Genomic DNA, 144179 nt, shown 5'->3' with positions numbered 1-144179 from the left:
GTATAGGGGGGTCAATGCTCAATGTACAATCATTAATCCATCTCAAGCCTAATTCTTGTCAGTCTCCAATCTTCTGAAGCATAACGAACAAGTTCTTACATGGTAAACAAATTCTTACATAGTGAATAAATTCTTACATGGTGAACAGTACAAGGGCATTCATCACAGAAACTTTCGGTTTTGATCACGCATTATGAACTATAAACAATCAGGCCAAATATGAATATTCGTTTGATTTTTATACTTGATTTATATGTGGATCCCACAATTCTCCCTTTATTATTATTATTATTATTTTTATTTTTAATAAAATGCTGAAGTGGCAGGTAGATGCAAGATAAAGGTAGAAAACATAGTTTAGTGCTGTAAGAGGGCAAATGTAGATGATCAGGTGTGTGCCTATGGACTAAGTATTAATCCAAGCTAGACAAGGGTAGCAAAACATCCACGGATGCAGAAGATTTCTCTCAAAACAGGGGGGGTGAGGTTCTAAGCCTCACCTCTGTTGATCCCCAAGTTCTCACCTGATGGCCCCCCTGCGACTGTGCCTGTCTTAGGTTGTTCCTCCCTTGAGGAATCTTACCCGTCTCTGGCTAACCAGTCATCTTCCGGGGCCATACAGGGAAATGTAAAGATGGTAAGTGAGAGAGAAGCCATATTGTTTGAAAAGGTTAGCTTTTTACTTCTTTGCAGATTTATGCCCTGTGGCTTCTATGCCCAGCACTTGTCTCGAGGTATCTTTACCACCTGGAGGAATTATGATACTCGGTAAATTCAATATGAGGCACGAATTCTATTTAAGGGTTGTAATTAGGAAGGAAGAAGAAAAGCTATAGAGGTAGCATATGGAAGAAAACATGGGAGGATTGATTATTTCTTTGACATATCTTCTTGTAGAGTACCTTAAGCATGTATAGGTTTTAAACTACCAACTAATTTGCGCTCACATATTAACATAATAGGAATACGGTAACATAAACAAAGCAAATCTATAATTACCATCCATCTCCAGTGAAGCCAAGAAAACCATTTAGGCACCCTAGGCATTTGTGGAAATTGTCTATGATATGATGGATATTGTCCAACTGTACTTGAACAGTCTGAGAGAAATCAGACAAATTAAAGCAGCCCATTTCTGGGATCTGTTCACATCCCATATGTTCTTTTAACCGTAGATAGTCTATAGTCGTGAGATTTTGGAGCGCTACAACTTGCACCCCTCCCAACTCCTGGTTGAGTTCCAACAGTACAGATCCGGTCAAATTCGTGAGAACCAACACATTTTATATTAATAATGGATCACTGCTTTAGAGTTTAATTTTTGGTGTATTGATAAAGTCTATCTTAATTGCAAATCTGAACATCCCCACTGAGAGAAAACCTTCAGTTGAAAAAGCAAGAGAATGAAATTACAACATACCAACACAATCCTCTTGTTTGTTTTCAGCTTGACATCTAAGACAGGCATCTAAAAGTAAACAAACAGCAGTTCTCATTCTGATACTCAGAAATGCAATTTTTAAAACTCAGACACTTCAAAGTCAAATAAAAGCCCAAAGGGTTAGAGATGGGGATAAAAGGCTCATACTACTAATTTCTCATCTGAACATAACTGTTTAAAGATGAATAAAGTACAAAGCACTCTACCAGTTTACTTACGACCAGGAGCAATTTCACAAGGGTTACCGACCCTCTATTTTTACAAGCTCTGATGAAAAGATGTCCTGTCGGTGGATGCAAGCACTAGAGAATATGCCATACTCCACCACATTAGAATTTATAAGCTTACTGGGCATGCTCACATAGATCGACCTTAGGGGTAGTTTATTTTCAAGACACCTTTTAAAATCAGCCATGCATGCATACTGGTATTTGCTTATACATACATACATAAACTCCAGAAGGCTACTCAAAAAACTAATAAAGTTTACCTGGGACGGAATGGGATAGGAAGTTTTCATTGTATAATTTTCTTAAATTTCTGAATTACATGACTGTATCTATATAAAACTAACTTAAAATTAATTTTTTAAAGGGAATCTCTTGAATACTAGGTTCTCTTTTTTCTTTTTAAGAAAATGCTGCAGATTTGTCTGAGCCCAAAGCATTTATCCAACAATGGCAAAATATTTAAATAAATTACTTGGGGGTAATACTAGGAATGGGAACCTAAACGGTATACTAAAAGTTTTCAAAACTCACTCTGTACTACTATTTGCTTAATGAAGAATGCAATATAGAATATTTTAGGGACCAATGAAATAGACTCATTCACTAGCTGGGTGAATTCAAAGACGGGTAAAAGGGAGTTGAAACCAACAGGAAAAAAAACGTTTGTAAGGTAAACTGGAGAAAAATTAATCTGTAAAAATAGACACACTGCGGAGTCAAAGCCTGATTCCCTTCTTAAACTGGATTATGCTCAGGCATTTGTTTGCTCCTCTCTGTATGCTCTTACCCTAAAAAAACACACCTCCCTGGCCTCTTCAGTGTAGATTAAAAACAACCACTGCCTCCTGAGGCTTTCTTCAATTCCACAATTACTAAGTAGCTACTCTGTGCAAGGAGCGGGCACTGGAAACACCAAAATAACGAAGCCTCAGTCCTTGGTCTCACTACCACATTCAGAGTAAACAGGCAAACAACTAAATACCATAAGGATCATGACAGAGGTGCAGACATGGCTCTGGTTCTGTGCAATTACAGAATTATAGTTTGTGATCCCTGCCTCTTTCACAAATTGGGGAGGCCAAATATCCAGGCTAACGTATGGCCATTTAGAGTTCCTCTGGCTCTGTATAACTTGGCAGTCCTAGCACACATTCTCTTCCTTAGTGGCATTTGCTTATCGTGCCATCTGCTCCTTTCAGGATAGTGGAAACCAAGGACTGATAGATGAGTCGGATCAAAAAGTCATAATAATTCATTTATGTAGTATATGAGATGAATGCCAAAATTTATCAAGGAAATGGGGTTAAGCGGGATTTTGTAGAATCTAGAAATCTCTGAATTATGCTTATACAGCTTTGTTTTGACTGAGATTCACTATCAAAAACTGACCTAAATTGATACAAATTCCTAAAGTTTCAGATAAAAGAAAAGTTTTGATGATGTTCCTAATATCTAAAACAGAGTGTTTCTACTGTTACAATAACAATCACACTTTTTAGAATGATGCTAAGGATTGGGAAGTCTAAAAAGCAAACTGTCTTCAGTCACTTGACCACTAAGTGGATTTTAACACCTCATAAACAATATACAAAAGTCTAGTCCAGAATACTTCCCTGAACTCAAAATGCAGCTGTTGTAAATCTGAATAATTAATCAACAGAATGCTTGCTGTAATTAAAAATGTCAACATTGACTGTGAGCCATTTAATAGCCTACACTTCAGCTTACTTTAAATATCCCAGGAGAGTTTATTTGTTGCAAGATTTCATACATTACTTCAAATTCTGCATTTATATGTACTATTTTCAATTTTTTCTTTGGGGAGAAAAATAAAACACCCTTTTAGAAACGTCCTTCGTTTTAAACTAAAGGACGTTTAGGGGATAAAATTTTCAGTAAAGCTTGCTTTGCAAAAGAAAAAGATTAAGTTGCCTGAGTAAGTTAAAAATGCCACCCAAACTGGAAAATTATGATTCTAGTTCTTGGTAAGAGGGATGTACTGCAGGCCAATAAACTAGGCACTATTTTGACCTACTATGTAAAATGAGTGGCTCATGTTTGAAATCAAGTTCTTTCAAAAGTAAAAAATAAAAATATTTGAATCTCATTGTTGTAAATCCTTTTTTAAACAAGTCTTTATAAATAAAAAACGAGAGCCTACTAAAGAGACTGTAAATTGAGAAATCTCTTGATTCTGGTAGGTTTAAATTTCATCCAACCAGAAAGGAGGGGATTTCTATTTTCTCTTAATTTTCTCGTTTTCCAGGGCAAGACCCGAAGATTTCTAATTACAGAAACCTGTTTTCTTCTCCTGCACTTAAGATGCTTTCTCAATTGTTTTAAATGCCCTATTTAACTCGCATTTGAACAGCACCTCTCTTTCAAGATGGTCTGAGATGTTAAAACAGAAACGATATAAAACGTGACAGGATCAAGGTGTTCTGAAAGGTTTCACTTGATCCAATATTTTAATTCAGAACACCACAGAAAGAAGTAGTTGTAAATATTTATAAAAAAGCGTTCTCCACTAAGGCCTAACTCAGAGCAGGGCAGTATCCTTGCCAGGAAATGACGAGGGGCCAGGAAGGGGATGACGTTTTTATGTTTCTGAATAAAGGGCTTAAATTCTTCAATTTCCACGAAACTGAAATATTCTTAAGCTACAATGTGTCTCGTTCAAGACTAGCGGGTGCCATCTGACCCGTCTAGATTCCTCCAGATTTAAAAGCCGGCAGAGCAGCAGTGGCTAATCCAAAAATGCAACGGCCGGCAACACTTTTCTTCCCAGCGCCTTTTAAGAGCATAACTGAGAGTGTGTCATTTTGGGGGAACATTACCCCGGAACTCCACTCTGTCCGTGACCGGAACCAACAACGTGTCCTGCGGAATCAGGGCCTTTACCCTGACCCCTTTGCGCTTTGCTTTGAGGGACGGTGCCGTTCTTCGGCTCATGCAAACCCCACCGGCTCCTCCCATCTCCTATCAGGTCACCCAGTTTTACGTTCTCGGCCACACCCATCACTACCAGGTAATACCGTATCCCCTCTGCTCACTTTCCGTTCCAGTCCCTAGAACACCAGCCGCCAGCCCCAGCCGAAAGACCGCGCGGCCCCACACCGCGGCCGCAGCCCTCGAACGAGCCGCAGCCCGGGGGTGGTCCTGGGGCCCCCGCCCCTCTGAGAAGGGGTGTCTGAGCCTTAGCCGGTCCCTGGAGTACAGAAGCGGCCGCCGGAGGCCGTAATGCGGCCCGGGCCTCGCGTGCAGCGCTTACCCATCACCTGGACCCTGCAGATGGCGCACGTATCGCACTCCACGTCCCAGCTCCACATGGCCACCGCATTCCACTTCTTCAGAGAGAACATTTTGTCGCCTCCCGACTTGGAGCCTACGCCCCCGGGGTGAGAGGACAGGGTACAGGATTCCTCCCCGTCTTCCACGTCGGCCATGGCGACGGCGCGGAGCCGGCGGCAGAGACGTTGGTTCGGAGGAGGCGGGCGGCTATGGCGGCTCTGTGGGGCCGCCCGACGGGCCACAGCGCCTCCCGCCGGCGGCGGGTCGCCGCCGCATCCACAACAGGGGCCCCCCGCGATTGGCTGGCGCGACCCAGTGACGATGCCTTGCGCCAGCGCCTGGCCGCATTCCCGACCCCGCGCCGGGACAGTTGACGGCCGAGGGCCTGCTGCGCTATTCTGGGCTGAAGTCTCGTCTGCGCCGTGGAGGGCTACTCTCGTGGGAGCGAGCTTATTTTACGCAGGAATCACGTGGCCTGCTGTATGCCCTCATGAATTTACGGTTCAAAGAAATTGTCTTGTAAATGTGTGTTTGCCTCGCCCCTCCCGAAGGTGAACTCCGTCAAAGCAGACCCCGAGTCTCTGTCTTTGCCTGGTATCCAAAAGACGCCTGGCCTCGGGAGGCACAAGTAGTTGTTGAGTGAAAGACTGACCTTGACCATCTTCTAGTTACCTGTTTCAGTGGTTCTCAAACTTTCGGGTCTCAGGATCCCTGTATACTTAAAAATCACTAGGACCTTAAAGAGCTTTTGTTTATGTAGGAAATATATATATATATATATATTTGCCGTTTTGAAAATTAAAAGAGGAAAAAATTTTAATGTACTAATTCATTTAAAAGCAACAGTAATAAAACCGTTACAAGTTATCATTAGAATGATGACGTCACATCGTGTAGCTTATGGAAAATTTCACCGTACACTCATAGGAGAGTGAAATGAGGGAAATAGCTCTTAATATTGTTAGGCAAATCGTTTTCACCCCCGTTGTTCCGCTAAAAAGATGCCAGGGCCCTGGGGTTGTGGAGGGGGCACACTCTGAGCCCCTCTGATCTGGTTTAACCTCCTCCTTTCATAAGTAGGAGTAATGAGGTCAAGAAAAGTGAGTAATTGAATTAAGTCAAGGCGACAGTTTTGAAACTTGGTTTCTTCTATTGCTATCCCAGGGTTACATTCTTCTGTTTTCCAAACAAAGACGACTACTCCATTTAAAAGGTAAGAAAGTTGAGGCTTACAGAGCCTAAGGAGATGCCTGATCACCACCACCACCTAGCGGTGGACACCTGCTGTGCCAGGTCTGGGATTCGGAGCTTCCCACCTCTCCTTTCTGGGCTTCTCAACATCTCAACTACTGATGCCAGGCCCTGTAGCGGGGTGGGTGCTAACCAAACTCAGGGAGTCTGGCAGGGAAGACAAGATATCGACACAGGATCATATTGCTAGATGCTTTGTGTGCTGTTTATTGAGTGGTATATTAAGTGCTGTGAGGGACACAGATATCCCTGAGGATTGACGCAGTAAGGAAAAGCCTCTTGAAAATGGTGAATTTTCAACTTGGGGGAGATGGGAGGCCCTCAAGCCTTCTTTTTTTTTTTCTATTTTTTCTTGTGTAGCTGTTCTAAGTGAAATAACCGTATCACTCAATTCTAGTATCAACAATAACAGCAATGAAAACAGCCAGTAATATTTATTTTTGAACATGTACTATGAAATAAGTATTGCCCTAAAGTGTTTGACATGTGGCAGGCATCTCATTCAATGCTCACCAAATGAAATAAGTGCTTTTCTTACCAGGGGAAACTGAGACACAATGAGTTTAACTGACTTACCCAAAGTCATACACCTAGAAAGCAGCAGGTTTCCACAGAGAATTCTGATTCAAATAACTCCCCAGTCCATGCTTTTTTTCATCCCCACTCCCACATTGTCATGGCATATAAAATGCAACAAATACAATTTATCATCCATGCATAGACATACATAGATCAACCACACCTTTTCTATTTCCCATGGAACTGTGACATCTTGGTGGAGGGGGGATTAGAAATTTTTTCATCTGGGAAGATCCCCATTTTCTGGAATGTTGTCTTTTAGAAAGTGGTGATTATTTCTAAACATTTCTATTGTTTCTGACTACAAATATTTTTTATGAAAGAAGAATCTTTCTTTCTTAGATGACTATTTTGACCTTAAAATCATATATTTCACATGCACAAGAAAAGCCCCAGAGAAGAATCTCATTTATTTTTACTAAGACCTATTTGTGAAATCCACATTTAGAAAATGACAAGCATGATAGGATTAATACTACTTTAAACTTTCATAAAGTAGTCTTATCAAACTTTAGAACTTGAAAGGGGCTTTTTTACAGTGAAAAAAAATTATTAGAACAAGCAGTATCTTTCTAGGTATATCTGGTTAGCAATGGAAGTAGACAGCTTCCGTAAGGAAATATGGCATCCATATTCAGTTTTTAGCCTATAAAATAATAAACAGGAAATCATAAATTTAAAAAAGAGAAAAGGAAGTTCAACTTCACACAATAGAGAGTAAACATATGTAATCCATTACCCCCGAAGGAGTAGTACACGCCTCATGAAGCGTTTAGTTAGCTGAATTCACCATATCAGATCCACAGTAAGCCAAGAAACAGGACTGAGGTAGGAGGTGGGGGAGTTAGAAGAGGCAGGGTTTGTGCTAATTTTTGAGGAACTATGTTGTTACCCTAATACTTGTCCTTTGGTACAATCAACATCCATCATAATGGAACTATGGTTTAGGGAACTATTACCTAGAACCAATGGTTCTATGTAACAGGACAAAATCCACGGCTGACGGCACCATCTATCCTGCTGAGTGCCCAGGCTCTGTACAGTGCCCCCTGGTGTCTGCAACTCACGGACACAAATGTCCAAAGCATACCTCTTCTTACGGGTAATACTGGATTTCTGGCTGCTTTTCCAAATAGATCTGAAGGTGTCTGAAGAGATCTGAGGGGTGACTGTAATTTTTAATACTGGTAGTTTACCTGGGAGGGGAAAGAACAAAATAATAAACGGGTAGGAAATCTCACAACTCCATCTGATAGACTGGATATTAAGCTTCTGAGAGGGGCATTCTCCCATATACTTAATAACTGGACAACTTTCTTCTCATCTAATACCCTTTCCCTATATCTTGATGTGAGTGATCCATAACAATCACTTTATATCTGTAATAATTTCTTAGCTAGTCCTTTCTTTTCCATTCCTGTTGTCATATCTTTTACCGGTATGATAGCTGTAGGTTTCTAACTGGTCTTCTAACCCCAGATTTCCCAGCCCTAAATCCATCCTGGGCTCTACTTCCAGATTACTTATCTGAAAGCAAAATTCTGATCTTGTCATTCATCAGTTCTAATACTACTACTGGCTCTTCATCTCTAAGGGGCCTCTCTTGTTTTTGTTTGTCCAGCTTCCATTTTAGCTTCTTTCTGCAACAGAACGTTGAGTTTCCTTTGGGGTTCCACTCCCCTGCCCTCCAGACGTGGGCACAAAACCCAGAGCTGACCAGGTAATGTATTTCTTCTCCAAGGCACAGTGATTGGTCAGCAGATGTGTATGTGAATCACAATGGTCCAATGAAATCAGGAGAAAGGCTCTTGCTTGAGATTAAACTGGCAGAATGTAAACTTCTGGCTAATGCTGCCTAACTTGCCACTGTGTGGGAAGAATCTGCCTGAGAATAAAGTTAAGGCAGAAGCAGAACTTCCAGGAGATGGAGGTGGGTGGCATTATTTGAACCCCTGAATTCAGCTAGACCTGTGGCTAGAACCAACCCTGGACTTTTAGTTTTATTATCAACACTTTTCCTTTTGTACTTGTCAATTTGGGTTGGTTTTGTTTCACTTGAAACCAATAGTTTTCACTGATTTTTCTATAAAGACCTGAATTACTGTGATTTACAGGCATACCTTGGAGATATTAACAGGTTTGGCTCCAGACCACCACAATGAAGTATCACAATAAATTGAGTCAATTGAATTTTTTGAACTCCAGGACATATAAGTTATGTGTACACTATACTGTAGTCTATTAAGTGTGCAATAGCTTATGTCTAAAAAAATTTAGATACCTTAATTAAAAAATACTAAATGCTAAAAAATTCTAACCATCATCTGAGCATCCAGCAAGTCATAATCTTTTTGTTGGTGGAGGGTCTTGCCTTGATGTGGGGGCTGCTGCCTGATCAGGGTGATGGTTCTGAAGGCGGGGGTGGTGGTGGCAATTTAAAAAATTAAGACAACAATGAATTTTGGCACACTGATCAACGCTTCCTTTTACAAGCAATTTCTCTGTAGCATGAGGTGCTGTGAAAGCACTTTACCCACAGAACTTCTTTCAAAATTGGAGTCAATCCGCTCAAACCCCTCAGCAGCTTCATCAACTAAGTTTATGTAATTTTCTAAATCCTTTGCTGTCATTTCAACAATCTTCACAGCATCTTCACCAGGAATAGATTCCATCTCAAGAAAACGTTTTCTTTGCTCATCCATTAAGATGCAACTCCTCATCTGTTCCAGTTTTATCATGAGATTGCAGCAATTTTCAGTCACATCTGCAGGCTCCACTTCTAATTCTAGTTCTCTTGCTATTTCCACCATATCTGCAGTTATTTCCTCCACTTAAGTCTTGAATTTTCAATTTGCAAAAAACTTAGTACCTGTGAAGCACAGTAGTGCAATAAACTGAGGTATGTCTGGATAAGTGTTGAGGAGGAAAAATTCTCCTCTGCCCTTCAAGGTTCGTTTGACTGATCTAAGAATTAAATTGACATGAGACATATTTAACAGGAGGAAATTACACAAATGTTTGATAACACAAATACTACTGTATACATGAGAGAGACCCAAGAAAACTAACTCCCCAAAAACAAGGTCCAACATTTTGCCCACTGAGAAGGTCAGAAAGGAGTGTGGGATGCATGCCTCAGGCTGTGAGGAGCTTTGGATGCTGGGGACCACTTAGGGACCAGCAGTGTGGTATGAGGGCCAGCCTGAGGCCTCAGAGGATTTGTGTGGCACCAAAACCCACAAAAGACAGTCATGTTCATCACACTTTCCTGTCATCCTTTTTATTTCTACCCATTTGTCAATGCTTCATGGTGTGTGAGAACTCCGAGTCTTCAGTGGAAACTAAGATGATTTAAGATAACATTAGATATTGACATGGAGCTACAGAACAATGAATCACATGGTGAGAAAACTATGCACTTTTCAATTCCCTAAAAATACTTTTATTGGAGTAAAGCATACATTTAGCTAAAAAATGAAGCCTAAAGAGTTCATGATGAAAAGCAGTGGGCTCTTGCCCCTCCCCTCAACATTGTCAGTGTTCTCCAGAGACAACCACTGTCAACTCACTCAGTTATTTTTCATGATATTTACTGCTTTACTTCAAAGTGCCAATTATGTTATTTCTTGACATTTCCATTTAAAATTTTACAAACTGACCGCTGTCATGTCTTCTCACCAAACCTTTCAATAGAAATATATCACAATTTTTCATTATGGTTACTAGACTCCCCCCATTATCAAGTCCCCACCATATACCCCATTACAGTCACTGTCCATCAGTGTAGTAAGATGCTACAGTCACTACTTGTCTTCTCTGTGTATATCACCTTCCCCGTGCCCCCCCTATTATGTGTGCTGATTATAATACCCCTTTTTCCCCCTTATCCATCCCTTCCCACCCATCCTCCCCAGTCCCTTTCCCTTTGGTAACTGTTAGTCTATTCTTGGGTTCTGTGATTCTGCTGCTGTTTTGTTCCTTCAGTTTTTGCTTTGTTCTTATACTCCACAGATGAGTGAAATCATTTGGTACTTGTCTTTCTCTGCCTGGCTTATTTCACTGAGCATTATACCCTCTAGCTCCATCCATGTTGTTGCAAATGGTAGGATTTGTTTTCTTCTTATGGCTGAATAATATTCCATTGTTTATATGTACCACATCTTCTTTATCTATTCATCTACTTGATGGACACTTAAGTTGCTTCCATTTCTTGGCTATTGTAAGTAGTGCTGCGATAAACATAGGGGTGCATATGTCTTTTTCAAACTGGGCTCCTGAATTCTTAGGGTAAATTCCTAGGAGTGAAATTTCTGGGTCAAATGGTATTTCTATTTTTAGTTTTTTGAGGAACCTCCATACTGCTTTCCACAATGGTTGAACTAACTTACATTCCCACCAGCAGTGTAGGAGGGTTCCCCTTTCTCCACAACCTCGCCAGCATTTGTTGTTATTTGTCTTTTAGATGATGGCAGTCCTTACTGGTGTGAGGTGATATCTCATTGTGGTTTTAATTTGCATTTCTCTGATGACAAGCGATGTGGAGCATCTTTTCATGTGTTTTTTGCTGTTGATCACACATATTTTGTTCACAGTGTTTCCTTTTATAACTTTCTTTTGTCTGAGTTAATAATTGTCTTATATTTTCATTTGCATAGTTGAGTGTGTACCTATTCTAAATATTTTCTCCAAATTTCTTTTATTTCTCACACCTTATCAGCATTTCTTTCAAAATACTTAAATATTTCCAAAGTTCTGTTAATTCTGTTTTTATCCCTGTTCCTCCTTTTCAAAATCTTCCATTTTTCTGCCTCCGCTTGGCCTATGTCCACACCTCAACCACTATCTAGGGCTCCCCTTTCTACTTTTCTGTATTGCTTCTCCTGGTTTCTGGATACTGCATTCTTTGTCTTTTTGGGTTATTCCCTCATTTTGTTCAAGCATGTTCTCTGGCAGCTTCCTAAGAATGGATACAGAGCAGGTACAAAGTTTGAGTTATTGCATCCTGAAAACGTCTTTGTTTTATCCTGGTACTTGGTTAGAAGCTGGGAATGTATAGAGTTCCCACAGAGTTGTTACTCCTTTGCCTCTAGCTGCCGGTTAGGAAGTCTGATGTCATTCTGATTTCCAGTCCTTTATATGCAATTTTTTTTCCTTTTAGTGAGTTATTAGGGTTTCCTCTTTATTTCTAGTGTTCTAAATGCCATGATGATATCATTCAGAGTGCTCAGTGCTCAATGGACTTTTTCAATATGCAAATTTATGTCTGTTGCTTTTGGGAAAGTTCTTGATTTATTTTCTTTCAATAATGCTCTCTCCCCACTTTTCTCTTTTTTCCAAAACTATGAATTACATACTAGTGCTCTTATACTAATCTTCTTTCATATTTTATTAGCAATTTTTCATCTCCCTTTTGTTCTACTCTCTGAAGACTTTCTAGACATGATCTTTCAACATTTGTTTTGAAATATTTGTTTTGGCTATCATTTTTACTTTCTAAGAACTTTTTATTTAGTCTTTTTTTTTTTTCCAAAGCATCCTTTTCTTGTTTTACAGATGCATTACCTTCTCTTTCATTGAGGGTGTTGTAAATAATTTATTTTTTAGATTTTCTGCATTGTCTTTTTATCTTCAGGGTTCTTTTTCCTTCTCTGTTTCAGGGTTTCCTTTGTTGGAGATTTGCCTCAAATGTCTGGAGATTCTCAGATTTCTGTTCATATCATGCCAAGGCTGACGGGAAACTACTGTGTATGAGCAGGGCTTGCTTATGTACAAGGCTTCTTTGAATGGTGAAGGGTTGGCCGGCTGTTAGCATCCTGGAGTTTGATTTTCTGGGGCTACTGAGTCTCTCAAAGAATACCCCAGTCTTCTGCATGGCTATCAGTCTTTTGGAAACAAGGCAGGCAAAGAAGGCTTCAGTGATGGTAAAGTAATAGAATTTTCCTTAATTACCCTCTTTTCAGCTTCTTACCTCAGTCCTGCCCCCCTCCACCTTGCTGGGTGTCTTAGGTCAGCTGAAAGGCTCTCTCATTTTCCAGAGAAAATTCCCTAAGCGGTCTCCCTGCTTCTGCTCTTGCCTCCCCTCCAATCTATTTTAAACACAGAGCTGGAGTGATCTTGTTAAAATGTGGGTCAGATCAGGTAACTCCTCTACTTAAAATTCTCAAATACTTTTCCATCTCAATAGACTTCAAAATTCAAGTCCTCATAAGTGCCTAAAAACCCTCCCCTGCCTCCTTCATGCGTACTTCTTGGAATTTCTGTCCTGTTCTTTCTCACAACATTCCAGACATGCTGGCTTTTCTACTGGTACTAGAACATACCAGGGAGGCTTCTTCCTTAAGACCTCTGCACTTGCTGTTTCCTTTACCTGGAACGCCCTTCTCCCAGATCTCTCTACCCAGCTGCCCCCCCGCCCCTATCTCTCTCTCTCTCTCTCTTTCAGGGCTTTACTCAAACGTACCTTCTCGGTAAGACTTCCCTGGCTATCCTAATTAAAATTGTAGCCTCCTGCCCACTGACCTACACACTCTATCTCTTTTTCTTGTTTTACTTTTCCCTTAAGCATGATCCTTATCTGATATACAATAGTGTATGTTTTATTTATTTTTTTATTTTGGTATCAGTGATATAAAATCACATGAGCAACATTGTGATTACTAGATTCCCCCCATTATCAAGTCCCCACATACCCCATCTGTCCATCAGCATAGTAAGATGCTATAGAGTCACTACTTGTCTTCTCTGTGCTATACTGCCTTCCCCATGCCCCCCCTACATTATGTGTGCTAATTGTAATTCCCCCTTTCCCCCTTCTCCCTCCTTTCCCACCCACCCTCCCCAGTCCGTTTCCCTTTGGTAACTGTTAGTCCATTCTTTGGTTCTGTGAGTCTGCTGCTGTTTCGTTCCTTCAGTTTTTGCTTTGTTCTTATACTCCACAGATGAGTGAAATCATCTGGTACTTGTCTTTCTCTGCCTCGCTTATTTCACTGAGCATAATACTCTCTAGCTCCATCCATGTTGCTGCAAATGGTAGGATTTGTTTTCTTCTTATGGCTGAATAATATTCCATTGTTTATATGTACCACATCTTCTTTATCCATTCATCTACTGTTAGACACTTAGCTTGCTTCCATTTCTTGGCTATTGTAAATAGTGCTGTGATAAACATAGGGGTGCATATGTCTTTTTTAAACTGGGATCCTGCATTCTTAGGGTAAATTCCAAGGAGTGGAATTCCTGGGTCAAATGGTATTTCTATTTTTAGTTTTTTGAGGAACCTCCATACTGCTTTCCACAATGGTTGAACTAGTTTACACTCCCCCCAGCAGTGTAGGAGGGTTCCCCTTTCTCCACATCCTCGCCAACATTTGTTGTTCTTAGTCTTTTCTATGTTGGCCATCCTAACTGGTGTGAGGTGATATCTCATTGTGGTTTTAATTTGCATTTCCCTGATGATTAGCGATGTGGAGCATCTTTTCATGTGCCTGTTGGCCATCTGAATTTCTTCTTTGGAGAATTGTCTGTTCATATCCTCTGCCCTTTTTTAAATAATAGTATATGTTTTAATTCTTTCTGTTGGTGGTGGTTTACTCTCTGCCCTTTTCTACTAGGAAGTAAGCCCCATGAAGGTGGGAATTCACTGCTCAACTCTCCAGTGTCTAGAAAAGGGCCTGACACACAACAGTCATTTAATGAATGTATGCTGAAAGAGATAAGTAAGTGAAGAATGAATAAATCAAATGATCCTGAAGTGTATACATGTATGTGTGGGTGTATATATATATATAATTTTTTTTTTACTCAAAAAGCAACCCTGTAAAAAACGTGCATAGCAATTTGTCTTTCTGTTAATTTTTTTTTTTAAGAAATGAAGCTGCTCGTGTTTCTGAGGAAGATTTCCTGTGTGTGTTCCATCATTAAATGTAGGTCATTAAGACCTCCTAGGTAGGCAAATAAATGACCTAAGGCTGTTAATTTGGATTTCAGGAAAGAAGTAGAATTAGAATTAGAAATTAGCTTGTTAGTTTGCATATGTTAAGAATGCAAAAGCAATCAAAAGAAGAACATTAGTTCTATAATCAGTGATACTACTAATTGCTTTTAGTGTTTAAAAGGGCCAAAAAATGGCAGGAGATTTTTCCCTATAGAATCCTACTAGTTAACCCTGTTTTGAAGAATCTTGGTGTTCAAACTAGTAATCCAATTGAAGTGCTCCATCAAAAACATGCCATAATTATTTTGGTTCAAAATGTGAATGCATTAAAGTTAGCCATGATGTATACTACTATATTAAAAAAAAACTTTATTGAACTATAAATTACTTTTTAATGCCTTTTAAATGAGTATCTGTATTTTCAGGTGGGTACTTCATAATTATCTTCCCACTTACACAAATTGAATCATTAATAAACAAGCATGATGTTTTGCAGCTCTGAGTACCTGCTCAATAATGATCACTTTCCACCAAATCATTTGACACTGTCCAGCATTAGCACACACTGTGGTAATGGCCAGAAGACTGCCTGCAGCCTTTACAATGTCTTCTGCCCCAGTGTATAGTGAAAAAGTTATTATGGGGCCAAGAAGAAAGGAAATGCAATCATTAAACTGCTTTCAGTTTTTTGAGCTTAAGTTATATTGGAATTAATCTTAACAGAATAATTCTGTTGAATTTGGATTCAATTTAAATGGGCTACAAAGTAGATGTTCTGTTTCTCTAAAGTAAAGGGATAATTAAAATATCTTGGAATCATTTAAAGCTGTTAAGAGATGGCAATGCAAAGTTCTAGTTTAAAATGGCAATGCAGTAGATAGTAATATTGTAGTTCTTTTTTTTCAAACCACCAGTGTTAAAAGAAATGTAAACTAAAATTATGGCATGTCTCTAAGTAAGACTGTTTTATTGAAGAAATGATAGAACACATGCTTGTACTACTTAATTCTCTCCACATAACCTGCCAGACAGTGCACCAAGATTTCTCCCACATTTTTAATCATTGAATTTGGATTTTCTAATCTGTTTAAGATGTCTTGCATCAAGTTTTATTCAAAATGACATTTTCTCATCTCTCTGTCAGCATGGCTATTGTCAATTCTGGCCATGCATATTGATGAAGGGGAGAGGGCAGGAGCGGCCAGTGTTAAACAATTTGTTCCATATGTAATCTCTTATTTTCAAAGGCTTACATGGTCATAAAGTACCCTTAATGCCCTCCCGATGCCAATCACAATGGAATGATTCTTTGATGATCCAGACGCAGATCAGAACATAACCTTATGAGGGCAGTGACTTGAGTTTTCCAATTGATATCTGGAGAAATATTTGCAGGTTGGGTTGGGAAGAGGAACTAGAGAATAGGACAGAGGTGCTCAGAATAGGTGAGGATGACAGGAGAGGTAAAAGAAAGAGCAACCAAGGAACCTTGGCTTTCACAGCACTCTTATGGCAGTCCCTGCTGATCTGAGGGTGCACACTCTGTGATTTCAGTATCTCATGGTCAGTTGAGGATAGGAAGCAAATGATCCTCCTTCTGACAGCTCATGAGAAAGTCAGTAGCAGCCTAACTACGATGCAGGCCTACGTTCTTCACCTGACTTAATCTCATGTAGGCATTTCATCATCTCACTTCATCACAGAAAGGGTGAGTACAGCAGTAAGGTATTTTGAGAGTGAAAAAGCACATTCAGATTAGTATATTGTTATAATTGTTCTATTCATTGTTATTGGTGTTACTTTCTTGCTGTGCTCACTTTATAGATTAAACTTTATCATAAGTATATATGCATAGGAAAAAGCATAGTTTATATAGGGTTCAGTACTATCCAGTTTCAGTCATCCACTGAGGGTCCTGAAACTGCATTCTCCGCGGTTGAGGGAGGACTGCTGTACTTAAGTCAAAGACTATGTATAATATCATAAAAGTTCTGGAACTCTGCAAGTCACTGGGGAAAATGACACAAGGGTGGCCAGCCTGTGACAGTACTCCTGGTCATTACACAATTCAGGCCAGTTATTTCATGAAATGAGTAGAACAGGCTGTGAGTCATACAGCATGTAGGAATGAGTGGATGTGGATAGGTGGAGAGAAACACAGACTGACCACACTCTAGCTGTCTTTCTGGCTCTCAGTGCTTCAAGTATGTCAGCAGCTGCCACTTCTCCCAGGACATTGTTTCCAAGGTCAATTTCCCTTAGGTGAGCTGAGTATTTGATCAGGCTGGCCACAGGAAATGACACACACAAAATGGCATTGTGCTCAGCAGGGTTACTCAAAGAAACGCAATCCATTTATTTTGGAGTGTGATCTTTCTTTTGAGGTGCTCTCTACTCTCCCCATCCCCCTCCCAATGTTTAGTGTGCCAAATAAATAACAACTCACACCTACCAGTACTATACAAGAACAAATCTTATTATATAAAGTTAGGAAGGGCATAGTCTTGAAATAGAGAATAGCTTTTTAAATCAAGTGAGATTAGCTTTTTATGAAAAATGAACTCTCTACATGTCTTTATTTTTCTAACCTCTTTGAGGATTATTGAAAATTCCTGCATGCCCCAGCACTGAACTGCCAACTGGTCTTTGGGAACATCTGGCATCATGGGTGGACATGGAATCTGGGCAAAGGCCTGGGCTCTGGGTCAGCATCTACCTCTTGTCATGTGATCATGGGCAGGCCATGTGCCCTCTCAGGTCTCACCTTCCTTATCTGTAAAATTAGCCTGCAGAGGGCTGTTCTACCTAGGCCATAAGATTGTGGTGAAAACAGAATGAAGCAACTCCTACAAAATCATCTTGCAAAATGCAGTATCAATGATGCTAATGTATTGGTTGCATACTTACTAAATGCATAGTATGTACCTAACATTGCAGGGATTAAAGGGAACTTAACACATGGCCTTTGCTCTGAAAGAGATTATCATATGACTATTTGTAAAACAATTTTGAGCTCTTACCATGTTCTGCTGATATGAAATTTTAGTTAGGGTCAACAGTGAACACAAGGCCATTCTCCTGCTCCCTGTACACATTTTCTATTGATTCAGGAGGCAGAATGCAAGGTCAGGGCTGAATGGTCCTGCCCGACTCTCCCTCTCGAAGGTCTGGTTCCCAAGGAAACAGTCTGTCTAATCCAGATTTGACCAGTTTTAGGTTCCTGAACTGCCTGACTGTCCAGTTCCTTCAGACAGGAAGGGCCAGGGCAGGCATGCTTCAAGGAAGAAGCAAGGGTGCACAGGAGAGTGGAAAGCATTGAGAACAAACTTTACAATTCAACAATTCTAACTCTAGGCCTGATTCCATGGATTTAATCACTACCCTACACAGCTTCACATGAGCTGTGGTTTTATGGATATTCACAAGCATCTGACATCATAGGGCTACCCACATGCTTAAGCACTTGTGCCTGGCACAAAGGGGTCTTTCTAGGATAAGCATGGGGCTGAAATCCAGCCCAGCTCCTTTGCCAAGCCCTGAGTCCTGATGCATAGACCTGGAAGGGGTAGCTTCCTTGACTCATTGGCCAGAGGCGATGCCCCTTTTAATTAATCTGCCCAGAGAGGCTTTTTCTAATTGTACTGAAAGGTGCCAGCTGGTGCCCTAGGCACTCTATCTATCACCTTGCATACATGGCCTCATTTAACTTTGTAATAGTCTCTTAGTTAGACACTATCATTATCCCCATTTTTACAAATGAGGAAACTGAGATATAGAGAAGTTATTTAAGTGGCCTAAGATTACATTGCTAGTAAAAACATGGAGCTAGGATGAACTCATGCAGTCTGCTTGAAAATAACCAAGAAGCAGGATTCAATATGGCAAGAAGATATGTTTCCATCTCCAGTAGTTTTCAATTATTGTACTTTAAAAAAGAGAACAAAAAAGATTTTAAGTATTTAGTGTCCAAACTGAAAAATGATGGGAAAGGAATTCCTGGCACTGGTGCACATTATTAATGGTGTTTATGTGCTTTGTTATTTGGCGCCAGCAGTGGCACAGGGCCCCGTGCTCAGAAGGGCTCCTTATTTGGTTCATACTTTGCTATTGTCATCTTGAATTTCTTAATATTTGAACAAGGGCCCATGAGCTTCCATTTGCCCCAGGGCCCCACAAGTTCTGAAGCCAGTTCTGCTTTCATGTATAGTATGGTCAGAGCAGAAAGCAAAACCTGACAAGGGGTCAGCCTTAGGTAACTGTACTGTTCTGTCAGCCCCATAGACCACCGCTAGATGCATCCTGATCAGAGGGAGGCCTGATTCATGAGAGGAGGACCCACCAGGCTTCATGCATGCAAACCAGCATTTGGTTGTGTGAGGCCAGAATTTCAGTGTCCCCAATACCAGATAAAGACATCACAAGAGAAAAAAAAAAAGGAAAGGGAGGAAATTCAAGGTGGCGGAGTGACAGGTGAGACAGAGAACTCCTCCCAAAACCAGAGATAGTACAAAAATATAGTTAATTAATATAACTAATCCTAAAACAGCAACAGAAAAGAAGGCTGAACCAGACTGTATACAACAAACCTCACACACAGAGCAGACCTCACGAACAGGGTAATGTACCAAAGCCTTGATCCGGCGGGACCCAAGCCCTTCCCCCACCCCAGCTCACAGACAGGAGGAAGAGAAACAGAGCAGGGGAGGGTGTGGAAGCCTGGGAATGCTGAACAGCTAGCCCTAGAGGTCTGCTTTGAGAACACAAACCTACATTGTGTGCTGCTCTGGAGGATGGGGAGCTGGGACAGGCAGAGTGCTTGAGAGACTGAGATTTCAGCCATTTGTGGACACTGGGATCCACACCTGGCCACTCTGTGACAAGAGAAAAGCAGGCGGTCTAAGAGGCTTCCTAGCAGCAAGAGCACTGCTGAAGGGCAGGGTTTGCATGGAGCTTGCTACACGGGAGAAGGGAGAGCTGGACAAGGCTGTCAGGGCGCACTCTGCCCAGCAGGTTGGGAACTTTGAGGAGCTTCAGGCACTCCATCCCCCTGGTTGGCTGCTCAGCTCCAAGGCCCCGCACTGTGACATGCAGCCTGCTGAGCTTTCCTCCTGGCCTGACAGCTCCAGCACGCAAACCAGAAGTCACTGCACTGGCATCAGGCCAGCCAGAAGGAGGACCCGCCTACAACAGCTAGAGACCCCAAGCACAGAGGCTTACACCTGTATACTTGGCCCACTGGCTCTGATACTGGAGATGGACACCACAGATGGGAATCAGGAAATAGCTCTTTCCTCCCTGCAGGAGCCAGCTCCACTCCCCTACAACCCTCAACCTCACTCTAGGGGCTGAGCAGCTCCAGATACTGGAGCTTGTGGGCACTAGAGGGCACCACACAGAAATATGAAATGTCAAAAGAACCTGGTTCAGACCAAAATCTCACAAACCCCAGAAAAAGGGTCAAATGAAACTGAACTCACCAAACTTCCTGAAAGAGAGTTCAAAATAAAAATCATAAACATGCTTATGGAGGTGCAGAAAAATATTCAAGAACTCAGGAACAAATTTAAGATGGAGATTCAATCATTAAGAAATTCCATATCTGAAATGAAACATACAATGGAGGGATTTAAAAGCAGATCAGATGGAATAAAAGAGATGGTAAATGGAATAGAAATTACAGAAGAGGAATACAAAGAAGCTGAGGCATACAGAGAAAAAAGTATCTCTAAGAATGAAAGAATATTGAGAGAATTGTGTGACCAATCCAAATGGAACAATATCCACATTATAGGGGTACCAGAAGAAGAAGAAGAGAGAAAAAGGGATAGAAAGTGTCATTGGGGAGGCAATTGCTGAAAACTCCCCCAATCTGGGGAAGGAGATAGTCTCTCAGGCCAAGGAGGTGCACAGATCTTGCAACACAAGGGACCCAAGGAAGACAACATCAAGACATATAATAATTAAAATGGCAGAGATCAAAGATAAAGACAGACTTTTAAAAGCAGCTAGAGAGAGAAAAAAGATCACATACAAAGAAAAACCCATGAGAATATCATCAGATTTCTCAACAGAAACCTTATAGGCCAGAAGGGAGTGGCATGATGTATTTGATGCAATGAAGGAGAAGGGCCTCGAACCAAAGGATACTCTACCTGGCAAGGTTATCATTTAAATTTGAAGGAGGGATTAAAGAATTTTCAGATAAGCAAAAGCTGAGAGAATTTACCTCCCACAAACCACCTCTACAGTGCATTTTGGAGAGACTGCTATAGATGGAAGTATTTCTAAGGCTAAATAGATGTCACACAAGGGATAGACAAAGTACAGAATATGATTGATAACATACAAAGAATGGAGGAGGAATAAAAAGGAGGGAAAAAAGAACATTTAGGTTGTGTTTGTAAGAGCATACAAAGTGAGATAAGTTAGACTGGTAGATAGTAAGTGAATTACTGTTGGACCTTTGGTAACCATGACTCTAAAGCCTGCAATGGCAGTAGGTACATACCTATCAATAATCACCCTAAATGCAAATGGTCTGAATGCACCAATCAAAAGACGAAGAGTCACTGAATGGATAAAAAGACAAGACCCATCTATGTGCTGCCTACAAGAGACTCACTTCAAACCCAAAGACATACACAGACTGAAAGTAAAGGGATGGAAAAAGATAATTCAGGAAAATAATAAGGAGAAAAAAAGCAGGTAATGCAGTACTTGTATCAGACAAAATAGACTTCAAAACAAAGAAAGTAACAAGAGACCAAAAAGGACATTATATGATAAAAGGGTCAGTCCAACAAGAGGACATAACTATTATAAATATCTACGCACCCAACACAGGATCACCTACATATGTGAAACAAATACTAACAGAATTAAAGGGGGAAATAGAATGCAATGCATCCATTCTAGGAGACTTCAACACTCCACTCACTCCAAAGGACAGATCAAACAGACAGAAAATAAGTAGAGACAGAGGCACTGAACAACGTATTAGAACAGATGGATCTAACGGACATCTACAGAGCACAACATCCAAAAGCAACAGGATTCCATTCTTCTCAAGTGCACATGGAACACTTTTAAGAATAGATCATATACTAGGCCACAAAAAGAACCTCAGTAAATTCAAAAAGATTGAAATTGTACCAACCAGCTTCTCACATCACAAAGGTATGAAACTAGAAATAGATTACTCAAAGAAAATGAAAAAGCCCACAAACACATGGAGGCTTAATAACATGGTCCTAAATAATTAATGGATCAATGACCAAGTAAAAACAGAGATCAAGCAATATATGGAGACAAATGACAACAATAATTCAACACCACAAAATCTTTGGGATGCAGTGAAGGCTGTGCTAAGAGGGAAATACATTGTAATACAGGCCTATCTCAGGAAAGAAGAACAATCCCAAATGAACAGTCTAAACTCACAGTTAAGGAAACTAGAAAAGGAAGAACAAATGAGGCCCAAAGTCAGTAGCCGGAGGGACATAATAAAGATTAAAGCAGAAATAAATAAAATTGAGAAGAATAAAACAATAGAAAGAATCAATAAAAGCAGGAGCTGTTTCCTCGAGAAAATAAACAAAATAGATAAACCTTAGCCAGACTCATCAAGAAAAAAACAAGAGTCTACACACATAAACAGAATCAGAAATGAGAAAGGAAAATCACTATGGACACCACAGAAATACAAAAAATTATGAGGGAATACTAAGAAAAATTATATGGTAACAAACTGGATAACCTAGAAGACATGGACAACTTTCTAGAAAAATACAACCTTCCAAGGCTGATCCAGGAAGAAACAGAAAATCTGAATAGACCAATTACTGGCAAAGAAAATGAATTGGTAATCAAAAACTACCTAAGAACAAAACTCTGGGACCAGATGGTTTCACTGCTGAATTTTATCAAACATTTAGTGAAGACCTAATACCCATCCTCCTTAAAGTTTTCCAAAAAGTAGAAGAGGAAAGAATACTCCCAAACTCATTTTATGAGGCCAACATCACTCTCATACCAAAACCAGGCAAAGACACCACAAAAACAGAAAATTATAGACCAATACCCCTGATGAACATAGATGCAAAAATACTCAACAAAATATTAGCAAACCGAATTCAAAAATACATCAAAAAGATCATCCATCATGATCAACTGGGATTCATGCCAGAGATGCAAGGATGGTACAGCATTTGAAAATCCATCAACATCATCCACTACATCAATAAAAAGCAGGACGAAAACCACATAATTATCTCCAGGGATGCTGAAAAAGCATTCGACAAAATTCAACATCTTTTCGTTATAAAAACTCTCAACAAAATGGGTATAGAGGGCAAGTACCTCAACATAATAAAGGCCATATATGAATACATATGGGAGAATATATTCATAAATGACATATCTGATAAGGGGTTGATATCCAAATTATATAAAGAGCTCATGTACCTCAACAAACAAAAAGCAAAGAAACCAATTAAAAAACTGGGCAGAGGAGCTGAACAGACACTTCTCCAAAGAAGAAATTCAGATGGTAAACAGGCACATGAAAAGATGCTCCACATCACTAATAATCAGAGAAATGCAAATTAAAATCACAATGAGATATCACCTCACACCAGTTAGGATGGCCAACATCCAAAAGACAAACAACAGCAAATGTTGGCAAGGATGTGGAGAAAGGGGAACCCTCCTACACTGCTGGTGGGAATGTAAAATAGTTCAACCACTGTGAAAAGCAGTATGGAGGTTCCTCAAAAAACTCAAAATAGAAATACCATTTGACCCTGGAATTCCACTCCTTGGAATTTACCCTAAGAATGCAGGATCCCAGTTTAAAAAGACAGATGCACCCCTATGTTTATCGCAGCACTATTTACAATAGCCAAGAAATAGAAGCAACCTAAGTGTCCATCAGTAGATGAATGAATAAAGAAGATGTGGTACATATACACAATGGAATATTATTCAGCCATAAGAAGAAAACAAATCCTACCATTTGCAACAACATGGATGGAGCTAGAGGGTATTATGGTCAGTGAAATAAACCAGTTGGAGAAAGACAAGTACCAAATGATTTCACTCATCTGTGGAGTATTAACAGCAAAGCAAAAACTGAAGGAACAAAACAGCAGCAGACTCACAGAACCCAAGAATGGACTAACAGTTACCAGAGGGAAAGGGATTGGGGAGGATGTGTGGCAAGGGAGGAATTAGGGGGAAAAAAGGGTCATTATGATTAGCATGTATAATGTAGTGGGGGGACACGGGGAAAGCAGTATAGCCCAGGGAAGATAAGTGGTGATTCTACAGCATCTTACTATGCTGATGGACAGTGACTGTAAAGGGGTATGTGGTGGGGACTTGATAATAGGGGGAGTCTAGTAACCAAAATATTGTTCATGTAATTGTACATTAATGATAGCAAAATAGAAAAAAAAAAGACATTACAAGAGAAGTATGAACAAATATCCTTCATGAGCATAGATGCAAAATCCTTAACAAAATGTTAGCAATATACTAAAAGGATAATGCAGAGCACTATGAATATATGAAAGATCTACTAATATATTAAAAGGACTATGCAATGAAATTTATTTATATATTTATTATAAAAACAGCAACAAAGCTATCCAAGCTGGAATCTTCCCAGCCTTCCTGAATAAGGAAGTAAGGTATATCTGAAAAGGAATCTTTATCTTCTAAAATAATAAATAACCATCAATCAAGGCCTCAAGCCTCAAATGTTGGCTGCGATCTGTGCCCTTGGTTGCCCCCGGGTGCTCTGCGTACTGATATCCTAGGACTGTATAGCCTGGAGCCCTCTTTATCCAGCAAGCTTTCTTACAGCACTGCAAATGCTGACTTGTGGCTTGGCCCTGTGGGTGTGTGGATCCAGAAGAGCTGAACGGGGGGATGTCCAAGGTTGTCAAGATACACATAGCAAAGAAAGTCTGTTTTTCAAAAGTTTTTGATAATAGCTCCGTCTTTCTGACTAAGAAGGTTGAGACAACTTTGTCATGAAACACAAAAGAGTGACCAGTCTTGTGTAGGCTGCCCATCTCTGTCAGGTCACATGGCTTACACCTTATATGATCTCCTGACTTTTGGGAAGAAGAATCTGGAGGCCATACCTCCTGTCGTTTCTCATTTGATAACTTCTTAAGATGGGGCTTCTAGTGAGGCCTGTGAGACCTTTTTGTGGGTACACATACCCACTGTCTGCCATTCCATTTTTGTACTCCCAGGCCTTCTCTAAAATCATGTGTAAAGACCAAGATAGGTCAGTCCTTCCCTCTCAGGTGAAAAAAGTCACGTGGCATGGTTAACAAGCTGCAGTGAAATCATTTTCCCCATGATTTAACCCAAGCACCGAGTTTTGGAAGGTGAACAAATAAAATCTCTTAATTTTCTACTCACCATGTTAAAATCTGTGTGAATTCCAGCAAACCATTTTCTCCTTCTTTTCCTTTTCCATCTATGCCATTATCTGCCAAACATAATTTCACTAGCTTCAGTCAAATGTTTAATTTTTCTTGATTCCTACAAGAAAATTAGAGCATTTTATTATTTTTAGGCAGTCATTGCCCCATTTACCACCAGATAAGTTGAATTTATTTTTAAGATTGTACTTATTTTGACTTGCGTTGAGTAGGTACATTCTGCCAAATAGGGAAATAAGTGTAATTTAAGAGTCCTTTAAAAAATACTCAGTACACAAGTATCATAATTCTTCCAAGTGGTAAAGATACCTCAAGACAAATGCTGGGCATAGAAGCCACAGGGCATAAATCTGCAAAAAAGTAAAAAGCTAATCTTTTCAAACAATATTGCTTCTCTCTCACTTGCCAACTTTACATTTGCCTGTATGGCCCCGGAAGACGGCTGGTTAGCCAGAGACGGGTAAGATTCCTCAAGGGAGGAACAACCTAAGACAGGCACAGTCGCAGGGGGGCCATCAGGTGAGAAATTGGGGATCAACAGAGGTGAGGCTTAGAACCTCACCCCCCCACTGTTTTGAGAGAAATCTTCTGCATCCGTGGATGTTTTGTTGCCCTTGTCTAACTTAGATTAATACTTAGTCTATAGGCACACACCTGATCATCTACATTTGCCCTCTTACAGCACTAAACTATGTTTTCTACCTTTATCTTGCATCTACCTACCACTTCAGCATTTTATTAAAAATAATAATAATAATAATAAGGGAAAAATGTGGGATTCACATATAAATCAAGTATAAAAATCAAACGAATAATCATAATTGACCTGACTGTTTATAGTTCATGATGCGTGATCAAAACCGAAAGTTTCTATGATGACTGACCTTGCACTGTTCAACATGTAAGAACTTATTCACTATGTAAGAACTTGTTCACCATGTAAAAACTTGTTCGTTATGCTTCAGAAGATTGGAGACTGTTGAGAATTAGGCATGGGGTTGATTAATGATTGTGCATTGAGTCCCCTATAGGTCAATAAATAAGAGAGATGCCCTCTCAAAAAAAAAATACTCAGTACATCCTTTATTCTTTTTAACAAAATTGCTCTGTATGAAAGGAAATCTCATTTAAGATTTATATTGTTGCCTTTTCTGTGGCTAAACAGGAAAACAATTTCTCTAGAAATTTCTGGGTAAAAGATGAATGAGTTTTCCACTGATTCTAGAGAAGTGATAGGCCTTATACAGGAATTCAGCCCTTTAAAAGAGCCTGTAAAGTTATCTTATTTTTTGAGCTCTAGAAGGACAGATTTGAAGGTGAAACAACCATGCTGCCTTCACAGACTTCGTGACCGAGGGCAGCGGCCCTGGAGTCTGGTTCCTTCTTGTCAGTCGATCCAGCTTTCATGAAGGTCAGTGTCAGTGCTGTGGGGTGATACCATGTACACATTTAATTTCAGCCTCTTCAAGCTTAGGAGTTTGGCAAAGGAAAAAGCAGGATGGGGATGGAGAAAGAGAAATAGCCATGGACATAATGCTGGCTCATCCATTCAGTAAGTGTTCAGGAGAGAAGTCTGAATTTCCAGTCCCAAAGCCAGGTCACTTCCCAGGGGCCTCCAGGTGTTTGACGTTAAATGCTTTGTGTGCAAAGTGACCCCCTAAACTAAACACTAGTCAACAACTTCATCTTGGGCTCAATTGAAAAACAATGATCTGTTCCAAAGCCAGGGAAGAAACTGCATCTGGACTAAGAGATAATATATCTATATGTTGTGTTGTACTGGCAATTGAAGGAATTTTAAAGGATCCCTTAGCTAAACACTAATTTTGCCTAATGTGCTAAACTGAGAACCTAACTCCGGGACTAGACAGGATTCTTGTACTTGAATCCATTCAGCCTTCAACAAATACTTTTAAGCTCCTATTATGTGGCAGGCATTGTTCTAGGTGCTGGGAATACAACAGGGGATAAGAGACAAAACTTGCTGCCCTTGTGAACCTAGCATGGAGTGAATGCCAGCTGGTCTGTGGGACGAGCAAGGAACCAAGAAGAGCCGATGAGAACCAAATATGTTTTTAAGTCATGAAAGAGAGGTGACTTTTTAGGGGAAGGTGATAAATTTGGACATTGGACCAGAATGTTTGCCAGTTTTTAAGAGAAGTTTGCTTTAAAAAAAAGATTCAGTTGGTTTCTTTGGATACGAATATAATCTGCTGGATTGTTGAATGAAATAGGATTTATTTCATACAGCTGTGGTTGATCAAGTATTACCAGGAGGGATGAAAATTAGCCCATCATTTAGTTTACTTGGGATAAGCCTAACTGGTCCAAATCTCACTTGTCTTACACATCCAGGGCATGGGAATGACAGTAAATGACAGCTGCTATAAATGTAGTAGTGCTGGTATACTAGAACAGTGTCTGCCACATTGCAGGTATTTAATAACTATTGAATAAATGGGTGAATCAATGAATAATAAAGTCTAGAATATAATCACATTGTAGAAAATTTCACATTACTGTTCATTGTTTTTTCAAATATAGCTAATGCCTTGGGACTACTCATGAACAAGAATATAATATGGTTTTTCTATTTATGAAATCTATTCAAAGAATATATATGCCTTTGAAAAGTTAAGGTTATGCCCAGAATGCCTAATGATGTGCATGCTGATTACATGTGGTACTTGTTTCCTTTTGCCTCCTTCTGGCATGCCACAAAGCAGCAGTGACGAAACGTGAGGCCAGTGGGGCTAAGGCCAAAGGCCAAAGGCCACATTCCTGCGCAGCTGCCCAGCGTGGCAGGAAAGAAATGTTCTCAGCCAGTCTACATGCCCAAGGTAGCCAGCGTGGCACAAATGTGTGCTATTGGAGCGTAAGGGAGGTTCCAGGCCTAGGATGGCCTGGTACGACTTGCTTCCCCATGTGAAAGGCAATCCAAATCTCTCCCAGCTGGTCGTAAGAGCAGTCACAATGTCACCTTTGCCAATGAAAAGCAACCAGTTTGGAAAGTGCTTGTCCAAAGCACACTCCAGCCTTTAGACCGCTAGTGAGTCACAGTGCCCTGGTGGAGGATAGGAAGGAGATGCTGCTCAGTACAGGGATTTCCTGCTCTGGGCTTTTAACCAAAGTTCAAGCAGAACCAAATTCTTTTCTCTGGGTGGAAAGCAAATTCCTTGGAGTACGGGTGAGCACATACTCAGCTCCTAGTAATACTTGATCCACCATAGCTGTATTCACCCTGGCCGATTTTTATTTAATCTTACATTTCTTTACTTTAAAACAAAAACAAGCTCACCAACAATGACCACTTTAATTTACCCCCTCTGTACCAGAGAACTTAGTGCTGCCATAACAATGCCAGTTTCTCCTAAGAGGCAGGGGGTTGTAGTGAAATGAGTGAAATGGGTTTAAAACCTCTCTTTGAAAAATGTGCGACTCCCAGAAAGTCACTTAACTTCTCTGAACCTAAATTTCCTCATTGCTGAAATAGGGATCATAACACTTATCTTCAAGATGCATTGTGAAGATTGACTGGGGAACAAAATGAAGTAACAGTTGTAGGGGTGCTTAATTAGTACACAGTAAATATCATTGCCCAGCTTCCCAGTGTCATTTCTCAGTTTTATAAATCACTGAAACACTGGAATAGTTGTGATCTGGTGGAGAATCTCCATGTGTAAGATGTCTTGCCTTCTGTCACTGCCTCCCTGATGATCAGACACGTATGTATGCATATTACCCTGGAAGCCACTCTACAGAACCAATGTGGACTCACCCATCCTTGTGGTTCTTCCTATCTTCTCTCTGGTTAATTGCCAAGATACCCCGATTGCCCTCAACTTCAGAATATTTCTTACTACCCTCACTGAACCAGCTACTAGGGCCTGTCAATTCTCTCTTGTAAATATATCTAGACCCTATCTTTCCATCACTTCAGCCTCAGCTCTGCCCTTTATTCTCTCTTGCCTGAGCCACTGTAAAAGCCTCCAAATTAGTCTCCCATCACCCAGATGTCCCTCTTTTTAAAACATGTTCTAGAAAGCTGTCTGAGGCTCTTTTCAAAAATCCAATTCTCATTATGTCACTGTCTTGCTTCAAAAGCATCCCGGCTCCCCTTTCCCTCAAGAGAAGGTGACTCCTTAATAGCAGTCATGGCTTTTAGCCACTGGGTCCACGGCCCTTTCCAGCTGCACCTCCAGCCACTCCCCCAGTGGCCGCCCCTTGGTGAGCGTCACACCCTCCACATGCTGAGCACTTTCACCTCCTGAGCCTTTGATCATGTGGTTCCCTTTGCCTAGAATGCCCTCCCTCCCTCAGTTGACAAACCACTCCTCATTCTTTCCAGAAACAGCTCTGGTTCCTGTGTGGACCAGCGTCCAAAAGACAAGTATAAATTTTCAGAAGAGGCTCTCTGGCCTCTTCTGGGACCACCAGAATAGGTGGACATCACACATTCTGGTGGGCATCAGATTGTTTTTTGTTTAACCACCACTTAAATGTTCATCTGTAGGTGCCAGGTTCTGGTAAGACCTTTTTCTTGAGTTTGATCTTTTAGTTTGATCTATTTGTTAAAAATATCTTCTTTCTGCCAACAAGGAGCATGTGTAATTTCCTGTGTAATTATTGGAGGATTATAAACCACAACATATTCTTTTTGTGTGGTTGCAGCACTTAAGAAAGTAAAGTGTTAATTAGTGTTGGATGATTGGCACCTCGGACCTTGGAACCTGTCCACAAAGGTTCCAATTGTTTAGCTGTCATTCTGGGATAAAATCCCAAGTAAAATAATTTCAGGATTATAACCAGTAACTTCCTGCTTTGGGACTAATAAAGCTGTTTTGAAGATTACGTCTTGACCTTTGGTTTGAACCCTTGAATTCCATAATGCCACTAGCTTTCCTAGGGACTGTGGCCATGATATAAACAATAAGGCCTTATTTGGGGAAATGAACTAGCCACTCAGGCAGCATTGATACTATAGTAAAGGCCTGACCAATCCCAAGCTTGGGTACTGATCATTTTATGGTTGGATTTTGCCCTGTGATTGTCTAAGTCATGTACTGGCCCTCCCAGTCCTAAGTCCTTGAGAATTAAAACAATCCGGAAATACGATGTGGGGCTTAGGCTAGGCAGCAGAGCAGGCCCGGGTGACAGGACACACCTGAGTCCTTGCTGGGTGTTTTAGGAATGTTTGGAGCCTTGGGATAACATGGCAGGCCTAGATGAAGGGGGCTCAGGGCAGATGACTGTTCTTGATGACCTTTTGGTGACTTTCAGTCCTTAGCTTTATGGACCTCATGGGCTTGTGACGAGGCATAGGCCAAGGCAGACATTACCCATTTGAACGTTGGTCTTCCTCCAGGCCCAGAGTGCCCAGTTCCTGTAGACCCCTGGAACAGAGCCATGGGGCTCAGAGGTGGGCCAGACTGGATCTTGAGGAGACAGAGAAGCCGGAACAGAATAGGCCTGGGCCCTGTTTGTTCTATGGTTTCCATGGCAGAGAAGAGACATATAAGAGCCTCACTCTGCCCTCTGATTTTTTTCACTGAGCAAAATAAATCTAGAGTAGGCAATCTGACTGTCTTTCTAGTTTAAAGCAGTTGTTCCCAAAGTGTGGCCCTGGGACTGGCAGCATGAGCATCACCTGGGAACTGGATAGAAATGCAAGTTCTCCAGCCTTCCCGCAGACCTACTAATTCAGAACTTTGGGGCACGGCACCCAGCAACTTTGGTTTTAACAAGTCCCCAGATGTCCCTGATGTCACTTGAGTTTGAGAACAACTGATTAGTGATTCTTCACATTCAGTGGTGCTTTGAGGCAGGACTGACTTGGACAGATGCCTAGTTTCTGCAAGCATACAAGTGGAGTCCTTTACCCCTTGGATCAACTTATAAATGTAAAATTGTCAAGTTCTTTATACTTGTGCATTTGGAGAGAAATAATAGTGTCAGTCTTCTGAATGAGGGCTTTAACTGGTACAGTGTTGAGTTCAAGTTTCCAAGCAGCAGGCCAGAGCCTCCTGCCAGCAAAGGGATGAGCAGAAAAATAGTTTGGCTGTTTCCAACCGGGACCAAATGTAAACCAGATGGACTCCTCACCCAGGAGGTTGATGCAAATCAGCTCAGTCTGGTCCTCTATTTTGCAACAAGTAGAGTTCTTTACCAAAGACCAAACTCATCCCGAACAAACAAACATGAACAAACACATCACAACTACAAAAATGATTATTCAACGTGGGGAGCTGTTGTTCAAATTATTTTGTGAACTCTGGAAAGCCTGGAAATGGTCTGCTCTGACAAGAATCTATATTGTAAATACATAACTAGACACAAAGTTGTTTTTATTGATTTGAGGCACAGGATTCCTTGGGAGACAAAAGACTTTAAGGGCTCCAGGGTCATCTCCCGGATTAAGCCCAAACTCTTGGCCTGCCATGCAAAAGCCTCTTTAATATGACCCATCGTCCACTCTCCCACGTCCTCCTGTTTCAACTAAACTTGTGGGTTTGTAGCTTGCATTGTTAAGGCCTTAGTTCTTCCTCATGTAAGTCCTTTTCCCACATCAGGTCACTTCCCAGTCCATTCACCAAGCCTTCCCCCAGTTCCATCCTGGAGGAGAATGTCCTTCCCTGAGCCCCATGTCCATGGTCAGCTCTTGGCAGATGCTGCCTTGTGTGGCTGTTTCCTAGGTCTGTATCTCATGTCTAAGTCCCTTTAGTAGGAGTTGAATTGTATCTCCACCCAAAATTCATATGTTGAAGTCTTACCCCCCAATTAGTCAAAATAGGACCTTATTGGGAAATAGGGTCATGGTAGATGTAATCCCTTAAAATGGGGTCAGACTGGAGTAGGAGCCCTAATCTAAGCTCACTGTTGTCCTAATAAAAGGGGAAGTTTGGACACAGACCTGCACACAGGGAGAATGCCATGGAACATGAAGGCAGAGACTGGGGTGGGGCATCTGAAGCCAAGGGTGCCAAAGATGGCCAGCAGACCACCAGGAGCAGTAAGAGGCAGGGAAGAGTTCCTCCTGCACACCCTCCAGAAGGAACCAACCCTGTCAACATCTTGATCTTGACTTCTAGGGTCCAGAACAGTGAATTTCCAGAATGATGTATTTCTGTTGTTGAAGCCAACCCCGTGTGTTGCTTTGTATGGCAGCCCTAGGAGATGAATGGGCCCCTAAAAGGTGGGCACATACCTTGTGCCCACACAAAGCTGGCACTTGATAACCATTTTCTGTGGAGGCGGCTACAGTGACCAGAAGGCAAGCCCTCGGGCAGGGCCCAGGATATCCCTGACTATATCCCTCACACAGCAGCTCCAGGTGGCTTCCAGAACATTTTATTTCATCCATGTTGACTGAAAGAATGACCATAGGCAACCTGAAGGACCCTAACCTCTTCCCTGAAACACTGTAAGATACTAGACTCCTCTGGGGCTGGTGGGAGAATTTATATGGTTCACAAAAGTCAAAGAGGTAAGTCTGGAATGTGTTCCAGATTTTAGTAGCTGAAAGGTAACATTGTGGCCTGGGCCTCAACATAGCTATTCTTTAAAAGCTGCAGGGTGAATAATGTATTGCTCTCTTTTTTACTTTTCCCTCAAACTATCCATCTTCTGTGGGGGTTTAACATCTACAGGGCCTACATGGGGGTGGGGGAGAGGGGACCTCGGTGGGGGTGGCAGGCAGGGGTGGAGTCACATTGGCCCAGGCCCTCACATTCACACTCACCTAATGAGGTTTGGCATTCATTCTCTGCTTTTACGTAGAAGAGTTAGCTTGTTAAATGTAAAGACATAAAGTATTATGCAAGTTTTAAAAAAGCTTCTTTGCCATCAATCAATTTAAAAAATTTGTTTTAAATCAGGTCAAAGCCTCTCTCCAGGCTTGAAAACCCTTGAAGTTCCCAGATAGATTTTTGCCTTTGCTCTTTCTGCAATGTCGAGCAGCCTGCACAGCATGACACGTAGTCTCTGTCCTTGTGGCCACTCCCTGTTCAGTCTAGATGCAGAGTGGACTTGGCGACCCAGCAGGCCTCCCCTCTAGCCCCATTGAGGCCTGTCCTCCGCAGGGCCACCTGTCCTGGAGGTGCTGCTTGTCTTTGTCCCCACACGGTCCCCAGCCAACACCTCTGAAAGGATTTTTGGGTGAAAATACTCCCAAATGGCAACTGTCTAAAGCAAATGATAGCCTGGCATGGTTCATCTTCCTTTTTTTCTGTTTAGCAGATATTTTCAAACTCTACTAGCACTATCCAGTGAGAAGATCACGTTAGCATCAGACAACAGAGACAGAGTCTGATAAATTTTCTTACTGTCCGTTTTCATTTGACTGTTCAGATCATATGAATTCGTATTTCTCTAGTTCAGTGAGATTTCACAGAGGAGCTAGGATGATAATCCAAGGACAGGAAAAAGACCAGTGAGAACAGATTAAAATGGAGGAAGAGAAAGACAAAGGGGGAAGAGCTTCATTACAAGGGCCTTTCACAGAGTAACTCTCTGGAAAAAATTGAAAAATGAAATGGACTAAAAGAAAACAACACAAATTTAGGTTAACCTCTGCAAAGGTGCTCATGACACACATCCAGTGACCATTGTGTGCCACCTCTTTCTAATGTCAAAATGTTAGCGCCGGAGTGGTATTTAGGAAACTGAGAGCACAAATCATCTGACCTGCAGCAGAATAGTGCCAAGACCCAGGCTTCAGGGCAAACGCCAGGAAGAGAATCTTAGTCTCCTAACACTTAGCTACAAACAAACACATGGCTAGTTTCTCACTCAGCTCAATTCTGCTCAGAGGTCTTAGAGTTGGTGATTTCCTAAAATTCCCTCTAAAGGGCTCAGTCTCTGATTCTAGTACAGGCACACCTTGGAGATATTTGGATCTAGACCACTGCAATAACACAAATTATCCCAATAGAGCAAGTCAAATGAATTTTTAAGCTTCCCAGTGCATATAAAAGTTACATTTGTTCTATACTATGGTCTATTAAGTGTGCAATAGCATTATGTCTAAAAATACATACACCGTCATTTAAAAATATTTTATTGCTAAAACATACTCACCATCATCTGACCTTTAGCAAGTTGTAATCACTGATCACAGGTCACCATAGCAAATATGATAACAAAGAAAAAGTTTGAAATATTGTGAGAATTGCCAAAATGTGACACAGGAACACAAAGTGAATAAATGCTGTTGGAAAAATGGTGCTAATAGACCTGCTTGACATGAGGTGGCTACAAAACCTTTAATCTGTAAAAAATGCAATATCTAAATTAGTTCAACCATTGTGGAAAGCAGTATGGAGGTTCCTCAAAATGCTCAAAATAAACATACCATTTGACCCAGGAATTCCACTTCTAGGAATTTACCCTATTCCTAGAAGAATGCAGCAGCCCAGTTTGAAAAAGACAGATGCACCCCTATTTTTATCACAGCACTATTTACAATAGCCAAGAAATGGAAGCAACCTAAGTGTCCATCAGTAGATGAATGGATAAAGAAGATGTGGTAAATATACACAATGGAATATTATTCAGCCATAAGAAGAAAACAAATCCTACCATTTGCAACAACATGGGTGGAGCTAGAGGGTATTATGCTCAGTGAAATAAGCCAGGCGGAGAAAGACAAATACCAAATGATTTCACTCATATGTGGAGTATAAGAACAAAGAAAAACTGATGGAACAAAACAGTAGCAGAATCACAGAACCTAAGAATGGACTAACAGTTACCAAAGGGAAAGGGACTGGGGAGAATGGGAGGGATGGGAGGGATAACAGCGGGGAAGAAGAAAGGGGGTATTACGATTAGCATGTATAATGTGCGGTGGGGAATGGGGAGGGGCTGAGAGAAGACAAGTAGTGATTCTACAACATCTTACTACGTTGATGGACAGTGACTGTAATGGGGTTTGTGGGGGAGACTTGGTGAAGGGGGGACCCTAGTAAACATAATGTTCTTTATGTAATTGTAGATTAATGATAACAAAATTTAAATCAGTAAATAAATATAAAACAAAACAAAACAAAGCAAAACAAAAATGCAATATCTGCAAAGCACAATAAAGGGAAACTCAATAAAACCAGGTGTGCCTATAATGAGCGTAGGACAGAAGCTGCCAAGCTGAATGTTTCCGGTTCTTCAGCTGTTTAACACAGAGATAGCCCCAAACCAGCCTCGGCCCCATGATTGTGTTTTGGCCTTGTTTAATGTGCCAGTAACGAATTCCTCTGGTGGATATTGCTAATCTGTCTTTAGTTTCAATGAAGCATAAAACACTGAATCTTCTCTTTTTCCACTTGACTTTTTCGGTTGGGGCGATTACTTCCGCAGTGGGAATGTGCAGTGCGTGAAAGAGGAAGTGACTCACAAGATGAAGGCAGTGGGAGGAATAGTGGAAACAACAAAAGTACCTGTTTTCCTCTTCTTCTTCCCTGCAGAAGCTTTCCCTGTTACAGCTCCAGGTGACTTTACTGTAATCTGGTTCAGAGTTGACCTTCCCCTTTGGCTGGCTACATGAAAAAAAAAGATTAAAAAAAGAAGAGCCCATTCAGTGTTGCATGAATGGGTTTTTGACACTCTTCGATATTGGTTATTGCCTTAATTTTAGGTACACTTTGGGCAGAGAGATTTCTCCTAAGAGAAAAATCTAACCCATTGTCAAAAACACATTCACAGCCATTCAGGCCTTTTTCATGTTTCCTCTGATGCCTGAGGAGACCATGAAACGATGTAGGGCCCCCCAAAATTATCCCACAAGGCCTTGTGTAAATTCTTCTTTACATTCCACAGCTGCCTCTGTAAACATGGCTCCAGATCTCTGGAGTTAGTCAGCATGTAATAGAGAGGAACACATTTTTGGCATGTTTAACAAAACACGTATTAGTATAGTATTGTCTGGAGTCATTCTGGGCCCTTCTTCTTTCTCTTGCACTCCACATCCCATCCATGAAATGGTGTAGATGTGGAACCTGACCTCCTCTGCCACAAGCCTAGTCTCATCTCTCACCACCACCTCTCACCTGGATGACAACAGCCTCCCCCAAGCCAGCATGCCCCCCTGTGCTCTCCCAGTTTGTCTGCCACAAAGATTAAGAGGTCCTTCTCAGAACCAGTCCTAAGTCCTAACTCCTCTGCTCCTTCCTTGATAAAAAAGCCCTTGAACCCCTGCCCCCTGCTTTCACCGAGTTACCCCACTGTTCCTTGGGGCCTTGGGGCTGGCTGTTGCCTCCACCTGGAATGCTCTCCCCATTTATCCTTGAGTTCCTGGATCCATATGAGAATGCCACCTTTCCTCAACTAGCTATTCAAAATCATACCCCATCCATCTTCCTTTCCCAGACTCCCAAACTTGTTTGACCCTTTCTTTCTCCATAGCAGTTACCTAACAAACTATAGCACTTGTATATGTATCGTGCCTTTAAAAAGCTGTCTGGTTCCCCCCACTGCCGCACACACACACTTGCGCACACACATCCATGCACACGCATGCACGCTGCATTCCCAGCCTCTTCCTCACAGGTGGGCATCTTTGTTCTGTGCACTAACATAACCCAAGCACCAGGAAGAGTACTTGGTATGTATTAGGAGAGACACAAGTGGTCATGCACACATCTGATGAAGGAAGCTGATGAAGGAAGGTAGGAGCATCATTACTAAGACTGCATTTTACATGTTACTGCAAGAAGAAAACTCGTTGGGTTGGGATGCACTTGTTACAGAAAGCCGCAGTGCCTGACTCTGGCCGGCAGGGGATTTACTGGGAGGCCTGGGCAGAGCTCACAGAACAGGAGAGAAAAATCAGACATCTGGGCCTTACAAAGCAGTGGCCTCAAAACACTGTCACTCTCATAACGTCTGAAAAGCTATGTATTATCTTATATACTTTTACGTTGGCATCTAAACTTGTTCATCCTAAATTATAAAATTTCAAAGAATAAGATTTCTAGCATATGGCACATACTGACATTTTTAAGTAATATCTGTTATACCCTTCTTTTAAATGTATCAAATGGAATGTAAATTCCAAGCAATTTGATACCCACTATCATCCACTGGAAAATCCCAGACAACCTAAAACATGAGCAAATTCTTCTTTAGGTTCCTCATCTCAACAATCATGTCTTAGGGTGGCAGAACCTGGGTCCCACACTTCTCTGTGGCCAGGAGAAGACTGGTAACATACCATAATCACCTTTCTTGCCTTATACGCCCCTGTTTTCACTTATGGCTACTCCTGCCAGCAAAAAGTGAAATCAAGATGAGGAAACTAAGTTGCCAGAGCAGAGGTCTGTGGATCCTGCTCTGAAAGAGAAAGCACTTTTACTCTGGACTAGCATGCATGCTGCTATTATGGACTGAAGGTCTGTGTCCCTGACCCCCTCCCATCCCCCAGTTCATACGGTGAGCCCCCAGTGTGGATGTATTTGGAGATGCAGCTCCTAAGGAAGTAATTCAGGTTAAAAGAGGTCATAAGGGTGGGGCCCTGACCTGATAAGATTAGCATCCTTATCAGAAAGATACCAGAGGGCTCTCTCTCCTTCTCTATGTGCCTGCACACACCTAGCAAAGGCCATGTGAGGACATGGCAAGAGGGCAGCCATCCGCAAACCAGGAAGAGTGCTTTACCAGGAACCAGGTCAGCTGGCACTTTGATCTGGGACTTTTAACCTCCAGAACTGTGAGAAAATTAATTTGTTGTTTAAGCCACCCAGCCTACGTTATTTTGTTACGGCAGCCTGAGCAGACGAATACAGTAACCCAAAAGAATGCAGAATGGCTAAGATGTACCAGGTGAATGTGGCAAATATCAAGGTTCAAGTGTATGTGCGTGTCAGAGACAGTCATAGCCTTAGGGGAGAGAAGGGCCTAGAAATGTACTTGTGGTGGGCTTTGCTGTTGTCATTGCTGACAGCCTGAGAAATGGGAGGAACTTAAAAGACACCTGTGTGTGGACCCCTGACCACAGGCCCTGCCCAGCTGGGGCAGCCTCCGCTGTCCAGGGCTGCTGTGAAGACCTGTAGGGCCGGCTCGCGCTCTGGGCTCAGCTCTGACCCTGGCTTTTCTGGCTGTCCAGGAAAACAGATCTGGACCCCTTCAGGGTGAAAGCTGAACTGCTCTTTCAGCAGAAACCACTTGCAACAAGTGGAATTAGAGATCTCCTCATTTCTTGCCCATATTCTTGTCACATCTTTACCTTTCCAATCACACACTTCTCACACCTGTCTCTGCCTGCCACACACCAGTCCCTTGAGATGGTGCTTTTATATTTTCAACGATTTTTTTTTTAATCACAGATTCACTGATTTAGATCCCAAAGTTATACTACAGGACTGCTATAAACAGGACTCTGGCTTTTTATAGGAATGTTAATAAAAATAGCAGAGGGAAAGTAATATTTGAGAGCAAATATTATTTTCTAGCTTCTTTTTGCATATGTATTGAGCTGACTGAATTATCAAATTCAACAAATAGCTTATATAATTCTGACATCATGAAAGTTCCTTAATGGGGAAAACCATTGTATTTGTGAATCTCTATTAGATACAAGTTCTTTGCACTTATTTCTACAAAGCAGAATCGACTTCAGCTCCTTTTTTTTAATACGGCAAGTCTGAGTAATTTTTTTAAATTGATATATAATTGACAAATAATGTTATATTAGTTTTCAGGTGTACACCATAATGACTTTATATATGTATATATTGTAAAATTATCAATATGATAAGTCTAGTTAACATCCATCACCATACATAGTCTCATTTTTTTCTTGTAATGAGATCTACTTCCTTAGCAGCTTTCAAATATTACAGTATAATACTGTTGACTGTAGTTATCATTGGACTCCAGCCATTTACCTTCATTTTTCCAGCAGGTGGAGTGAGTGTGTTCACCAGACTGCTTCAAGATTTTACTCTCCTGGGAAGAGGCTGTTTTTGCTCTAATGATGATGGTGATGATGATCATTAATATCCCTCAAGTACTTACTGTGTACAGGGCCTTGTGCTAACTGCTTTACATTGTGTCATTTTATCCTAAGTAAACCCTATGGGGTAGTTATCATTTTGGAGAGAAGCTGAAATTAGCTTGGTTTGATAATTTGCCCAAAGTCATTCACAGCTGAGGTAGAATTTGAACACAGGTCTGACTCTAAGCCTGTTGGATTAGCCACTTGCTATAGCTTACTGTACTAAGGTTTGAAAGTAGCCTGCTTTGAAATGTGTCATGAACAGATGTTCTTGGGATCTATGAGAACAAATGATAAACCCTCCACAGGGGAGTGAGCAGCTGCTCTTCTTGTGTGTCCTGCATCTGTTCTCTTCATCTGCCTGCTTCTTTGGGGGACTGCCATTTCCCTGTCCAAACTGTGGGATTCTGGTAGGACCACCCATCCAGTGCTCCACCCCTCACCCAGGGGTGCCATCAGTCCTGGCCAGTTATGCTTTACCAGTGCCTGGGCCTTAGGGATTGGTTCAAGGCCTAGATGTGTGCCCCAGGGAGGGCCAGTTAGAGCCTTCCTAGGGCGTCTGACCCACAGTCACTGGGAGAAAGAGGCTCACACTTCCACCAGCGGTGACGACCACGCTCGCAGGCATGTCAGCTGCTGTCACTGCCTGGTGGAAGTCTGCCCTGGGAGAGAAGACCAACCCGCAGCAGGGAAGTAAAGAGCAGCGCACACTGGGTCTCCTGATGACAGTTTGCTCCCTGAATTCAGTGCTCTCTGACGACAGCCCCACCTGTGCACGTCCCAGTTCTGTGAGCCACCAAACTCCTGTTCACCTTCATTCTGTCTGGGTTGCTTTCACTTTTAACCGAACAAGTTCTGATTAGATGCTGTACTGTTTTCCTATCGCTGCTGTAACAAATGACCACAAACTTAGTGGCTTAAAGCAATTCAGGTTTATTGTTTTACAGTTCTGGAGGTCAGAAGTCTGAAATGGGTCTTACGAACAAAGCCAAAGCAGGGGCAGAGCTGCTTCCCTCTGGAGGTTCCGGGGAGGAATTCTTTTTTGCCCTTCCTAGCTGCCATGGGCCGCCTACATTCCTTGGCCCAGGGCCCTCTCCTCACCTCACTCCAACCTCTCCCGCCACTGTCCCATCTCCTTCTCCCTGCCTCCCTCTTATAAAGATGTTTGTGATTTTACTGGACCAACTGGATAATCCAGGATACTTCCTTCAGCTCAGGATCCTTCATTTATCCAGATCTGCAAAGGCCTTTTGCCATGTGAGGTCCCATAGCCATAGGTTCTGAAGATTAGGACACAGACATCTTTGGGGGCCTGTTATTCTGCTCCCCCACACACTTAGGAGAAAGAATCTCCACTGACCACTGGGAAAGTCACCTTTAATCACAAAGCACGTCCCTTCTTTCAGGTGGCCCCAACCAAGTTCAGGGCCAAGTTCCCCAGTGCTTACCTTGGAGTAGCTGGGCGGGATTCCTGGTGTCAAGCGAGGGTGTGGCCGGCCCATCTTTGCCCTGCGTCTCCACATACTGCGATGGCTCTGAGCAGAGCCAGAGCTCCAGAGCATTGCAAGTAACTGCCATTGAGGTACAGCTCACTGGGGAAGGGGTGAAATATACTCTTCATTTGATGTTATTTCCACTTCCTTAAATTTGGATTTGAGGTGTTCACCTCATAAAATAATGGACCTCGTTATAAAATAACAAGTAAATAATAATAAATAATAGACCACATCATAAAAAATAGACCTAGTGGCCATGTCAGCTTATCAAAAACATGCATTTAGCCTGACACCTTTGGTTCTCAAATGTAGCTAAAGGATCTTTCTCCTTATAATTAAGGTAAAGAAAACAAAAATAACTAAAGGGAAGTTTAGTAAAAACAATGAAAACTCAGGGGACCTCATGTGCTAGTTGGCACTATAAGTACACCAGTTACATAACCAAGACAGAACATGCCAAGATGCAGGTGGGGAGCAGGGGGCGCCTCTCACCAAATGTCACTGTGGCATATGACCGAGCCCAGCCTTGGCCCACTCTTGGCCCACTCTGTGGCCCCAGACCACAGTAGCACAGACTGAGGCCTTGAAGCCTCTAGCTGTTCTCCAAGCCTGAGAATATAATCTCAATTTCTTCATTTCCAAATCTAAAACAGACATGAGAGGAACAAATCTGTGACTTTTAAAACCTATGCCTCTGATTGGATTATTAACTTTAAGGTACTCCTCAAGGCAGTTAGAGGCACTTTTCAATTTGGGGTTCCAGGGCCAGGGTTGGCTACAGGGGTGAGCTGGGCAGCTGGTGTATGGAGGAAAAGGAGCAGAGGACAGTTTGAACTATCCATTCAAGGGAGCAGATGGAGAGCAAGTCTGAATTCTGAAGACAGGAGAGATGGCCCAGCTGGCAGGGATGGAGGAGGCTGGGAAACGACTCCAGTGGTACCAGGACTCTGTAAGGAGGGGGACTTTTAAAGTATGTCAAGAGCAGGTTCAGGAAAGTTCCACCGCTGGGCCCCCCTTTCATGGCCCTGTACTGCCTCTTGCCTTGCATGGCACTGTCCTCAGAGTTTGCAAAATGTCACATGCATCCTCTCAGTCATGCTAGCAACAACCTTAGGGGGTAGGACTGGGTCAGGGACCTAAGGATCAGTGAGGTCAGGGGACAGCATCCAGGAATTTAAAATGTCAAAGCTTGAACTTTAAAATGAGGTGAGTAGTGATAACTGAAATAACTTTTACACTTTATGAATTCATTCAACAAGTAATCGCTGAGGGCCAGCTACTGAGGTGGGTGTGGGGCTGCAGCTGTGCATGAGAACGAAGGGCACCCTTCCTGGTGGACTTCACAGACTAGTAGGGATGACAGGGAGGAAAGAACCGCAGTCCCCAGGGGCCAGTCTCCTGCAGTTTCACCAGCATTGAAGTCTCAGTGGTGATTCCCAGCTACTAAACCTGACAATTCTAGGCGTCTTAGCAGCAGCAGGATTTCAACTAGCAACTAATATAAGCTCTTTCCTCAAGTTGGAAAATCCTTCTTTCCTTCTCTCTCTTCCCACCTGCATAGGTGACTGGGTCCATCATGGGAGCTGGGGTCTGTAGGGGTCTCTCAGCAGTGGGCTTCAGTGCAGTGTGTGAAGCTGGGGAGACATCTAAGCAGATCCTTGTCACTGCATGGTGTCCACAGACCCCTGGCCTTCTGCTGCCCTGTGTTAGGAGACCCTGATTAAGGCACTCCAAGTATTTCAGAGCCCCGACAACCTCCAGAGAGGCCTCCCTCTTCCCAGCTTTTGCTGATGGGCTTGTCCACTCTCACCACCAGGGCCGTAAGAAAACCCGTGTTCTTTAATGGGGCCTTTGTGTCTCTGTGCTACCACTTCTCAGGGATGCATCATCTCTTTTTAGGTCACGGCCCACTGACTTTTGAGTACAAGGCACCAGTTGGCTCCATGGGAAGACTCACAGAATCACAGACTCAGAAAGTAGAAGAGATCATCTCATGACAGATTGGAAAGGTTGCATGACCACTACAGAAATACAAAGAATTATGAGAGAATACTATGAAAAATTATATGGTAACAAACTGAATAACCTAGAAGAAATGGACAACTTCCTACAAAAATACAACTTTCCAAGGTGACCCAGGAAGAAACAGAATATCTGAATAGACCAATTACCAACAAAGAAATTGAAACAGTAATCAAAAAACTACCAAGGAACAAACTCCGGGACCAGATGGCTTCACCATTGAATTTTATCAAACATTTAGTGAAGAACTAATACCCATTCTCCTTAAAGTTTTCCAAAAAATAGAAGAGGAGGGAATACTTCCAAACTCATTCTATGAGGCCAGCATCACTCTAATACCAAAACCAGGCAAAGACACCACAATAAAAGAAAATTACAGACCAATATCCCTGATGAACATAGATGCAAAAATACTCAACAAAATATTAGCAAACTGAATTCAAAAATACATCAAAAACATTATCCATCACGATCAAGTGGGATTCATGCCAGGGATGCAAGGATGCTACAACATCCAAAAATCCATCAACATCATCCACCACATCAATAAAAAGCAGGACAAAACCACATGATCATCTCCATAGATGCTGAAAAAGCATTTCACAAAATTCAACATCCATTCATGATAAAAACTCTCAACAAAATGGGTATAGAGGGCAAGTACCTCAACATAATAAAGGCCATATATGACAAACCCACAACCAACATTATACTTAACAGTGAGAAGCTGAAAGCTTTTCCTTTAAGATCGGGAACAAGACAAGGTTGCCCACTCTCCCCACTTCTATTCAACATAGTTCTGGAGGTCCTAGCCATGGCAATCAGGCAACACAAAGAAATAAAAGGCATCCAGATTGGCAAGGAAGAAGTCAAATTGTCCCTCTTTGCAGATGACATGATATTGTACATAAAAAACCCTAAAGAATCCACTCCAAACTACTAGATCTAATATCTGAATTCAGCAAAGTTGCAGGACACAAAATTAAAACACAGAGATTGGTTGCATTCCTATCCACTAAAGATGAAATAGCAGAAAGAGAAATCAGGAAAACAATTCCATTCACAATTGCATCAAAAAGAATAAAATACCTAGGAATAAACCTAACCAAGGAAGTAAAAGACCAATACCTGGGAATCTACAAGACAGTCCTAAGAGAAATTAAAGAGGACACTAACAAATGGAAATTCATCCCATGCTCTTGGCTAGGAAGAATTAATATTGTCAAAACAGCCATCCTGCTTAAAGAAATCTACAGATTCAATGCAATCCCTATCAAAATACCTACAGCATTCTTCAATGAACTAGAGGAAATAGTTCTAAAATTCATATGGAACAACAAAAGACCCTGAATAGCTAAAGCCATCCTGAGAAGGAAGAATAAAGCAGGGGGAATTATGCTCCCTGACTTCAAGCTCTACTACAAAGCCACAGTAATCAAGACAGTTTGGTACTGGCACAAGAACAGAGTCACAGACCAGTGGAACATAATAGAGAGCCCAGATATAAGCCCAAGTATATATGGTCAATTAATATATGAAAAAGGAGCCATGGATATACAATGGGGAAATGACAGCCTCTTCAACAGCTGGCATTGGCAAAACTGGACAGCTACATGTAAGAGAATGAAACTGGATTATTGTCTAACCCCATACACAAAGGTAAACTAAAAATGGATCAAAGACCTGAATGTAAATCATGAAACAAAACTCTGAGAAAAAAACATAGGCAAAAATCTCTTGGACATAAACATGAGCAACTTCTTCATGAACATATCTCTCCAGGCCAGGGAAACAAAAGCAAAAATGAACAAGTGGGACTTTATCAAGCTGAAAAGCTTCGGTACAGCGAAGGACACCACCAATAGAACAAAAAGACATCCTAGAGTATGGGAAAATATATTCAAAAATGACAGATCCGATAAAGGGTTGACATCCAAAATATATAAAGAGCTCACACACCTCAACAAACATAAAGCAAATAATCCAATTAAAAAATGGGCACAGGATCCAAACACACACTTCTCCAAAGAAGAAATTCAGATGGCCAACAGACACATGAAAAGATGCTCCACATCGCTAATCATCAGAGAAATGCAAATTAAAACCACAATGAGATATCACGTCACACCAGTAAGGATGGCCACCATCCAAAAGACAAACAACAACAAATGTTGGCGAGGATGTGGAGAAAGGGGAAGGAACCCTCCTACACTGTTGGTGGGAATGTAAATTAGTTCAACCATTGTAGAAAGCAGTATGGAGGTTAACCTCAAAAAACTAAGAATAGAAATAGCATATGACCCAGGAATTCCACTCCTTGGAATTTACCCTAAGAATGCAGCAGCCCAGTTTGAAAAAGACATATGCACCCCTATGTTTATCGCAGCACTATTTACAATAGCCGAGAAATGGAAGCAACCTAAATGTCCATCAGTAGATAAATGGATAAAGAAGAGGTGGTATGTATACACAATGGAATATTATTCAGCCTTAAGAAGAAAACAAATCCTACCATTTGCAGCAACATGGATGGAGCTAGAGGATATTAAGCTCAGTGAAATAAGTAAGGCAGATAAAGACAAGTATCAAATGATTTCACTCATCTGTGGAGTATAAGAACAAACAAAAAACTGAAGGAACAAAACAGCAGCAGAGTCACAGAACCCAAGAATGGACTAACAGTTACCAAGGGGAAAGGGTCTGGGGAGGATGGGTGGGAAGGGAGGGATAAGGGGGAAAAAGTGGTATTACGATTAGCACACATAATGTTGCAGGGGGGCATGGGGAAGGTAGTATATACAGAGAAGACAAGTAATGATTCTATAGCATCTTACTATGCTGATGGACAGTGACTGTAATGGGGTATGTGGTGGGGACTTGATAATAGGGGGAGTCTAGTAACCATAATGTTGTTCAAGTAATTGTACATTAATGATATAAAAAAAATTTACATGGACATCTTTCCTGGTATTCAGAGTTCCTACCTGCATTACACATATTCAACAACATGTCTCCTCTCCTCTACTACACCCAGCTCTCCCGTGGGCAGTGGCATTACATTACGTATATATTTGTATGGTCCTTGGTAATGAACACAGTGTACTGCACAAACTGGCCTTCAACAAATGCATGCTGTAAGAATAAATGAGCGATTGGAGACTCTTTGAGAAGCCTAACATTTACTCAGGAACATTAACTCTTTAATGTGTCCCCTTTCGGCCATGACTTGATTAGGCACAAGGAATGGGGACACTGCCCTCCTTGGCCTTTGCCTCCCCCAGCTGACACCAGTACAGCCTTGAAGGAACTCCACATTCCAGCCTTACTTGCAGTAATCGAGGACAAGAGAATGCAAACTGCTGAACTGCAGAGCCTTCCCAAGTCTCCTTAGAGACTACGGATCCATCCTGCAACCAACGAGTTTTAGGGTGGTAAGTGGGCAGGAGGTGCCCACCTTCAATTCCAAGCCTAAGAATGCAAGGTAAAAAGTGCTTACACAACAAAGATGAATATGTTCTGTGTTTTAAAATGTTACTTGAAAGTCGATTATATTAATTACCTTTACCTTTTTGCCTCTAAGATACTTTCTAATTATCTGAAAAAAAAAAGTGGCATGATAACAAAATGATTTCCCTTTAAAATGAAGACGCACTCAGGAAGTATATGGGAAACACCAAGCTTTATAAGACATGTCGTAGCATATCTTTCTACTTGTTATGGGCTGAATTATGTTCCCCCAAATTCCTGTGTTGAAGTCCTAACCCCCAGTATGTCAGAAAGTGACTGCATTTGAAGACAGGGGACTTTAAAATGTAGTTAAGTTAAAAACGGGTTCATTACAGTGGGCCCTAAGCCAATAGGACTGGTGTCCTTATGAAAAGGAAATCTGGGCGCAGGTAATTACAGAGGAAAGACAGAGGGAAAAGATGGTTGTCTGCAGGCAGAGGAGAGAAGCCTTGGGAGGAACCCCCATCCTCGCCAATTCCTCAATCTTGGACTTTTAGCCTCCAAAACTGAGAAAATGTTTCTCTTGCTTAAGCTAAGCAATCAATGGTAGTTTGTTATGGAAGCCTGAGCAAACTAATACAGATGTTGATACTCTAACCAACATATTTATTCTCCTGGCGTTGTGGGGTTTTTTTAGTAGAGAAATATTGCTATGCCAATCTTCTTATAATTAGATAAAAATTATAATAGTTAAATTAGCTCATATATTATTTCTGTCCAGCTATAGCTGTGATTAGGATTTAGAGGTCTGCCCAGAACTGTACAGCAAAGTCAGCACCTGTATGCTTCTCATGTGGAGCAGATGGACTGGTAGCAACATGTGAGCATTTGCAACTGTCTCAAGTTCTCTGCCTCTCCTGACTGGGTGGGGCCATGTTAAGGCCATTTCTTGTGATAACAAAGGATCCCAGTGACAGTTGAATCTCTACTTAACTGACAGGAGTGGGTAGTTAAAGCTACAAATTATGAAGGCTGACTTTTGGCAATTAGAATGACCACAGCCTGAGGAGAATTCCTTCAGTTCAGAATGTATGCCCAGAAGAGGCTTTGGTGAAGTTTGGAGGATTTAGGGTTTTTTGAGGTAAAATGATATGTTGTTCAGAGATTGAATTCCAAATTATACCTTGGCTGAGAATAAAAGTGTTTGCAACCTTAACTACAGAGCTGGTGCCGGAGGCCTCTTTAGTGAGAGAACACTTAGTGTGAGTGCCGGATTGGATTTCTCAAGCTGTGCTCCTGGCAGAGAAGGTGATGTGGTGCGTCCCTGTCTATGGTAATGTTGGTCTGTGCCGAACAGGCTCTCGCCCTGGTCCTTAAGATCTCAGTCAGTGGTTGGCACTGTCACTCCTGGGCAGCAGCTTCTCTGCAGGCAGGACCACAGCCACCTGTGCCAAATGCCTCTATGGCCTCCAGATGACCAAGATAGTTACAGTTTAACGAACTGTTAAAGGATCACTTTTAAAAAAATTTTTTTATTAAGGTATGATTGATATATACTCCTATGAAGGTTTCACATGAAAAAACAATGTGGTTACTACATTTACCCATATTATCAAGTTCCCACCCATACCCCAATGCAGTCACTGTCCATCAGTGCAGCAAGTTGCCAGAGATCCACTATGTTCCTTCTCTGTGCTACACTGTTCTCCCCATGACCCCCACACCATGTGTACTAAACATAATACCCCTCCATCCCCTTCTCCCTCCCTCCCCACCCACCCTCCCACACCCCTCCCCTTTGGTGACCGTTAGTTCACTCTTGGAGTCACTGAGTCTCCTGCCATTTTGTTCCTTCAGTTTTGCCTGTACAGTATTTGTTATACTCCACAAATAAGGGAAATTATTTGGCGTTTGTCTATTTCGGCCTGGCTTATTTCACTGAGCGTAATGTCCTCCAGCTCCATCCATGTTGTTGCAAATAGTAGGATTTGTTTCTTTCTTATGGCTGAATAGTATTGCATTGTGTACATGTACCACATCCTCTTTATCCATTCATTTACAGATGGACACTTAGGTTGTTTACATATCTTGGCTATTGTAAAAAGGGCTGCAATGAACATAGGAATGCATATGTCTTTTTGAATCTGAGAAGTTGTATTATTTGGGGAAATTCCAAGGAGTGGGATTCCGGGGTCAAATGGTATTTCTATTTTTAGTTTTCTGAGGAACCTCCATAGTGCTTTCCACAATGGTTGAACTAGTTTACATTCCCACCATCAGTGTAGGAGGGTTCCCCTTTCTCCACATCCTTGCCAACATTTGTTGTTCTTAGTCTTTTCGATGCTAGCCATCCATACTGGTATGAGGTGATATCTCATTGTGGTTTTAATTTGCATTTTCCTGATGATTAGTGATGTGGAGCATCTTTTCATGTGTCTGTTGGCCATATGAATTTCTTTGGAGAACTGTCTCTTCATATCCTCTGCCCATTTGTTAATCAGGTTATTTGCTTTTTGGGTGCTGAGGTGTGTAAGTTCTTTATATATTTTGGACATTAACCCCTTGTCAGATATGTCATTTACAAATATATTCTCCCATACTGTAGGATGCCTTTTTGTTTTGTTGATGATGTCCTTTGCTGTACAAAAACTTTTTAGTTTGATGTAGTCCCATGAGTTCATTTTTGCTTTTGTTTCCCTTGCTTGAGGAGATGGGTTCAGGAAGAAGTTGCTTATGCTTATATCCAGGAGATGTTTGCCTATGTTGTCTTCTAAGAGTTTTATGGTTTCATGACTTACATTCAAGTCTTTAATCCATTTCAAGTTTACTTTTGTGTATGGGGTCAAGCAATAATCCAGTTTCATTCTCTTGCATGTACCTGCCCAGTTTTGCCAACACGAGCTGTTGAAGAGGCTGTCATTTCCCCATTGTATGTCCATGGCTCCTTTATCATATATTAATTGACCATATATGGTTGGGTTTATATCAGGGCTCTCTAGTCTGTTCCATTAGTCTATGGGTCTGTTCTTGTGCCAGTACCAAATTAAATTGTCTTGATTACTATGGCTTTATAGTAGAGCTTGAAGTTGCGGAGTGTAATCCTCCCACGCTTTTTCTTCCTTCTCAGGACTGCTTTGCCTATTCGGGGTCTTTTGTGGTTCCATATGAATTTTAGAACTATTTTCTCTAGTTCGTTGAAGAAGGCTGTTGTTATTTTGATAGGAATTGCATTGAATCTGTACATTGCTTTAGGCAGGATGGCCATTTTGACAATATTAATTCTTCCTCTCCATGAGCGTGGGATGTGTTTCCATTTATTGGTATCTTCTTTAATTTCTCTCATGAGTGTCTTGTAGTTTTCAGAGTATAGGTCTTTCACTTCCTTGGTTAAGTTTATTCCCTAGGTATTTTATTCTTTTTTATGTAATTGTGAATAGAATTATTTTCCTGATTTCTCTTTCTGCTAGTTCATTGTTAGTGTATGGGAATGCCACAGATTTCTATGTAATAATTTTGTAGCCTGCAACTTTGCTGAATTCAGATATTAGGTTTAGTGGTTTTGGAGTGGATTCTTTAGGGTTTTTTATGTACAATATCATGTCATCTGCAAAGAGGGACAGTTTAACTTCTTCCTTGCCAATCTGGATGCCTTTTATTTCTTTGTGTTGTCTGATTTCCATGTCTAGGACCTCCAGAACTATGTTGAATAGAAGTGAGGAGAGTGGACATCCTCGTCTTGTTCCCAATCTTAAAGGAAAAGCTTTCAGCTTCTCACTGTTAAGTATAATGTTGGTTGTGGGTTTGTCATATATGGCCTTTATTATGTTGAGATACTTGCCCTCTATACCCATTTTGTTGGGAGTTTTTACCATGAATGGGTGTTGAATTTTGTCAAATGCTTTTTCAGCATCTATGGAGATGATCATGTGGTTTTTGTCCTTTTTGTTGATGTGGTGGATGATGTTGATGGATTTTCGGATGTTGTAGCATCCTTGCATCCCTGGCATGAATCCCATTTGATCATGATGGATGATGTTTTTGATGTATTTTTGAATTAGGTTTGCTAATATTTTGTTGAGTATTTTTGCATCTATGTTCATCAGGGATATTGGTCTGTAATTTTCTTTTATTGTGGTGTCTTTGCCTGGTTTTGGTATTAGAGTGATGCTGGCCTCATAGAATGAGTTTGGAAGTATTCCCTCCTCTTCTATTTTTTGGAAAACATTGAGGAGAATGGGTATTAAGTCTTCACTAAATGTTTGACAAAATTCAGCAGTGAAGCCATCTGTTTCAGGAGTTCTGTTTTTAGGTAGGTTTTTGATTACCAGTTCAATTTCTTAGCTGGTAATTGGTCTGCTCAGATTTTCTGTTTCTTCCTTGGTCAGCCTTGGAAGGTTGTATTTTTCTATAAAGTTGTCCATTTCTTCTAGGTTATCCAGTTTGTTACCATATAATTTTTCATAGTATTCTCTAATAATTCTTTGTATTTCTGTGGTGTCTGTAGTGATTTTTCCTTTCTCATTTCTGATTCTGTTTATGTGTGTAGACTCTCTTTTTTCCTTGATAAGTCTGGCTAGAGGTTTATCTATTTTGTTTATTTTCTTGAAGAACCAGCGCTTGCTTTCATTGATTCTATTGTTTTATTCTTCTCAATTTATTTATTTCTGCTCTAATCTTCATTATGTCTGCCTTCTACTGACTTTGGGCCTCATTTGTTGTTCTTTTTCTCATTTCATTAATTGTGAGTTTAGAGTGCTTATATGGGATTGTTCTTCTTTCTTGAGGTAGGCCTGTATTGCAGTATACTTTCCTCTTAACAGAGCCTTGGCTGCATCCCACAGATTTTCTGGTGTTGAATTATTGTTGTCATTTGTCTCCATATATTGCTTGATCTCTGTTTTAATTTGGTCATTGATCCATTGGTTATTTAGGAGCATGTTGTGAAGCCTCCATGTATTTGTGGGATTTTTCATTTTCTTCGTGTAATTTATTTCTAGTTTCATAGCTTTGTGATCTGAGAAACTGGTTGGTACAATTTCAATATTTTTGAATTTATGGAGGCTCTTTTTGTGGCCTAGTATATGATCTATTCTTGAAAATGTTCCATGTGCACTTGAGAAGAATGTGTATTCTGTTGCTTTTGGGTATAGAGTTCTGTAGATGTCTGTTAGGTCCATGTGTTCTAATGTGTTGTTCAGTGCCTCTGTGTCCTTACTTACCTTCTGTCTGGTTGATCTGTCCTTCAGAGTGAGTGGAGCGTTGTAATTTCCTAGAATGAATCCATTGCATTCTATTTCCCCTTTTAATTCTGTTAGTATTTGTTTCACATATGTGGGTTATTCTGTGTTGGGAGCATAGATATTTATAATGGTTCTATCTTCTTATTGGATTGACCCCTTTATCATTATGTAATGTCCTTCTTTGTCTCTAGTGACTTTCTGTGTTTTGAAGTCTATTTTGTCTGATACAAGTACTGCAACTCCTGCTTTTTTCTCTGTTAGTTGCATGAAATATCTTTTTCCATCCCTTCACTTTTAGTCTGTGTATGTCTTTGGGTTTAAAGTGAGTCTCTTGCAGGCAGCATATAGATGGGTCTTGTTTTCTTATCCATTCAGTGACTCTATATCTTTTGATTGGTGCATTCAGTCCATTTACATTTAGGGTGATTATCGATAGGTATGTACGTATTGCCATTGCAGGCTTTAGATTCATGGTTACCAAAGGTTCAAGGTTAATTTCCTTACTATCTAAGAGTCTAACTTAACTCACTTAAGATGCTGTTACAAACACAATCTAAAGGTTCTTTTCTTTTTCTCCTCCTTTTTCTTCCTCCTCCATTCTTTATATATTAGGTATCATAATCTGTATTCTTTGTCTATCCCTTGATTGACTTTGGGGATAGTTAATTTAATTTTTCATTTGCTTAGTAATTAGCTGTTCTACTTTCTTTACTGTGGTTTTATTTCCTCTGGTGACAGCTATTAAACCTTAGGAACACCTCCATCTATAGCAATCCCTCCAAAATAGACTGTAGAGATGGTTTGTGGGAGTTAAATTCTCTCAGCTTTTGCTTACCTGGAAATTATTTAAACCCTCCTTCAAATTTAAATGATAATCTTGCCAGATAAAGTAATCTGGTTCGAGGCCTTTCTGCTTCATTGCATTAAACACATCATGCCACTCCCTTCTGGCCCGTAAGGTTTCTGCTGAGAAGTCTGATGTTAGCCTGATGGGCTTTTCTTTGTATGTGATCTTATTTCTCTCTCTGGCTGCTTTTAATAGTCTGTCCTTATCCTTGATCTTTGCCAATTTTATTACTATATGTCTTGGTGTTGTCTTCCTTGGGTCCCTTGTATTGGGAGATCTGTGGATCTCCATGGCCTGAGAGACTGTCTTCTTCCTCAGACTAGGGAAGTTTTTAGCAACCATCTACTCAAAGACACTTCTATCCATTTCTCTTTATCTTCTTCTTCTAGTATCCCTATAATGCGAATATTGTTCCATTTGGGTTCGTCACACAGTTCTCTCAATATTCTTTCATTCTTAGAGATCTTTTTTCTCTCTGTGCCTCAGCTTCTTTGTATTCCTCTTCTCTAGTTTCTATTTCATTTATCGTCTCCTCCATTGTATCCAACCTGCTTTTAATACCCTCCATCGTGCACTTCAGTGATTGGATCTCCAACCTGAATTCATTCCTGAGTTCTTGGATATCTTTCCGTACCTCCATTAGCATGTTGATGATTTTTATTTTGAACTCCCTTTCAGGAAGAGTTGTAAGGTCTATGTCATTTAAATCTTTCTCTGGAGTTATATTAATTTTACTCTGGACCAGGTTCCTTTGGCATTTCATATTTGTATATGGCGCCCTCTAGTGTCCAGAAGCTCAACTCTGGAGCTGCTCAGCCCCTGAAGCAATGTCAGGGGTCACAGGGGAGAGCAATATTGGTGCCTAGGGGGAGGAAAGAGCTGTTTCCTGCTTCCTGGCTGCTGTGCCTGTCTCCACTGCCTTAACCAGTGGGCCGAGCACAGCGGTATAAGCTTTTGTCCCAGAGCAGCCGGATATGGATCCCTCCTTTCCACAAGTGGCTGGAATCTCAGTCTCTCCAGGAGTTCTGCCTGTATTAGCTTTCCAACCCGGTAATCATGCAAGTATCATGAAAGCACCATGAAATGTAGCTTTGTGCTCCCAGAGCAGATCTCCAGAGCTAGGTATTCAGCAGTCCCAGGCTTTCTACTCCCTCCCTGCTCCATTTCTCTTCCTCCTGCCCATGAGCTGGGGTGGGGGGAAGGGCTTGGGTCCCACCTGGCCACAGCTTTGGTACGTTACCCTGTTCCGTGAGGTTTCTCTTTTCTCCAGGTGTATGCAGCCTGGCGCCATCCTCTTTCCTGTTGCTCTCTCAGGATTAGTTGTATCAACTATATTTTCTAATTGTATACAGTTTTAGGAGGAAGCCTCTGTCTCTCCTCTCACGCTGCCATCTTTAATCCATTCAATGATCACTTTTAACATGCATGGACAGAATTTTATTTCTGGCTTGAATGGACTGGGTACCCTGGCTGACCTTCTGAATCAAAACAACTAAGAATTCTGGTTATATATTTAAAATATCTTTAAATAAATTAAATACATAGAACATAAAATTTACCATCTCAACCATTTTTAATTATACAGCTCAGCAGCAGTAAGTATATCTAGAAGGTTGTGTAACCCTCACCACCATCCATCTCCAGAACTTTTTCCATCTTGGAAAACTGAAACTCTCTGTCCATTAAACAACAGCTCCCATTCTCCCCTCCCCTTCTAAGAGCTAATTACTAAGCAAGTCTCCTGACATTGGCTGAATAATATTCCATTATACATATATGCCACGTTTTGCTTTTCCATTCATTTTTCAGTGGACATTTGAATTGCTTCCACCTTTGTTTATTGTGAATAATGCTGCTAGGAACATGAGTGTACAAATATCTTTTCAACAGCCTGCTTTTAACTCTTTGGGGTGTATACCCAGAAGTGGAATTTCCAGATCACATGAGAGTTCTATTTCTAATTTTTTGAGGAGCTGCCATACTGTTTTAAAAAGTGGCTGTACCATTTTACAATAGTGCACAGGGTTCCAATTTTGCCACATCTTCATCGATACATTATTTTCATGTTTTTTGTACAGTACCCATCCCAGTTGACACAAGGTGGTATGTCATCATGGTTTTGATCTGCATTTCTCTAAGGATTATGAGGTTGAACATCTTTTTGTGTGCTTATTGGTCATTCATATATCTTCTTTGGAGAGTATTTATTCAAGTCTTTTGCCCATTTTTAAATCAGATTTTTTTATTGTTGAGTTGTAGGAGTTCCTTATATATTCTAGATATTAATTCTTTACCAGATACATGATTTGCAATTATTTTCTCCCATTCTGTGGGTTGCCTTTTCACTTGGTTCATTGTGTCCTTTGATGCACAGCAGTTTTTAATTTTGATGTAGTCCAATTCATCTGTTTTTTTTTGCTGCCTGTGTTTTTAGGGTCATATCCAAGCAATCATTACAAAATCCAGTACCATGAAGCTTTTCCTCTGTGTGTTCTTCTGGGAGGTTAAAAAATGTCTTTTTAAAATGTGTTGATTGTCAGTTTATTGAGGAACACCCAAAGCCAGTGCGTGGAAGTAGGAACCTGGAGAGGTACGCAGGGCACTGAAGCCAGCTTTCCCTTTCAGACCATCTTTAAAGCTATAGATTTGAGCTTTGGTTTTCATGGATTCCACAGTTCAGGGGATAGGAGATAAAGCCCAAGACCACTGAAGGTGAGGAATCCAGTAAGAAATACTGGATAAAGATGTAGCCCCAAATGCAAGGTGGGCCAGAGTGCTGTGCCCTTAGAGGGAGGATGAACTAGAAATAAGCCAAGCTCTCCCTTCCCCAAATGATCCCAGAGAAAATTGCCTATCTCAACTTGATACTGTGTATACAGGAGAAAACATATCCCCTGAGAACTCACAAACAAGTCTTAACAAAGGTTTGCAAACTGGATTAATATGCCTGGATTAGATCAAGAAGTTAATTTAATGTAGCCCTGAAATGACAGCATCCTGAGTACATGGCAGAAACAAATGCAAATCTTCTCTGGAGAAAACTGCTTTCAACTCAGTGCTCAAGGAATTGACACACTATTTTTCCGGGAAATATGAGTTTACAGTAAAAAAAGACATCACAAAGACACACAAAGACACAAAAAAAGAGTAAAAGCCGGTAGAGGCAATATTCGGTGATATCCAACTCCAAAATAATGCAGATTATTGAAACTATTAGACACAGATTATAAAGTAAGTTTAACACATTCAAAGAAATACAATAAGAAATTTAAAAATTCTTTTTAGAAAAATGGGCACTAATGCTCTCTTTCAATTTCTACTCCATCCTAAAAGTAATTTTATCATAATCAAACATTATAGCTTTATCTGTTTTTTGAACTTAACATAAATACAACATACAGTATGTATTCTTTTGTGTCTCTCATTTGTACACCATTATGTTACGACAGTAATATTTTGTTTTTGTACAACTGTAATTAGTAAATTTTAATTATTATATAGTATTCTACTCTATGAATGTACCACAATTTCTTTTCCATTCTGCTGTTGAAGACATTTAGTTGGCTATTACGATTAATGCTAACATGAACATTTTTGTGTTATGTCTCCTCATTTCCATGCACATACATTTATGTAGGTTATATAGCTACAGAGTAGAAATGATGGATCATGACTTTGGTATCAATAGATACTGTAGTACAGCTCTCCAATGTGATTATACCAGTTAACTCTCCCGCCACCATATTTGAAAATTTTCATTTGTTCCAAATCCTCACTGACACTTGGTAGTTTGATTTTATTTTCACTAATCCAATAACTATGTAATAGTATCTCTTTATGTTTTAAATTTGCATTCTCTCTCAGAAGTCTCTCTCAGGAGTTCCTGACATTGGCGAAGCTTCCTGACATCTACAGAGCAGACATTCTTCCAGCAGGTTACTGGAGATGAATTCAATGTGTTGTAACCAGCTTTTATGCTTTCTTTAATGAAATAGGCAAGAAGAGAAACTGAGTGTATCCTATGCAGTAAGGAATAAATGTCTCACTCCTAATAAGGTTGAGCTCCTTTTTATGTTTATTGGCTATTTGATATCTTCTTTGGTGAAGTGCATATTCCAGTTTCTTGACCATGTTTCTATCTGTCTTACTGATGAGTGGGAGTTCTTTATATATCCTGTGTATGTACCAAACACTTTTTCCAGATCTGTGGCTTGCCTTTTCACTTTCTTAATGGTGATTCTTGATGAACAAAAGTTGCTAGTTTTAATGGAGTCCAGTTTAATCAGTCCTTTATGATTAGTGCTTTTTTGTGTCCTGGTTAAAAGTCTTCCCCAACCCCAAATTCATTATGATATTTTCCTATATTATTTTCTAGAAATTTTACTGCTCTGCCTTTCAAATCTACCCCAATTGGTATTGATTCTGGGGTATAATGTAAAATAGGGATTAAGCTTCTCTATCTCCCATACCACATATTTCAGCTCATCTTGTCCTTGTGAAAGGGCTGGCCTGAATTATTGATTTGCCCTTTCCAGAAGTAAAGTCCTATATTACTAGATTATCTGATTTTCCCTCTCCAGAAATAAAGTCCTATATTAAAGTCCTCACTCACAATAATGGAAGTTCAATTAAAAAAATAATGGTTAATCTATAAGTATATATCCAGCAAAACTATAATTCAAGAATAAAGGTTATGTGTGATATGATAGCGGCCAAAAACAATGGACATGGATAATCTTGACAACATATTGTGAGTAAAAAGGAAGTCATAAAATCATACACACAGTACAATACCATTTATGTAAGTAAAAACATACATGTATATGCAATAAAAGTATAAAAACACACATGGGATTGATACACATCAACTTTAGACTAGTAGTAACTCTGGGAAGAAGATGGGGGAAAAGAAGTGAAATGAAGCTTTAGCTATCATATTTGTAAATATCTGCAATTTTTATCTCTTAAAAAAAGGATATAACATAATGGCAGATAAAGTTAGTTTTAATGGAGTCGAGTTTAATCAATCCTTTATGGTTAGTGATTTTGTGTCCTGGTTTGGATGTCAGTTCTAGTATTTTTTTGCACTTTTATATAAGGTTGAAGTGTGTCATTAAAAAAGACATTGTTTTTTTAAAAAAGAAAACTGCAGAGCATATCAGTCAACAACCAAATGAACTATAGGTGGAACACATGATGTAATATTTCATTTTAAGGTTAATTAAAGAAATCTTTTAAATATGCATGACTCACTAGCCTGCCCATCTCTGGGTTGCTCAGTTGAAGGCTCCAGACACAGCTCTTTCCCCAGCGTGTAACACTCGTCTCTAATTGTCATCAGCAAAGGTTCCAAGGAAATTGGCAGGATGCTTGGTGGGGAGTCATCAGGTCTTTTAAGTATAAACTGAAGTGTGAGAAAAAAAGCTACAGGTGGGCATCATAAAGAGACATTCATGCTTCTGAATATGTGGAGAAAGAATGTTGTCATTAGGCAACATTAGAAGGACATTTAAAATAACAATTAACTTTGGATCAGGTGTTCATTGGGGTAGTAATTAAACACAAACTAATGGAGTTCCTGACATTGGCAAAGCTTCCTGAAGTCCTACAGGGCAGACATTCTTCCAGGAGGTTACTGGAGATCAATTCAATGGATTGCAACCAGCTTTTATTTTGTCTTTCTTTAATGAAATAGGATAGAAGAGAAACTATCTGAGTGTATCCTATGCAGTAAGGAATAATTGTCTCATGAGACTTTCATTTTAGTGATATTCAAAATCAAAATGGAGACTCAACCAAAGCAACCCATCTAACCTAAAGAGCCCCAATAGTCGTACTGATTTACACTAGCACATAATACAGGGTCATGATGTTTATTGTATTTCTGATGGTGGATGTAATTTAAAATGTTTGGAAAACATTGCCACAGGGACTATAAATTTGGACATGATTTATGATTAACCCTTATGATTTAAGTAGTGGAGGCTAATTATAAGAACTACAATAGAAAAAAATTAATTAAGAGTTGCCATCAAAAGGATGGCTCTGGGAAGCTCCTCCATTGGATGATCAAGCGGGTATGCTGGGGAGCCCAGAGAAGCAACTGCAAAAGAAGGAATTAGAAAGACCTAAGAGGGCAGAAGAGGGAGAGGAGAGTAGAAGAAAAGGAGAAAGAGAAAAGCTGAGGGGCAAGAGCTGTGACAGAGGGTGTGGGCAGCTGCCCTCAGAAGCGCAAGTTCGGGTGAAAGAGGGAGAGATGGTCAGAAAGGAAGTTTAGTAGGTTCTTTTTTTGTGGTGTTCCATGTAATCAGCCTCTCACCCCCAAGAAACATGCAGAAAAAATATGGGTGGAATATATTTGGGTCAAAGTCACCTTATGATAATGTCTTTTTTTTAAAAGCACCCGTCCCTAACTAATTATTTTGTTTAACTTGTAGCCTTGTTTTGTTTAATTTGTAGCACTCAGCCTTTTAGGAAATCAGTAGGTATTTGATTATTAAAACATGGACTGTCTTTCTGGCTGGTGATACAAAAGCTATAAAGCTGGCCGGTCTGTCTTTGGGTGCTAGGTCCCCCTTTCAGTCTGCCAAGCACCCCCTCCCCAAAGGTGACCACTTCATTTCAATGCTGGCCTCTCTTCTTTTCCACTCATGCCCAATCCCCAGATTTAATCTCAGAAAAGACATGTCATCAGGCTTTTTATGAAACTATGTATGTGCTGACCTCACTCCAAGTGAGATGGGAGACGTGGGTGAGTCTGGCCTGATGAAGGACACATCGGCTGTCCAAGGAGGGGGACTTTCACTTGGAGGGTCAGGGGGATGGCTGGGATGCTGGGGAGGGAGGTCCTGCAATGGTGACACAAGTCGTGCTTTTTAAAAATTGTAATATAGCTGATATCCAATATTATATTGGTTACAGATGTATAACATCATAATTTGATGATTACATACATGACTAAATGCTCAAAAGTGGTACTTTTGAGCTGGGCTGTCCAGACATAGAGTGGGAGGAGGAGCGGGTTGGCCACTCTAGATGTGAGGTGGTGTGAGAAGAGGCAGGCTGCTGGAAAGACTGGGGTGGGTAGGTTCCGAGGTAAGAGCAAGTAGGCAGAAGTGTTGAGCAGACCCTTGGTGCCAGACTCACCTTTGGGCTTCGTTCAGGCGGGAATGCAGAGGGGGCGGCCCTGGTAGTTCCGGGCTTGAGGGGTCCGTGGGCCTGTGCTCCGTGAGAGTGAGCCTAGTCCGGTCACCGCAGACGAGAATCTGGAAAGAAGGATGCACACTCACCTTCCTGAGAATCTGTTCATTGCTGATGCTGGTTTTCAAGTCCCTTTTGATGGCTGGACACACAGACGTCTGAGTCTGTGCACAGTGCTTCTCATAGGTTCTCAGGAACTTCTGCAGGATTGTGCGACGGGCACGGGTGCTCCTTTGGTTTTCTGTTTTCCTTCCTTTTCTCTTGGCATCCTGAAAACAGTCACGTGGACTCTGGATTCCACTTGGATTATAAAAACAGTCACTTGCCCTAAAACTTAACACACAGATGTCTTTTTAAAGAGCAGATCACACCTCCCCCACTAAAAATTGGCAAATATTGTTTGCACACCTTTCTCTGAAAGTCTTGAAGTGCTTCATTTATCTTAAAATGGGAGTAGGGAATTAAGATTGAGACAGTTAAGCAGAATTGTTCAATTTCCAATTTCTATATTTATGGATCCATGTTTTCTTTTAGAGTCTTTAAAATGACAGCAGTACCCATGGAACTCAATTATGAAGGAACACAATTCACATTAATAATAGGCACTAAATATTACTATGGACATGTATTAAAATGGCATAATTCTCCTTATTGACAATTCTTGCCAGGCAATATCTCACAGGGGCTAACAGTGTGGGCTTTGGAGGAGAACAGGGCTGGATTTTAGTCTTGTCACCACCACTTGACTCAGTGGGTGGCCTTAGATAAGTTATGAAGCTTCTTCAAGCCTCTATTTCCCCATCTGTAAAATGAATTATGGTTATCATAAGGATTGAGGATTATAAAGCATTTAGCACAATGCTTGGCATGTAGTAAAAATGCTTGATAAACTTTATTATTATTATTATTCTGCTGGCCTCAGGACACCATGCAATCAGTACTGATTTTGTCCTTTAAATTATCCAGTCCCAAAAGGTCCCCCATGTAATAAGGCAACAGCTGGGTCTCTGAGCTGGCTTCACAAAGACAGAGGTTTATGGGAATTACAGTTGATTCTTGAGCAACATGGGTTTGAACTTTAAGGGTCTACTTATATGTAGATTTTTTTCCAATTAATATTTGGAAGATTTGTAACAACTTTTTGGAGATTTGTAACAATGTAAAAAATAATTTTCTTTTCTCTAGCTTACTTTATTATAAGACTACAGTATATAATACATACATGAATAACAGAGTATGTGTTAACTATTTGTTATTGGTAAGGCATCCAGTCAATAGTAGGCTATTAGTAGTTAAGTTTTTGGGGAGTCAGAAGTTATACAGAAGTTACACAGTTACACAACTGCAAGGGGCTTGGCAACATGTGCCACCCTCAGGCCTGCTCTCCAGCCAGTTGCCAGAGTGATATTTTTGAAATGTAAACACATCATGTGACTCTTTTGCTTAAATCTCTCTGGAGGTTTCCCATTACATTTATCTTTACTGCATTTTATATACACTTAATTTCATCAGTTATTGAGAGAGGTATATACATGTAAATTTGTCTGTTTCTGCTGTTAATCCTGTAAATTTTTGTTTTATGGATTTTGAAGCCATGCTATTACAAACTTAAAATTGACAAATCTTTCTGGATGATTTGCTTTTTTTGTCACTATTTAATATCCCTTTTTATCCCCAGAAATGCTTCATGTCTTAAAGCCACAGTTTCTAAACTGGGTACTGTGGTACTTGAATGCCCTGCAAACTTACAGGGCACTTTGGGATATTTTAAGTTTTCAAGGGAAAGCTTGCAACAACTGTCAGATGCCATAGGAGCAAAAGGAGGTACAGTTTCAAATTAGATCACACTTGTATTAGCATCCTCTTGTTGTGTAACAAATTACCCCACCATGACTAAAAAACATTCTAGAAAGAAAAGATGAACTCAGCAAAATGTAGAGACATTAAGGTACTGGGGTAAGGAAAATCACCCTATTATAGCTCTGGTTGGGACTTTATAGATTGTCTAATCCAGGGAAGCCATCACTAGGATATCAATTGCCCCAGGACTTTGAGTGATAACATCAGGAAAGTACTGGGCAAACCAGGATGGTCCTTCGCTCCACCGCTCCTGCCCACGGCCCTTACCCAGCGGTCGCCTCAGAGTTCTCCTCATGGCTGTGCTCCAGGCAGCTCTGCAGAGCAACCAGACTTGGTAACTACCCAAACCTCTTTGCCATGTCAAGTCTGGGGTGACTCCTTGTTTTACACAAAACAAAAATGAGGCCTGAGAAGGGAAAGAAGGGAATTGGCCAGCTGAGAACAGAACTGGGCCTGTTGATTCCCCAAACCGCCTTTGGTAAGCATCCAGGATTGGCAGTTACCACTGGGCAATCATTGGGCAATTGACAAACACTGGCATGGCATCATGGGAGACTGTGCAGGTGGGGAGGTGGTGACCCAGGCTTTGGGTCTGGGCTTGTGCCTGTCAATTACTAGTAGGGTGATTGTGAGTGATCAGCTTCACTTCCCAGAACTTCATTTTCTTCATTTGTAACAATGGTAATATCACTTCTTTGGCATTTGTGAGGATTAAATGTGGTAACATATGTAAAGTTTTTTCATCAGTAACATGAGGATGATGATGGTAAAGAATTGTTATGAGGTATAGTGAGTCAGTACATGAGGAACTCAGAACAGAGCCTGGCACAGAGTCAGTGCTCAGGTGGGGAACCTGAGGCCTAGGGAGGTTAAGTAGTTTGCCTGCAGGCAGACACTGTTAAGGAGTGCAACTGGGTTTCAGATTCAGGCAGTCTGGCTTCAGAGCCCAAATTCTTAACCACTCTAAGGTACCACCTATCAGGTATTGTTATGCACTGAATATATCCCCACCAGATTCATATGTTGAACCCCTAGATCCCAGCATGATGGTATTAGGAGGTGAGGTCTTTGGGAGATAATTAGGTTAGATGACATCATGAGGGTGAGGCCCTCAGGATGGATTTAGTGCCCTTATAAGAAGAGAAACCATTGTGCTCATTATCATGTTCCCCCCTGCCGCCCACCTCCCCAGAGGTGTTGAGAAGGCTGGACCTGCAAGTTAAGAGAAAAGGCTTCCATGGGAAATGAAACCTACCTTACTGGCAACTCGATCTCGAATTTCCCAGCCTCCAGAACTGTGAGAAATAGATTTCTATTGTTTACCAGAATGCCTAGTCTATGGTATTTTGTTATGGCAGCCACAGCTGACTACATAGGCTCTATACAATATTACTGTTCACAATATGATGTGTTTCTTACCAGCCTTTTCTGGATATTTACATAAGCACAAAGTATACACATACACACAATCTATAAATATTAAGATACTGTTGAGTTTTTCACTCAATAGTGTATCACTAGCATCTCTCTATGTCATCCATATACAGTAAATGTGTGGCCCAGGTTAGCAGCTACCAAGGCGCTGGAGGCCAGCATGGATGAGCTGATGCATTCATGAGGACTTACTGGAGGCCAAAGAAGCAGGTGCTCCACCCTATGCTAGTTTTCTTACCTAACTGCATGCAGCTCTCCTGGAGATGGGAGGAGGCAAAATCAAAACAGCCCCGGTCTGTCCCGAGGAAGAGGGGGGATTAGAGTAGAGATCCAGCCTGAGCCCCCTGCTCGCCCAGCTCTCCCTCGGAATCCCAGGGGACAAGGAAAGGGAGAGCAAGGAGGGGCTGCGTTCTGTTCTATTCTCCAAGTCTCCTGATACCCGCTACAATTTCAGTACGTACCGGAGAGAATCCCAAGTACCCAGCCGAGGCCAGGAATCCCTAACTGCTGTGCGCCGGGCGCCCCTGCCCAGGGGAAGCCGGCTGGGGAGGTGCGAGCCCGCGCCGTCTCCGCGGAGCTCAGGGGCCAGCCCTGCCTGGGGCAGCCAGCCGGGGGCCACCGGTTCCGGCGCCGGAGCAGCCTCGCCCGTCCTGGGGCACGCTCCCCTCCCGGGCCTGCGCCCCGCACTCACTCGCGAGCACAGTCCTGGCGTCCCGCGCCGGGCGGCTCCCCGCGTCGCGGCCGGGGCCCTGGAGTCGGCGGCCAGGGGCGGGGACCGCGAGGGGCCGAAGCTGCAGGACTCTCGGCCGGCGAGGGGCGGCGCGGAGGGTGGAGGGGGCTGGAGGAGCACTGCGGCAGGAAATTGCGTTCCAGGGCTCGTCCGGGCCCGGGCTCCGACTCGGAGGACTCCCGGTGTCCTCCCTGCGGGTCAAGGTCGTGGCGGCCAAAGGCGCTGCGAAGGATGAGGCCTAGGAGGGGACAGAAGGTGGGCACCCGTGTCCCTGGTCATCACTGGGGCCTCGTGGCGGCGGTGGGGGGCGGGGTGGACAAGGGCGCCAAAGGATAGATGTCAGCCTGCTACCCGGCCGCGCGAGGTCGGCTGTGCATCCACGCAAGCCCAACGCGGCTTCCCGCGGGTTACAGCCCACAGCAGCGGACGGCCGTGGGAGGCCGCCCTCCTGCTCACTAGAGAGGGATAGTTTTGAGGGTCTTTTTTAAAATTAATCAATCAATCAATTAATTCTAATTCTCCCCACTCCCAGGAGGAAGGGGCGCCAGGATAAGGAGGCACCGCTGGGTTAGGCCTGTGAAGGCGTTTTTCTAGGGACTATTGAGGAGATGTAAAAGCAGTTACAGCTTTTGGAAGAAGTGGATGGGGGAGGAAATGGGTTCTAAGAAATCGTGCCGTGGGCAGTGGCTTAGGGGCTTGTAAATATAAGGATTAGGGGACTAAATAAAGGGCCCAAAGAAATCCCTTCCTTAATCCTGGGAAACTGGTAATGTGTTACCGTACGTGGCAAAAGGGACCTTGCAGATGTGATGAAAGTTACCGACCTGTAGGATGAATGGTTTTCCTCGATCATCCAGGTGGGGCAAATCTAATACCTGAGGCTGAGCCCATGAAGCCAGGAACTCTCCCTACTGCGGCCGCAGAGAGGTGAGGAGGCCAGAGAGCTGCAGGGAGGTGGACAGCATCTGCCCGTGCTGGCTTTACGGTGCTGGCTTTACACATGGAGGAGTGGGGCTGTGAGCCAAGGGGCTCCGCATTGGGGAGTGGGGCTGTGGGCCAGGGGGCTCCACATGGGGGAGTGGGGCTGTGAGCCAGGGGGCTCAATGGGGGGGGGCCTCCAGGGTCTGGAAAAGGGGCAAGCACATTCTCCCCAAACTCCATAAAGGAACCCAGCCCTATGACACTTAGATTTTAGTCCAGTTAGACAAGTGTTAGACTTCTGATGTCCAGAACATAAGAAATTGTATATACATAATTTTATATTAAATTATGGACATGCAAAAGTTTGGGAAATACAGTCTTTTAGACAAATATGTTGCCAGCTAAAAATGGGAGCTTCTGTTACTTAAAGTAGAAGGGAAAATGGATATTGGGAGATAACTAGCAATCTGAGCCATGCAGCTACTCGCTGCCATTATTACAAGAATCCTGGTACAGTAGATGGGATGGGCACCAGTTTGCAGGTACTATAAGAAATCTTCATACACTGAACATACATAAATCAGGGGCAGCCTGGAACTCATTTCCTGGTTGTTATAGTTTTCTGTGTGAGTCAACAGGGCTGCATTAGTGGAGAGGCTAAGATATGTGTTTTGGGCTCCTGCAAAGCTGGCCAAGCCACTGGTGGCCTTCCTAATATTATCCATTCTCCACTTCTGCTTTGCTGACTTAACTCAGTTTTGGTATGGGGGTCAGTAAGACAGGCTAGGAAAACCACATTCCCAATCTTCCTTGCCTATGGGATAACCATGTGACATAGTGCTGGTAGATGAGACATAAGCATAAGCACAAGTTGATAGATGAGGCTTCCCAGAAAGTGCTTTAAAAGGAGGCAGACCAAGGTTGCATGAGTTTTTGTATTTCTTCTTGCTTGGAACACTGTCATTGTGCTGAAGATGGAGCTGCATCGTGTATGTAATGCCCAGACAGCAAACACTGAAGGATAGTGGAGAAGATGGATGGGAGGAGCTGGAGGCCCTCTGATGGCCTCAGGGAGAGGCTGAACCCATCTGGGTTACCCTTTTCTGGGTTCTCATTACATAAAGAAAAGAGCACCTCAATTTATTTAAAGCAAAGCTGTTCAGATTTCTTTTAACTTCAGCAGAGCAAGGGGTATGGAAATATGAACTCCTTGATTGATGCATCTTTAGGAAATGTGTAAACATTCTAATTCAAAATTTTAAAAGTATTCAATGAGTGGGTTCCACATTTTTGATTGGGACTGTTTTCTTTAGAATTTGTATCAGTGACCCATCTCTGAAGGACATAGTAACTGCTGTGAAGAGAACAGGGATGGCAGTGGCAAGAAATGGAGACACAGTCTCTTTGGGTCCTGAAAAACACTGGGTTTTGAACTGAAAATGTAAAAACTGGTCCTGCTGGCAATTTGGATCTTATCAGCATGTGATTCTGGTGCAGGGTTTCTAGAGTGACATCTTAGAAGTGTATTTCTTTTTTCTTTCTTTTATTTTTTATTTTTTAAATAGAAATATATTTCTAAGAAGTCCTGAATAATGCTGATGCTGCTGGTCCAATGACCCCACTTTGAATAGCAAGCTGTAAGTTAGTGATTCTCAAAGTGTGGCTCCCATCCCAGCAGCATCAAGATCACCAGGAAATTTAGAAATGCAAAATCTTGGACCCTTTTCCAGGCCTACTGAATCACACACTATGGGGTAGGACCCAACCATTGTTTAAGTTCTATAAGCAATTCTGATGTGTGCTTTAGTTTGAGGACCATTGCTCTGTGAAAAACCAAAACCTCTTCTGGTTCTGGGATTCTCTGGTGCCCAGTCTTGCTGACTGTTTCAGAAACTGCTGGCAACTCGATACCCCAAAGTGGAAATCCTTTAACACTTGCATGACCCTCTTCTATGGTTCCATCTCAATGATGGATTTAGAAACAAGTACTACAGTGGCTCCACGACTATAGTAGCAGATGTAGGGGCTCAGAATCCAGCTCAAGGTGGCACTGGCAGCTTGATACCTGAGTACCTCTTTCTTTTCTCCTATTCTCTCCTTTCCTCCCCACCCTTTCTTCCCCCCTTCCCTCCTCCCTCCCTCCCTTCTTTCCTTCCCTCCCTCCCTCCCTCCCTCCCTCCCTTCCTCTCTTTCTTTTCTCAAATCAACAAAGGGCTTTTATCATATCTTTATAATATCACAAATAGGCCTTAGGAATTGCCCAAAATCTTGTTGTTTCCATAGTTGGACAACTCATATCTTATTCCTCAGGCTGCTAAACTGTTCCTTTTTTCAGAAACTTAACTACCATCCACAATTTTTGGACATCCTTGTTTTTAACTGTAGTGGCTCACTGAATCAATCAGCTGTATTTGACACAAGTTCATTGTCAATTCCTTCGAGAATTGACTCATCTTTCTTGGCTCAAGATACTTAGTAATGCCTGGCCTCATCAGAACCCTGTCAATGTGTTTTTCACCCAAGAAACTTTGAATTTTAACAAGAGATCCATTCTCCTGAACAAGGACGCTGATGGGGAAATGAGCAAACCCAGGCCTCACCTCTAACAGCCTCAGGTAATGCCCTGACCCTGCCCTGTAGGGACACACGCAGGGCAAATGGTAACCAGCCCCTTCCCATTTGCCTACTACTTGTCAGCTGGGAACCTCCTCTTCTTTCCAGTGAATCTTCTCCAAGAAATGCCTTCCCAGAAGCCTCTGGAACACTTCCTTCTCATTTCACTGTTCAGATCAGAGTCGTATGCACACCCCCTAGACATATTAACAGAGTGAGATGGCCACGCTCAGACCAGCCAAAGCTCATCACGCAGGTTACTGGTGAACACCTCTGGGGAATTTATTGTTCACAAGGAAGGATGGAGAATGGCTTTTAGGTAAGTGGCCAACAACTTCTGCCATAGGGAACCAACATTTTCATACAAAGATGTGGGATGTAGTGTTATGCATAAATATAAATAAATGGAAACTATGTGGTTAAGAAATTACAGTACATTTATTTGGATGAAGGAACTACTAGAACTAATAGGCATGGAAGCTGGGTTCCAACCAGGTCTGTCTGATTCCAAACCCACTTTGTCAGTTGCTATTTCCTCCTTGAGTTTAACAAAAGCATTAACAACAATAGAAGCAAAAGCAATAGAAAACTTTCCAAAATTTAGGCTACTTAATAAAAAGCAGTCAGTGTGTTACAATACCCCCATTCTCCAAGGGCTAGACTTAATCCTCATCCCAACTGTCACTTTGGGGAGATTAGTAGACTCCTCTAAGATTCTTTGCCCGATTCCTGCTGAGAAACCAAAACAGTAAAAATTAAAACAATGTCAGTTGAAGTTTCCAAGGATTCTGGCTGCTTTACTGGGTCGCTCACAATGTAATTAAAACACCTAAGCCCTTCAAACAAACCCAGGGTGTATGAAAAAGACTGATAAAAGAAAAGCAGTTACTGGAGAATTTGGATAATATGATTTTCTGCAATTAAGGGAATATAACTTTAGAAATTAAAGGGCTTCATCGTATTGCTGGTCTTTGGCTCACACTCTGTTCTGATGATGTTCCTGCCAGTTTGGTTCTATACGAGGTGATTGTGCAGGGAGCTAACCATACTGGCCTGTTATTTTTCTCAGGTCAAATACCTTCTAGATGTGTTGGCCTCCTCCCCATTTAGTATTTTTGTCAAGGAATGAGAAGGGATGTAAAGGAAAAGCTGAATTCCAAATTTGTCATTTTGTTACTTAATAGGTCTGCCTGCATGTTTGATAGGAAAGAAAAAACTTCTACTTTCTTTGGAAATGGAACGTGGTTAGATGTCAAGTATCTAAAACGTAGATCTCAAAATTCAAAATTTATTTTTCTTTCAAAGCCATACCAACATTCACTCAGAATAACCACCACAGTTTTCTTGCTTTTGCAATCACCTTCACAAACTCACTCTTTCAGATGCTTTGTAAGAAGGGTGCGCCGTGAACCCCGCAGTCTGACGGCTGGGCAATCTCACCTCCCTGAGGATGGATGGCTCTGTGCTTCTCATGCTTGCTTGCCTGTTTCATGCTTTGACCACAATCTCATTATTTCAGAGATGCAATTTTCAGTTTGTAAGTGCTCATGCTTGTGCAGGTAGCATGAAAACCCACCACCATCACCCTTTTGCCTTGGTGTGGACAAAATAAAAGTGCATGGTGGACACAAAGCCATGTGGCCAATGTGGGTCTGAACAATGGAAGGAGGGAGGGCAGAGCCAGGGCCGCGCAGCACCGCGGGGCCTGCAGGCCGGTGTGACACTGCAGATGGGAACGGGCTCATGGAGGGGTTCTGAGACCCCAGAAGGTGATGAAACCACAATATGGAAGAATCTGGGTCCCACAGGCCCTGTGTGGAAGTGTCCTATTGAACACTTTGAACTATTTGGAGAGCAAGAAGAAAAAGTTCTCTTGTGTTATACCGTTGAGAGTTTGGAGTTTGTGAGAATGGAAGTTTATATTCATGAATCTTTCAATTCCATTTCATAATTTTTTTCCACAAACATTTTGTGTGTGTCTTTTGTTAGAGTTCCTCAGTCACATTACCTGTTTTATTGATGCTGAATATGGTGTTTCATTTAAAAAGAAAGAAAAAAAGTTTTTTCCACTGTTGTTGATTGTAACTATTTTAGGCTTGTAGGCCATATGGTCTCTGTTGAAACTACTCAACTCTGCCATTTCAGTGTGACAGTAGCAGCCATTGATAATAAGTGAACCGACAAACACGGATGTGTTCCAGACACTGAAGTTCAAGTGTCATAAAATTTTCATAGATCCTATGACATCTCATTTTTCTTGTTTTTTGACCATTTAAAAGGGTATAGAAGAGCTGCTATTAACAAAAACAGAAAATAAGCATTGTAAAGATGTAGAGAAATTGAAACGCTTGTGTACTGTTTGTGGGAATGTAAATAAATGGTGCAGCCACTATAGAAACAAGTTGGTGGGTCCTCAAAATATTAAAAATAGTATTACCCTATGATCCAGCCACTCCACTTTTGGATATGTATATAAAACAACTGAAATCAGGATCTTGAGAGATTAAATTTGTAAAACCATGTCCATGGCAGCATAATTCCTAACAGCCAAAGGTGGAACCAACCTGTGTGTCCATCTAGAGATGAATGGAGAAGCAAAACGTGGCCTGTATATACAATGGGATGTTATTCAGCCTTAAGGAAGGACATTTCAACACCTATTACAGCATGGATGAACCTTAATGACCTCATGCTAAGTGAAATAAGCCAGTCACAAAAGAAATGTTGTAGGATCCCACTTATTTGAGGTACCTGGAGGGGTCAGATTGTTGAGAGAGAGCAGAATGGTGGTGCTGAGGGCTGCAGGGAGGGGGAACGGGGAACTCCTGTTTAATGGGCACAGAGCTTGAGTTTTGCAGGATGGAAGGAATTCTGGGTTAGTCGATGGTTGAACAGCAATGTGGATATAGTTGATGTCACCGAACTGTACACTTAAAGATACTTAAGGTGGCAAACGATATACTGTGTGTGTTTTATCACAATTTATAAATGTAAAACCTAATCTTAGCTCACAGATTGTAGAAGAACAAGTGGTGAGCCACACTGGGCTTGTGCTCCATAGTCCACTGACCCAGGTCTTACAGGATTGTATCAGCACCCAATCCCTAATTTGGAAATGGCCAAAAATTCCATATGGCAAGATAATGAACCAATGCAGTCCCAAGGAAGAGGTTAGGTGGATAATCTTTGTTTCATAACAAATGAAAGAAAAATATGCTATTTTATTGAAAAGTAGAAATACACTTTAACCAGTGCCCTGCAAGCACCAACATGCAGAAATGTGTTTGAGATTCCGCTGGCCCCTGTTGCTTTTCACCTTGAGGACGACAGTTCCTTTTGCTGAGCCTTTCCTTGCCATGGCACAGCATGTGAGTGACCTACCTCCGGTCATCAGGGCATCTATGCCCCTTCTTGTTCTCTATTAGTTTTGGAGGGGAGTGTGATTACCAGGTGCATTTCAGTTCCTGACATTGTACTGTTTCCTATAAAAAGCTCACTATAGACCATTTGTAGAGAAATGGCCCAGCGAGTGATTTTAAGACAACTGCATGAAATATTACAAGGCTCTTTAGAGAACAAACAAGAAGTCTATGTAGTAAGGTGGAAAATACTGCTCAAATGATCTGAAGAGGAGAAAATAAAACAGTGGCAGATGGACACAATGACTTCAGCTATGCCCAATATTTGCATGTACAGCTGTGCTGGGATGGGATTTCAGAGAAGTTAAAATGGCTGTGCACGTATCTGGGGGGATGTGGTGGGATCTGGTACTATGTGAAGGACAAGCGTTCCAGACCCAGAGCATTCTCGGTTTCAGTCCTGTCTCTCCCACTCCTTAGCTTTGCCATTTGGGTACCTGACTCATCTGCTCTGAGCCTCAGGTCCCATTCATCGTTGGTAGATTAAAAAGTGAGACTGAGCATGTGGCACTTGACAGACTCAGTAAGCAACAGGAATTATCCTACCGGGAGAAGAATTTTTAAAGTTCTGTTTTAAAGAACAGTTTTACTGTTCAAAAAATTTGTAAGGTATTGTTATTGTTTCTAAGTAAAGAATTTTTAAAGGAGTGGTTACAATAAATTTTAAAGATTTAAAAATACTTTTAGTTAAGTCAGACAGAGAAAGGCAAATACCGTATCATATGATTTCACTTATATGTGGATTCTAAGAAACAAAACAAACAAACAGAACTAAAATAGACTCATAAACACAGGAACAGGCTGGTTGTTACTACAGTGGAGAGTCGGGGGGAAAGGGGTGAAAGGGGGGGAAACAGAATGTTTAATGTCTTTGATTTGGACAATGATTACATAAGTGTAAACACATGTCAAGATTCATTAAGCTGTGCACAAGATTTATACATTTTATTATATGTACCTTAATATAAAAAAATACTTCTAGTTAACAGCAGTACATGTTCTTTGTAGAGTTTGAGAAATACATAAAAATAAAAAATATAAAATAAAGTTCACTTGTAATCATAGCAGCCAAAGACAGTCATGGTTTAGTATCTTAGAGTGCAGTGCTACAGACCCATTTCAAATCCTGGATCCGCCTGCCACTCCTGAGGGGTTACTTAATCATTCTCAGATTTACTTCCTCTGGTGTAAAGTGGGTCCAATAACATCTACTCACAGGGCTGTGTGAGCATTAAATCAGATAATGTTTGTAAAATGCTCAGCCTGGCAGATTGTGGGTTGTTAAAACCCTTGTCTCTATGAAAAAGATACATTTCTCCGTTCTCTGCCCTTTATATTCATCATTTGCTCTGGATTACCTTTTCTCTTTTGGTGTCAACAGCTCACTGCAAATATCTGTTTGCAACTCAGCCAGGAAGAGCAAGGACTCTAGCAGAAATGTTACCAGTTTCTCCAAAAAACAGACCTGCCAACACCTATTTAAAAATATTTCTCTGATGTATTATTGACATGCCATAAACTGTACATCTTTAAATGTACAACTTGATACATGTTGACATATGTAATTACCCCCGAAGCTATCCACACACGAGTGAGGTTTCAAGCTGCCTCCATTTCCTCGGGCCCTGACAACCCCTCTCCCCAGGACCGCTCCCCCAACTATAGATTTGTTTGCACTTTCTAGAATTTTATATGAATGACTCACACCGCATGTCTCCTTATTTCACACAGAATAGTGACTTGGAGATTGAACCCCCTGGTGGGTGTGCCATATGCCATCCCTTTACATACATATTACAGTTTGGTGACTCATTCACCTGCTGATGGACATTTGGGTTGTTTCCATTTTTTGGCTATTACAAATAAAGCTGCTGTAAACCTTCCATGCAAGACTTCATGCACATGTTTTTGTCTCTCCCGATCCCATTTTAAAAACCAGTATTCTCTCCAAATGCTGGTTGTGTCCAGCCTTTTTCTCAAGAATGTCAGGAGATGCACCTGCTTTTGGTCAGTCTCTTGTTAATTTAGCTTCTATCAAGGCTAGGTTCTCTGCACCCTGTCATCTCAGGACACAAGAGGGTCCCTTTTTCTCTTATATGAAGTGCCCAAGCCACATGGGTCAGCAGGCTTTTAGGCAGGAGGTTTATGGCGGTGGCTGCAGGGAGCTGCACTTAACCGATTCCTCCAGGCGGCCTGGTGACACGCCAGAGACTGGAGGCCTGAGTCTGCAGCTGCATCTGGCTTCTAAGCACCCCTAAGAGGCAGAGAAAGGAAGGGAGACTGAGGCCCTAAAAAGGCTGGATGTTGGCCAGCGCATTCAGCCGGGATCATGCGTTTGATTGAGAAGGAGGATGCGTGGAGTGATATCACTTAACAATGGTCACATTGGGGTCTTAATTTAAGGGAACATCTGCATTATTTCCCCATTACTCCTTGTCCTCTCAGGGGCTGTGCTTTAGACCTGGAGTTTTATAATCGTGTCGAAATATTTCCACTATCACAATGCTCATCCAAAAATAAATAAATATCAGCACCCCCACAGATGTTACATTATTTGCCAAAGGAAAAAGAAGATAAGCACGGTTATTGTGATTCACAATATTTGTGTAAAAGGCACCACATTAGAGCCTTCCTAAGTATTCCCAACAATAATATTTGGGGAACTTTAATTTTTTATCTCAGATGGCTCCTCGCCATTTTGATTCAGCTTTGGGCTCCCTCCACCCAGTGTTAATCCCCAGGGCATATGAGAAGAGCTTTGGGGGATGACCTGTTACTTCCAGAAATCGCCTTCTGCCCCTAGACATGGAGGCTGGCTTCCCCTCTCCAGCAGCCAGGAAGGACCCCCAGAGCAGACAGCTCGCCCCTGGCTGAAGCAGGCGCTCTCCTATGTGATTGTCAGGGTCTCTTGGAGGGAATGTTGACCGATGCCTGGGCCCCACCCCCGAGCTGTGGCTCAGGAGGTCTGGCTTGGGGTCTGAGCACATGCATTTCTGCCAGGCTTCCAGGAGATGCTGATGTGGCTGGCCTGGGACTCTGCTTTGAGAACCATTAGTCTAAGGCTTCTTTTTCCAGAGTCAACCCACAGTTGGGGCTGACTGGCAGAGGCCTTCCCCAGGGAGGGGTAAGAAAAGCAGCTTTGTTGCTTCCTCAGCCTGATTAAGGGGGATTGTCTCAAGGGGTTAAAACTCTGCCTAGTACCTGACAGCTTTCTGGAGGGTACTGGACTTGGTCACTCCCTGGGGGTGGCTGTGCTTGGAGAGGTTTATCCCAGATTCTCTGTGGCTGTCTGAAGTTCAGAGTGTCTGAGCCCAGAATGTGGGGGAGAGCCAGGGAGAGGAGAGAGAGGGAGGCCTTGGACCCTAGCTTGTCTTGGCTGTCCAAGAGCGCATCACAGCTGGGCAGAAGGTTCCCCCAGTGAACCAGGCATGGGGAACAAGTGTAATGCTGGATGGGTCCAGTGAGCTTGAGACCTGTGCCCAGAGGTGTGGGGAGCCTTGCCCTCCTGTTGGTGATCTGGGGCTTGGGCTTTGTGTAGGGGGAAAATGCGCATCGAGGCACAGTAATAAGGCTAGAAGGGTGGCCTAGGCTCTCTCTCGGAGGTCATGAAAGTTCAAGTGACATGTAAATTTGAAAAAGGGTAGAAGATGCTCTGAAAAGATAATTCCTGGGATGTGAAAGGATTTAAATGGTGAGGTTCTGTGGCCTGGAAGGAATTGAGGCAGTTATTCTCCTACTCCGGGGCGGGACAAATTCCGGTGTATCCCAGGCAAATCATCTTCTCTGTTAGAAGAATTAAAAGGGGGCCTGGTGCCTCCCCCTCAGCTAATCTGACACTTCATGCTGCACCCATTCTTTATCTATTATGTTTCAAATGGGAAAGAACAGAAAGATCGCAAGAACTGGCGGCCCTTTGCACAGACTTAGGCTAGGGACCCAGAGAATAGTAATCACTCCTGAAGGTGTCATCCTTCACCGTTAACCACACACTTTTGACCCCACACAATCCTATGAGGGAAGTGGGGCCTTTGTCTCCCATTTACAGAGGAAGGAATGGAGACTGGTGTCAGTAGGGGACTTGCCTTAAGGGGACATGATGGCAAGGAATGGAGCCAGGACACCTGACTTCAGCATCCAGGCTCTGGGACAGGTTCACGCCAGTCTAGATTCTCCATGTTCCTTCATTTGAGGAGAAAGACCTGAATTCCACTGACAGAGTAAAGGCTGGGCAAGTTTGCCTTCTCAGAGAGAGCTCCAGGGGCTGAGTCCTTGCTGAGGCTGGGCAGGGAGGGAGGGAGGCTGGGGCAGGGCCTGCCTGTGGGGCGGGCAGGGGAGGCTCTGGAAGGGAGGCTGGGGCAGGGCCTGCCTGTGGGGCGGGCAGGGGAGGCTCTGGAAGGGAGGCTGGGGCAGGGCCTGCCTGTGGGGTGGGCAGGGGAGGCTCTGGAAGGGAGACTGGGGCGGGCAGGGGAGGCTCTGGAAGGGAGGCTGGGGCAGTGCCTGCCTGTGGGGCGGGCAGGGGAGGCTCTGGAAGGGAGGCTAGGGCAGGGCTGCCTGTGGGGCGGGCAGGGGAGGCTCTGGAAGGGAGGCTGGGGCAGGGCCTGCCTGTGGGGTGGGCAGGGGAGGCTCTGGAAGGGAGACTGGGCCCGCTCTGGGCCTGCTTGGGCTCTTGTCCCATCTTTGAACTAAGGACTTTCCAGGGATTTGAAGATAATCTCTTGAGAAGCAAACTGTGAAGACCTTGGTTCTAGCTCACCAGACATATCCCTGGCAGGCACATTCCATCTTCTGTCCTTCAGAACTCTAGCCGAGGGGTTGACTGAGGGGAAGCTCTTCTTTCTGAGGGACTGTCTTCTGCATATGTAGAGAGTAGGGTTGCTAGATAAAATATGGAAATACTGCATGGAGCATGCTTACACTAAAAATTATTTGTTGTTTCTTTGAAAACCAAACTTACCTGAGTGTCCTTTTTCTTTTCTTTGTTCTCTTTTTTCCCTTCCCTTCCCCTCCCCTCCTTTCTGTCCTCTCCCTCCCCTCTCCTCCTCTCCCCTTTGATGCACATCTCTTTATTGGAAGACGCTGGTGGGCACTGGGGCTCCTTAGGCCCTGCTGCCTGGGCCTGCAGCTAGATGTGATGCAAGGCTCTGGGTGCTGAGCCCGGCGTGCTGCACAGAAGCCCATGCCCAGAGTAGACCTCAGCACCACCATAAGCCAAGTCCCTGTCATCAGCATCAGGGAGTTAGGGGGCTTCCTCAGGCCCCTGGAGTCGGAAGCCTGATTCAACTCAAAGGACAAGGCCACCTCCTCTGTCACCTGTTGCAAGTTTTCTCAGGGGCCTTCTCTGACCGGGCAACCGGCAGAACAGGCAGGTTACCTCACAACAGTCACACACACTGCTCAGGGAGCATCGTCCAGAAGGTCCCACCTGTTTGTGTCCCTGTGGAAGGAACATGCCTTGTTGGTAGCATCAGATGGGACCTTTGGGCCCCAGTCCAGCAGCTGGCAGTGCACATAAACATCATCAGGACCATCTGTAAAGCTGAAGGCCTGGAAGGAGAGCCCCAGTCTCTCAGGGACCTCTCGGGGCAGGAAGTGGAAATGGGCATCCTTGCTATCCAGCAGGCGCCCATGATGCCTGAAGAGACTGCAGTGCACAGGACCTGTTTCCAGATCCTGGCTGTGGCTGGTTACACACTCATCCACATATAGCAAATGGCTGATGGGAACTGCTGCATTCAGCAAATTTCACGTGGAGCTCGGAGCCCAGGAAAAGGGTGCTGGCATTGGTGGAGTCTGGAGCTCCCAGCACAGCCCCAACCTGGGCTGTAGGAAGGGACAGACCAGGCCACTCACCAAGGAGGCCAGGAGTGAGGTGGGGCTTCTGGACACCTGGCTGTTCAGCTGACTCGATGGTGGAAGACAGCAATGGGGGGTTGCTCAGAGCTCTAGGTGGGGGTGTGGAAGGCAGGTTGGCAAAGAATTCCACCACCTTTCCCCATATTCTGCAGCTGCAGACACCCCCAGGGTTGGAGGCAGATTTATTTTGTTTCCTAAAGCTTGCAACCCTGTCCAGGGATGGAAGTGGTGGTGAAGGCAGGGGGAATCCGTACCAGAAGCCCCCCTGTGGGGGAGCTTCTAAAGCCCTGTCTGCCCCGATTAAGTATTGTTCTGGCACCAGGTGGGGCTGACTTAAAGGGGCATGGCCCAGGGGCAGAGGGCTGCAGGGAAGTCAGATAACCTGAGAGGCAGGCAGGGCCTGCATGAGAGTTTCTGGTTCAGCACAATAAGAAGTTCCTTCCTGGCATGGGGCCACCATCCTGGCATGCCTCCCCTACATGTGGTTCTACCCACCAGGGCCTCGCCCAGGGGTCTAATCTCTTCTTCGGGGAGTGCTTTGGCTCTTTTCACTGGGCCCAGTGGCTGCCCGCTGCTCTGCCCCTCCTGTGGGGGAACCAGTATCCTGCCTAAGGCCAGTTCCACCAGCTCAGAGCCCCACAGTCAGCCTTGCTCTGCTGAGGAAGCCGCGCTGAGGAAAGGAGAAACAGAGTTTCTTTGTGGGAGAAACAAAGGAGGCCCCCTCCCCCAAGTTCATTTTGTTATCTTCAGATGATAGTGAAGGGCTCCAGTAGAGAGGAGATTAAACTCTTCCCCCCAACTCCTACCCTTTGGGGCTGGTTGAACTGGAATTGCAGAAAATTGCAGAAAACAGGGTCTGGGTTTGAGAAAACAGCCCTTGAAATGTCTTGAATCCTCCGTGCCCCCTCCCTGCCCCCAGTTCTCTAGGATAGCGGAAAAACAAGTCAAATGGATTTACTTCTACTTACTTATGGCAGCCCAGACTGAGGGGCAGGGAATATGACTGACTTCCTGCCATAGTTTGGTGGCCTGTTTGTAAAGTTTTTCACATATTTTTCAATATGTGGACAAAATACCTTCAAACATGGTGATTAGATGTAAGTATTGCCATCTCTTAGCTGAGCAAGTCTCTTTATTTCCTTAAGCATTTAAGTAAAATAAGATGTGTTGAAAATTTCCAAGATACAAATAAATAGGGCATCTAATTGAGGAAGCTAGTTTGAGACAGTGAATGAGTTGCTTCCCTTTCTTGCTACAAATGGTTTTGAAATTTAGCTTGTTTGTTTTCTTTTATACCACCACCAAAAAAAGCACTGATTGAGTCCCCAAAAGATCATTACACTATTCTTGGTTGCAGCTTTTAATTTCCTCTGTGCTCCTCCTAAATGATGGTGGGGCAGGGGAAGTGTCTTGCTGTAAGAAAGTCAGCCAGAGGAGGGGGAAATGCACACGGCTGCTCCTCTTCTCTGATCACTGGAAGGGCTGTCATCCAAAATGTTGTCCATTATGACATCAGAATGCAACTGCCAGGCCCTTCAGAGTCCAAATAAAAATCACCTTCAGAAGTCGGTGCCAGCTTTGCTGTTCTAAGGCTGCTTTTTATCTATGAACTATTAAAAGATAAACTAGGGCATATTAAAAAATTTAAGTTTATTTGAGCAGAAATCAATTCCGATCGAGCAGCACCACCTGGACATGGTCAGAAGCACTTCACCGACAGGAGCCAGGAGAAAGCCTTATACAGAGAAGGTGCCGAAGCAAAGGAGGGAAGTTACTGATTGGCTAGAGCTTAGAGCTTGCTTCATTTTTTGTAACCTTGAGCCATTGGCAGGCTTGGATTTGGGTTTGCTTACATAAGCTGCCATGGCACTGGTCAGCCTAATGGCCTCTTTGTTTAAATGATTTAAGAATACCTTGGCAGAATGGGTGCTGGGCTCTTATCCTACACAGGGCTGTTTCGTTTCATTCATTGTAAGTCAGTTCTTTTGTTAAAAAATCAGGACTCTATATTCTATTAATTCCTCAAAGGGTGATGGGATGAAAATACAATCTACAGGGTCTAATAGGGTCAATGCTAATAAATTGGTCCATAGTTGTGGAGCTTTAGGGGAGAGCTGGGAGCACTGCTGGGAAAGACCCACTGAAAGAACTGAATTATCTGCACAAATAGTTGGAGTGTTAGGTGAGTGAGACACTAGGGGTTGCTGAATATTGAAGTTGAAAGAATCCTCAGGTCTCTGGCCCAGTGTTTAGCTTGACCATGAACAACTTGAAGGCAGCACTGTAGGGCCCTGCGTTTAGCTCAATACCTTGTTCTTGAAGATAGAAACTTTTAAGAGTGCACAAGTGTAGGGAAACCAGAACCCAAATGGGTTATCCCACGAAGATCATAAAGGTAGTTTCTGGTGGCATCGTGCCATTCACCCAAAGCCCTTGCAGCTCCACCATTAGCCATACTATGTCACCACTCATGCAACACGTATGAAGTCTTCCTCATTTGCGGGCAGGGGCTGTGGGGTACAATAAAGTCCTTCCCTACCTTTGGAATCACTTGCAGTCTAGCAAGGAAGATATGATAAATGTATAAAACTAGATACAATTGGTGCTGGTACTTACTAAGGGATTTAAACTCCTGGTTTCTAGGAGTCATTAGCATGGTCAAAGATAAAACAAATACAAACCTTTTCCTCCAAGTCCTTCCCATCTCATCTCAGCAGATGACCCCTCCTTTCTTGCAGTTACTTAGGCTACTAAATCTTTCTAGACTCATTGCTTGCTCCCACATTCCACTTGTCAATAAATCCTGTTAGTTCTGCCATCAAACATAACCAGAATCTAACCACTCCTCATGCCCCCCCACCCCCACCCCCATGCTATCAGCCCCAGTCCAACCAACACTCTCTCTCACGATTTGGATCTGAGCCTTGTCTGCCTCCTACTTCTTCCCAAGCCCTTCTCGAGACATTTCTCAACAGAGCAGAACAATCCATGAAAGATTAAGTTGATCATGCCATTCCACTGCTCAAAAAATACCAACCCCCTCACTCATTTGGCTCTGGCACCAGTCTCCTTGCTGCTTCTGAGTACACCATGTATTTTACTTCTTTTGCCTGGGAGGCTTTTTCCCAACATGTCCTTTCGACTCTTTCCTCACTTTCTTCAGATCTTTGCTCACATATCCTTCCTAGCAAGGCCTTCACTGATCACCTGATTTTATCTTGCATCCCCACCCCTCAGTCGCACAGGTAGCGTGCCGTTTCCTCTCCCTGATTTACTTCAGTTCATACTACTATGTGATGTGCTTCATTTAGTCTTCTTTCTCCCTCCAGAATGTAACCTCTAAGGAGGCAGTGATTTGGGCTGTATTCTTACTCCAGACACATAATTTTGATTAGTTTAGGACTGAAGTTCAGGGGCTGGATTAGGAATTTACTTTAGCCAGTGTCTACTGCACTTTTAAAACAAATGCCCCACAATACCATAGGTATTGCAGGCTCCATATTGGAAAGGACCTCCAGGTGAGAATCACGGCCTCACCTATGTCTCCGTATCAAACAGGGTTTTGTTGAACTTTTTCTGTAGTTTAATTACAAAAATTGGTATTTGTATTTTCAAGTGTAAAATTGTAACAGTGACTATGCCTTTTCAAACTATAAAGCTTTGACCTCCTGAGACCTCTCTCGGATATTTCGACTATTTAGACAGGATATTCTGTCTAAAATGATGAGTGCTTCCAAAAACAGACCCATAAATCAATGGAACAGAATAGAGAGCCCAGAAATAAGTCCACACTTCTATGGTCAGTTAATTTATGACAAAGTAGGCAAGAATGTACAATGGGTAAAAGTCTCTTCAATAAATGGTTCTGGGAAAACTGAATAAATATATGCAACAGAATGAAACTTGACCACTTCCTTACACCACACACAAAAATAAACTTGAGATGGATTAAAGACCTAAATTTAAGACTTTAGGTCTTAAAACTCCTAAAAGAAAACACAGGCAGTCAACTCTTGGACGATGGACTCAGTGATTTTTTTCTGGATGCATCTCCCCAGGCAAGGGAAAGAAAAGGGAATGCATCAAACTGGCAGCTTCTGCACAGTGAAGGAAAACCCCAATAAAACAAAAAGGCAACCAACTGTGTGGGATAATACATTCACAAATGATATATCTAATAAGGGACTAATATCCAAAATATATAAAGAACTCATACAATTCAATACCCCCAAAAACAAATCATCTGATTAAACAATGGGCAGAGGCACTAGACATTCTTCCAAAGAAAATGTTCAGATGGCCAATACACACATGAAAAGATGCTCAATATCACTAATCATTGGGGAAATGACAATCAAAACCACAATGAGATATCTGCATACCAGAGAGGCTAGTACCAAAAAGACAATAAAATTTAAGTGTTGGTGGGATGTGGAGAATAGGGAATCCATGTGCACTGTTGGTGTGAATGCAAACTGGTGCAGCTACTATGGAAAACAGATGGAGTTTCCTCAAAAAATAAGAAATACCATTGATTCAGTAATTCCACTTCTGGGAATTTGCCTGGAGAAAACAGAAATGCCAATTCAAAAAGATATATGCACCCTTTTGCTTACTGCAGCATTAATTACAATAGCCAAGATATGGAAGTAACCTAAGTGTTAACTGAGGGATGAATGGATAAAGAAGATGTGGTACATATATGCAATGGAATATTGCTCAGCCATAAAACCTGCAGCATTAAACCTGCAGATTGCCTTAGGCAGGATGGCCATTTTGACAATATTAATTCTTTCTTCCTACCAAAATACCAACAGCGTTCTTCAATGAACTAGAACAAATTGTTCTAAAATTCACATAAAACCACAAAAGACCCCAAATAGCCAAAGCAATCCTGAGAAGAAAGAATAAAGCAGGGGGTACTATGCTCCCTGACTTCAAGCTCTACTACAGAGCCACAGTAATCAAGATAATTTAATTTGGTACTGGCACAAGAACAGACCCATAGACCAATGGAACAGACTAGAGAGACCAGGTACAAATCCAAGCATATATGGTCAATTAATATATGATAAAGGAGCCATGGATATACAATGGGGAAATGACAGCCTCTTCAACAGCTGGTGTTGGCAAAACTGGACAGCTATATGCAAGAGAATGAAACTGGATTATTGTCTAACCCCATACACAAAAGTAAACTCAAAATGGATCAAACACCTGAATGTAAGTCATGAAACGATAAAACCCTTAGAAGAAAACATAGGGAAAAATCTCTTGAATATAAACATGAGCAACTTTTTCCTGAACGCATCTCCTTGGGCAAGGGAAACAAAGTAAAAAATGAACAAATGGGACTACATCATGCTAAAAAGCCTCTGTACAGCAGAGGACACTATAAGCAGAACAAAAAGGCATCCTACATTATGGGAGAATATATTGTAAATGACATAGCTGACAAGGGGCGAACATAAAAAAAATATAAAGAACTCATATGTGTCAACACCCAAAAAGCAAATAACCCTACTAAAAAATGGGTGGAGGATACGAACGGACAATTCTCCAAAGAAATTCAGATGGCCAACAGGCACATGAAAAGATGCTCCACATCACTAATTATCAGGGAAATGAAAATTAAAACCACAATGAGATTATCACCTCACACCGGTTAGGATGGCCAACATAGAAAATAATAGGAACAACAAATGCTGGCAAGGATGTGGAGAAAGGGGAACCCTCCTACACTGCTGGTGGGAATGTAAACTAGTTCAACCATTGTGGAAAGCAGTATGGAGGTTCCTCAAAAAACTCAAAATAGTAGTACCATTTGACCCAGGAATTCCCCTCCTAGGAATTTACCCTGAGAATGCAGCAGCCCAGTTTCAAAAAGACATATGCACCCCTATGTTTATTGCAGCACTTTTTACAACAGCCAAGAAATGGAAGCAACCTAAGTGTCCATCAGTAGATGAATGGGTAAAGAAGATATGGTACATATACACAATGGAATATTATTCAGCCATAAGAAGAAAACAAATCCTACCATTTGCAACAACATGGATGGAGCTAAAGGGTATTATGCTCAGTGAAATAAGCCAGGTGGAAAAAGACAAGTATCAAATGATTTCACTCATCTGTGAAGAATAAGAACAAAGTAAAAACTGAAGGAACAAAACAGCAGCAGACTCACAGAACCCAAGAATGGACTAACAGTTACCAAAGGGAAAGGGACTGGGGAGGATGGGTGGGAAGAGAGGGATAAGGGGAAAGAGGTGCATTATGATATGCACACATAATGAGGGGAGGGGGAACGGGGAAGGCAGTAAAGCAGAGAAGACAAGTAGTGACTCTATAGCATCTTACTACATTCATGGACAGTGACTGTAATGGGGTATGTGATGGGGACTTGATAATGGGGGGAATCTAGTAACTACAACGTTCATGTAAGTGTATATTAATGATATCAAAAAAATAAGTAACAAAAATGAGAAATAAAAGAGAAAAACAAAACAAAACCCCCAAACTTAGGTTCCTTAATTTATCACTTATAAATTTTAAATGCATATACTACCTGATTCTGATTCTTAAAGTACAAGGGGATGAAAAGATAAAATTGAGAAATCACTAATACCTAAGTGACTGCTCATTATGCAGTTATCTGCCAACCCGTGTTTAAGTCCATACAAGTTATGGGAAAATTACACAATACTATCAATTACAATTTTTCTTAACCATTTTTGACCTTTTAATGCCTAAGAATATATTTTCAGGGATCTTACTAGGAATAACATGGTTAAAAAGTATGGTAAATATGCATACAAAAAAAATACAGGCCAATGATTAACATATTCTTCTCCAAACCTAACACCATTAAACTTTTTTTTCTTTTTACAGCAGTAATACATCCGGTCTAAAGCGAGGCTAAAGTGATAGCGATCTCAATTTCAGGATATATAAAGCTCAAATTTATAAAAATGTCCAAGCTAAAACATTCCTACTTCTTTCCAGTCTTAGTACACTGACTAGAAAATGCATATGCCTAATTGACCCAGGGGACTTTTAACACATCAGTAGGACTCAGAATTACACCAAGCATCCCTATCCATGCAGAGGTCCCAGTCAACAGGAGACAGGGACTGAGGGTACGACTACACCAAAAATCACTTTTGTTTTAGCATCCTCTACTGGTGGTTTCCAAAGACAGCAAGTAGAAATGGTGCAAATAACAGAAAAATATGTACCTGCTATTCCATCTAAAGTAAAGTAATCAGATTGTGGTCATTAGTAGCTAGAATACGTTCCTCAAAAAAAAAAAAAAGGTAAGAAAACCACACACAGAGTGTAAGTGAAAAATGAGAAGACAAATTTTTAAGAATTTAACGAGCAAAGTATTACATTATAAATGGTAAAAACCGATTTAAGCAATTCGAACACCACTCCTTTATTATATGACTAACATCATTACTGTCAAGTTACTACATAAGGTTTGATGCTTTGGCCAAACCATGGCTCACTTGGCTTATGCCTGTCAAGTTACATTACTTGATCTCCCATTAATATCCTACACTGCAGATATATTCCAGAAAGAAAATTAAAAATGCTTTACTGGAGTCTTGGCAGTAAAACCTGCATACCTTATTTTAAAATGAACAAAAAACTATTTACATATAAATAACAGCATAAAGTATCTCTACGACTACCTATCACTCTATACATTACTCACCCTGTCATTAAAAAGACTTAAGAGATAACATTTTTTCCAAGCAGTTCTCTCCAATAAACAGCTGCAACTTAAAATATGATTCTATTGCTAAGAAATATTAACCAGCACCTATCCTAAGGTTTCATAACACAATGGCGTATAACCAATTTTAATTCGCCCCTGAGATACGCAGAAATGCAAACAACTTACACAAATCAAGAAACACTACAGCTGCAGCGCGAGCAGCGGACCGAGCGTCCGTGGGTCCGTCCGCCCCCTCCTCTACCCGCCTTCCACCCGAGACCGAGCGCGCCATCCAAGCTCCATTACCCGGTACAGCGCTCCGCGCGTCCCGCCCAGGTAACAATTTCCCCAGAAACCCAAAGAGAAGACAGGCGTCCGCACAGAGCCCCATCCCGGCGCGGAAATGCAGCCCTCCCTGGGGAGGGGATCCGTCTGCGGTGCTTCCCGGTCTCCGTGACCAGGTAACAACTCCACAAAGGCACCCGCCGCCCGCTCCAGGTCTCTCCGCGGGGGCAAGTAGGTGCCCGCTCGTGGCCCGAGTCCGCGGCCGCCCCGCCAGCTCCCCACGGAACGTGCGCGGTGCTCACGGGGCTCGCCTCGCCGGGGCCCGAGGAGCGGGTAGGAGGGCCGCCGAGGGCCCCGCGCCTCCTTCCCGCTTCTCCCCATTCCGCCGGCGCGCCTCGCCAGCCGGTCACTTTGCCGCCGCCGGCCCACTACGGTCCGCCTGCGGCGTGCTCGGCCGGATCCGCCCGCACGGGCGACACGCATCCCGCAGCCGCTTCCGCACGTCGCCCGCAGCCCGAGCCAGGCGTGTCCAAGCCGCGGGGCCCGAGCGATAGGCCCTTGTGTCCGGGCCGCGCTGGGCACAAGTTGGTACCCCAGTGCCCGGGGGCCTCCGCGCTGAGAGAAGGTGACACGCAGGGGGCTGAGTAGCGGAGGAGGGGCCTAGGGGCAAGATAGTGGGGTGCGTGCGGGACAAAGCAATGGCCGCTCTCCCCGGGACCAGAAGAGGGGCCGGCCGCGCACAGCACGGCTCCCCCGCCCTCACCCCGGCTACTGGCTCTCCCGGACCCCGCCGCACCCCGGTCCGCCGTTATGGCGTCGCGGGCTCTCCTGCTTTCTGCGCTGACGCCTGGGGCCGTCCACCTGCTCCTCCTCGCGTCCGTCGGAAAGTTCCAGTCAGGTCCTCCGACTTTCACCGCCCAGCGCCCGGCTTTACGACATCACGTTCCTTACACCTAGAGCCGCTCGCTCTACGGCAGCAACCTTGTTGCTAAGGAGAGGACGGTTTGCGCCAATCCTGGATGCCGCTGAGTTTGAATACAGGGGCGAAGGAAAAGTTTCCCTCAGCTGTCCTGAGATGGGGGAAACTTCATGAAAAACAGTAAAACATTACTGAGAAAGGGAAGGAGGGAGAAGGGGAAGAACGGGCATTACGATTAGCACACATAATGTAGTGGGGTGGGAGAGGGCACAGGGAAGGCAGTACAGCACAGAGAAAAGTAGTGACTATAGCATGTTACTACGCTGATGGAGAGTGACTGTAATAGGGTATGTGGTGGGGACTTGATAATGGGGGGAGTCTAGTAACCATAATGTTGCGCATGTAACTGTATATTAATGATACCAAAAAAAAAAACGTCAAGAGGATCATACACGATATTCAATTGGGATTCATCCCAGGGATGCAAAGATGGTACAGCATTTGAAAATCCATCAACATCATCCACCACATCAACAAAAAGAACAAAAACTACACGATCATTCCTATAGATGCTGAAAAAACATTCGACAAGATTCAACATACATTCATGATAAAAACTCTCAAAAAAATGGGTATAGAGGGCAAGTACCTCAACATAATAAAGGCCATATATGACAAACCCACAGCCAACATCATACTTCACAGCGAGAAGCTGAAAGCTTTTCCTCTAAGATCGGGAACAAGACAAGGATGTCCACTCTCCCTGCTTCATTCAACATAGTACTGGAGGTCCTAGCCATGGCAATCAAGCAAAACAAAGAAATACAAGGAATCAAGATTGGTAAGGGGGAAGTCAAACTGTCACTGTTTGCAGATGACATGATTTGCACATAAAAAACCTAAAGACTCCACTTCAGAACTACTAGAACAAATATCTGAATTCAGCAAAGTTGCAGGATACAAAATTAATACACAGAAATCTGTGGCATTCCTATACACTAAACAATGAACTAGCAGAAAGAGAAATCAGGAAAACAGTTCCATTCACAATTGCATCAAAAAGAATAAAATACCTAGAAATAAACCTAACCAAGGAAGTGAAAGACCTATACCCTGAAAACTACAAGACACTCATGGAAGAAATTAAAGAAGATACTAATAAATGGAAACACATCCCATCCTCATAGATAGGAAGAATTAATATTGTCAAAATGGCCATCCTACCTAAAGCAATCTACAGATTCAATGCAATCCCTATCAAAATACCAAAAGCATTCTTCAATGAACTGGAACAAATAGTTCTAAAATTCATATGGAACCACAAAAGACCCCAAATAGCCAAGGCAATCCTGAGAAGGAAGAATAAAGCAGGGGGCATCTCACTTCCCAACTTCAAGCTCTACTACAAAGCCACAGTCATCAAGACAATTTGGTACTGGCACAAGAACAGACCCACGGACCAGTGAAACTGAATAGAGAGTCCAGATGTTAACCCAAACATATATGGTCAATTAATATACAATAAAGGAGCCATGGATATACAATGGGGAGATGACAGCCTCTTCAGTAACTGGTGTTGGCAAAACTGGACAGCTACATGTAAGAGAATAAAATTGGATTGTTGTTTAATTCCATACACAAAAGTAAACTCAAAATGGATCAAAGACCTGAATGTAAGTCATGAAACCATAAAACTCTTAGAAGAAAATATAGGCAAAACTCTCTTGAACATGAACATGAGCAACTTTTTCATGAACCTATAAAAGCAAAAATGAACAAGTGGGACTATATAGAACTAAAATGCTTCTGTGCAGCATAGGACACCATAAGCAGAACAAAAAGGCATCCTAGAGTATGGGAGAATATATTCATAAATGACATATACAATAAGGGTTTGACATCCAAAATATATTAAGAGCACACATGCCTCAACAACCAAAAAGAAAAGAACCCAATATATAAATGGGCAGAGGAGCTGAACAGACACTTCTCCAAAGAAGAAATTCAGATGGCCAACAGGCACATGAAAAAGATGTTCCACATCGCTAATCATCAAAGAAACGCAAAGTGAAACCACAATGAGTTATCACCTCACACCAGTTAGGATGGCCACCATCCAAAAGACAAATAACAACAAATGTTGGTAAGGATGTGGAGAAAGGGGAACCCTCCTACACTACTGGTGGGAATGTAAACTAGTTCAACTATTGTGGAAAGCAGTATGGAGGTTCCTCAAAAACTAAAAATAGAAATTCCATTTGACCCAGGAATTCCACTCCTAGGAATTTACCTTAAGAATGCAGGAGCCCAGTTTGAAAAAGACATATGCACCCCTATGTTTATCACAGCACTATTTACAATAGCCAAGAAATGGAAGCAACCTAAGTGTCCGTCAGTAGATGAATGGATAAAGAAGACGGTACATAGACACAATGGAATATTATTCAGCCATAAGAAGAAAACAAATCCTACCATTTGCAACAACATGGATGGAGCTAGAGGGTATTATGCTCAGTGAAACAAGCCAGGCGGAGAAAGACAAGTACCAAATGATTTCAGTCATCTGTGGACCATAAGAACAAAGTAAAAACTGAAGAAACAAAACAGCAGCAGACTCACAGAACCCAAGAATGGACTAACAGTTACCAAAGGGAAAGGGACTGGGGAGGATGGGTGGGAAGGGAGGGATAAGGGGATTAAGGGGCTGGGCATTATGATTAGCACACGTAATGTAGGGGGGGCACAGGGAAGGAAGTATAGCACAGAGAAGACAAGTAGCATCTGACTCTATAGCATCTTACTATGCTGATGAACAGTGACTGTAATGGGGTACATGGTGGGGACTTGATAATGGGGGGGGGAATCTGGTAATCACAGTGTTGTTCATGTGATTATTATCAGTGACACCTTAAAAAAAAAGCTTGAAAAAGACTCCTTTAAAGTCATTCTGATTAATGGTAAATTACACCATGTAACTAAATGTTTTACAAATGTGTTCTGTTCAAGTCACATATAAAAGTGAGGCAATTAATCACTGCTCTCTAATGACTGAACTGCTAGCTCCCCATGCTCTCTGTCCCCTCCAGGTCCAGTGCTTCAGCTGCAACTCTACTTGCCTTCAATCACCCAACACTCTTGCCTATCTCAAATCCCCTCTGCCCTCTCTACCTTCTCTCACAACACTATCCACAGAGCAAATGGTCTCCCACTTGTGCTATAAACAAAGTTCAGATCGCAAGCCAATGGACACCTGCTATCTTGAAACCTAACTCCCCACTTCCAACAGGGCCTTAAAAGTTTTCAACATACTGATGGCTTTCTGGCTGCTATTGTTAGGGCTACCACAATTGGCCCTGTAAATATGCTGAAAATTCCCGTAAGTTGTATGCTGAAATTATACCTGTTTTATCCATAACAGTGTTTTCCAAACCATCCGAGAGGAACAGAGCATTTTCAGAGCTATCACAGGAAAAGAGAGGTGTGAGCAGAAGTAGAGCTGACCCTTCAACAAAGTGGGGGTTAGGGCACTGACCCCCATGCAGTTAAAAATCCAAGTATAGCTTTTGACTCCTCTAAAACTTAATTAATGATAGCCTACTGTTGACCAAAGCCTCATCAATAACAGCTGAACAACACATCTGTTGTATGTTATATGTAGTACACACAGAATTCTGCACTATACTAAGCTAGAGAAAAATATTTTCTCATATTACCTCAAATCTTCAAAACATTTTCCAACATGTTTATTATTGAAAAAAATCTGCGTCTAAGTGACTCCATGCAGTTCAAGCATCTGCTTTCAAGGGTCAACTGTGTATGATCATTTGAAAAGTTTCTATTGCTTTTTAAACATCAGAACCCTCGCCTTTCAACCTTTTAGAGGCTTTTGAGGTTATGACGTGCAATAGTCTTTTGTGTGTGATTTATGAACATTACATGATCTTTAAATTCCAGATCTACTTTATTAGAGCTCACGTTTGCTGAAAATAGCTAAATATAAAAACTAACCAAGTACCTCCACCAAACAAAAATGTCCTTCAGGAAGGAATAATGAAGTCTTGTTGGAAATGCAAAATACTGGAAAACATAGGTAAGAAGTAGAAGGTATAAAAACATTTGGGCCATCCTCTAGAATATTACTCTTTTGCTGTATCTAAAATATGGTTCCAAGAGTCTTTTGCAATAATAACTCTAAATCTGTTAACATATACTATAGAAGCAAGTAACATGGTAGATTTAGCTGGAAGGTAAATTAAAATTTAAGAATAACACATGCCTTACTTTCTTTATGACGGTTGAAGAGGATGCTGTGTGTTTTCAGAATTAAAATTATATTCTCGGAACCTGGCCCATCCACTATTTTTGCTGATTTGGTATATAAAAATTCATACTCTTTATTAACTTTTTCAAACACATCCTGTATATAACCAAAGATAATTAACTTTTAGTTTAGAATATCTCAAATTACAACATAACTGAACACAGCTAGTTTGTATTTTACCAATAACTACTTTAGTTATTATTTTATTTGTTGTTACAACTTCCTCTCATCATGCCTATTAAATAGGAAAATTGTTTTATATACACAGTAAAGGCAAGAAAATATTTATATAATCATCTAAAATCGTATTTTAAGAACCTTAGATTTATTGTATATAATCAATCATATATTAGGCATCAAATTAAACCCAGTAAGATTATTCTTTGTATGTTATCTTTACAAATGAAAGATAAAACCTAAAGATTCCTTATGCAAGGTTATCATTCACTTCAAATTACAAAACTATATTAGGGGTTTGAAGAAACAAGAAATTTTTTAAAACTAATTTTTCAAACTGTTACTTAAAACTGCACAACTCTTAAGTTATTTTAACCATCAGCCTTGAACACAGCTAGTTTGTATTTTACCAATAACTACTTTAGTTATTATTTTATTTGTTGTTACAACTTCCTCTCATCATGCCTATTAAATAGGAAAATTGTTTTATATACACAGTAAAGGCAAGAAAATATTTATATAATCATCTAAAATCATATTTTAAGAACCTTAGATTTATTGTATATAATCAATCATATATTAGGCATCAAATTAAACCCAGTAGGATTATTCTTTGTATGTTATCTTTACAAATGAAAGATAAAACCTAAAGATTCCTTATGCAAGGTTATCATTCACTTCAAATTACAAAACTATATTAGGGGTTTGAAGAAACAAGAAATTTTTTAAAACTAATTTTTCAAACTGTTACTTAAAACTGCACAACTCTTAAGTTATTTTAACCATCAGCCTTAACAAAAAAGGCATAAATTCAGTCTGTACTGAAAATGTCTTTTAAACCTATCTACTATTAAAGTTTACTAATTAAATAATTTGCATTCTTTCCTACACATGTCATTTAGTATCATAGACATAATGCTGTCAAGCCTCTTCCTCATGCATAACACAAACTGCAAAAGAAAGGGGGAAGATGAGTATGTGGGGGACCACCGTGTGTCAGATAGAGTGCCAGGAACTCTGCACACATTAGTTCAATTACTAGAGAGGAAAGAATGTACCATCAAGGAAAACTGCTGGTATAGGAGAACACAATTCTGCTAATGAATTTACAATGAATAAAAATCACATGGATATTATTCCACCTGGTTATTTTCACAGGTGCATATAATGAATAATAGGCAAAAAATATTTAAATGGTTGGTATGTTAATTTAGTCTTTGATATTAATATTTTAAGACAAGGCAGACATTTACTATTGAAATACTGCAAAGAACTCACAGCCCCTGTCCTTGAGGGAGATTAAGCACTTCATAAGCATCATCTATTGACATAGTAGGTGGCTTCTTTTCCACCTCCTTCTTCAAGGCATCAAGAGTATCTTTTAGAAGCTTAACCTTAAAGACAGATGATTAAAATTTAAATCTATTAAAGTAGAGCTACTTCAGAATATGATTTTTGAGTTACAGAATTTTTGTGCTGTATTATTTAAACTGATATTTCTAGCCTATCCAACTAACAGCTTTCTGAAATACAATTAACCAAAATCACCTTTTTAGCAATACCGAATAGTTAGGTAGCTAGATACTTGTTACAGGGCTATCTACCTCTACTTTTTAAGGAAAATTTTTATTCTCTGCCAATATTTGTCTCTACTCTCAATTCTTAAATAAAAGTTCAAAAAGTACGGAAAACTCTGAAATCAGATGATACACTGTTGTAAGAAAGCAAGCAGTACATGGTAGCATGGTTGTCGAGGTGCTCTAACATAGTGGCATCCTGGCATTCAAACAAATGTAAGGGGTAGTGAAAAACTAGGGAGTCTGCAAGCCTATGTGCCAAGGAGCTAGGTGTTTTATAGACTAGCAGATTTAATTCTTGCATAAAATTTCAGAAATACATGAAAACACTGAGATTATGAGAAAGAGCTGCATGTTTCCCAGTTGTAAGTGATGGAGCTGGATTCAAACCATGTCTGAGTAAAAAGCCCATATCCTATCTCATGCTGAATCCAGAACAATCAGCAGAGGTACTACCCAATTTCATTTGGTCACAGCACTGTGAAGAGGGGGTACAAATGGCAACTGTTCTGAAATATTTAAGCGGTAAGGATAATGGTAAAATCTCTGCTACAGTAAGAGGCCAACATGGGCATGCAGGCCTGCTTTATTCCAAGCTTCCAATAGCAATCCCAGGGTTCAAGGTGGAGGGGTCCCAAATGGCACTGTGCACAGGCAGACAACAGATACTACTGTACAAATGAGCAGATCACACTTACTGGCTCCCGTGCATGCCAGGAATTATGCTGTTTCTTAATGTGAATTCTCACCTAATCTTCCCACCCACCAGATGAAATAACTGCTACAGTAGTAGTATTAATACCATTACAATAACCAGAGGCTGAGAAATCCAGCAATATACCAAATGTTATACAGAACTGTTAATGGCCACACTGAGACTCAATCCCAGATTCCCAAATTCCATGATCTGTGAGCTTAAACAATCTGCTATAAAGACAAGCTTCCACCAAGCTATCATAACATGTAATTCTGTTACATACACAAAATTAAGTTTGTTACATTTTTGTCACAAAAAGATTGTTAAATTCTTTGTAAATCCCTCAAAAAATTACCTCTCAGTTTGGGGCTTACCCAAACACACTGACCTGTACTCAAGAGTTACATGGCACTTAAGTAAGAGGGAATACACTTAAGGAAGCTATTATTCTTCTTATTACAGAAGAAGGAATTACCTGGAAGAGATAAGCAGCTATTTTTATGGTTTAAGAAGGCACAAATTAATCTGTTGATTTACCGGGTCTTTAATTGGCCAATCTGGAAACCGGAGTGTATCATAAAGTTGTTTGAGGTAATAAATATTACAAATAATTCATTTTCTAGTTGTGGATAACTGATTACTGGGATGGAACAATACTGATAAAGTGCTCTGGTGTTACTCTGAAGATGAGGTGTGAAGTCAGCAAGATGAGCAGCAATCTTCTCTATCATGAGGCGCCTACAATTATAAAAACCTCCAAACATTAAGAAGGGATTATTCTAGTTTTAAAAAGATGGTTAGGTAATCATGCAAATAATTACATGAAAAAAATGTTTAAGTAATCATGCAAAACAATTACATGGATCTTCCTTAGAGTAACTCGATTACTGGCCTAAAATGAATGCTTGTAAGAATGTGTGATTCAGGGCATTCTAAATTTAGTGTGTGAAAATACTCAGTACTTATCTATAAAGGCAATCATAGAGAAAGACTGATATTCCCAGTCATTCCTACTGAAAAAACAGTCATTAAAAGGTCAAGCATCACAGAATCTACATGTATGAGCGCACAGTCGGGGAACTCAAGTATGCTATTACCCCAAAAAAGCTCACTATGTGGCATTTATTTTAATTAACAACCTGGCTCTGGCCTCGACTACGCAGAAACTTGATTTGTTAAATATATAAAAAGTTACATTTTTAGATGAAGGACTTATATTAACCAATCTCAAGAGAAAGAATATTACATAGAGAACAACCAGCAGGTGGCACTGAGAGTGTGAAGTCTGGGAAAGGAGAGCAGCTACCTGGGAAGGCCGACAGCCGTCCCCCTGGGAGGACTGAGGGGCTCTCCACAAAGGGGCAGCGGCCCTGACAAGGCAGCTATGAAGTGCCGTGTCCTGCTTGGACAGGGCCTGTTCGGACACCGACATCTGCTTGTGGGCCTCTCCTTTTTCTTGGTTTTTCACAAGCTTTTCCAATGGCACTCCCCTCCTAATAAGGGTATCTTTTAGGAATGCTAACCTCCAGATTAAGGTCAAAATGTGCTGGCTAGGGAGCCCTCATTCTCCAATGACAGTGGGTATCTATGTGAGCAGTTTTTAATTAGTAGAGTCAGTTCCATTTCCAAATACCTAAGGAGTGTGTCTCGATTTTTATCCCTATGTATTCCTTACAGACATATTAGTTCATCACCTAAAATTTTACCAGTTCTATAAACAGATTGAAGAAGCACCGGTGGTAATAGGATCCCTGCCCTTCCTTATATAAAACTCTATTTGTCAAATCATGTTAGAATACAAGCAGCTTGCAGCGTTGTCAAAATCTATCACTTGAGATGGCACCAATGACTACTTTAGATTATACAACTAGGGAAAGCCGTTTATTTTAACAGAAGTCAAACCAGACAGCAAGCAAAGTTTCTGTGTATAAAATACAATCAACTGGCTATTTACCTCATTTCGTTGCTCCAGATTGCTTCTAGAGTATCACATTCTCCCAGAAAAATCTCAGAAAAATTTTCAGGTTCATAATTTTCTAAGTAACAAACCATTGCTTCTGGTAGAATGTGCCCAAGTATACTTCTCTGAAAAACATCTTGTCCTTTTGTCTTTAAAACAAAATAAAACACAGAAACACTAAAGTTATCTTTTAGTTTTCTAATATATGAAATGGGGTTAGAGAACACTTTAAGAAACAAGTTATTTAAGAACACATTACTTTTATGCTTTGGAAATTTAGATGAAATAGAGCAAATTGTGAAGTGGAAGGTCTGTGGTGTAAACTGGCTTGGCACGAGCTGCAAGAGGAACCTTCAAGGCCTGCAGCAGAATTAACCTCCTCAGCTGTCAGGTACTGCCAATACTACTTAGGTCTACCAGCCTTGAACCACGTGCAACAGTATTGAACAACACAAGGAAAATTCTGCAAAGAATTACATAAATTTTTCTGTGTTACAGTGTTGGCTGCAGTTCCTACGTACACCTGCTTTTTTTTTTTTTTAAACAAGTTCTGAAACTCAAGATCTTAAAGAGATCTGTCCTCCTAAAGGTATGGCTAGGTTTTAGACAGAACATTAGTATTCAAAGTAATTAACTGTATTAAGGACTTTATAGGCTCTGGCTGGCCACATGGAATCGGTAATGAACATACTTTATCATACTAAATTTTAAACTCATTTCTTTACTTGATGGAAACAAAATCCTAAAGACTATAAAGATTTTCCTATTTCCTTCTAGGCTAATTAAGGATGTTTTATTTCTCTAGAATCTGTGGGGGAAAACCCAAACCGCTTAGTGCAAAGACAAATGACATGATGAATATTTTCAGACTTTTTGTTAATAAAATCCATAAACGTTTGGGTTAAGAATTGCTCATCCTACTCTTTAGAATACTACTATTTGTTTTTTTCTATATCCACAGTTCTGCTATCAACAAACATGATTTTGCTGTAATTACTCACTATTAAGTGAAATGATATGAACAGCTTTTCATATTATGAAATCTGAAAATAAGACTACATATGTGTAACTTCACAGTAAATAAGGAAAAATAAAAAAAAGAATGCCAGAAATGCTTAATGCTACATTAAGATGACAGCACTAGAAGTAATTTAAGAAAATTTTTTTATATTCTTTCTACTTGTATAAAGCTGTGGAAATTATACTGCCATGGCATCACTTTAGTATTAGACAGATTATTTTCCAGGGCTTTACTGCTGGGTCCATAAAACATGCAGGTTGGGTCTGGCACCCACTGTGAAAGTGGTATATAACATTCCTTGGTTAGTGTCCCGAAACAGTAGCCTGGTCTGGGTTTACTTTTCTGCTCTCAATAAAATCTGAATATCAATGGTCTATGAAAAGCCTAACAAAATTTGAAACATCCTTCAATTATGTTTTGGTAACAAATCTCTCTGCAAAATGTAGGTATAAAGTTTCAAGTTGTTAAAGCTACCTGGATAAGTCTCATTTTTTTTTTCCTACTTTTCTTCCTCAGTAAAACTGCAAGAACACTTGAGGGTACCTGAAAAATTAAGTAGCTTCAAAAAAGAAACTAGGACTTCTGCCACCCTGGGATCTGAGCAAAAAGAAGACTGTCTTACTGAATTTTAACTATTTGAGATTTAGGTATATAATCAATTATTCAAGAAAATTACTAATCTATATTTTACACAAAGGGAACAAGTTATATCCACAGCGGTATCAGTTATAATTCAAATCTACAATTTCAATATTAATCCTATGGGCAACATTTATTTTCATTAAAAAATATATATTAGCTTAGACTTTCTACATACAAGGTACCTCAAGGAAAGCTAAAAAATGGATAAAACAGTATTTACCCTCAGTGCTTATAATCTAGCAAACATACATAGTTCAGTTAACCTTAGTGCCGAGACAGCTTACCCAGTGTTAAGTTATGCACTCAGATGATTAACCTGGCTTACCTCCTCTGATTTGAAAGCCTGTTTGGTATGTGTATACTTGAAAAATTTAGAAATAAAAAAAAACTACCTTTTAGATATAGGAACTGATTGAGATTTAGTAATCTTAGTTCCCTAAAGGTCAAATTTTTTTTATTTATAATAAAAGGCAACTTGTAAATCCGTATTCCCAAATTGTTTAATTTCTAACTAAGAAAAGAACATACGTGAACTTAAAACATTTTAAAATTATGGTCATACCTAGGTTATGAAAAATTACCCAATTTTAAGAAGCAAAATGTAAAACTGCATGAGCAATGTGAATATAGTCACATTAAATACATATATTAATATATTAGATAATGACAAAATTCTTATGTTAGATGTGGTTGAGTAATTCTGAGCAATTTTTCCCCTATTATTCTAATTTCCAAATTTTCAGACATACAGCTAACAGATTTTATAAGGGAAAATTTAATAAAGGCAATGACATACTCACATCCAACACAAAAAATCAATTTAAAAAAATCTGCCCATGTACACTTCAAGCAATAATTTTAAATAGGTTACCAATAAAGATCTTACCAAGCAACAGGAAGCACATTGGAACATGCGTACATCATGATAAAGAAAAATACTCCACTAAGATAAAGACGAGGTAACTGTGGATTATCTTGCATGATATGGTGTAACAAAATCACAACCTTCTCAACAAAAATAGGGTCAAAGGTCAGCAGTAGCTAAAAGAAAAAATAAAATGTTTTCATTACTAGGTTATAGAAAAAATGATATTGCCATTTTTTTTTGAGAGGGCATCTCTCATATTTATTGATCAAATGGTTGTTAACAACAATAAAATTCTGTATAGGGGGGGTCGATGCTCAATGCACAATCATTAATCCATCTCAAGCCTAATTCTCGTCAGTCTCCAATCTTCTGAAGCATAACGAACAAGTTCTTACATGGTGAACGAATTCTTACATAGTGAATAAATTATTACATGGTGAACAGTACAAGGGCATTCATCACAGAAACTTTCGGTTTTGATCACGCATTATGAACTATAAACAATCAGGTCAAATATGAATATTCGTTTGATTTTTATACTTGATTTATATGTGGATCCCACATTTTTCCCTTTATTATTATTATTATTTTTATTTTTAATAAAATGCTGAAGTGGTAGGTAGATGCAAGATAAAGGTAGAAAACATAGCTGTAAGAGGGCAAATGTAGATGATCAGGTGTGTGCCTATGGACTAAGTATTAATCCAAGCTAGACAAGGGCAACAAAACATCCACGGATGCAGAAGATTTCTCTCAAAACAGGGGGGATAAGGTTCTGAGCATCACCTCTGTTGATCCCCAATTTCTCACCTGATGGCTCCCCTGCGACTGTGCCTGTCTTAGGTTGTTCCTCCCTTGAGGAATCTTACCCGTCTCTGGCTAACCAGTCATCTTCCGGGGCCATACAGGGAAATGTAAAGTTGGTAAGTGAGAGAGAAGCCATATTGTTTGAAAAGGTTAGCTTTTTACTTCTTTGCAGATTTATGCCCTGTGGCTTCTATGCCCAGCACTTGTCTCGAGGTATCTTTACCACCTGGAGGAATTATGATACTCGGTAAATTTGATATGAGGCACGCTTTCTATTTAAGGGTTGTAATTAGGAATGAAGAAGAAAAGCTATAGAGGTAGCATATGGAAGGAAACATGGGAGGATTGATTACTTCTTTGACTTATCTTCTTGTAGAGTACCTTAAGCATGTATACGTTTTAAACTACCAACTAACTTGTGCTCACATATTAACATAATAGGAATACGGTGACATAAACAAAGCAAATCTATAATTACCATCCATCTCCAGTGAAGCCAAGAAAACCATTTAGGCACCCTAGGCATTTGTGAAAATTTGTCTATGATATGATGGATATCGTCCAAGTGTACTTGAACAGTCTGAGAGAAATCAGACAAACTAAAGTAACCCATTTCTGGGATCTGTTCACATCCCATATGTTTTTTTAACCGTAGATAGTCTATAGTCATAAGATTTTGGAGTGCTACAACTTGCACCCCTCCCAACTTCTGGTTGAGTTCCAACAGTACAGATCTGGTCAAATTCGTTGTCTCACTGTATGCACATGCCAGCCTAGACATCTCCCTCCTCATTCCTATGGCAAGTCCAGGAAACGGTGGGGTGGATGCAGCCACAACCGCAGCATCGTCCGGATCCCTGTGGAGGCTTTTTGATGATCATCCCCTGGCACAAGTCCTCCAGAGAGTGCTGAAGCCGGAAGCTCCTCCTCATATTGTATCTTAGTTCATTTTCTGGGTAGCCAAGCTAGGCCTTGATCTTCTGCATAGAAACAAAGAGACCCTTTGCCCACACTTTGACATGCCCTCTATACCACTGTGCAGAACTCATTGGAGGTCAGCACACAGGAACTGCTTTTTTTTTTTTTTATTAAGAGAAAGGAATATTATCAGAAAAGAGTACCTCCATAGCTGATCATCTGACACCCTTTAAGTGATCAACATTAAGGATATTTAAAGCATGCGTTGATCTTTGATTTACCAATAGTTTTATCCTATCAAGGAGTAATCCCCCTTTTTTTCTTTCTTTCTCTCTTTTTTTTAATCTTTAATCTACGCTTACATGAAGAATACTATGTTTACTATTCTCTCCCCTATATCAGGTCCCCCCTAAAAACCACATTACGGTTACTGTCCATCAGATTAGCAAAATGTTGTAGAATCACTACTTGTCCTCTCTGTGTTGTACAGCCCACCCTTCCCTTTCTCCCTCCCCCCCATGCATGCTAATCTTAATACCCCACTTTTTCTCCCCCCCCCCCTTATCCCTCCCTGCCCACCCATCCTCCCAGTTCTTTTCCCTTTGGTACCTGTTAGTCCATTTTTGGGTTCTGTAATTCCGCTGCTGTTTTGTTCCTTCAGTTTTTCCTTTGTTCTTATACTCCTCAGATGAGTGAAATCATTTGGTATTTCTCTTTCTCCACTTGGCTTATTTCACTGAGCATAATACTCTCCAGCTCCATCCATGTTGCTGCAAATGGTTGTATTTTTCCACTTGTTATGGCTGAGTAGTATTCCATTGTGTATATGTACGACATCTTCTTTATCCATTCGTCTACCAATGGACATTTAGGTTGCTTCCAATTCTTGGCTATTGTAAATAGTGCTGCGATAAACATAGGGGTGCATCTGTCTTTCTCAAACTTGATTGCTGCATTCTTAGGGTAAATTCCTACGAGTGGAATTCCTGGGTCAAATGGTAGGTCTGTTTTGAGCATTTTGATGAACCTCCATATACTGCTTTCCACAATGGCTGAACTAATTTACATTCCAACCAGCAGTGTAGGAGGGTTCCCCTTTCTCCACAGCCTCGCCAACATTTGTTGTTGTTTGTCTTTTGGATGGCAGCTATCCTTACTGGTGTGAGGTGATACCTCATTGTAGTTTTAATTTGCATTTCTCTGATAATTAGCGATGTGGAGCATCTATTCATGTGTCTCTTGGCCATCTGTATTTCTTTTTTGGAGAAATGTCTGTTCAGTTCCACTGCCCATTTTTTAATTGGTTTATTTGTTTTTTGTTTGTTGAGGCGTGTGAGCTCTTTATATATTGTGGACGTCAAGCCTTTATCGGATGTGTCATTTTCAAATACATTCTCCCATACCGTAGGGTGCCTTTTTGTTCTATTGATGGTGTCTTTCGCTGTACAGAAGCTTTTCAGCTTAATGTAGTCCCACTTGCTCATTTTTGCTGTTGTTTTCCTTGCCCGGGGAGATATGTTCAAGAAGAGGTCACTCATGTTTATGTCTAAGAGGTTTTTGCCTATGTTTTTTTCCAAGAGTTTAATGGTTTCATGACTTACATTCAGGTCTTTGATCCATTTTGAGTTTACCTTGGTATATGGGGTTAGACAATGGTCCAGTTTCATTCTCCTACATGTAGCTGTCCAGTTTTGCCAGCACCATCTGTTGAAGAGACTGTCATTTTGCCATTGTATGTCCATGGCTCCTTTATCAAATATTAATTGACCATATATGTTTGGGTTAATGTCTGGAGTCTCTAATCTGTTCCACTGGTCTGTGGCTCTGTTCTTGTGCCAGTACCAAATTGTCTTGATTACTATGGCTTTGTAGTAGAGCTTGAAGTTGGGGAGTGAGATTCCCCCTACTTTATTCTTCTTTTTCAGGATTGCTTTGGCTATTCGGGGTCTTTGGTGTTTCCATATGAATTTTTGAATTATTTGCTCCAATTCATTGAAGAATGTTGCTGGTAATTTGAGAGGGATTGCATCAAATCTGTATATTGCTTTGGGCAGGATGGCCATTTTGACGATATTAATTCTTCCTAGCCATGAGCAGGGGATGAGTTTCCATTTATTAGTGTCCCCTTTAATTTCTCTTAAGAGTGACTTGTAGTTTTCAGAGTATAAGTCTTTCACTTCTTTGGTTAGGTTTATTCCTAGGTATTTTATTCTTTTTGATGCAATGGTGAATGGAATTGTTTTCCTGATTTCTCTTTCTATTGATTCATTGTTAGTTTATAGGAAAGCTACAGATTTCTGTGTGTTAATTTTGTATCCTGCAACTTTGCTGTATTCCAATATCAGTTCTAGTAGTTTTGGAGTGGAGTCTTTAGGGTTTTTTATGTACAGTATCATATCATCTGCAAATAGTGACAGTTTAACTTCTTCTTTACCAATCTGGATTCCTTGTATTTCTTTGTTTTGTCTGATTGCCGTGGCTAGGACCTCCAGTACTATGTTAAATAACAGTGGGGAGAGTGGGCATCCCTGTCTGGTACCCGATCTCAGAGGAAATGCTTTCAGCTTCTCGCTGTTCAGTATAATGCTGGCTGTGGGTTTATCATATATGGCCTTTATTATGTTGAGGTACTTGCCCTCTATTCCCATTGTGCTGAGAGTTTTTATCATGAATGGATGTTGAATTTTGTCAAATGCTTTTTCAGCATCTATGGAGATGATCATGTGGTTTTTGTCTTTCTTTTTGTTGATGTGGTGGATGATGTTGATGGATTTTCGAATGTTGTACCATCCTTGCATCCCTGGGATGAACCCCACTTGGTCATGGTGTATGATCCTTTTGATATACTGTTGAATTCTGTTTGCTAATATTTTATTGAGTATATTTGCATCTACATTCATCAGGGATATTGGTGTATAATTTTCTTTTTTGGTGGGGTCTTTGCCTGGTTTTGGTATTAGGGTGATGTTGGCTTCATAGAATGAGTTTGGGAGTATTCCCTCTTCTTCTATTTTTTGGAACACTTAAAGGAGAATGGGTATTATGTCTTCTCTGTGTGTCTGATAAAATTCCGAGGTAAATCCGTCCGACCCTGGGGTTTTGTTCTTGGGTAGTTTTTTGATTACCATTTCAATTTCTTTGCTCGTAATTGGTTTGTTTAACTTTTGTGTTTCTTCCTTGGTCAATCTTGGGAGGTTGTATTTTTCTAGGAAGTTGTCCATTTCATCTAGGTTTTCCAGCTTGTTGGCATATAGGTTTTCATAGTAGTCTTTAATAATTCTTTGTATTTCTGTGGAGTCTGTCATGATTTTTGCATTCTCATTTCTGATTCTGTTGATATGTGCTGATTCTCTTTTTCTCTTAATAAGTTTGGCTAGAGGCTTATCTATTTTGTTTATTTTCTCAAAGAACCAGCTCTTGGTTTTGTTGATTTTTGCTATTGTTTTATTCTTCTCAATTTTGTTTATTTCTTCTCTGATCTTTATTATGTCCCTCCTTCTGCTGACTTTAGGCCTCATTTGTTCTTCTTTTTTCAGTTTCGATAATTGTGATGTTAGACTATTCATTTGGGATTGTTCTTCCTTCTTCAAGTTTGCCTGGATTGCTATATACTTTCCTCTTAAGACTGCTTTCGCTGCGTCCCACAGAAGTTGGGGCTTAGTGTTGTTGTTGTCATTTGTTTCTATATATTCCTTGATCTCTATTTTGATTTGTTCATTGATCCATTGATTATTTAGTAGCATGTTGTTAAGCCTCCATGTGTTTGTGAGCCTTTTTGTTTTCTTTGTAGAATTTATTTCTAGTTTTATATCTTTGTGGTCTGAAAAATTGGTTGGTAGAATTTCAATATTTTGGAATTTACTGAGGCTCTTTTTGTGAGCTAGTATGTGGTCTATTCTGGAGAATGTTCCATGTGCACTTGAGAAGAATGTATATCCTGTTGCTTTTGGATGTACAGTTCTATAGATGTCTATTAGGTCCATCTGTTCTAGTGTGCTGTTCAGTGCTTCCACATCCTTACTTATTTTCTGCCCGGTGGATCTATCCTTTGGGGTGAGTGGTGTGTTGAAGTCTCCTAGAATGAATGCATTGCAGTCTATTTCCCTCTTTAGTTCTGTTAGTATTTGCTTCACATATGCTGGTGCTCCTGTATTGGGTGCATATATATTTAGAATGGTTATATCCTCTTGTTGGACTGAGCCCTTTATCATGATGTAGTGTCCTTCTTTATCTCTTGTTACTTTCTTTGTTTTGAAGTCTATTTTGTCTGATATTAGTACTGCAACCCCTGCTTTCTTCTCACTGTTTGCCTGAAATGTTTTTCCATCCCTTGACTTTTAGTCTGTGCTTGTCTTTGGGTTTAAGGTGAGTTTCTTGTAAGCAGCATATAGATGGGTCTTGCTTTTTTATCCATTCTATTACTCTGTGTCTTTTGATTGGTGCATTAAGTCCATCTACATTTAGGGTCACTATTGAGAGATATGTAGTTATTGCCATTTCAGGCTTTAGATTTGTGGTTACCAAAGGTTCAAGGTTAGCTTCTTTAGTATCTTATTGCCGAACTTAGCTCGCTTATTGAGCTGTTATATAAACTGTCTGGAGATTCTTTTCTTCTCTCCCTTCTTATTCCTCCTCCTCCATTCTTCATATGTTGTGTGTTTTGTTCTGTGCTCTTTTTAGGAGTGCTCCCATCTAGAGCAGTCCCTGTAGGATGCCCTTTAGAGGTGGTTTGTGGGAAGCAAATTCCCTCAGCTTTTGCTTGTCTGGGAATTGTTTAATCCCAGCATCATATTTAAATGATAGTCGTGCTGGATACAGTATCCTTGGTTCAAGGCCCTTCTGTTTCATTGTATTAAATATATCATGCCATTCTCTTCTGGCCTTTAGGGTTTCTGTCGAGAAGTCTGATGTTAGCCTGATGGGTTTTCCTTTATAGGTGACCTTTTTCTCTCTAGCTGCCTTTAAACTCTTTCCTTGTCCTTCATCCTTGCCATTTTAATTATTGTATGTCTTGGTGTTGTTCTCCTTGGATCCTTTCTGTTGGGGGTTCTGTGTAATTCCATGGTCTGTTCGATTATTTCCTCCCCCAGTTTGGGGAAGTTTTCAGCAATTATTTCTTCAAAGAGACTTTCTATCCCTTTTCCTCTTTATTCTTCTTCTGGTACCCCTATAATATGAATATTATTCCTTTTGGATTGGTCACATTCCTTTTGGATTGGTGTTGTTTCATTCCCGGAGATCCTTTTTTCTCTCTCTATGTCAGCTTCTATACGTTCCTGTTCTCTGGCTTCTATTTCTTCAATGGCCTCTTGCATCTCATCCATTCTGCTTATAAATCCTTCCAGGGATTGTTTCACTTCTGTGATCTCCTTCCTGACATCTGTGATCTCCCTCCGGACTTCATCCCATTGCTCTTGCATTTTTCTCTGCATCTCATCCCATTGCTCTTACATTTTTCTCTGCATCTCTGTCAGCATGTTCATGATTTTTATTTTGAATTCTTTTTCAGGAGGACTGGTTAGGTCTGTCTCCTTCTCAGGTGTTGTCTCTGTGATCTTTGTCTGCCTATAGTTTTGCCTTTTCATGGTGATAGAGATAGTTTGCAGAGGTGGTACGAGTGACCGCTGGAAGAGCTTCCCTTCTTGTTGGTTTGTGGCCTTCCTCTCCTGGGAGAATAGTGACCTCTAGTGGCTTGTGCTGAGCAGCTGTGTGCAGATAGGGCTTCTGCTTCCTGCCCGGCTGCTATGGAGTTTATCTCTGCTGTTGCTGTGGGTGTGGCGTGGCTCGGGCTGCTCCTCCAAAATGGTGGAGCCCCGTTGGAGGGGGAGCGGCTGGGAGGCTATTTATCTCCGTAAGGGGCCTCTGTGCTCCCTGTTGCCCAGGGGGTTAGAGTGCCCAGAGATCTCCAGATTCCCTGCCTCTGGTCTAAGTGTCCTCTCCTTCCCTTTTAAGACTTCCAAAAAGCACTCTTCAAACCAAAACAACAACAGTAACAATGAAAGAGGAAACAGAAAGAAAAAAAAAAAGGAAAAAACACGTGATTTTCTTTGTCCTCAGACGCCAGTCCCAGGCACCCGCTCACCGGTCTTGCTGCCCTGCCTCCCTAGCACCGGAGTCCCTGTCCCTTCAAGGCTTCCAAAAAAAAAAAAAAAGGGAAAAACGCGCAATATTGTTTGTCCTCAGGCGCCGGTCCCAGGCACCCGCCCACCGGTCCTGCTGCCCTGCCTCCCTAGCACTGGGGTCCCCGTCCCTCTAAGGCCTCCAAAAAACACTCTCAAAAAAAAAAAAAGGGAAAAACGCACGACCCTGTCCGTCCCCAGGCGCCAGTTGCAGGCACCCGCTCACCGGCCCTGCTGCCCTGCCACCCTGCCTCCCTGGCACTGGGGTCCCTGTCTCCCTAAGGCCCCCCAAAAGCACCTGCCAAAAAGAAAAAAATGGGAGAAACGCGCGATTTTCTTTGTCCTCAGGCGCCTGTCCCAGGCACCCACCCACCAGTCTTGCTGCCCTGCCTCCCTGGTATTGGGGTCCCCGTCCCTACAAGGCTTCCAAAAAGCACTCGCCAAAAAAAAAGAGAAAAACGGGCGATTTTCTTTGTCCTCAGGTGCCGGCCTCAGGCCCCCGCCCACTGGTCCTGCCGCTCTGCCTCCCTAGTATTGGGAAAAATGCGCGATTTTCTTTGTCCCCAGGCGCCAGTCTCAGGCACCCACTCACCAGTCTTGCTGCCCTGTTTCACTGGTATTTGGGTCCCTGTCCCTTTAAGGCTTCCAGAAAGCACTCGCCAAAAAGAGAAAAGAAAAAAGGGGAAAAATGGCGATTTCCTCCATCCTCAGGCACCGGTCTCAGGGGCCCACCCACCGGTCCCACTGGGAAAAATGCGCGATATTCTTTGTCCTCAGGCGCCGGTCCTGCTGCCCTGCCTCCCTAGCACTGGGGTCCCGGTCCCTTTAAGGCTTCCAAAAAGCACTAGCCAAAAAAAAAAAAACCAGTCCGGTTTCTTTCCACCCGCTGGGAGCCGGGGGAAGGGGCACTTGGGTTCCACCAGGCCGGGGCTTGTATCTTACCCCCTTCGCAAGGTGCTGGGTTCTTGCAGGTGTGGATGTGGTCTGGATGTTGTCCTGTGTCCTCTGGTCTGTATTTTAGAAGAGTTTTCTTTGTTATATTTTCATAGATCTATGTTTTTGGGAGGAGATTTCCACTGCTCTACTCACGCCGCCATCCTGGCTCCGCCCCCCTTCATGTATAGATTTTTATGTAAACATTTTTATGTAAGTCATTACTTCTCTGGGATAAATGCCTAAGAATACAGCTGCTGGGCCATATGGTAGTTACATGTTTTGTATTTTGAAAAACCACCAAACTCTTCCAGAATGGCTATACTGTTTTTCATTTTCACCAGCTATCTATGAGTGATCTAGTTTCTTCACATCTCTACCAGTATATGGTTTGTCACTATTGTTTAACTTTAGCCACCTTTATAGTGCTATCTCACTGTGGCCTTAATTTATATTTTCCTAATGGCTAATCATGTAAAACATCTTTTCATGTGCTTATTTGCCATCTCTGATTCATGTCATATGCCCATGTTCTACTTGGATTGTTTTGGTTTTTTTTTATTATTGACTTTTGAGAGTTCTTCATGTATTCTACATGATATCCTTTGCCAGATATGTGACTTGCAAATATTTTCTCCCACTCTGTAGCTTATCATTTCATTCTCTTAACAGGGTCTTTTATAAAACAAAAGTGTTTCTTTCTGATGAGCTGTAATTTGTTAGTTTTCCTCTTATGTTTTTAGTGTCAAGTCCAAGAACACTTTGTCTAGCCCTAGATCCTGAAAACCTTTTCCTATAAATTTTGGTAAAAGTTTGATGTTTTACATTTGAGTCTGCAATCTATGTTGACTTTGAGTTTGCAGTCTATTTTTGCATAAGGTGTAAGAATTAGATCAAGTTACTTTCTTTGCCTGTGGATGTCCAAGTGCTCCAGCTATCCCACCTTAATTGAATTGTTTTCATGCCTTTCTCCAAAATCAGTCCCGCATATTTTTGTGTATCTATTTCTGGGTTCTCCGTTCTGTCCTACTCATCTATATCTGTCCCTCTGCCAAAAACTACACTGTCTTGATTACTATTGTTATATAATTAGTCTTGAAATCAGGATGACTGATTCATCACTTTCCCTTTCAAAATTATTTCGGCTATTCTAGTTCCTTTGCCTTTCCTTATAAATTTTAAAATAATCTTGTCTATATTTGCAAAGAACATCTTGCGAGGGTTTTGATAGGAATTATGTTAAGCCTATGTATCAGTATAGGAAGAATTGACTTCTTTACTATGTTCTGTTTTCTAATCCATGTATGTGATAAGTATCTCCATTTATTTAGCTTTTCTTTGATCTCATTTATCATCTGTGTAGCTTTCATGATTTAAGTCCTATACTTGATCATATATACATATAAGTATTTCGGTTTTTTAGTGATTATAAATGACATTGTGCTTTTAATTTCAGAGTCCTTGTGTTCATTACTAGTATATAGAAATATAATTGATTTTTGTTTATCCTGTATCCTATATGACCTTGCTGAACTCAAAGTTTTGAGGGGTTTTGGTGTTTTGCATAAACAATTATGTCATCTGCAAATGCGGGATAGTTTTATTTCTTCCTTTAAGATATGTATACATTTTCGTTTCCTTACCTCATTGCACTGGCTAGAACTTTTAGCACTACTTTGAGTAAGAGTGGTGCGAGGAGACATCCTTCCCTTGTTCTTCCCAATTAAGTATAATGTTATATAATGTTAGCTATAGCCTTTTTGTAGATGTTCCTTCTCGAGTTCCCCTCTATACCTAGTTCTCTGAGACTTTTTATCATGAATGAATGTTGAATTTTGTCAGATGATTTTTCTGCATTGATTTATATGACCATGTGCTTTTTCTACTCTGGCCTGTTAATATCATGTAGTACATTGATTGATTTTCAAATACTAATTGAAGTTTGCAGCGTTGGAATAAACCCCACTTTGAAATGGTACGTAATTCTTTTTACATATTGCTGAATTCTACCTAATATTTCATATCTTATTGAAGATTTTTGCATGTGTATTCAAGAGGGATATTGGTTAGTAGTTCACTTTTTTTTAAACATATGTCTTTATCTGGTTTTGGTATCAGAAAAATACCATCTTTACAAAATGATTTGGGAAGTGTTCCCATCTCTTGCACTTCTAAGAAGACATTGTCTATATAGGTGTTACTTTTTCTTTAAACATTTGATAAGAGTTCTCTGCTGAAACTATTTGGGCTTGGAAATTTGGGGTAAAGGGCAGGTTTTAAATTTAAAATCCAATTTCCTAAATACTTATAGGGAAATTCAAATGATCTATTTTATATATGATGAACTGTCATAGTTTGTGTATTTTGAGGAAGTGGTTTGTTTTGTCTCAGCTGTCAGTTTTATGTGCTTAGAGTTGGTCATAGTGTTTTCCTATTATCCTTTTATGGCTGCAGAGACTTTAGTGATATCACCTCTTTCACTCCTGCCATTGGTAATTGTATCTTTTTCCTTTGTCAGTCTTACTAGAGGATTGTCACTTTTATTGATCTTTTCAAAGAATATAATATAAATTGATAGGACTTGACATTGACAAGATCTGTTTCATTGCTTTTCTCTATTTTTTTTTCAATTTTCTTGAATTCTGCTCTTTATTATATCCTTCCTTTTGCTTTCTTTGGATGTATTTTGCTTTTTCCTAGATTCTTGAGGGGTAGCATGGATTACTGATTCGGGACTTTTCCTCATTTCTAATGTATGTATTTAGCATTGTAGATTTTCCTCTCAGTTATGCTTTACCTGTGTCCCAGAGATTTTGAATATTGTATTTTCACGTTGTCAATTCAGCAACTTAAAAAATTGCCCTTCAGATTCCTCTTTGACCCATGGATTATTTAGAATTGTGTTAGCTTTTTTCAAAGTGTTGAGATTTTCCTGTTATTTTTGTTCTTAATTTCTAGTTTCGTTCCATTGTGGTCACAGAACTGTGTTATTTCAGTTCTTTCAAATTTGTTGAGATTTGTTTTATGGCCTAAGATAATGTTTATCTTTCTATAAGTTTTCTGGACACTTGAAAAGATATATATTCTGCTGGTGTTGGGTGGAATGTCTTATAAATGACTTAGACCCGTTGATTGATAGTAGTGTTGAGTTCCTCTATAGCCTTGCTGAATGTCTATTTGTTCTGTTAATAGTTGAAAGAGGGGTCTTAAAGTCTCTTACTAGAACTGCGAATTTATTTACTGCTCCTTTCAGTTCTATCAGTTTGTGTTTTACATATTCAGCAGCTCTGTTGTTTGATGCGTACACATTTAGAATTCCTATGTCTCCTTGATGGATTTACCCTTTTATCGTTATATAATGACACTCTGTCTCTAGTAATTTTCTTTGCTCTGAACTCTGCTTTATTAATATAGCTGTGTTCCTGCTTTTATTTAATGTTTGCATGATATTTTTTGTTGTTTTAAACCTGCCTATATCATAATATTTGAAGTGAATTGCTTCCAGATGGCATTTATTTGGGTTATGTTTGTTAATCCACTCTATCAGTGTGTCTTTGTCATAATTGATGTTATGGATTAAGTCTGCCATTTAATGTTTTATTTTCTATTTATTTTTTTATTGAATTATTGTTGCTATACAATCTTAGATTGATTTCAAATATACAACACAGTGGTTCAGGAGTGACACATATTATTAAATCCCCACCCCAACTAGTGTGGTTACTATATGTCAACATAGGAAGATGTTATTGACTATATTCCCCATGCTGTACTACTGTCCCCATGACCAACTTGCATTATGATGGAGAAGTTTTCCGCCTCTTAATCCCCCTCACACTTCCCACCCACACACCCCAACCCCTCCCCACTGGTAACCACTATCAGTTCTCAGTGTCTATGAGTTTACTACTGTTTTGTTCATTCTGTTTTGCTTTGATTTCATATTCCATATATAAGTGAAATAATATGGTATTTGTCTTTCTTCACTTGGCTTATTTCACTGAGCATAATACCCATGTATCTTGTTGCAAATGGCAGGAATTTTTTTTATGACTCAATAATATTCCATTATATATATGTACTACATCTTTATCCATTTATCTATCAAAGGACCCTTTGGTTGCTTCCATATCTTGGTTATTGTAAATAATGCAGTGATAAACCCAGGAGTGTGTATATCTTTTCAAATCAGGGATTTTGTTTTCTCTGGGTAAATTCCTAGAAGTGGAATTACTGGGTCAAATGGTATTTCTATTTTTAGTTTTCTGAGGAACCTCCATACTTCTTTCCACAGTGGTTATACCTGTATACATTCCCACCAACAGTGTAGGAGGGTTCTCTTTTCTCCACATTCTCACCAACACTTGCTATTTCTTGTCTTTTAGGTGGAGGCCATTCTAATTGGTATAAGGTGATATTTCATTGTGGTTTTGATTTGCATTTCACTGATGATTAAGATGTTGAACATCTCTCTGTATCTCTGTTGGCCATTTGTATTTCTTCTTTGGAGAAATGTCTGCTTAGATTCTCCACCTATTTTTTCATTAGGTTATTTGTTTTTTGGGTGTTGAAGAATGTAAGTTCTTTTGGATATTAACCCCTTTTCAGATAAATCTATATTCTCCCATACTGTACATTGACTTTTTGTTCTCCTGATGGTGTCCTTTGCAGTACAGAAGCTTTTTAGTTTGATGTAGTCCCATTTCTTCATTTTTTATTATGTTTCCATTGCTTACTAGAAGTTGTGTCCAGGAAAAAATTGCTCATGCATATGTTCAAGAGAATTAGGGCCATGTTTCTTCTAAGAGTTTTATGGTTTCATGTCTTACATTCATGTCTTCGATCCATTTCAAGTATGCTTTTGTGTATGGAATTGGACAGCAATCCAGTTTTATCCTCTCGCATGTAGCTGTCCAGTTTTCCTTATATCAGTTATTGAAGAGGCTGTTTTCCCCATTGAATATTCATGGTTCCTTTATCATATATTAATTGGCCATATATGTGTGGGTTTATATCTGGCTCTTTATTCTGTTCCATTGATCTATGGGTCTGTTCTTATGCCAGTAGCATAATGTTTTAATTACTGTAGCTTTGTAATAGAGCTTGAAGTCAGGGAGCATAATCTCCCCAGCTTTGTTCTTCTTTCTCAAGATTGCCTAGGCTATTTGAGATCTTTTGTGGTTTCATATGAATTTTAGAACTATTTTTTCTAGCTCATTGAAAAATGCTGTTGGTATTTTGATAGGGATTGCACTGAATGTGTAAATTGCTTTGGACGGGATGGCCATTTTGACAATATTAATTTTCCTATCCATGAGCACAGATAGATTTCCATTTATTTGTGTCTTCTTTAATTTCTGTCAGGAGTGTTTTATAATTTTCAGAATACAAGTCTTTCACTTCCTTGGTTAGGTTTCTTCCTAGGTATTTTATTCTTTTTGATGCAATTGCAAATGGAATTGTTTTCCTGATTTCTCTTTCTGCTGGTTCACTGTTAGCATATAGGAACACAACTTCTTCCTTACCAGTTTGAATGCCTTTTATCTCTTTGTGTTGTCTGGTTGCTGTGGCTAAGATCTCCAGTCCTATGTTGAATAAAAGTGGTGACATTGGACATTCTTGTTTTGTTCCTGACCTTACAGGAAAAGCTTTCAGCTTTTTGCCATTAAGTATGATGTTAGCTGTGAGTTTATCACATATGACCTTTATTATATTGAGGTACAAATGCTCAGTATCCATTGAGTTTTTTTTAATCATGAATTGATGTTGAATTTTGCTAAATGTTTTGTCAACATCTATTGACATGATCATGGTTTTTATACTTCTGTCAATGTGGTATGTGACATTGATTGATTTACAAATATAGTACCATCCAATAAATCCCACTTGGTCATGACGGATGATCCTTTTGATGACTTTAAATTTGGCTTGGTAATAGTTTGCTGGCACATTTTGCATCTATGTTCATCAGGTATATTGGTCTTTATATAATTTTATAATTTATAAAATTTTTATAATTTTCTTTTTTTTCTGTAGTGTTTTTGTCTATACTTCGTTTTAGAGGAGTGGTGGCCTCATAGAATGAGTTTGGAAGTATTCACTCCTCTTCTAATTTTTGGACTACTTTAAGAAGGATGGGTATTAGCTCTTCTTTAAATGGTAGAATTCAGTGAAGCTATTGGTCCTGTACTTTTTATTTGTTGAGAATTTTTTGATTACCAGTTCAGTTTCATTGCTGGTAATTGGTCTGTTCAGGTTTTCTGTTTCTTCCTGAATCAATCTGGGAAGGTTGTATTTTTCTGGGAAGTTGTCCATTTCTTCTAGGTTGTCCAACTTTTCATAATTTTTCATAGTGTTCTCTAATAGTTCTTTGTATTTCTGTGGCATCTGTTATGATTATTCCTTCTTGATTTCTGATTTTATTTGTTTATGCTCTTTTTCTTGCTAAGTCTGGCTAGGGGTTTATTTTCTTTATTTTCTCAAAGAAGCAGCTCTTCATTTTATTAATTTTTTTATATTGTATTATTCTCTATTTATTTCTGTTGTAATCTTTATTAACTGGGCAAGGTGGTGGCTACAGGTTGCATATGGCTGCTACAGCTAGTCACATGGTTTCCCATTTGTGGCAGCAAGGCACAGGACCATGCTTGGCCACCTACTGAAAGAAGTGCTCAGAGCTGTCTCAAAAGTGCTCATAGGTGTTTCTAATTGGGCTGAGAGAGCTAAAAGATCCTCTTTCCATCCACCAGACAGCAAAGTCTATTGCTGTTGGGCTGAGTGGGCTGGTGTACCAACAGTGCACAAGGAAGCACCTTGGGGCTGAGCCACTAGTAAGAGGGATGGAGCATCAGAGCTCCCAAGGGTGCCCAATCTGTTGCACCAAGGGAGGGTTGGGGAGGTTTTGTCCACCTGCCCTTTCTCCTGCAGCAAGAGCTCCACCCAACCTTCACCCCTTTGGCACCCCTTCCACTGCTGGCAAGTCTTTCAAACTGCTACCTCTGATTTGGGTATCAGGGTATCTGTCCTCCACAAGCAGCTGGAATCTCAGCATCCCAGAGCGTCCCGACTGTCCCTGGTGTCCAGCTCCATTAATCACCAGAACCCAGGGCAATGTGGACTTGGGTTCCCAAAGCAGATCTCCAGGGCCAAGTGTGCAGAGTTCCTGAGCACTGTCCCCTCCAGCTCCATTTATCTTTCTCCCACCTGTGGGCTGGGATGAGGGAAGAGCTTGGGTCCTGCTTGACCATGGCTCTGCCACTTTACCCTTTCTTATGTGCTCTTCTCCTCTTCACCAGGTGTAGGTGGGCTGTTCTTCAGGTTATACTTGCTGTAGTTGCTTCCTTGGTATGTGTGTGTACGAGGAGGTTCCCACATTGTCTCCCTACTCCACCCTCTTTTTAACCCTCCTCTCTTATTTTCTCTTTGTTCTTTTCTTTTTCTTTTTCCTGTATTCCTGCATTAATTTGACATATTTAGAATTCCATTTTGAGTTCTCTCTACTATTTCTGAGTGTATCTCTTTGTGTAGCTCTTATGGTGGTTGTGCTATTATATATATATATTAGATATATATTCCTATATGCATTTGTATATATGTAAGTATCTTACCAGAATCTACTGGTGTCACCAGTTTGTATACAGTGTAAAAATTTTACCTCACCCAACCTCCCCTATTTATGTGTCTTCAATATTTCTACATATATTTAGAACATCACATAGTGTAGTAATTTTTGCTTCGACCATCAAACATAATTCAGAAAATTCAAGAGAAGAAAAACCAATTGTATTTAGCTGTTTTTTCTTACCATGTTCTTTCCCCTTACCTGATTTTTTAAGATTCCTCCCCCACCTTTTTTTTTTAAGGAGAGCAAGGCAGAGGCTTTTATTTAGAGATAAAGCAAGAGGACAGAGCTTCTGGCTCAGGCCAGGAGGGAACAAGAGAGTCCCCCAAGATTCCTTTTATCTTTTCTGTTTAGAGAACTTAATTTATCTATTCTTTTAGGATCTAAAGGTGACAATTTTTCATTTTCCTTTATCTGAAAATGTTGATTTCTCCTTCATTCTTGAAGGATATGTTCATTGAATATAAGATTCTGTGTTGACAATTATTTTAACACTTGAAAAATATCGTGCCACTTCTTTTTGGCATTACATCCATATTTCTGTTCAATAGGGTGTCATTCTTCTGACTGCTTTCAGGACTCCTTTAGCTTTCAGAAGTTTAATTATAATGTGTTTTGGCATGCATTTCTTGGATTTATTCTACTTGGTATTCATTCAACCTCTTGAGTCTGTGGATTATGTCTCTTGCCAAATTTTAATTTTTTTCAGCCATTATTTCTTCAAGTATTTTTTAGTCTTGCCCTTGCCCTCTTTTTCTCCTTCATGGTCTCTGGTGACATGTCTTTTAGATTTTTTTTGTCTACATGTCACTAAAATACTATCATTCTTAAATATTTTTCAGTCTGTTTTCTCTCTGTGGTTCAGATTGAGCAATTTTTCTTGTCCTGTCTTCCAGTTCACTGATTTCATTCCTCTGTGTCCTCTGTTTTGCTGTTGAACTATCCACTAAGACTGCTGTTTAAACAAGTATTACATTTTCAGCTATAACATACCCAAATGGTTCTTCTTATATCTCTGTTTTTTTGCTGAGGCTTTTTGTTTCCTCATTTGTGTTCCAATTATGCTCAGATTTGCTCACTGAAGCATTTTTATCATAGTTGCTTTAAATCTCTGTCAGAAATTCTAATGTATATGTCATCTCAGTGTTGGCATCTGTTGACTTTTTTACATTTGTTTTGAGATCTTCCTGGTTTTTGGTATGAAAGATGATTTTTTATTAAAACCTGGGCATTTTCACATTATAAGATTCTGGGTCTTATTTAAATCTATTTTAGCTGGCTTTCTCTGATATCACTCTGTTAGAGGAAGGGGTTGCACCACTGACAGGCAGAGACAGAGTCCAAATTTGCACTCAGCTGCCATTGATAACTGAGGAGAGGGTGCATTCTTAGTGTCAGGTGGGATGGAAGTCCAGGCTCCCCATGTGTTTCCTCTGAAACCCCAGGGGGGAGGGACCTTGCTACCGGCCTGGCTCCTTAGTTGGCATTTTCTGATACCACCCAGGCAGGGGTGTTGAGCTACCTCATTGTAGCACTGAAGAGGGCGGATGACTACGCTGGCACAAGTAGGGGTGGGGCCAGAGTCTCTCCCGTGGTGCTCGGCTTGGGTAAAGTGGTTATTCTCTAAGTTCCTTCAGCTAAGGAGATTAGTCTTTTGTTGGGGATTTTTTTTATGTGTGTCTGTACTCATTGGCATTTCCAGGTGCTGGCTTTTTCAGCTCCAAGTTTGGGATAGATAAGGCAAAAGAAAACCCAAGGAACTTGCCATCATCTTGTTCTGCTGGTCTTAAAGTGCTTAGCCAGTCTTTCTTCTCTCACCTTTAAGATCTTTCTATATAGTATAGGTAATATCCAGGCTTTTAGTTGTACTGAGCAAGAGGAATAGGGAAAAATACAATTATTCCACCTTCCTAGAAGTAGAAGTCACTGGAATTTTCTTAATCTGTAAAGCACAATGCAGACCTCTCTAGGAAAAGCTGATTGGAGAAGGGGGCCTGGAGCTGAGGCTGAAGTGGTTTTAGGCCTTGGGACCCACACATTCAGCATGTGTGGATAGCACATAAATTTAACAACTTAGATGAAATGGACCAATTCCACAAAAGCTGAAAACTACCAAAACTCAGTCATGGTGAAATAGATAATCTGAATGGTTCTGCAACTGTAAAACAAGTTTCATTCACAGAGTAAATGCTCCTGAAATACAAAAAGAAATCTTCAAGTCCTGAGGGTATCAATGGTAAATTCAACTAAAAAGTTAAAGAAGAAATGACAACAATTTTACCAATCCCTTCCAGAAAATAAAAGACAAGGAAGCACTTTCTAACTCATTTTTTGAGGAAAGAATTACCCTAATCCAAAACTGGACATGAACAAACTACAGATTAATATAGATGGAGAAAGCTATTAGGAAATAAAACCGAGGAATATGTTTTAAAAAATCAGTGTACCACAACAAAATAGTCTATCCCAGGAATGCAAGGCTGACTCATATTCAAATATCAATATCAAGAAAATTAATCATTGTAATCTACCATATAACAGCCTAAAAAAGAAAGACCTTGTCATCATATCAATTAATGCAGAAAAGCACATAACAAAATTAAGCATCCCTTCATGATAAAAACACTCAGCAAACTAGGAACTGAAAAAGATTTATTCAACCTGATGCAGAACATCTAAAAAATTCTACAGCTAACATCATACTTAATGATAAAAGACTAAGTGGTCTTCCGCCAAGACTGGGAACAAAACAAGGATATTTACTCTCACCACTCCCATTAATCATCATGGAGGAAGTCCTAGGCAATACAGCAAGACAAGAAAAAGTGCATAGAGTTAGGGAGAAGAGAAATAAAACTGTCTATATTCACATACATGATTGTTAGAAAATCCTTAGGAATCTACCAAACAAAACAACCCTCCTAGAACCAGTAAGAGTTTATCAAAGCCACAGAATATATGGTCAACACATACTATTGTACTGTTAATACTATTTACAATAGGCTAAAAAAAGGAAATAGGTACAGATCTAACACATACAGCATCCACCTGCTAAAAATTACAGAAGTGATATATCAAAGGAAATCTGAATATAGAGAAATACTGTGTTCATGGACTGGAAGACTAAAAAGTAAAGACAGCAAAAAACTGGCCGCAAATTGATTGGTAGATTTAATTTAATTCCAATAGAAATCCCAGCAGGACATTTTTGTAGATATGGGCAAGTTGATTCTAAAATTTATATGGAAGTGCAAAGGAACTAAAATAACCAAAAAACTTGGAAAAGACGAACAAAGTTGGAGGAATCACACAACCTGATCTGAAGACTTACCATAAACCAGGAGAGTCAGGACACTGGACAATCAAGAGAGTGTGGTATTAGCAAAGGGAAAAACAAATAGGTCTTTGGAATAGAACAGAGTCCAGATATACACTCATAGAATCCTGGGTCAATAGATCATATAGGTGCAAAGACAGTTCAATGGAGAAAGGTTAGTCAATACAGAAAAGGTACTGGGACAATTAGATAGGTACAGGCGAAAGAATGAACTTTGACCTAAACCTCCCACCTCACACAAAATTTAACTCCAAATGGATCAGAGGTATAAATATAAAAGACAAAACTAAGACTTTTAGAAGAAAACAGAGAAGAAAAATCTTAATGACCTGGGATTAAGCAAAATATCCTAGACATGAGCCAAAAATCACTATCTATAAAAGAAAAAATAGACAAATTGGATTTCATTAATCATGTCTGCTCTGTAAAAGTCACTGTTAAGAGAATAAAAAAAGCTAAGAATGTTTTACTTGATAGATTCCTAACTGGGAATATTTGCAAATTGCCTATCTGGTAAATTATTGGTTTATTTAATAAAGAATTATTTAAATCCAATAGTAAGAAAACAACCCAATTTTTTTTGTATCATTGAACTATAATTACATGAGGAACATCATATTTACTGGACTCCCCCCTTCACCAGGTCCCCCCCACAAAAACCCCATTACAATCACTGTCCATCAGCATAGTAAGATGCTGTAGATCACTACTTGTCTTCCCTGTGTTGCACAGCCCTCCCCATGCCTCCCCCCCACATTATACATGCTAATCTTAATGACCCCTTTCTTTTTCCCCCCAACAAACCAATTTTTAAATAGATATGTCACCAAAGAGAATATATAAATGGCAAATAATCATATTAAGAGGTGATCAATAACATCAGCTATTAGGGAAATAGCTACTTACCATGAGATATCTCTTCAATTTAAAATGGCTACTTAAAAAAAAAATAAAACATCAAGTGCTAATGGTTTGGAGAGCAACTGAAACTCATAACATAGTTGCTGGGAATGTGCAGTGGCTCTGGAAAACTGACAGCTTCTTATAAGCATTTACCATATGACTTAGTAATTCCACTCCTTGTATCTGCTTTTCAAAATAAAAAGGTATGTCATACAAAAACTGGTAGGCAGGGGAAACAGGGGAAGATGGTGCAGTAGGAGGATCCTGAGCTCACCTCCTCCCAAGGACACACTAAGGCCACAACTACACATAGTGCAGCTCCAAGAATGACCTAAAGACTACCAGAATAGCTCTTCCACAGCTAAAGATATAAAGAAAGAGTCACATCAAGAAGGGTAGAAGGGGCAGAGATGCAGTCAGGAACCAGATCCCTGGTGTGGTGAGCCACAGCAGGCATGGAGTTCCTCCCTGAGGAGCAAGAGGTTCAAGCCCCACATCGGGCACTCCTACCCTGGGGATCTGCAGCAGGAAGACTAGCCCCTGGCTTTGAATATCAACAGGGCTAATCCCAGGAGAGCGGGAGGGCTATCAGAAACTGAGACTGCTCCTAAAGGACACACTGTGTGCACACAGAGTCACTCACTCAGACCCAACACAGAAGCAGCAGTTCGAAAAGCATCTGGGTTGTATGTGAAGATTTACTGAGTAGCTTTAGGGCATGTGCCAGAGAGACAGGTATCTATCTGTAGGAACTTTCTCCAGGAACTAAAGTGCCACTTTTTTTATTTGCCATCTTTCAGCCTAGCTGTCCTAACACTAGCAGGTTCCAGTTCTGACATTCTCCATCTACCTTACTAGCACCTCTTAACCCACAATGGCATCTCCCTACAGACCCACTTGCCTAACCTTCCCCAAACAACAGGTATGCCAGCAGGTGCCCCTCCAAAGCAACCCCTACAAATACCCACAACAGTTGTAGCCAGGCCTCACAGCCATCCACACTGGGAGCTAACTCACCAGCACATGCAAAGCAGCTCCGGTTGGGCCTATCAGCCAGCCATGCTGGGGGCAAGCCCTGCCCATCAGTGTACCCACAGTCATCATAGCCAGTCATTGCAGCCAGCCCCACCTATCAGTGTGCCTGCAGCAGTCATGGCCCAGTCACAACATGAGGGTACACACAGCCCACCTTGGAGCACCTGGTTCTGGTAATGAGGGGGGATTGTGCCACTGGGCCACACAGGATGACTTCTAAATATGGCTACTTGACTACCTTCAAGACTGGGAGAGATTGCACTTTTGCTAAATTCATAGAAACAAACACAGAAAGTCAAACAAAGGAGATAAATGAATAAGATCTAAAAGAAATAACAAGACAAGACTTCAGGAAAACTAAATTAAATGGAGTTAAGCAATCTGATAGAGAGTACAAAGTAGTGGTTATAAAGATGCTCACTGGACTTTGAAAAAGAGTGGGTGAACTCAGGAAGGACTTCAACAAAAAGAGAAGATATCAGAAAGAACCAAGCAGGATTGAGGTATACAAGAAATGAAATGAAAAATGCACTAGAGGGAATCAACAGCAGATTAGAGGAAGCAGAATGGATCAGCAATTTAGAAGACAGTAATGGAAAGCACTCAAGCTGGACAGCAGAAAGAAAAAGAAATGAGAGGTAAAGGGACTTCTGGGACAGCATCAAACATACTAATATTCACATAATAGGAATCTCAGAGAGGAGAGAGAGAAAGTGATGGAAAACAAATTTGAAGATATAATTGCTGAAAAATTCCCTAATCTGGGGAGGGAAACACATATCCAGGTCCAGGAACCACTGAGAGCCCCAAACAAGATGAACACAAAGAGATGCACACCAAGACATAGTAATTAAAATGGCAAAAATTAAAGGTAAAGAGAGAATCCTAAAAGTAGCAAGAGAAAAGTAAACAGTTACATACAAAGGAGATCTCATAAGGCTATCTGCTTATTTTTCAGTAGAACCTTTACAGTCCAGAAGGGAGTGACGTGATATATTCAAAATGCTAAAAGGAAAAAAAAAAACCTACAACCAAGAATATTCTACCCAGCAGGGTTATCATTCAGAATTGAAGGAAATATAAAGAGCTACTCAGATAAACATAAGTTAAAGGAATTCACCACCACTAAACCAGCCTTACAAAAAATGTTAAAGGGACTTCCTTAAATAAATAAGAAAAGGCCATAACTAGACATAAGAAAATTATGAAAGAAAAAATTTCATGGGTAGAATTATACATATTATAAAGGTAGTAGTAGATCAACCACTTATAAAGCTGGTATGAAGGTTAAAAGACAAAAGTAGTAAAATCAATTACATCTACAAAAATTAGGCAAGGGACACAAAAAATAAATAGGTGTAAAATACTCCATCAAATAAATAAACTGTAGAGGAAGGAGTAAAAATGTAATGCTTTTAGAATGTGTTCAAATTGGCACACATTCAACTTAAAAAACTGGTATATACACAGAGTGTTATATATGAAACTTAAGATAACTGCAAACCAAAAACCTGTAATAGAAACACAAAAGAGAGAGAAAGAAATCCAAGCATAAAAAATTTAAAAGTCATCAAATCACAAGGGAAGAGAACAAGAGAAGAAGAAAGAAAAAGAAGTACAAAAACAAGAAAACAATGGCAGTAAGTACATTAACTATAGGTAACTTAAATGTAAATGGACTAAATGCTCCAATCAAAAGACATAGGATGACTAAATGGGTAAAAAACAAACTCATCTTTATGCTGCCTATAAGAGACTCACTTCAAACCAAAAGACACATACATACTGAAAGTGAAGGGATAGAAAAAGACATTCCACGCAAATGGAAACCATAAGAAAGCTGGATAGCTATATTCATATGAGACAAAATAGACTGTAACAAGAGACAAAGAAGGGCATTACGTAAAGAGATCTATCCAACAAGGGGACATAACAACTGTAAATACCTATGCACCCAAGATAGAAGCTCCTAAACATAGAAAGCAAATATTAACATACATAAAGAGAGCAATTGATAGTAATACAATAATAGTAGGGGACTTTAATAACCCATTTATATCAATGGTTAAATCATCCAGCCAGAAAATCAACAAGAAAACAGTGGCTTTGAATGATGTATTAGACCAGATGGACTTAGCAAACATATACAGAACATTCTATTCTTAACGAACACATACAGAAAAACAGCAGAATACAATTCTTTTCAAGGACACATAGAATGTTCTCCAGGATAGATCACATGTTAGGCCAAAAAACTAGTCTCAATAAATTCAAGAGGACTGAAATCATGTCAAGCATCCTTTCCAACCACAACAGTGTCAAACTAGAAGTAATTACAAAAAAAAAACTGGGAAAAAAAAAACACATGGAGAGTAAAAAACATGCTAGTAAACAACCAACCAATGGGTCAATGAAGAAATCAAAGAGGAAATCAAAATATATCTTGAGAGAAATGAAAATGGAGACACAATATTCCAAAATCTTTGGGACGCGGTAAAATCAGTTCAAAAGAGAAGTTTATAGCAATACAGACCTACTTCAAGAAACAAAATTTTCAAACAATCAAACCTTAACACCTAAAGGAACTGGAAAAAGAAGAATAAATGAACCCCAAGGTTAGTGAAAGGAAGGAAATAATAAACATCAGAAAAGAAATAAATTATAACTAAAAAAAAGAAAAAGAAAAAGAAATAACATCAAATAAAACTGAGAGCTGGTTCTTTGAAAAAAATAAACCAACTTTTCTGCTCCCACACCATTCCCACAAACACATTCTGCATAGTTTCAATAAACTGCTGACAAGGCCTGGGAGGTGAAAGTCTTGCTGGGCGTAATCTCTCCTGTGTTAGGAATTAACTTGCTTGCGTTTCTGTAGAGTCTCTAAATAAATAAAACTCTGAAACTGAATAGGCCCGTAAGTGAATTTCACTTCCTCCTGGAAACAATACAGACTTCGTCCCGCATCAGTTGATGCATAAATGACCACGATGAGTACAATGCTGAGCTGAGGGCTGTGGGAGGAAAACAGAAGTGTCCGGCTTTTAAGGAGCTTAGTCTAGTAGCTAGAGAAGTAGACTTTGGAAGAAAAAGTTAACAGGACAAGCATCGAGTGGGGGCCTAGAGAGTTATAAAGGTGACAGCAGCAGAGCCGAGCCTTCTGGGTTGGAAGGCTTTGTGGAGCGTGTGCCCCCCTGAGAAGCACCTTCCAGGGGAGAGCGGGCGCTGGAGAACAAGCACCCGGGTGCGGAAAAGTGTGAACACTGTCTATGAAGAAGCCATTTTTAGATGCGATGAGTTGTATGTACTGTCATTAAAAGACACGCCTTACATGGGTTGCTACAGAGGTTGGTACTGCATCTACTCAGGGCTAAGCTAGGGGCCTTGGAACAGAACCACCATATGCGGAGAATCACATAGAACCCTGCACACGGCCTGGCCAGGAGGGGCTGAAATCCAGCCAAGCTCTGCTTCTCTGCACCGTGGTGCCAGGCTTTTGCGCCCAGCAAGGGGCACCTTATCTCCACCGGGTTGTGTATCAGGAGGGCTGCATGCAAACAGAGGGGCCCCTTTTTGTGAGTGCTTCTTAGCAGGAGTGGCTCTTTCTAAGCACACGGAGGTGCCAGCAGCGCAGCGAGGGCTCTGCTCTGCGTTGTGATCTGACCCTGTACAAAATTCAGTACATGTGTGAATGAATGCTGAGAGGGCTTATTGTAAATTCCACACACACTGAAAGAGGGACTGTCAAGTGGATCTCTGTCTGATGCTTCTGAAGACTAGGACTGATGTGTGTGTTTTGGGGTGGAGAGAAAAGGCAGAGACATGCTCTAAGGCTCCTTAATGGTTCTAAGATTCTTTGAGTCCATAGCTAAACCTGATGCTAAATTTAAATAAAAGCCTTTGTTTTAAACCAAAAAAAAGAAAAAAGAAAAAAAGAAACGAAGTCATCAAGAAAAAGAGGACTCAAATAAAATAAGAAATGGAAGAAAAGTTACACCTACACCAAAGAAATACAAAGTGTTATGAGAGTACTACAAAAAATAAACACCTACAAAGTGAAGTAAGTCAGAGAAAGACAAGTACCATATAATTTCACTTATATGTGGAATTGAAAAGCAAAACAAATGAACAAACAGAAACAAACATAAATACAAAGAGCAAACTGGTGGTTGTCAGAGGGGATGGGGGTAGGAGATGGGTATTTTGATTGTGGTTACACCAATCTATACATGTTTTAAAGTTCATGAACTGTTCACCAAAGAAAGTGATCATTTTTACTAAATAAATAACAACACAAGATAAGATTACTAGATCACCCCCACATTGAAATTGTCCTGGAGATTATCAAGATTGTCTATAAGCAGGTCCACCACCACGCATTTATCTGGGTCTCAGTGAGACTGTGCCATCAACGTGTAGCAGGACTGGTGAGGGGACTTTTGGCAGTAAGGCAGTGCTAGGTTCAGCCATCTTGACTTCAGACACTAAGATACCAAAATAAAGAACTAAGCATAAAAAATTTCTTCCCCAAATCTGCCAATGTTAACTGCAGCAGTACATAGGTTTGTGGTGGCTGGTGTATATCAACTGATTTAACTCTTACATCTAAAAATATGTAAGAATAAGGCTTGGGAACAGTCCTTGACCTCAAGAGTATTTTCACTGAAGCACAAAGGCTGTGTTACATGCAAACATCAGTCACCAGCTCATCTCCACCTCCTTCTCGCTACCCTTTGCTCCCCTGCAGGAGGTCATGGCTCCCTGGATTGCTGAAAGCCGCTTTGCCATTGAGGAGATCCACCTGTTGACCCTGAAAGCTGCCCACAGCCTGGACACTCTGGGTCCTAGAAAGAGGTGGGGCCGCTTGGACCACCGTCTGCCAAACCGCCTCCAGTTTCTCCCACCCACTGGGCATGTCAAGTTTCATGGTGCCTTAACGGCACTCAGAATATTGGAAGCTTTCATGTGATGTTGGTTTAAAGGTTATGTTATGTCCCAGCTAGCTCTCCTTTCATTGTTAGCTTTAGGGAATGGTTTTCAGGATGTGGAATATCTTCAGCATTTTTTAGATGCAGCACAGGGAGGAGGAAAATCCTAGATTTTATACAGATTTGGGATTGTACCCAGTATGTCGCTTTCTGCTAGCCTTGTGACCTTGGGCAAACCAGCCCTTCTGCCTGAGTCTAGGGTTCTAGTAAAGAGTGATCACGATGACAAAATATGCAGTGCTATACTGCCACATACATACATACTGCTAACAGTTCATACAGGGCCTCTCTGTCCTGGCCTTCTTATGTTTCTGCCTTATGTGGAATAAGAATATGACTGTTTATTAAAAGCTAATAAAATTTCCCTAAGAAAACTGATTAGTGAAGTCTAATCAGTTTTATGTTCTCTGAAGTGATCGGTGTGATTCATCAGCTGCCTGAGATCCTTTTGGAAACGCGGCAAGTTATAAATAAATGAATACAATGTGATTTGGAAGAGCTCTCTCTTTCCAGAAGGGCTGTACTGACTGAAATATGGCTATTAGCCTCGCAGCGGATCTGCTGGCTTTCATCAAAGATCCTGTTTCAGTAGAGAATGCACGTGGGAAACTTCCCTTGTTTCATTTCACAAAGAAAATACAAATTATATTAAATTCTGCCACAATGTTTATTGTCTAAGACAGGAAAATTCTTTTTATATCTTGCTTATATGGATTGCAGTAATTAAAGTGACTGCCCGTCCTGCTGTCAGCACAGTCACTGATCAGGCCACCCAAGTGTGTAGAGGGGCAGGCGTTTCCCAGGATTACCCTCTGGCTAACATGTGAGTAGATGCCATTTAATAACCTTCTACATTTAATAGGCTTGGAGTTAAAGAGCTGTAGCTGCCATGACACTAATTGTTTAAGAAGAAAATAAAGATACTAACTTGAAGTATAATTGAGGGTTAAATAAAGTAATATAGGTACTTCAATATAGAGCTCTGTACCAATATATAGTTGCTTTTATGAACACCATTATCGTTTCACTCAATTACGTTAACTTTTACACTGGAGACACACTGTGGCTCCTGGGCTATGGAGAAACAGCGTGGGGGTTCACCCTGAAACAGGAAGGAGAGGACGGGAGCAGAGACAGCCAAAAAGGGAGCCCAGAGCCAGGCTGCGGTATGTCCCGAGGACGGCTCACCACCTCTGGAGGGAGGCCTGGCCGTTGGCAGTAGTGTATGCCGGTGGCCACCTCCTGCCCACATTCTGGTTGCTGGAGTCAAGAAGGAACCCTCTCTGCTGTCCATCCCCACACAGGCATGGGAGCACCTTCTCTGCCACTCTGGAATTAAGAGTCTGGTGCCCCACCGATTTGCCCCCATCAATTTTTAGCTTTAAGAAAGAATTAAATATGTGGTACTGCATAGTTCTAGTATGTAAGTATTACATATTTATACTCCACTGCTTGTAGCTTACCTAAAAGACCTCTTAGTTCTAGCAACTTCTAGTAGCCTACAGCAAAGCAAGACTGAGATTAAGCCCACTGCACTGTGCCCTTTCAGATTCTGCTTCCCTAGGTGGGAACTTTAAGTGGCATCTCACAAGCCCTTGGGTGTCCTTTCCTTGACTTTCACTGTGCCTTTTCTTATCAATACCTTGGCAAGATTTCAAAAATTAATAGTCCTGGCTTCGAATCACAGAGACAGACGTTAAAGTATCAAGTCTCTCTGTGGTAACTCCCACATCCCTGCCCTTTTGTTTGTCCAGGTAGGCCTGATTTGAACTCTAATTAGGCCTAATTTGACACTAATTGTTTAAGAAGAAAATAAAGATACTAACAAAGTATAATTGAAGGTTGGCAGATGGGCCTGATGAAGTCTACCTCTCAGTGATGGAGAATGGAGCTTCAGGACCAAGCTGGGGGCTTGAGTAGGGAGGCCACACCATCTCGGCTTTGGACAGACGTCATGGGTTCCAGAAATATGAATATCAGTTCTGTTTTTGGCCGTATGAGAGCAGAATTACTCTCTTGGTAAAGATTTGAGCATCTATTTTGATCAGTAGGTTTTATAATTTCAAGGGTCACACAGGTTTAAGATAAGTAAGAACTTCTAGAGCTATTGTCATTCAGTCTAATACCTGAGTGTTTTGCATTTATTTTTTAAACTCTCAACTTCTGAAGAGTTAATGTAAATTGGAGAGCTAAACCAGGGGCATAAAAATATTTTCACTTTTTGTTCTCAGGAATTGTTAATTTGAATAAATATGCAAGGAATAGGTAATCATTACTTTGTAAGAAATATAGTGGGATGTCCTTTTTAACACTGGTTTGAGGGGTTGGCTTAACTTTGTAGTAATGGCTTCGCTGGAGAAAGATGCATGACTTATGTGGTCATTTCAGAATTCGTATCAGTATAAGCCTCTTCCTAATTCAACAGGAAGCACTTACACATGAAATCTGAATGTAGTTTAAAGTTTACTAGAAAGCATGACCTATAATGTGAAAACACAATTAAGAAAATTTTGGATTATTTACAATATGTTGATGAGAATAGTAGATAGTTTAAACGACAAGCAAGTTATTCAGTTTTGAGAGAATATTAAGGATAGTCTGCTTGAATGCCATCCTGTTAGTAGTGATGCCGGGGTCTTGTTCATGGGGTCAAAGAATGAACTTCACAAACGCTCAAGGTAGGAGAGCAAGGCAGAGGCTTTTATTTAGAGATAGAGCAAAAGGACAGAGCTCCCGGCTCAGGCCAGGAGGGGACAAGAGAGTCCCAGGTGGTGCGTTGCCTAGGGGTTTTATAGGCAGTTGAGAGACAAAGGGCTAGTGATGTACACCTGCTAAGTGGTCCCAAAATGTTTATCTTTGAAGAGACATTACATTTCTTATTAGTCTTCCTGGATATTTACAAGAATTTTACTGCTCTGATTTCCACCCAGGATAGCAGCTTCCTGGTCTGTGAGCATATCACTCAAGGCAGCCTGCTTTGCTCCCAAGGTGGGCTGAGTTATTGTCTGTTTGTTAAATAGTATGTTAAGAAAATTTTTAACAAATTGCATTTTAAAATGCAATCTCATTTTCAAGATGAAATCCTTCCTGTTTTCACTAGGTTGTTGTGGGCTTGCTTGCTATATTGCCCAGGTTGCAAATTATTTGTTTAGGCTGGAGGAAGAAAAGCAGCACCTGGGTAAAGTCAGAAAAACAAGCTGGGCCCCCCAGCAGGCTAAAGCAAATCCTACAATGGATATCTTGCTTTGTTTTTTTCCCGGAGGCCCTCACCCTACTCTGTCTAAGCCCACGGTCCCTGTCTCAGTAGCAGCACCCCAAGAAACAGCCTTGTTTCTCTTTGAGTCAATGCTGTCCCGTATAGCAGCCACTGGCCACATGCAACTCTTGAGCACTTGAATTGTGGCTAGTGCAGCTAAGGAACTGAGTTTTCTTTATTTTTAAAAATTTAAATTTAAATATCGATTCTTAACTCAGTTACTGGAAAACTTTTTTAAGTATGCTTAGCATAACTTGAGTATGTGATTTGACTTTTTCATATTTAAGTTTTATGAACTGTAAATACAGGGCAACCCCAGTTGACTCTAGAACAGCATGGGAGTTAGGAGGGCCAACTCCCCAACATGCAGCCGAAAATCTCTGTATAACTTTTGATGCCTCAAAACCTTAACTACTAATAGCCTACCACTGACAGGAAGGAAGCCTTACTGATAGCATAAACAGTTGATTAACACAAATGTTGTATGTTATATATATTATATGCTACAGTGTCGGCTTCTTTGTCTCCGACCCCCAGATTAAGGAGGTGATGCGATGAGATATCGAAGACCTGAACAGACCAGCCAGGGGACTCAAGGCATAACAGCTCAAGAGTAATGCCAAGGCACTCCTCATATTTATTGAGTAAATGAATATCTGAAGAATTCTGAGTAGGGGGTTCAGCACATGATCATCATCTATCTTTGAGTCCAGCCCAAGGGCGGGACACTCCTCAAGGACACCAAAACCATGTGAGGGCGGTCAGGAGCTGTAGGAACTTTTTATGGCTTTAATCACTCTGTCCTTGACCAAACATCAGAGGTCGTAGGAAAGACAATTAAGTCACAAATCTTCATACATTTGATTTCTATATTACTTGATTTATATATTAAGCTCATTAATCTCACACTATAGTTTTACAATAAACCAAGCTACAGAAAGGAAAATGTTCCAAACTGTCACAAATCTCCAAAAAAATTTCCAATATATCTATTGAAAAAAATTCATGTATAGGTGGACCCACATAGTTGAAACCCATGTTCATTTAAGAATCAATTATATTTTGAATCAAAATTTAGCATCCAAGCTAAAACAGAGTAAGTGTAAAATACACACCAAATTTTCAAGATTTAGTATGGAAAAAAGTAAAATATCTCATAATACTTTTTAAATGTTAATTACATGTTGATAAAATTTAAATATAGTGGATAAAATAAAATTAATTCCCCATTTTTCATTAACTATTTCAATGGCATTCACGCTGAAAAGGTAACTGGTGAATTTTTAAATTTCAAATGAAAGTACTTTTATTTCTAAGAACTTTAGAGAGCATATACATCACATACATTTGTTGATGTCCAGAAATTATTTCACCCATAATTTCAGTGTCTTCCTGGAGTGGGGGTGGGGAGCAGGCACGTGACAAAGCCCTGGGTCCTGAGTCCTGTGCATCAAGGGGTGTCTTAAACAGTTGCCTTTGAGCATTAAACTCTGCACCTCATTTTGCTTTCTGTATATTGGGATTAACTTTTAAACCTAAAGGACTCTTATCTACTAAGGTACACAAAATCTATTGGGACAATCACAGAAACCATATGGAAGCACTTGGGTATTTGTGAACCACGATAAAGTACTTCATAAGGTATCCTTGTCTCAAGTGGATAAACTCTTATAACCCAAGCTATTAATCTTATTACTGGTTTTAAAAGTTGTGACTTGGCAGATAAAGACAAATACCATATGATTTCACTTGTATGCAGAGGCGAAAAAACAAGACAAAAAGAAACAGACACACAAATACTGACAACAGACTGTTAGTTACCACAGGAGGGCAGGGGGGGTGGGTAAAATAAGTGAAGGGGAGAAAGTAGTACATACTTCAATTTATAAAATAAGTCATAGGAATGGAAGCACAACACAGAGAATAATACTGTAATACCTTGGTATGGTAGTGGCGGTAACTGCACTTACTGTGGTGAGCATTTAGTAATGTGCGTGATTATTGAGTCACCGTGTTATACATCTGAAACCAATATAATATTGCATATCAACTATATTCCAATAAAAATATTAAAATTAATCACCAAATCATAATAAATAAATATATACATAAATAAAAGTTGTGACTTGGAAGAAATCAGATTGTTTCTCAACAGAATTAAAGATTATGTCTGGTACTTACAATATTGTGATAATTTTTTCCTGGGTCTTTGAGGAAACCGGCCAAATTGGTAGCTGACGACTTTCAGTTAGTCTCTTTATATCTATGTCCCTCATACATGCAGCCATGCTTAGGGCATGTCTCTCCACGCAATTCACGTGCACTTCTCCCCTCTGTACAGGTAAAGTGTTAAAGAATAATAGTAAGTGTTGTTTTGAACAGGACTATTCCAGTCTCTGAGGAATGACCTAAGAACATCAGAGGACCCTTTGCCTCAGTCACAGTGAACCTATGGAATGGCTGCAGCACAGGAGCTGCAGAGCCACTTCTGGGGTCTCCACAAGCTGTCACCAGGAGTCACACATGCGGTGGAGTCCCTGCGCTGGCAAGCCAGGTTCACCATACATTTGGGACCACATGATTTTGAAATAAGAAGTTGCCCTTTATAATAACCTTGTGGCAGGAAGAAGAGCTCAACTGTCAGCGCTCTACCCATCAAAACCTCTCCAAGATTAGCCAGTGGTCAGCAGCAGGAAGGAGGGTCTTGTGACGGCCAGACGCTGAAATTCCGGTGGGAGGCACACACGAAAGCCGTCGTGGGAGGCATGGCAGCGTCTGGTAGTTGACGTTTTAACCTTTGAGAACACAACAGAAAGTTCAGCTGATCATGGAGGAGCTCATTTCCTGACTCGTGGTTGACTACAGAGGCTTCCCCAGGTCCATGGCACCCCCCAGCTCTCCCCACAGCTGTGGTCTACTTACCTGCCATAGGCAAGCTCACGTTCTGCCCAAGAGAATGAAAGTATGGGTAAAGCTGCAAAGCCCAACAGCAGCATTTAAGTATTTTAATAGATAAGCTTGTAGAAAGACACTTTTCTCATTCTTAAACTACAGCAGTTTCTGGGATGCCCAGAAGGAAGACATTTCTTCCCCAGGCTTCTGAAAGGACTTGAACTAGTAGAGGTCTTAAATAAAGGATAAAGTGAAACTTATTGAAGAAAATGTCTGCTGTGAACAAACTCCCTATTTCAATCAAGCCAGGAAGCCTTGGCCAGGCGTTTCCTTCACTGCCACCTGATGTGCCTCCACAAGGAGCGGAGTAAAGGGGGAGCAGACCAATCAGTGGGCCTCCCGTGAGTGCTTAGGGCCAGCATTTGCCCGTCGCACCTGTTTCTCCATTTCCTTTGCCTACACCGCAGTGGCAGGCTCCTAACTAGACTTCTAGTCTCTCCTCACAGCAGCCAGCATGACTGTCTTAAAATGTTGCAGTGGCTTTCCACCACACTTCGAATACCATCCAAAGTCCTTGCTCGGCTGGCCAGGCTCTGCCTGAGCTTGTCCCCTCCAGCCGCTCTGAGCCCATGCTCCTGACTCCCTCCCTCCACCAGGGCCTCCTGTCTGATGCAGACAGCCACAGCCAGGATCTGACTCTGGGATCCTGTTTCTGCCTGAGAAGATCTAACCTGAGGTATCCACCAGACTCCTGTTTATGAGTCACCTTATCAAAGGGTCCTTTCTTGACCACTTGTTCTAACAACTAGCACCACACCCTTTGTCATTCTCCACCTCTTGATCTGCCATACTTTCCTCACAACTTTCCTGACATATTTCATATTTGATACCTACTTACTTGTGGTCTGTCTTCTCACAAGAGCGTAAGCCCCACTTTTTCCCTCCTATAGTCACTCACTTCACTTTTCTGGTGTACTAGGGGGTCTCTTTAATCCCTAGAACCATACCTGATCTCCAGTAGGCACTAAAAAATAAAAATGAATGAATGCATGCATGAGCACAGATGCTCTCTGATTCCTGATTTGCAGTCGGTGAGAAGGCAAAGCATTTACTTACAGGTCTGCAAATAACAGAGCAGAAGCCTGAGCCCCACCCATGAACACAGGTTGGACAATAAACCCAGAGGGGGTTACAGGTGGCTGGAGAAAAAAGAACTGAGAAAGGACTTTGGGTGCCCTGGCAGTAGGGGTCATAGCAGTTTGGGCAAATCAGTTGATGAAACAGATTTTAACAAATATTTAATAATCCAGGGGAGTACACATGTACTTTTCATTTTTCCTGATGTCTAATCCTATCTAATCAGAGTGCTGTGATCAGCTCTAGCTACAGAGGGAAGTTGGGATACCTAAGGAAAAAGCACACTTTTAGTGACTTAGAATTTTCCAGTTTTCCAAATTAACAGGATTCTGGGAAATATCCTCATTTAATTCGGAGCAGACAAAAGGTTTATGATCCTGCCACAATGTTTTTCTCTCTTTTTCAGTTATCTTTTTCTCACTGTGTTAGTTATGTGTTTATCATGAAGAAAATCAATGCACATTCCAGTCAACTCTCTGAAACAAAGGCCTTTGTCTGTCTTGTCTTCACCAAAAAGTACGTGAACAGACAAAAGGTGATTATTGGGGACAGCTGCCTTGCTCTCAAGACACCCTAAGTAAGTACCAGCCAAATGGAGGATGGGCATGTGGACAGGGTCAACAAAAGGTACGTGACGTGCCAGCCTTCCTTCACTCACTGGGCCGGCTGGTGGGGGTCAGGTGCAGGTGATGGACGCCTCCTGCCGCCACGGCACTTACTGCTCTGACTTCGGTTTCTACCGTTCTTTCTCCTTACTCATTCCACACCAGCCACATTGGCCTTTGGCTATTTCTCCAACACCCCAGATTTTTAAAATTAAAAACAGTACTTACTGTTTCCTGTTAACATAGGTCCTCTCACGAGATAATGTGCAGGGACAGAGAAGACAAGTAGTGATTCTATAGCATCTTACTATGCTGATGGACAGTGACTGCAATGGGGTATGTGGGGGGACTTGATAATGGGGGGAATCTAGTAACCACAATGTTGCTCATGTAATTGTATATTAATGATACCAAAATACAAATAATTAAAAGAAAAAAAGAATGTGCAGTGAGCCTTCCTGGATTTTCTCACTTAAGCCAGTGGGCTGGGACTATCCATTCAACTTCCCTTACTGTGTTGGAAGGAAAGCCTTCCACCTACTCCTCGGAAATAAGGCTACTCTAGTTTCACTTTTGATTACTTGCACATATGTAAAAAAATCAAACCCCACTGCTAACAGACTATCTGTCCTTTGGCACATAAACTCTGTCCACTTGGGACATAGACAGACTGACCCAAGCCTCAAGTCCACATCCCCATGTGCAGACCAGGAGTACAGGTGCCCTGGAAATCAGGTGAGTGTTCCTGGCCAGGGAATCAAAGGTGGTATCAGCTCCTGGTCAGCTGGTTGAAAAATGCACATAGCCTCCGGGGAGAGGCTGACATTTCCTCTTTGCACAGAGTATTTTGGGTGTAGCAGGGCAGCCCCCTCTGGCCTCAGGTGGTCTGAGGCCTAGAAGCTTCTTATTCCATCCCCAAATCCGTCTGAGATTCCTTTAATTGAGGACTGAATTTCAGTTTCAAAATGGCACGCCAACTTATAGAAGGGAGAGGAGATCTTTAGGACAGGTCTCACCACGTCCACGTATAGAGCTCTGACTCCACCCCCTTCCCCTCCCCCTTCAGGGACCCTGGCCCTGCCCAGTGCTGGTCAGAGACAGCTTCCCAGCACCCAGAAGCCCTGAGCAGCCACTAGCCTCATAAGTTGGGGGTGGCCCAATTAAGGAATTTCGTAACAACTTCACGACCAAAGTCCTACTTCAGGGTCTTTGCACCTGTTTTCTGTTCGCCTGGGAAGCTCCCCCAACCCCTTATTCTCAAGGCTTGCTCCTTTCCTGCAAATGTAAATTCCCAGGTGTTCCTTCTGTGATCATCTCACCTATGTTTCTATGCCCTCCCCCCCCCCCCCCACACACACATGCACGCACGCACGCACGCAAATTCCTTAATCCCTGGTTCAGTTTTCTTAGAACTTTCACCATCTAACATATTATATACCTTTCTTTTTTATTTGGTTTATTATTATCCCCTTTTCCCCCACTAGAAAGTATGTTTTAGCAGAGAGGGTCTTGTCTGTTTTGTTCACTGTTTTACCCCTAGGATCCAGGACAACATCTGGAGTGTGCATAATGGGTCCTCAGTAAATATTTGTTGAATACGTGAATGGGATTCCTCTGGCTGCAGAGGGGTAGGGGTCCCAGAAAGTTTGCTTAACCTCCATAGCAGAGGTGTGGTAGCACAGGCTCACGTTCACCCCGGGCCGTGTGGATGCTTAGAAGAAGTCCTAAAGCAGTGCTTGTCAACCCCACTGAGGATCAGGATCCCCAGAGGAACTTGATGCAGACTCAGCTGCCCTGGCCCCAGGGGTTGGGACTTCAGGGGTAACACGATACCCCAGGAATTCTGGTGAAACTTGGGTCAAGGGTAGAGACTGGCTTCCTGACAAGTCCTGCTCATGTCTGTTAAAGAGTGTTTGTCTGCAAACGCTAGTAAGAGACTGGCTAATGTGAGCAGAAGGGAATCTGAGACGTGGGCATGTAGGTGGAAGACTAGGGAAGCCGGGAGAATCTCACCAGGGCACTGGTGGGAAGAGCAACCTCTGCAGCGGCTCACCCCACTCCCACCCGGGAGCTCTCTGTCCCCGCCTTGCTTCCTCAGGCTCTGGGGAGCACTGGATTGGCCAAGCCCAGGTGACAGGTCTGTCCTGGTCGGGCCTGGAACAGGAAGAGGAAAAGAAATACAATGCAAGCACATGTGCGATTTTTAATTTTCTAGTGCCACATTAAAAAAGGTAAAAAGACACATGTGGAAGTATTTTTGACATCATATTTTGTTTAACCTAATATACTCCCCCCTCAAAATCCAGAGTATATTTTACATTTACAATACAAATTTGGAACCTAATTTTTTAATGAAAATACTTAAACTGTAAAAAGCTAACTGTATGTAAATTGCATAAAATTTATATCTGAAAAATTAGATTCATATACTCAATTGTTCCAAACATAATTACAAGTTTTCAAAAACTGAACTGAGCATCAGTTTTTAAATGTAAATAAATTAGAGGGGAGGTCCGACATGGTAGCATAGGAATATCCTGAACGCGCCTCCTCTCATAGACTCACCAATTTCACAGCTGCAAATGGATTATTTCCCTCTGAAAAAGAGCTGAAAACTAGATGGAACTGCTCTCCACAGCAAAGGATAAGAGGACCACAGTGAGAAGGGTAGAGAGGCACATATACAATCTCGCAAAAACCCCACCTCTGGGGCAGTGAGACATAATAGGGAGGGTTCTCACCAGAGAGTGCTTCTCCTGGAGGAGTGAGGGGTCAGTGCCCCACATCAGGCACCCCAACCCCTGGGATCTGGGAAAGATAAGCCTCCACAATATCTGGCTTGCAAACTCAATGGGGCTGATGTCCAGGAATTCCAAAGTGCTACAGGAAACAGAGATTTTTCCTGTTGGAGGGCTCATATACGGTCTTTCTTGCCCTGAGACCCAGTGAACAAAACAGCAGTTTGAAAAGCACCTAGACTATATGAGAGGGGGATTGATTTGCTGATTGGGGGGCATTGGCTGGAAGGGTGGGGGACAATTGAGCTGGTCCCTGGAGATTCAAGTGCTGGCGAATGCCACTGTTGCATGCTCCACATAGTCTGCTAGCACAGACAGGCACAAACTCGGACACAGCACCTTTCCACTGTCTTGCTGGGACAGGTAGGGGTAAGCTGTCATGGCACTTGCTAAGGCCAGATAGCGTGGGTATTAAGCACTCCCTGGATGAGGCGGGCAAGTGAAAACTCCTGGAGTTTTCTCACTCCCTAGCTGAAGTCTGTGAGTACAGATGATTGCAACACTCTCCCACCCTGCACCCTGGCTGGGGCTGACAAGCATGAGTAATCATGGCATTCTCCTGCACCCAGCCTGGAGCTGGTCCTCAGGACAGTACGCACACATAGGCACTTTCACATAGCATGCTGAAGCCCACTGGCACAGGAAGGCAATACATTTTCCTGTGGCCTTCTGAAGCCACTAAGCATGCCCCACCTGCCACATGCCACTAAAGCCAGTGGGCACATGCAACCCATACATGGGATACCCCTTGATCACCTGACCTTGGTAGACAAGAGGGCTGGCATTCCAGAGCTCCACAAGACTGTAGCAATCAGAAAGACAGTTCTTGTCAGGCTATCAGACCCAGGGCACTGCTGCTTCTGCATACCCCCCGTCTTCCCCCAACTTTCTTCTTCCTTCTCAGGACTGCTTTGGCTATTCTTTTGGGGTCTTTGTTGTTTCCATGTGAACTTCTGAACTACTTGTTCCAGTTCGTTGAAGAATGCAGTTGGTGATTCGATAGGGATCGCATCAAATCTGCATATTGCTTTGGGCAGGAGGGCCATTTTGATGATATTAAGTGTTCCTAGTCAAGGGCATGGGGTGAGTTTCCAATTGTTAGGGTCCTCTTTAATTCCTGTGATGAGTGTCTTATAGGTTTCAGGGTTTCGGTCTTTCACTTCCTTGGTTTGGTTTATGCCTAGGTATTTTCTTCCTTTTCTGATGCCATTGTGAATGGAATGGTTTTCCTGATCTCTCTTTCTATTAAGTTCACCGTTAGTGTATGGGAAAATCACAGATTTCTGTGCATTCAGTTTGTGTCCTGCGGCTCTGCTGTATTCCGGTATCAATTCTAGCAGTTTTGGAGTGGAGTCTTTCGGGTTCTTTTTAAGTCCAATATCATGTCATCTGCAAACAGTGACAGTTCGACTTCTTCTTCACCAGTCTGGATTCCTTGTATTTGTTTGTTTTGTCTACTTGCCATGGCTAGGACCTCCAGTACTATGTTGAAGAACAGCAGTGAGAGTGGGCATCCCTGTCTTGTTCCCGATCTCAGAGGAAAAGCTTTCAGCTTCTCACTGTTCAGTGTGATGTTGGCTGTGGGTTTAACATATGTGGCCTTTCTTATGTTGAGGTACTTGCCCTCCTGACCCATTTTGTTGAGAGTTTTTACCATGAGTGGATGTTGAGTTTTGTCAGATGCTTCTTCAGCATCTGTGGAGATGATCATGTGGTTTTTGTCCTTCTTTTTGTTTATGTACCACCTCTTCTTTATGCATTCCTCTACTGACGGACATTTCCATTTCTTGTCTACTGTAAATACTGCTGCGATTAACATAGGGGTGCATCTGTCTTTTGCCAACAGGGCTGCTGCACTCTTAGGGTAAATTCCTAGACGTGGAATTCCTGGGTCAAATGGTATTTCTATTTTGACCTTTTTGAGAAACCTCCGCACTGCTTTCCACAACAGGCGAACTGACTTTGGTTCCCACCAGCAGTGTAGGAGGGTTCCCCTCTCTCCACAACCTTGCCCACGTCTGTTGTGTGTCTTCTGGATGGTGGCCATCCTGACTGGTGTGAGGTGATATCTCATGGTGGTTTTAATTTGCATTTCTCTGATGATTAGCCACGTGGAGCATCTTTTCATGTGCCTGTTGGCCACTTGAATTTCTTGTTTGGAGAAGTGTCTGCTCAGATCCTCTGCCCATTTTTGATTGGAGTATTTGCTTTTTGTGTGTGGAGGCGCCTGAGCACTTAAGACGTATTTTAGTTGGCAAACCCTGATCGGATATGTCATCTTTGAATATATCGTCCCATTCTATAGGATTTCTTTGTTCTGCTGATGGTGTTTTAAACAGAATGGTATACCCCCTCCCATTTCATTCAAATTCTTAGTCAATTTTTTTTTTCAGGACACCAACCCGTCAAGAAAACTGGAATGAAGACGAGAAGATGTGATGCAGGAACATCGAGCCTAAACTGAGAAGTGAGATGGTGGAGACTGATAGTATCTTTCCATGTGCTGCTTTCAAGGTTCATAGGGAGAAAAACGTTGCCACGGAGATGAGGCCTGGGATGTGGCAACAGAATAGAGACTCCAGATATTAACCCAAACACATTTGGTCAATGTAGACATGATAAAGGAGCCATGGACATACAATGGGGAAATGACCGTCTCTTCGACAGATGGTGCTGGCAAAAACAGGACAGCTACATGTAAGAGAATGAACCTGGATCACGGTCTAACCCCACACACAAGAGAAAGTCCGAAATGGATCAAAGACCTGAATGTCAGTCATGAAACCATAAACCTCTTAGAGAAAAACATAGGCAAAAATCTCTTGGACATGAACACGAGCGACTTCTTCATGAACATATCTCCCCGGGCAAGGGAAACAAAAGCAAAAAGGAACACGGGGGACGAAACCAAGCTGAACAGCCTCTGTACAGCAAAGGACACCATCGATAGAACAAAGAGTTATCCTGCACTATGGGAGAGTATATTCATAAATGACAGATCTGATCAAGGGGTGACATCCAAAACACATAAAGAGCTCACGCACCTCAGCTGACAGAAAGCAAATACTCCAATCAAAAAATGGGCAGAGGAGCTAAACAGATTGTTCCCCAAACAAGAAATTCAAGTGGCCAACAGGCACATGAAAAGATGCTCCACGTGGCTAATCATCAGAGAAATGCAAATTAAAACCACCATGAGATATCACCTCACACCAGTCAGGATGGGCACCATCCAAAAGACACACAACAGACGTGGGCAAGGTTGTGGGAGAGGGGAACCCTCCTACACTGCTGGTGGGAACCTAAGTCAGTTCGTCCATTGGGGAAAGCTGTGTGGAGTTTCCTCAAGGAGCTCAGAATAGAAATACCATTTCACCCAGGAATTCCACTTCTACGAATTTACCCTAAGAATGCGGCAGCCCGGTTGGCAGAAGACAGATGCACCCCTATGTTAATCGCAGCACTATTTACAATAGCCAAGAAATGGAAATGTCCATCAGTAGAGGCATGCACAAAGAGGTGGTACATACACACAATGGAATATTACTCAGCCATAACACTAAAACAGATCCTACCATTTGCCACAACATGGATGTAGCTAGAGGGTCGTATGCTCAGTGAAATAAGCCAGGCGGAGAAAGACAAGCACCAAATGATTTTACTCATATGTGGAGTAAAAGAACAAAGAAAAACTGAAGGATCAAAACAGCAGCAGAATCACAGAACCCAAGAATGGAGTAACAGTTACCAAAGATAAAGGGACTGAGGTGGATGCCTGCAAAGGGAGGGATAAGGGTGGGGAAAAGATAGGGGGCCTTATGATTTGCATTTACAATGTGGGGGGGGCGTGGCACAGGGGAGAGTTGTGCAACACAGAGAAGACATATAGTGATTCTACAGCATCTTACTACGCTGATGTACAGTGACTGTCATTGGGTTTGTGGGGGGTGCTTGGTGAAGGGGGGAGTCCAGTAAACATAATGTTCTTCATGTAACTGTAGATTAATTATAACAAAATGAATAAAAATAAAAAAATTAAAGTGAGAAAACAAAAATGGTTTCCCAGCTTACTGTGTTGTGTTCTTTATATACCAGACACAGGACCCAAAACGAGACCAAAGAGAAAATCTGGGCTGGTAGGCCCTGTACGAATGTGGGATGTTCCTATGCTGAAACCTGGTGGTACCTTGCCTACGCTTTCTGGGAAGCAAAGAAAGAAACTGCCTGCTAGCTAGAAAGGGAAGTCATGCGGTCGGACCCCTCCTCAGAATCTGTCACCTGCCTGGCTGGCTGTAGAGGTCCGAGCCGTGGCCAAGGTCGGACCCCAGCCCTTCTAAGATGGCGCTCACATTCAGTAATGGCACATCCCACGCATCCGCTCTGCCAAGTAGGAGAATCCCCCTCCCAGACCTTATAAGTAGTTCCGTGCTCGTGCACACTGCATGATTTCCGCCCTGTCGCCAATAGAGTTAAAGGTCACGCATGCTCTCCCCTTTGATTGGTCTAGGAAACATATATATAGGGGTAGTTAGTAGTAGGGGGAAGGAGAAGCCAGCAGAAGGAGAAGCCAGCAAAAGGAGAAGCCAGCAGAACCAGAAACTAGCGAACCAGCCTGCAGAGACAAGAGAAATAAGCTAGAGAGAAACTAAAAGAGCTCTAACTCATACTTGACTGCGTGCAAGCTGCAATCTTTCTGTAACACCGCCTGTGAGAAGAAATTAAAGCTGATTGAAACCGAACCAGGTCTCCTGTGATCATGTCGACTCGACCCACGGGAAGCGGGTGCGATAGCTGGTGCCGACTCCGAGCTCCATGCGTAAGTCAGAGCTTTCTTCGCGAGACACAACCACCCGACAGAACTGGCGACTGCGGCCAGTGGACTCCATTCGGAAAGATCGCCAGAGAAGCCGCCGGAGAGGAGGAGGGTGAGTGGACCAACGAGCAAAACGAAAGTAGGGTTAGAAAAGGCGAGAGTGAGCAGCTGTGGTGGGTGTTCCTGTCTTGTCTGATTGTCATAGTGTTCTTTGTTGTACTGTTCTTTATTGTCATGTATGGAATGAAAGGATGCCGGTGAAAGTTCGCGAGGTAGCGACAAAGCAATAAAAGTTCGCGGGATAGCGATGGATGCAATAAAAGTTCGCGGGATAGCGACAAGAATACCCCTTACCCACTTAAAATTTACCAATCTCCCTGTAAAAAATGGGATCTGAAGTGTCTAGACTCAGAGCAAAGGAGCCTTTAAGGGCGCTCCTGAGAGCAAACGGCACCCCATTAAAAGCAAAACCGCAAGAGCCTTCCTCCACACAGTAGAGAGACATGCTCAGTGGTTCCTAGATGAAGGAAAAATCACCTCACTGCCTCCAGGCATTCTCAGCCTGGGGAAAACCCAAACAATTAAAAACTGACAATGGGCCAGCATATACATCCAAACCATTCCTCAACTTCTTAAAAACACTGAATATCACCCACACCACAGGAATCCCCTACAACCCTCAAGGACAGGGTATGGTGGAACGCACACACCTCACCCTCAAGAGTGCATTATATAAACAAAAAGGGGGAATAGGGGAAGACTTCAGATCAGCAAAAGACAAACTAAATCTTATTTTATTCATAAAAAAATTTCTTAATATTGGACAAAAACTGCTGCAATGCCGCCGAACGCCATACACAGCAGAGTCAGCTAAAAGATTTACCAAAAATCCTACGAAAAGACTATTAGAAGGGAAATGGAAAGGCCCGGATCCAGTACTAATCTGGACCCGAGGCTCTGTTTGTGTTTTTCCACAGGACCAGAAAAACCCCATCTGGGTACCTGAACGGCCGACACGCAAGCTCGAGGGCCATGAAGTCAGAGAACGGAGCCGCGCTGATCCTGATCCTGGTGGGAATCACATCAGAAACCATGGCGGAGACGAGAGAATTATGGGGAATGGTGAAAGCATGGCCAGTACCACCCCCTCTCATTACCAACGAGAGCATCTCAGACGGAAAACTCCACTGCAACCAGAGTAAATGCTTCCTGATAGAATGCTGGGACGCAGACAAGTACCCAATAATGCTGGTAATGCGTGTTCCAACATACATCCCTATGCCAGTGAGGGAGCAAGAAGCAAACATCCCGGTACTACTTAGGTATCAGAGAGACTGGAGTTTCAGCAAGCCATCGCTATTGCAGTAGCAGCTTCAGTAGCCGCCGCAGCCACAGCCACTGCAGCCCTGACTATCTCCATCCCTACAGCCGAGATATTGAATGGTCTGTCAAAGGACACTGAGACAGCCCTGACACAGAACACACACTTGAAGAATGGCATCGTCCTAGTGAACCAACGAGTGGACTTGTTGCAAGAACAAACAGACTTATTAGCACTAACCTGGCACCTCAGATGCATCCATTCCTATACCAGACTTTGCGTTTCTAGCATCCCCTTTAAGAACCTTTCCCGAGCAGCCAACCTGTCTAGACACTTAGGACAACTATTAGCTACAAATTGGTCTAGTGAGCTTGAAGAACTTACCGCACAGCTAAGGCTAGAAATAATGAATGTTAGCTCCAATGTAGTACAGACTATAACTATAGCAGAGTTAGCTAATACAGCATTTAATTTAGTAAAGGCCGGGTTGGGAACAGCAACCCAAGGAATACTGATGGTTTTGGGGCTCCTCCTGCTTGGCAGAACGATATGCTTGATGCAGCTCAGGCAGCAGCGCGACAAGAGAGTGTTGCTTCAGGCCATGGCTGCCATAGAAGAGGGTGCCTCCCCCAGAAAATGGTTGGAGATGCTGGACTCGTAGCCAGTGACGGGTAAGATCAAAGGCCATGCATATCGACCTAAGAGAGGGAGCAGACCATTAGATGTCTGTCACCCAATGACTGGTAAGAATGCAAAAGGACCTCTGACGACCTAAGGCAGGCAGAGTCCCTTTAAACCCCACCTCTTTTCATTTTTGTTTAAGAGAAAAGGGGGAGATGTAGAGGTCTGAGCCGCGGCCGAGGTCGGACCCCAGCCCTTCTAAGATGGCGCTCACATCCGGTAATGGCACATCCCACGCATCCGCTCTGCCGAGTAGGAGAATTCCCCTCCCAGACCTTATAAGTAGTTCCGTGCTCGTGCACACTGCATGATTTTCGCCCTGTCGCCAATAGAGTTAAAGGTCACACATGCTCTCTCCTTTGATTGGTCTAGGAAACATATATATAGCGGTAGTTAGTAGTAGGAAGGAGAAGCCAGCAGAAGGAGAAGCCAGCAAAAGGAGAAGCCAGCAGAAGGAGAAGCCAGCAGAACCAGAAGCTAGCGAGCCAGCATGCAGAGACGAGAGGAATAAGCTAGAGAGAAACTAAAAGAGCTCTAACTCATACTTGCCTGTGTGTAAGCTGCAATCTTTCTGTAACACCGCCTGTGAGAAGAAATTAAAGCTGATTGAAACCGAACCAGGTCTCCTGTGATCGTGTCGACTCGACCCACGGGAAGCGGGCGCGATAGCTGGCCATGGCAGAGAACGCATGCCTGGCTCCAGGCCTCCCAGAGAAGATGGGAAGGCCCGGGGCGAGGGCGGGCCATGTGCCCTGGCGGACCTGGCCTCCGGAACCGCGGGGGGGGTGGAGCACAGCATTGGCCACTGCACCCCGGATGCTGGATGCTGAGCGCAGGCAGAGCCGGCACACCGGCGGGCTGAGCTATGACAGACGCGGGCACTGCGGCCCTGAACGGTCTGCATGGTGGTCTCGCTGGCCCAAACACCTGCACGGCCCTCAGTGGGCAGTCTCGGGGGCAAGGGATTCTACTGGGTTTGGCATTGCGGCCACGCCCTGTGACCTTTGGCCAGGGGCTCCTGTGGGCCGTGCTGGTGTGCTCACGGCAGTGGGGGCCCCGTGATGCATTCCCCCTGGGTGACATCACAGTTGCCCAGGCTCCTATGTGATGCATCCCCTGGCTGACCAATCAGAGGTCACCCTAGCTGAGCAGATCAGTGCGAGCTTGGCCTGAGAAGGAGTTAGAAGCTCTCCCTAGCTTCATATGCTATTCTCGTGCCTGCCTCAAACGAAGGACTAACTGACACGACGCTGCCCTTGTGGGCTGCTTTTGTCAGGTCCCCACCGGCCCGACGCAGGGCCGTGGAGATCATAATAACCGCCGGCCTCGGGCCAGACTGTGACGTGGAGGACAAACATATGGAGGTAACATCAACCTCCCGGGCCATCGTCTTCTGGTCCCCACTGGCCCCACGCCAGGACGAGGGCATCATCACAACATCCGGCCTGGGGCCGAAAAGTTATGTGGAGGAAGAACCTATGGACACAACACCACCTGACAGGGCCATCGTCTTCCGGTCCGCACCGGCCCCATACCAGGCCGTGGGTGTCATCACTTCCGCTGGCCTGGGGCCGGACCCGGATGCAGAGGACGAACCTATGGACACAACACCACCCGACCGGGCCATCGTCTTCCAGTCCGCACTGGCCCCATATCGGGCCGTGGGTGTCATCACTTCCGCCAGCCTGGGGCCGGACCCTGACGTGGAGGACGAACCTATGGACACAACACCACCTGACCGGGCCATCGTCTTCCGGTCCCCACCGGCTCCACACCAGGCCGTGGGTGTCATCACAACCGCCGGCCTGGGGCCGGACCCAGACCCGGAGGATGAACCTATGGACACAACACCACCCAACCAGGCCATTGTCTTCCGGTCCCCACCAGCCCCATGCCAGGCTGTGGGCGTCATCACAACCGCTGGACTCCTGGCCCCCTCCCATAACATCCTCACGGACCCCACCCGATGCTGCACGTGGCACCACTGCTGGAGTCAGCCCTACCCCCGACGATGGTGAAGGGCTGGGCACACCACCCCGCTCGAGGCCGTCTAGAGCCCCCCTCCCCCTGCCCCAGACAAGGCCGATGTTCATATCCTCCTATTCATTAAACTCTTTCCCAAATTGTGTGTGTGTGTGTGTGTGTGTGTATTGTATATTCGCACTAAACCCTGTTCTTGCTAATATGCCTCTGCTCTGTTTACTCTTTCACTCAGCTGCAGAGGAAGGACTCACAGACATGAGTGATAATGTTTTGTGCCACACCTAAAGATGCAACATGTCCCATGCCCCAGTGACTGGGATGTGGAGGTAGCCGTGTTTTATGACTGTGCACGCTCGACGCGTGGTCTGCGTGCTGAGGGTTTAAGGGATGACAACCCAGGGGGAGGCAAGTCCAGAGGAGGGAGGTGGGGTTGGCTTACGAGGCCCCTTCCCTCTTCTCTGCTACTGCTCAGGTAGCAAATTCCTGCTGTGACACACGGAACCTCTCTGTTCATTTTGGTTTTGAAACATGTTTAGTTCTGTGTGTGTGTGTGTGTGCGTGAGTGTGTACCACTGCCCGTATCGGTCTAAAAAGTAATAAAGGGACACGCGATAGACCGAACAGGTTGCAAACAGTGACCAGAAAGGGTAAAGTTTTTCACTAGCTTCTGGGGATTTCCTTGCCATGTGTTTCTATACAATTTTAAGAAGATTTTGCTGGAAATGTCGCTGGGACCACTCTGAACCATCACGGTAGTTAAGGTAATAAGCCAGGACAGGAGAGCAGCAAAGAGCACCCACAGTGTGTCTCCTATGTATCAGGCCAAGCGCTACATGCTTTACTTCTACCACCTCACTTCATCTCACCATGACTGACGTGGGATGACCTTACGCACCACCTTCATACATGAGCAAAAAGTTACCTCAGAATCACTTCCCTTCACAGAAAATCAATAAATTCAAGGACATAAACATTCCTAGAATTCCGGCCACCACCACCCAACTCTTTACGCTCAGCATCCTTTCAAATCCAACAGAAACATAGCTCTAAATGCTATACGATTCCATTTCAGATAGACCTCACTCCCATCTAAATGCCGAAATGCACTAAAACTCCACCTACACCTTGACAGCAGAGGGGAGCAGTTTCCCCAGGAGCTAGCTGGCCTGCCACCTCAGTGAGCCCACGGGCCACTAGCCCACAGCAGCCCTGCGTGTCCCCAAGAGGTGGCTCACCTAACCTGTGACTACACATGCTCTCTTGGAGATGGGCAGTCAAGCAGGGCCACCGAAGTGACATCGGCGCGCAGGCACAAAGACCTACTACTGGGCATGCACCTGCCTCAGCGCCAGCAGGCCAGCCACCTCAGCAAGCCCACGGGCCACTAGCCCACACCAGCCCTGCGTGTCCCCAAAAGGTGGCTCACTTAACCTGTAACTACACATGCTTTCTTGGAGATGGGCAGCCAAGCAGGGCCACAGAGGTGACATCGGTGCGCAGGCACACAGACCAACTACTGGGCATGTACCTGCCTCAGCGCCAGCAGGCCAGCCAGGGTGACCCGTGTGGGGCCTCGGATCTGCCCCGCAACTCACGC

General features: G+C 41.8%; 3 protein-coding genes and 1 long non-coding RNA gene across 9 annotated transcripts in view; 1 reads left to right on the top strand and 3 right to left on the bottom strand.

Annotated features, from left to right (window-relative positions):
• Window positions 1–5377, bottom strand: part of RNF7 (ring finger protein 7) — a 7205-nt gene extending 1828 nt beyond the window's left edge. Inside the window, exons 1-2 of one of the 3 annotated variants that reach the window (XM_073232304.1) lie at window positions 4943–5377; window positions 1421–1468 (exon numbers count right to left, since the gene is read on the bottom strand). In XM_073232304.1, the coding sequence (XP_073088405.1) occupies window positions 1421–1468; window positions 4943–5117 (223 nt within the window). In that variant the 5' untranslated portion in view covers window positions 5118–5377. The remainder of the gene's footprint in view (window positions 1–1420; window positions 1469–4942) is intronic. The other 2 variants (XM_073232305.1, XM_073232303.1) reach the window with 2 other exon arrangements.
• Window positions 5378–8086: 2709 nt separating this feature from the next.
• Window positions 8087–64444, bottom strand: LOC118970027 (uncharacterized). Its single transcript, XM_073230488.1, has 8 exons — window positions 64318–64444; window positions 63404–63633; window positions 59508–59687; window positions 57472–57622; window positions 40615–40758; window positions 35613–35711; window positions 25160–25229; window positions 8087–9661 (listed from the first exon to the last, which is right to left on the bottom strand). The coding sequence occupies exons 1-8, from the start codon at window positions 64442–64444 to the stop codon at window positions 9655–9657; spliced, it is 1008 nt and encodes a 335-aa protein (XP_073086589.1). The 3' UTR covers window positions 8087–9654.
• Window positions 64445–84163: 19719 nt separating this feature from the next.
• LOC140848497 (uncharacterized) lies at window positions 84164–142666 on the top strand. Of its 3 annotated transcripts, XR_012129498.1 has the most exons (3): window positions 84164–84432; window positions 122856–122962; window positions 123817–128539. XR_012129498.1 is itself a non-coding variant. In XM_073232302.1 (2 exons), exon 2 carries the CDS (start codon window positions 141958–141960, stop codon window positions 142615–142617), a length of 660 nt encoding a protein of 219 aa, XP_073088403.1. In that variant the 5' UTR covers window positions 84164–84432; window positions 136178–141957; the 3' UTR covers window positions 142618–142666. The 3 variants fall into 3 exon arrangements, 1 of the variants encoding a protein (XP_073088403.1); XR_012129497.1 differs by lacking the exon at window positions 123817–128539 and having other exon boundaries at window positions 122856–123801; XM_073232302.1 differs by lacking the exons at window positions 122856–122962; window positions 123817–128539 and adding an exon at window positions 136178–142666.
• Window positions 88386–129099, bottom strand: LOC140848498 (uncharacterized). Of its 2 annotated transcripts, none has more exons than XR_012129499.1 (4): window positions 128534–128664; window positions 96457–96611; window positions 93902–94056; window positions 88386–92685 (listed from the first exon to the last, which is right to left on the bottom strand). It is a non-coding gene; the product is annotated as an uncharacterized lncRNA (long non-coding RNA). The 2 variants fall into 2 exon arrangements; XR_012129500.1 differs by lacking the exon at window positions 88386–92685 and adding an exon at window positions 128966–129099 and having other exon boundaries at window positions 92692–94056; window positions 128534–128685.
• Window positions 142667–144179: the final 1513 nt, after the last annotated feature.

This window comes from Manis javanica, chromosome 3, assembly GCF_040802235.1.
Source record: "Manis javanica isolate MJ-LG chromosome 3, MJ_LKY, whole genome shotgun sequence".
Classification (NCBI taxonomy): Eukaryota; Metazoa; Chordata; class Mammalia; order Pholidota; family Manidae; genus Manis; species Manis javanica.
The sequence above is the reverse complement of the archived record's forward strand: the minus strand, read 5'-3'. Positions and strand labels throughout refer to the sequence as shown.

Bases quoted from the DNA above. Each gene is read 5' to 3' on its own strand.
- LOC140848497 (XM_073232302.1), top strand. From the start codon at position 141,958: ATGGAGGTAACATCAACCTCCCGGGCCATCGTCTTCTGGTCCCCACTG.
- LOC118970027 (XM_073230488.1), bottom strand. From the start codon at position 64,444: ATGTGTAAAGCCAGCACCGTAAAGCCAGCACGGGCAGATGCTGTCCAC. The intron at 35,712-40,614 runs GTAAGCACTGGG...TTTTTCATGTAG, and splicing joins TCCCGCCCAGCTACTCCAAG to CCAGCCAAAGGGGAAGGTCA. The intron at 25,230-35,612 runs GTACTTTTGTTG...TATGTTTGGCAG, and splicing joins GAAGAAGAAGAGGAAAACAG to ATAATGGCATAGATGGAAAA.